At 34.9% G+C, this 144,179-nt stretch overlaps 6 protein-coding genes across 14 annotated transcripts in view; 3 read left to right on the forward strand and 3 right to left on the reverse strand.

The window, feature by feature from the left end:
• Nucleotides 1-4,387: 4,387 nt before the first annotated feature.
• Nucleotides 4,388-17,748, forward strand: LOC127854381 (glutamine amidotransferase-like class 1 domain-containing protein 1). Its single transcript, XM_052389446.1, has 7 exons — nucleotides 4,388-4,478; nucleotides 4,874-4,950; nucleotides 5,709-5,922; nucleotides 7,207-7,298; nucleotides 7,521-7,614; nucleotides 10,824-10,938; nucleotides 16,214-17,748. Exons 1-7 carry the CDS (start codon nucleotides 4,388-4,390, stop codon nucleotides 16,242-16,244), a joined length of 714 nt encoding a protein of 237 aa, XP_052245406.1. The 3' UTR covers nucleotides 16,245-17,748.
• Nucleotides 17,749-26,472: 8,724 nt separating this feature from the next.
• On the reverse strand, nucleotides 26,473-48,039 carry LOC127851740 (uncharacterized). The gene is made up of 7 exons (XM_052385607.1): nucleotides 47,934-48,039; nucleotides 43,179-43,322; nucleotides 40,373-40,496; nucleotides 33,850-34,562; nucleotides 32,776-33,053; nucleotides 31,061-31,189; nucleotides 26,473-27,817 (listed from the first exon to the last, which is right to left on the reverse strand). The coding sequence occupies exons 1-7, from the start codon at nucleotides 47,938-47,940 to the stop codon at nucleotides 27,707-27,709; spliced, it is 1,506 nt and encodes a 501-aa protein (XP_052241567.1). The 5' UTR covers nucleotides 47,941-48,039; the 3' UTR covers nucleotides 26,473-27,706.
• Nucleotides 48,040-56,688: 8,649 nt separating this feature from the next.
• Nucleotides 56,689-74,054, reverse strand: LOC127854468 (uncharacterized). Its single transcript, XM_052389556.1, has 9 exons — nucleotides 73,898-74,054; nucleotides 69,021-69,082; nucleotides 68,588-68,718; nucleotides 68,092-68,300; nucleotides 64,668-64,921; nucleotides 64,126-64,229; nucleotides 62,432-62,505; nucleotides 58,779-58,949; nucleotides 56,689-56,950 (listed from the first exon to the last, which is right to left on the reverse strand). Exons 2-9 carry the CDS (start codon nucleotides 69,049-69,051, stop codon nucleotides 56,689-56,691), a joined length of 1,236 nt encoding a protein of 411 aa, XP_052245516.1. The 5' UTR covers nucleotides 69,052-69,082; nucleotides 73,898-74,054.
• Nucleotides 74,055-78,269: 4,215 nt separating this feature from the next.
• LOC127851699 (uncharacterized) lies at nucleotides 78,270-112,050 on the reverse strand. Of its 7 annotated transcripts, XM_052385590.1 has the most exons (13): nucleotides 111,905-112,050; nucleotides 107,568-107,629; nucleotides 107,137-107,267; nucleotides 106,644-106,861; nucleotides 103,927-104,126; nucleotides 103,471-103,574; nucleotides 98,343-98,416; nucleotides 97,373-97,543; nucleotides 96,575-96,783; nucleotides 94,780-94,877; nucleotides 94,338-94,444; nucleotides 90,410-90,489; nucleotides 89,736-89,793 (listed from the first exon to the last, which is right to left on the reverse strand). In XM_052385590.1, the coding sequence occupies exons 2-11, from the start codon at nucleotides 107,596-107,598 to the stop codon at nucleotides 94,391-94,393; spliced, it is 1,290 nt and encodes a 429-aa protein (XP_052241550.1). In that variant the 5' UTR covers nucleotides 107,599-107,629; nucleotides 111,905-112,050; the 3' UTR covers nucleotides 89,736-89,793; nucleotides 90,410-90,489; nucleotides 94,338-94,390. The 7 variants fall into 7 exon arrangements, with proteins under 7 accessions (XP_052241521.1, XP_052241514.1, XP_052241550.1 ...); XM_052385582.1 differs by lacking the exon at nucleotides 89,736-89,793 and having other exon boundaries at nucleotides 90,410-90,500; XM_052385595.1 differs by lacking the exons at nucleotides 89,736-89,793; nucleotides 90,410-90,489 and adding an exon at nucleotides 92,542-92,620.
• A 6,680-nt stretch (nucleotides 112,051-118,730) lies between these two features.
• LOC127851749 (uncharacterized) lies at nucleotides 118,731-136,240 on the forward strand. 2 transcript variants are annotated; one of them, XM_052385627.1, is made up of 8 exons: nucleotides 118,731-118,945; nucleotides 121,677-121,977; nucleotides 122,427-122,535; nucleotides 122,690-122,820; nucleotides 123,648-123,745; nucleotides 123,890-124,041; nucleotides 125,802-125,977; nucleotides 126,250-128,177. In XM_052385627.1, the coding sequence occupies exons 1-7, from the start codon at nucleotides 118,862-118,864 to the stop codon at nucleotides 125,812-125,814; spliced, it is 888 nt and encodes a 295-aa protein (XP_052241587.1). In that variant the 5' UTR covers nucleotides 118,731-118,861; the 3' UTR covers nucleotides 125,815-125,977; nucleotides 126,250-128,177. The 2 variants fall into 2 exon arrangements, with proteins under 2 accessions (XP_052241587.1, XP_052241579.1); XM_052385619.1 differs by lacking the exons at nucleotides 123,648-123,745; nucleotides 123,890-124,041; nucleotides 125,802-125,977; nucleotides 126,250-128,177 and adding an exon at nucleotides 134,398-136,240.
• Nucleotides 136,241-143,269: 7,029 nt separating this feature from the next.
• LOC127851760 (uncharacterized) overlaps nucleotides 143,270-144,179 on the forward strand; it is a 25,240-nt gene continuing 24,330 nt past the window's right edge. The window contains exon 1 of one of the 2 annotated variants that reach the window (XM_052385640.1): nucleotides 143,270-144,179. This exon is cut by the window's right edge and continues 198 nt beyond it. The gene's annotated coding sequence lies outside the window, so the exon portion shown is untranslated. The other variant, XM_052385647.1, reaches the window with a different exon arrangement.

Below are 144,179 nucleotides of genomic sequence, written 5' to 3' on the forward strand. Positions count from 1 at the left end.
ACTTGGAAGTTGGATACGTATTTAACCCTTCACCACTGAGAAGTTGATACGTATTTAACCCTTTAAAACTTAGATACGTATTTTAACCCTTTACCACTTAAGATACGTATTTAACCCTTTATCATTTAAATACGTATTTAACTCTTTACCACTTAGGTACGTTTTTTTACCCTTACCACTTAGAAACGTATTTAACCCTTTACCACTTAGACACGTATTAAACCATTTTCCACTTAGATACGTTTTTTACCCCTTCACCACTTAGATACTTTTTTAAACCCTTTACACCATAGATACGTATTAAACCATTTAACACTCGATATGTATTTAACCCTTTGCCACTTAGAAACGTGTTTAACCCTTTACCACTTAGATACGTATTTAACCCTCTACCACTTAGAAACGTTTTTTGACGCATTAGTAGTCTCTAAGAAAGTTAAATTTAATTAAAGACCTTTCTTACTCTTTGCAAGTTAATGGTTTCGCAGTCAACAACATGTCATTTAACACCTATATCTATAATACCAATTTTCCCATTGAGTAATATTTCATAATTGTTTTAACTATTCGTGAATGTAAATACAATAAAGGTGTGATGCATCCGTCGTCGTCGTCATCGTCACGTTATTGCTCTTTTGTGCATCATTATTTGACTTATCACATTTGATATTTATAGGACGGAAACATAATAGTATCGCACCACGGTTTCACTGCAGGCAGCTGTGCGCCTACACTAATTATGGGACACGTAATGAACGGTAATACTCTCTTATTGATGTCTTTCTATGCAATAGCTGTTTTGTTGAATGCTCCTTTTGTGAGCATGGAAAATGTTTCTATATAAAATCGATCTATAATGTAAAAAATCCACTATTCACTGGGTTTCCGATAAATAATTATTAAACATCGTTTCATTAAAAAAATACAGTAAACATATTACTACCCGTATGAGTAGCGTCATGCGAAATTGGTCTTATGTCATATGCGCCAGGCTTGGCTCTAGACCAGCCAGTGCATTTGGTCATCCTGATCAAGAGCCTCCATTGTAAACTATAAAGTCATTCAAGGTTTCGTGGTCTGGAGCTGAGCGAAAATGGCCATAATATCCATTTTCGCTTGAGGCGGCTGAGGGTGCCCTTGCCCGCATTTCGCCAGGCTAAAAGGAAGATTTTTAATGTACTGCCACGTGTGGGACTGTAAAAGTTTTAAAAGCTTGTGTTTAGATGTGGTGTCTGTCATTTATTACGTTTTCTGGTTGTGTCTTATTTATTTGCTTAATTCAATCAAGTTTTTTAAACTTGTGATTTGTACTGGGACTGGTACTGAGCGTTATATTCAAACGCGGATTACTTTTTAAACACGCATTGTTGTTTTAGTTTAGATTGCTGACCATCATCAAGATCTATAAAAACTAGTATGTGTTGCCAGACAAACAATCAAAGTGCATTCACGTGAAAGATGCATAATTACTTCGCTTGTTTTTATAAAGTAATCATTGTGGTCATACTAGAAATAAACCAACTTTATTATTATTTCTGTTGTTTTCATTGATTTATGCATTTATAGTTGATGTGTGGGCGTGTGTCTATTTCGAAGTTTGTTGAGATCATTCAGCAACATAAGGCTTCATTAGTGACGACCCGTAGTGTTTCCATGCACTAAAACCTAATAACTTAACCCATTTATGGCCTACTGGAATCTCCCATCCTTCTAAATTGGATCATTTTATTTCCAAAATTAGGGATCTCTAGTATATTAATTTCTATATTTACAATATTTCTTACAGAAATTCTTAAGGGTCACCGCTGTCTGCCATGGCCTTTTTTCTAGACGCTAGGCATAACGGTTTATCCGGGTCGTCAATGTGATCAGCGCATGTACCAACACGTGGCGCTAACCATTAAAGCCTTTATATTGACGTGCTTACAGTTTATTGACATTTATCTTAAGTTAATTTTCATAGTTACATTTATGACACCATTAAATGAAAAACGCAAAATGTATTACCTCATTTCATTCCGACGGGGTATTTCCAAAGTAGTCAATTGTAACCTATTCCAGGTTGTGCTTCTCATCAACGCGAAGCGGACTATATCTGTCCGCCAGAAGTATTATGTACTTTTTTGAACACCAATCAAGATATGAACATCATTCCTCGAACATGCCTGGTGACATTAAATGACTGGTGTGTTTGCTTGTTATCGATCCTTGTTGGCGTTCGTCGCATAGCAACGAATCGAAGTAAAGTATTAAGGGCGCAGTATCGGGCTCAGGTGAGAAACAGTTTCAACCGCTGTTTTTCTCGACTTTAAGAAAGTTGGCGATTCTGGTATAAACATTCTTATTAGCAATAAAAAAAAGATGTGAGACAAGGCAAGGCACGTTTTGTCAAGCATGACTACAGATGAAATACGAAATGAATAAAATAACAAGATAATGTAGTGATGTTGATGATGATAATGATCCTTTAATACTATCACCACCGATACTGCCTATAAAGAGAGCTTCTTCTACTTCTAATAAAACTGTGTTATTTATTCAACAACAACAACTTCTTCTACTACTACTACTACTACCGCTACTACTACTACTGCTGTTGCTGCTGCTAGTACTACTACTATTAGTACTACTCCTACTACTACTCCTACTCCTACTCCTACTCCTCCTCCTACTACTACTACTACTACTACTACTACTAACTACTATTACTACTACTACTACACTACTACTACTACTACTACTACTACTACTACTACTACTACTTACTACTACTACTACACTACAACTACTACAACTACTACTACTGCTACTATACTACTACTACTACTACTACTCACTTACTACTACTACTACTACTACTACTACTACTACTACTACTACGACGATGATGCCGATGACGTCGACGATGATTGAGACGATGATGATGATGGTGATGATTGATGATGATGATGATTGATGGTGATGATGATGATGATGATGATGATGATGATGATGATGATGATGATGATGATGATGATGATGATGATGATGATGAGATGATGATGGATGATGATGATGGATGATGATGATGATGACGACGACGACGACAACGAGACGATTGATGAATATTCTTTTGTTTAAATCACCCAACATCCTTACTTTGGAATTTATTATATACTTTCATAGTTTTAATTAAAATGAGTTTTAGTAAATATTTAAAAGTATTACGACCGTATAGTGTTTTATTTCAAAATTACTTCGGAACAGATAGACAAGAATGAATTGGTGCGTGCTTGTGAACAAATGGTTAAATGGATGTGCGTAACGTGTCGTTCCAGATTAGCATGTGCTAATCAGGGACGACGCTTTCCCGCGTTTATAGTATTTTTCGTTATAAAACAGTCTCTTCTTAGCAAAAATCCAGTTAGACGGAAAGTGCCGTCCCTGATTAGCCTGTGCAGACTGTTCAGGCTAATCTGGGACGACACTTTATGCACATGCATTAAACCCCCTTTTCACCACAGCGCGGCTCATTTAAAGCATTCTGGGTTGCAGGGGTGGCCTACTAAGGTGACAAAACCAAACTGTGTGTAAAACTCCATTACTCTTTGGACTTGATCAGTTACTAAGGAAATATCGTGACCTCGCTGTGGGAAAACGGGGCTTAATGCATGTGCATAAAGTATCGTCCGAGATATGCATTCCGCACAGGCTTATCAGAGACGACACTTACCGTTTATTGTATTTTCGTTTAATGGATTTTTTTCATAGCGAAAATCCTTTTTCGGCGGACTATGTCGTCATTGATTTACTAATGTGAGACGATACTTTACGCACATGCGTTAAACCCCATTTCCCCTAGCGAGGCTCAGTTCTAAATCATCTTGCCTTTATTTAAAAAAAAAAATACATAGACGTTTAAAGTAAATGCTTCGGTGGTATTGAAGCTATGTACATTTATGCTAAATACACAAATTAGCCCTAAAGTGACCGAAAGCACAGGAAAAGAGGCTACAATACAGGCAAAAACTTGTGTAGTGACGTGAGTAGAGTAAACTTGCAGAAATATTATTTGTATTTGCGGGGATTGTAAATTCGAATCGATGGATTTGTATGTGTATATTGTAAATATGGAAATACACAGTGCGCAAAAACGCTTTTAAAGTCGCCTCGAAATGAAACCATCTTCATCTGTTGTTTCAGGGCCCTATACAAACCTATACAAACTTGTATGTATAGGTCCATTGCTGTTTAAAAAAATATATTAACAAAATTTAAGAAGTCTGGATCTAGATCGGACAAGCTTCCAGTATTTGTCTATAAATGGGAGTAACCTTGGAAGGTGTTCGGTAGCCGGACTGTACGTGGGTACTTCGCTCGTCTGCTCCGCATTTTATACATTCTCAAGATGTCAGCGCCCAGCTCCGCATTTTATACATTCTCAAGATGTCAGCGCCCAGGCAATCTTGTTTATTCGTTCTCAGTTCGGGCAAATGAAGGTAAATAGGATGAACAGCGTAGCTTTTGTGGGCAAGTTATTCGAAGCGGAGTATCATAATTCATCTTAAGCTATATATGTCAGTTTAAGCTGTTTATAACGTAAGTTTTGGGTTGAAAAGCGATCACCTGTGGTAAACAATAGGCGTGGAACCACGCCCCCTTTTTGACTTAGCTTTGTAAGTTTTTATATTAATTGATTTGGGATTTCTCGAGAATATAATCTAGCTTTGAAATTGACATTTTTATTGATATTTATGTTATTGCTAAATGAAAATTTATAAGTAAATAAACATGGAGCATACTTGTTATTCCCATAATATCATAGAGTCAATGTGACTTATTTGTTTATACACCTTTTTTAAACACATTGGGTGATGCATTATTTCCTCCACAGGTGTGACAGCTCAGTCATTCAACTCTGCATATTATCTTCTGAGTTCAAGCTTCAACATTCAACTCACTTCACCAGGAGTAAGCATAACGCTTCTAGTTTGGCAATAATTTATTCTTCACTACAATCACCCTATGAGGGGCATCATGTGAAATTGGGTCTTAACCCCGTTTATAGTCCCTTTGAAAATTAAATTAAATACTTGCTACATTTAAGTTTAAAGGACTTCATATCTAACCCAAACAATACTGATCAGCAGCAAACAGCATAAAACCTCAACAGACTGCGAGCTACTTGCAGGCTGTTCTGGTTTCATACTGTTTGCAAAAGCAATTTTCACTTTACTTCTGCAAAGACCTATAGAATACATGTATTCTGTAGGTCTTTGACTTTTGAGAGGGAAAGGTCTAATGCATGCCATATGCTACAAAGCAATCAAAGTGAACTTCATAGGTTTAAAAACCAAATTCATGGGACTTCAAATCTTCTTTGGCACAGATTATTCACAAAAGCATTGAAGTGAAAATTAATGTTAAATTAATGAAAAATAAGGTTATAATTAATGCCAAACAGCAATAAAAGATGACATTTAAATTTCATTACAATTTAACCCATCAGTTGTTGGATGAAAACCAGAGTGTCAGATTTGTAACTTTTTGAGGCTCAATAGATTTTTAAATTTCATATTTATATCATCAACAAACACTGCTGTTATGTTATTCTTCAGAAAGTATCAAAATATAACATGTAACAATTTTCAACACTACTTTCATTGTAAGAGGAACTATACTCCTATGTTGCTTATTGAAAACACATTCAATGTCTTGAACTCTTCTAGGGAAAGCATGTTGAGTATGTGAACCAAGATGAGAGTAATCGACGTTGGTTCAATGAGTTTCGAGCCAAGGCCATGTCCAATCCTATTGGCCTAGAGACAATTGACGCCGCCCGGTATGCAGCCCTTGTCCTGCTGGACAGCCCGGGCGCCCTGCATGACTTGCATGGCAACAAGGACCTCAAACAGATACTCACATACTTTGTTAAAGAAAAAAGTAGGTACTGGATTATGATGAGCCGTGTTCTATTTAAAAATGGGCATAATACATATGCATAAAGTATTGTCTCAGATTAGCCTGTGTTGTCCTCATAGGCTAATCAAGGACGACACTTTTGCTTTTAATGTATTTTTAAGCCCCCGGTAGGGTGGCATATAGCAGTTGAACTGTCCATCAGTCCGTCTGTCTGTCAGTCAGTCAGTCCGTCCGAAAACTTTAACATTAGTCATAACTTTCGCAATATTGAAGACAGCAACTTGATATTTGGCATGCATGTGTATCTCATGGAGCTGCACATTTTGAGTAGTTAAAGGTCTAGGTCAATGTCATCCTTTAAGGTCAAAGGTCAAATATATGGCTTCAAAGCGGCGCAGAAGGGGGCATTGTGTTTCTGACAAACACATCTCTTGTTTGTTTAAAAAAAGTCTATTAATGAAAATAAATGACACTTTATGAACATGCCTTAATCCCAGTTTTTGAACAAGGCTCATATATACAGGATTTTGATTTTTGACGTTTTTTTAAAGACTAACATATATAAAAAACTATACATATAGATTTGAAACTTAAATATTTTGTACCCTGTATCAAATAAGTGTTGAAATGATATGTTTCACCATAAATTTTGGACCCCCTTGCAATGTGTCTATGTCTGACAATGTTGATGTCTCACTTTGTGTCTCTGTCTGACAATGTTGATGTCAAACAATGTGTCTTATGTCTGACAATGTTCTATGTCTGACAATGTGTCAATGTCTCACAATGTGTCTATGTCTGACAATGTGGATGTCTCACAATGTGTCTATGTCTGACAATGTGTCTATGTCTGATAATGTCGATATCTCGCATTGTGTCTATGTCTGACAATGTCGATGTCTCACCATGTGTCTATATCTCACTGCGTGTCTATATTTCTTGCACTGTGCCTATGTTTAACATTTTGTCTGTTTGACACCCTGTGTCTATATTTCACTATGTGTCTTTAGTTCAAAATGTGGCTATATTTCACAATGTTGTAATGTCCTAATCTTTATCAAAACTTCACACCGTGTCTGTGTCTCATTCACACTGCAGACATGTTTTACTCCTTGTCTGTGTTTAATAACCTTTCCAGATCTCACAGTGTTTCTATTTCGTTCTTTGTTTTTATGCCCCACACTGTGGCTTTGTCTTAGTTCGTGTCTTTGTTCTACCTTTTCATTCACTTTCACTGTGTCTATGGTTCACACCTTCAATGTTGACGTGTCATACCATGTCTTACACCATGTATCTATGTTTTAGAGCCCATCTGTGCCATAGGCCTTGGGGTAGCAGGCCTTTTTCCCTGTATCACAGATGGAGTATGGTGTTTTGAAGACTACAGTCTAACCTGTGTGCGTCAATAACCAATAAACAAAGTATTTTTAAACAGGGTTTGCTAGTAAATGTATTCAATGAAGTATCTTAAAGGTAAAAATGCCTATTATAATTAAACAAAAAAATGAGACTTTTACATATTGTTGGTAATTGTTAGGCTGTTGATGTTTTAATACCAGGGCCACTGTTGACCTCGGGTTCACCAGGGCCACTGTTGACCCTAATGTTTCTGTCTTCAGACCTCCGTATTTGAGCTGGCAAGGAGTACAGACTTCCCCACTCTGCCCCTGATACCCGAGGACTTCATTAAGGACCACGGGGGAAAATACACATGTAAGTACCACACCATCGGGGAAAACCAATGCAAAAATACATATAAGCACCTCATAGCGGAGCAAAATATAGTACAAGCTTAAGAATGACGACAGGGAGATGTCATTTGAACATGGCAAAACAACACCACGAGGACATATTTACATGAAAGTATAATAGCACTGGGGGTAACTTGGGAAAAAAGCATCGCGATGACACATATATATATAATAACAGGTGACTGTCCTATCCTTGTGTAATATTTTAGTTGAAGCTTTTGATAAAAGAACGGCGAATGATAGGGCATTAAACCCACTTTAAAAGAAATAATAAAATATAATCGCTACGACGCTGAATTTTAATTGGACTAAATATTAATTTTGACGTTTGATTAATAATGACGTTCTGAGCGCGTGCGCTTAATATTTTTAAAATCTGTTGTTTTTTGCTATTTTGTCTACAATATATTACATTTTGGTATCAAATTGATTGTTTTGTTGAATCTGATTATATTTTACAAAAGTGATGACTTTATAGTTGCTTCCGAGTAATATGACCTACTTCCAATCATGGAATGATATAAATAACAACTTCCTGTTGAAATGATACAACAAATATATGAGGCAGCGTTCAATGTAGTGGTATGATAAATGTAAAGGGGAACCACCTGTTAGAACATCGCCACAGAGAAGGCACGGAAGCGGAAACATCTGTAAGTACATCATCAGCAGGGAGGGGGGGGGGGGCACGACAAACCTAAATTATTCATCACATCGCTAAAGAGGTGGGGAGCATGAGGGTACATCGCCACAAGGAGAACTTAGTAGAAATACATGTAGGTAAATGTAAGTTAACGCAACAGGGGAGAAACCATATTTGTATGTACGTAAACAGGAGTGGAAACATATTTACCATATCTTCACTTAGATATGTCTTTTAAATTGCACCATAGGTGGTGCAAACAATGTGTATGTATGTTGCCACAGTGAGATAGGGGTGGGGGTACACCTAGAAGTATATGAGTTCATGTCACAGTAGAGGTTGCGGTGCAAATATAAGTACATCGCCACATTGATGAATACTGTGTATAGACATGTAAGTTCAATATGAAAGTAGCTGCTAAATACATACTGCTGCGCAAATACCACACTGCGGCACAAATACCACACTGCTGCACAAATACCCACACTGCTGCACAAAATACCACACTGCTGCGCAAATACCACACTGCTGCGCAAATACCACACTGCTGCGCAAATACCACAACTGCTGCGCAAATACCACACTGCTGCGCAAATACCACACTGCTGCGCAAATACCACACTGCTGCGCAAATACCACACTGCTGCGCAAATACCACACTGCTGCGCAAATACCACACTGCTGCGCAAATACCACACTGCTGCACAAATACACGAGAAGCACGTTCAGCAGTAGATTTGAACGAACAACATTGACTGCTACAATTCCCAGCCTTTATTCAACTGACAACTTCGTTAGTCCATATAAGGTGTACAGAAAGTTGTTCGTGTCAACTAAATATCGACCCTATTGTGTGTATCGACATGAACCTTTTTTGGTAGCTCATGTTGAGTTTTCTATAATTGTTGGTAAATTCGCTCATACTTACTTAATTAACTGATATGATTTCGATATTCTTTTTTTATATTCACATTCGCTTTATGAAAGTTATGGGCATTTTACACTTTTGAATTGAGATGAAAAGAATTTACAGGTCAAAAGAATTAGTTAAAATGTGGTATCTGCCCAATTATCTACAACTCATCTTGCTACCAGTTGTTTATAAAAATTATATATTATTTTTTATATTTTACATGACTCACCCAGTCCTCTAAGCCGAAATGATCCGTAAAACAAAATTGTGTCTTTGTGTCGTATGAACGAATCTACTTGAAAACTACATTTAGACTCACATCGTACATCCAATCATTTCTGTCGTCAGTTGTCAAAACGAAAGTACGGTTGATATTCAAATGGATTATTTTTCTCTTTCCGGGATAATGTTTTAGTATGTTGATGCTATTTACAAATATAAGTGTATATGAAGTGAAAACACCAAAAATAAACAACGGTTTGCGATAGACACCTATATACTGTTAGATGCCCATTATATCACTTTAATTTCAAATTAACAAACACATAACTAAAACAACGAACGTTATATTAAAGTGATATTATGGGCATTTTTCACTGTTGAATTGAGCTGAAAAGAATTTTCAGGTAAAAGAATTAGTTCAATTGCTTTAACTGACCAATTATCTACAACTTATCTTACTACCATTTGTTTATAAAAATATATATATCATTTATGATATTTTACATGACTCACCCAGTCCTCTAAGCCGAAATGATCCGTAAAACAAAATTGTGTCTTTGTGTCGTATGAACGAATCTGCATGAAAACTACATTTAGACTCACATCGTACATCCAATTATTTCTGTCGTCAGTTGTCAAAACGAAAGTACGGTTGATATTCAAATGGATTATTTTCTTTTTTCGGTATATTGTTTTAGTATTTTGATGCTGCATTAACAAATATAAGTGTATATGAAGTGAAAACACCAAAAATAAACAACGGTTGCAATAGACACCTTTATACTGTTAGATGCCCATAATATCACTTTAAGGATTTTCTGCATATTCTTATTTAAGCCTGAAATCATGTAAGAATTATCAGCTTTTGCACATAACATATGGTCTCGTAAAAACGCGGTATACACTCGTTTACTTTCTTTTGTGCGGCGACGTGCTATGTGACATTTCAGTCCATTAGCCATATCAGAAACAAATCCTCTGCATTACTTCAGCATATGGCATCCAAATCCGTAGAGATACGCCCTGATCTTAAGGCCATTGAGACACTCTGGATCAGCAGACGATTCATTCCATAAATCAATCTTACGGAGGAGTCCGAATATAGCCGATTCATCACGATTGCCATTGACAATGTATTTTTTGAGTCTCGTTCTCGAAATACTGGTCTTAATGCTTGTGCGTCAGGTGTCATCCCATATAAGCCCGTGTATCGTACAGGCTAATCAGGGACGACACTTTGTGCTTTTATGTGTTTTTTTTTCTTTTAAAGGACGTCTCTTGACGAAAATACAATTTAGGCTGAATATGTCGTTCTAGGATGACACTTTACATGCATTAAGACCAGTTTTCCCAGAACAAGGCTCATTTCATAACGCGATTGTCTCTTTTGCAGGCAGCGGCGAGCCAGACAGTGTGCACGTGGTGATAGACCGGCACGTGATTACCGGTCAGAATGTGATGTCCACCATCACAGCGGCCCAGAACCTCGTGCTCATGTGCAGTCAGAGGTGAGTTGAAGGGGTTTAGAGGGGACGATAAGTTGCGCGTGAGCCTCGCTCTGTGAAAGTATGGCTTAATGCCTGTGCGTATGGGACGACACTTCACACACATGCATTAAGCCCAGTTTTCACAGAGTGGTTCTGGGCATTGTGCGGGTTAGTGAGAGAAACTGAGTCGCGTTCTGAGAAAACTGGGCATAATGTATGTGCGTAAAGTGTCGTCCCAGATTAGCCTGTGCAATTTTCAAGGGACGACACTTACCGCCTTAATTGGATTTTTGCTAAGAAGAGACTATTTTAACGAAAAATTTCATAAAAGCGGCAAGTGTCGTCCATGATTAGCCTGTGCGGACTGCACAGGTTAATATGGGATGACACTTGACGCACATGCATTATGCCCAGTTTTCTCAGAACACGACTCAACTTATTAAGGGCTGATGAGCAGTCATTGTTGATGTGGACTGGGGCTAATGGCCAATTCGTTCAATATCGTTGGGTGGGGATGGGTTCGACATAGCTGAAATAATTCGCGTTCAGAATAAAGGCGAGAGTCTGCCAAAGCAAAAATCATCAAAAGATTCTATGGCGGCAATTTATATTGACTAGGCTCGACACTGCATTGTTACTGGTTGTACATGGTTCTTAATTGTATCATGCAAACACATAAATACTGCGATTTTCTAAACTACGAGCGTCAATTGTTATTAATGGAGAGTAACACTGATGATACAGGGCTTTTTTTCTTGATTTGGTGAACAGGGCATGGCCTTCAATTTTGGGGAACAAATTATCGACACAACTGAAAAAACATGGAAGAAATTACCAAAATGAAGCTTGATATTAGGGAAATTGTTCATCATTTTAAAGAAATTCTCTAAGGAGAAGCGGTCTTTCTCTTGTGGGAAGGGACCCATGTTGGGCCGTTGCTAAATAAGAAAAAAAAGCCCTGTGATAACATAAACTTGAAAATATTAACAAAATACACTTACTTATAGTGTACTGTAAAACCATTAAATTTCGTGTGGTACTAATTTTCGTGGATTTCGTTGTTCCGCTGAACCACGAATTCAAGTACCAACGATTATTAGTATGTCTAGCTCGAGATTAATATAAGCCCATGTTCGTATCGGTACATTTGAAGTTTAATTTCGCTTCGTTCAAGGAAAACTGGCCTTAATGCATGGGCGTAAAGTGGCGTAACAGGTTATCCTGTGCAGTGTGCACAGGCTTATCAGGCACAACACTGTCAGCTTTTCTAGAGTTTTCCGTTTCAAGGAAGTATTTTTTCCACAAATCTAGTTTAAGGGGACAGTGTCGTCCCTTAATAGCCTGTGTGGACTGCATTGGCTATTCTGGGGCGACACTTTACGCACATGTATTAAAACCCACTTTCCGAGAGCGGCGGCTTTTGTGTAGCTTAATTTAACCCATTTATGCCTAGCGTCTAGCATCAGTGTCTGCGCTGTTTGCTGAAAGGTATTTCTGTAAGAAATATTTTAAATATAGAAATAAATATACTAGACATCCCTAATTTTGGAAATAAATTGATCCAATTTAGAAGGATGGGAGAGTCCACTAGGTATAACTGGGTTAATTTAAGGAAGCAGTAGGCTATGCTAATTATAATGCCAACAGTTCAGGAACAGGAGAATTTCTTAAATACACAATAAGAATACTGATAAAATATTGTATGTGTTTATTCCAGTATGGAACGTTAAAATGGAATCATCCGTGAGTTGTTTTAATCGTGAACCATCTTATAATCGGGCTTTAGATATTGTAACCATTGGACCGTACTCATTAATGCAATCTTACGGTTAGGTTTTGCTAACATTCGGGAATGTTCAGCATGTATATAATAAATGGGCCGTGCTCTGTGAAAAGGGGTTTTACTGCATGTGCGTAAAGTGTCGTCCCAGATTAGCCTGTACAGTTCGCACAGGCTAATCAGGGACGACACTTTCCTTCTAAATTTGATTTTTTCTAAGAAGAAACTTTCTTAAAACAAAAATTTTCATTTAAGCGGAAAAGGGCGTCCCTAATTAGCTTGTGTTGCCGCACAGGCTAATTTGGGACGAAGCTTTACGCACATGCACTAAACCCCCTTTTCAGAGAGCGCGGCTCAATTTCATTTGGTAGCCTGCTTATTCCAGTTTTCTCGATGATGTTTGTCCATGTGGTCTAAGTACACACTCTATAGACACGTTTTGTCATATGATAACAACGGGTGTGGTTAGTACCCATAATATTGTATTGCTTGTTATGTATGGACAGAAAGCATTATTTCATTATGCATACTTATGTATTTTTTGCACAAACTGTACATGTTGTTTTGTGTTTTTTTTCTAGCGGTATAAAGAGTGAGAAAATGAATGGTATACTTCCAATTACTATTAAAATTGTATGAAAGTCAACATCAATATGTATTCGTGCCGAAAGGTAATGAAGTTATATTATTGTTTTTGTTACATTTTGTAGCATGGATTGAAGAGCGGGACAGAATACTACCGAATACGTGCAAATAGCTTACTATATTTCATTTGCGCTTATACATGTATCTTCAAGTTATGATAACATATGAGTCGCGTTCTGAGAAAACTGGGCTTTATGCATGTGCGTAAAGTGTCGTCCTGATTTGCCTGTGTAGTCCGCAAAGGCTAATGTCGGACGAAACTTTCCGCCTCAATTGGATTTTTGCTAAGAAGAGATTTTATTTAAATAAAAAACGTCATAAAAGCATAAAGTATCGTCCCTGATTAGCCTGTGTGGACTGCTCAGGCTAATCTGGGATGACACTTTACGCACATGCATAAAGCCCAGTTTTCTCAGAATGCGTCTCATATTATGAACCGCTTTCTTGGAAAACTGGGCTCAATGAATGTGCGTAATTTGTTGTCACAGATTAGCATGTGCAGTTCGCACAGTGTTATGAGGACGACATATTTCGTTTTTATATATATTTTTTTTGGTTTAAATGAAGTTTTTTCTAAATGAAAATCCAGTGTTGGCGTTAAGTGACGTTCCTGATCAGCCTGTGTGATCTGCAGAGGCTACATGCATTAAGCCCAGTTTTCCCCGAATGAAGCTCTTATAGGGAGAGATCTCAGCGTGTTGCGCCTGGTCCCCATTTTGCTTCCACCAAGCTGTCCTTCTAGACAAGTCAAAAGAAGAGTGGACAATCTTTTTATTGTACATGTATATATCTTGTACAAAAATTAACGTTCATAATGAAAAGACCAAATCTTTAAAACCTTAATTACAAGTGAACGACTTTGACATTTCCTTTATCTAGAAGTTTTTTTAGGGAAATTGCACCAGGCTAGACAGATGTTCCAATCTGTACCTATCGTTATCTTTGATCTTTTCCTAATATTATATTCATTTCTTTGCATAATTACTCATTTTTAACATCTATTGTGATGGTAATGATAATTTCTTTATTTGTTAAAGCATAATTAATAAGTTTTTTTAAATAAATAAAAACAATTTTTGATTACAGGGACTTGTTCACAGTTTGGCTAAATGCCGATTTTCAAAATACCGGTAATTGTTATAGATTTAAAAAGAATGTTGACGTGATCTTAAAAAGGCTAAATAACGCTCCTGACTAAGTAAAATGATACAAATATCGGTTTATTAATGGAGACGCGTTCTGAGAAAACTGGGCATAATGCATGTGCGTAAAGTGTCGTCCCAGATTAGCCTCTGCAGTGCGCACAGACTCATCAAGGACGACACTTTCCGTTGCTATGGTATTTTAAGTTTCAAGGCAGCCCCTCCGTACCGAAAATCAAGTTTAGGCGGAAAGTGTCGTCCCTGACAAGCCTGTGCGGACTGCACAGGCTAATCTGGGATGACACTTTACGTACATGCATTATGCCCAGTTTTCTCAGAACAAGGCTCAATGGATAATCATCATTCGAATACGTTCAAATAATACCGCGTATGGAACGCTTTCCTCGATAATGTTGAATAAACGTGTTCTATTAATATTCTAATTCGTTATGCCTATAAATCGGCGTGTCAAAGAGGTTGGCGCTGTAGTGTTTTGTTCCAGAGGTCCCGGTTTCGAATCCCGAGGGAGGTTGTATTTTTAATTCAAAATGTTACTTCCCTATTATAATTAGTCAGGGCCATTCAAACATTGAAGATGTGTTAGTAAACATATTTACTGGCTTTAAAAAAATCTAATATCTGTCAAAGTCCCTTTAAATAATGATACAGATCTCTGAAGCGAAGTATTTTTAATGACACAGCTCTACGTTATGGTAGACAATAAAAGCTGAACTTGTTTTAATTGTTGTAAAAATAAAACTCCAGGAAAATTAAGAGGACGGTTTTCCCGCGGTATTACCTGAAATATTCACATATAATGACATCGAATGCAACATGAAATCAATAAAGAAACGGTTTTTAAATCGGTCAATCATGACGGTGGATGTTGGTTGTAATTGGACTCATTATGCGTCATTAATACGGTTGTTAGATATTAACATTTTCGGATTCTTAAAATTTGTATCATTATTTGTTAATTATCAAATCGTTACTAGTCCTATAATGAGCGATGCTGGAACTCTGTAAATCAGTGTATAAAGATAGTATTTCATTACATTTGCTGTCACAAAGTTGAAAGCTTTCATTCCAAGAATACAAGTTATTTTTGCTATATGAGCTTACATTTGTACGTTGAGGGTTACGCGTGAAACTTGAATCTGTTTATTATTTCTGTTTAAAGTGATATTATGCGCAACTAACAGTATATGCTATGTGTGTAGGTGTCTATTGCAACCGTTGGTTATGTTTGGTGTTTTCACTTCATATTCACTTATGTTTGTTAAAGCAGCATCAACATACTAAAACAATATCCCGGAAAGAGAAAAATACATTGAATATCAACCCTACTTTCGTTTTGACAACTGACGACAGAAATGATTCGATGTACAATGTGAATCTAAATTTAGTTTTTGGGCAGATTCGTTCATACGACGCACGAACACTAACTCCGATCCTATTAAAAAAAAGTTCCGCTCGGCTTAGAGGAATTACAGTCATGTAAAATATCGAATATAATATATATATATTTTTATAACAACTGGTAGCAAGATGAGTTGAAGATAATTGGTCAGTTGACACATTTTAACTAATTCCTTTGACCTGTTAATTCTTTTCAGCTCAATTCAACATTGAAAAATGGCCATAATATCACTTTAAGATAAGACCGTTTCACACTTAAACCTATGCGTGTCTGTGTTTGTGACGTCATTTCCTCCGTTTACACTTCCAGGGCGACAGACAGACATTCTCCGCGGGTATAGAGGGACGCCGCAAGTGAAATGATCGTTTGAAGAAATTCCATAAGAAAACATGATAGTTATAGTGTGTGTTTTCGTGATCCAATTACATTACACGTATGGGAGATAAACAGTGATTTGAATATTTTTGCAAACACTGAGTTATCCCCCGTCGAAAGCGTTCTCCATGAAAAGAATGACATGATACGAGACTGGCACAATGAATTTGTTCGTCCTTTCACCTACAACTGACCCCGGCTGACACATTTTTCGGTAAAGCGTTCGTTTCATGGTTATTGCTACTTTTTATTACAATATGTATGATAATATCTCGAACGATAAGAATTTCACGGAACTGATTTAACAATATAATGTACACGGCACGTAACCATGGATGTAAGTTTATTGCGATGATTGTACCCACGCCAATAGTCTGCGGGGTATACTTGAATTACTCTGTCGGTCGTTTCGTTGGTTTGTTGGTCAGTTAGTACGTCACGCTGCACATAAACATGTATGGTGTCGCGAACCAGTCTCTCAGTTTTCTGTGTATCATTATGAAACTTCATAGATATGGGTCGAATACAGTTACGAATAACAAGAGGTAATTACTCGTGTATTTCGCGATATTGTTTGCAGAGATCTGTGCCCTTGAACTGAGGCAAATTTGGATTTGAATAATTATTTTTTCAAAAGTGCATGGAAGTGTTGTATATTCTGTGTAGTTGTGCAATACGTTTTTGTGTGTATACGAATGGGTTATTACGTGCACTTCAACTTAGGAAATTTATTTAATAAACCAACTCAAATCTTTTTGTATTTTTTTGTATTTTTTCGTGATCAATGTGAAGTAGCGCACGACAAAGTTTTAAGAGTAATTAAGAGTAATTTTAATTAAGTTTTACACCTGCTTGAATGAGCCTTTGAGGGGACATTTTTAGTTTTTTTTTATAGTTTAGTTTTGCTGTTAATTGTTGTAATTTATAGTTTAGAAATTGAGACTGCTTTCTTTGATTTCATCGGGGGGGGGGGGGGGCATGGTGGACGTCATCTATCAGAATAATGTTGTCATCGTTTCATATTATAAATTAGCGAAGTTGGGTCTGTTCTGTTGCTCGTCAGAGGCTGTTTGCAAGATATTTCAACAGTTGCACTAATACATATTAATTAAATGTTTGGGACCTATCTGTGTCAATCCACTCTATATCATAACATCAACGTATGGGAAGGTAGGCAGATTTGAATAAAAGCCAGGAAAAGAAAGAATCTGTGAGAGATTGAAGGTGATCGTGATCATGTATTGATACAAGAAGTTTGAGGAAGTTATTTATTAGTTGAATTTCTTATATATTTATTATCTAATTGTTCAAATATAATGTACAGTCTTTATACTGTATTGTGACTTTTGAAGTTATGAACTTTTTCCCTAAAAATTGTATTATAATTTACAAGACTATGTGTATTTCGGTTTTCGTCTTATGTGTTGTATGTAAATGCAATATGTATGTACATATAAATTTAGACTTATTTTATATAATTAATGATTTGTGTTTACATAAACACAAATTCCATGATTTATTTGTTCGATAGACCGAGTTTTTCTTAATTGCACTTATTTCAATCAGGTATAAGTCATACGAAATACTTTTGCGTGTTTGAGAACATAACAATCTATATTTGCAGTTTTAAAAAATCTGCAAAGAATCACACAGCAGATTGATGTATGGAAAAGGCGCATTGTCCGCGTTTTGAATGTGGAATGAGTCGACCCCAACGGCAAAGAAAATAAGTAAATTTTGCATTTGCTTCGATAAAATGTTTATGATGAGAACAGCGAAGCCGTTGAAACATAGTCATCAGGTTCAATATTCTATTTGATCGGTCATACATAAAATATGCTAACAAATATATACACATGTTTTCAAGGTTACAGTCCGAGCACAGTATGATTTTGTTAATACATATTGAACTATTTGATTTTTAAAATCTTTTACCACCACGCCGATACCGAAACTCGTGTCAGTGTGTCGTATGGACACAGCATGTTCGGGTTTTCCGTCAGTGTGTCGTATCGACAGGGCATGTTCGAAATTTCCTTTAGTGTGTCGTTTGGACACAGCATCTTCGAAGTTTCCGTCAGTTTGTCGTATGGATACGGCATGTTCGAGTTTCCGTCAGTGTGTCGTATGAACACGGCATGTACGGGATTTCCGTCAGTGTGTCGTATGGACACAGCATGTTCGGGATTTCCGTCAGTGTGTCGTATGGACAGCCCGGCATGTTCGGGATTTCCGTCAGTGAGTCGTATGGACACAGCATGTTCGGGATTTCCGTTAGTGTGTCGTATGGACACAGTATATTCGAAGTTTCCGTCAGTTTGTCGTATGGGTACGGCATTTTCGGGTTTCCGTCAGTGTGTCGTATAGACACGGCATGTTCGGGATATCCGTCAGTATGTCGTATGGACACGGCATGTTCGGGATTTCCGTCAGTGTGTCGTATGGACACGGCATGTTCGGGATTTCCGTCAGTGTGTCGTATGGACACGGCGTGTTCGGGTTTCCGTCAGTGTGTCGTACGGACACGGCATATTCGGGATTACCGTCAGTGTGTCGTATGGACACGGCATGTTCAGGATTTCCGTCAGTGTGTCGTATGGAAACGGCATGTTCGGGATTTTTGTAATTGTATCGTATGGACACGGCATGTTCGGGACTTTCGTCAGTGTGTCGTATGGACACGGCATGTTCGGGAGTTCCGTCACTTTGTCGTATGGACACGGCATGTTCGGGATTTCCGTCAGTTTGTCGTATGGACAGGGCATGTTCGGGATTTCCGTCAGTTTGTCGCATGGACAGGGCATGTTCGGGATTTTCGCCAGTGTGTCGTATGGACACGGCATGTTCGGGATTTCCGTCAGTGTGTCGTATGGACACGACATGTTCGGGATTTCCTTCAGTTTGTCGCATGGACAGGGCATGTTCGGAATTCCGTCAGTGTGTCGTATGGATACGGCATGTTCAGGATTTCCGTCAGTGTGTCTTATGGATACGGCATGTTCGGGATATCCATCAGTGTGTCTTATGGACACGGTATGTTCGAGATTTCCGACAGCGTGTCGTATGGATACGGCACGTTCGGGATTTCCGTCAGTGTGTCTTATGGACACGGCATGTTCGAGATTTTCGACAGCGTGTCGTATGGATACGGCATGTTCGGGATTTCCGTCAATGTGTCTTATGGACACGGCATGTTCGAGATTTCCGACAGCGTGTCGTATGTACACGGCATGTTCGGGATTTCCAAACGGTATTTATGCCTGTTTGCATGAGCGGGCTGCCGACTGTACAAACGAAATAGCATTTGAGCCTCGCTCTCGGAAAACCAGGCTTTATGCGTATGCGTAAATTATCGTACTAGATTAGCCTACGCAGTCCGCACAGGCTAACTAGAGACGAAACTTTCCGCGTCTGTTGTATTTTCGTTCAAAGGAAGTACTTTCAGAGCAAAAATCTAATTTCGGCGGAAAATGTCGTCCCTGATCAGCCTATGCGGACTTTATAGACTAATCTAGGACGACACTGTATGAAAATGCATTAAGCCACGTTTTCCCAGATCGCGAGTCTTATTTGCATAAAACTATTTGTGTTGATGTTTTGGAATCAAGTCTTCTTAACTTTTTTCTTTGCTAGTAATCAACGGTTAATCTGTTTTGACAAAAACTAATAAGATCATGTATTAGCACTTGTAGAACAACATAACCACCACACTACATGTTTATACGCGTTACTTTTATGTTAAGATGCCCACGGAGACCTTCCAGATAACACAAAACTTGATAAATAAATTCACGAAAATATGACCTGCTACCCCATTTTTAGACACAATCTCAACTTAAAAAATATTCACAAAAACACAACATGCTATCCCATTTTTAGACACAATGTCAACTTAAACAAATTCACAACAAGAGGTGTGTTTGTCAGAAACAAAATGTCCCCTATTGCGCCGCTTTGAAGCCAAAAATTTGACATTTGACCTTAAAGGATGACCTTGACCTTTCATCACTCAAAACGTGCAGCTCCATGAGATACACATGCTTGCCAAATATCTAGTTGCCATCTTCAATATTATAAAAAGTTATGATCAAACTGTAACGAAGGTGAAAGTTTTAAGAAAGAAAAAAATACAATGATATTTGACCTTTGACCTTGAAGGATGACATTGACTTTTCACCACTCAAAATGTGCAGCTTCATGAGATACACATGTATGCCAAATATGAAGTTGCTATCTTCAATAATGCAAAAGTTATCAAACTTTAACAAAGGTTAAAGTTTTGGGATACACACATACAATGAATAAATGAATGAATGAATGAATGAATGAATGAATGGAATACAGGCCAAAAACATTATACCCCCGGTCTTTCGATCCGGGGGTATAAAAAAGAATGACCTGTACCCAATTTTTAGACGCAATGTCAACTTAAACAAATTCACAAAAACATGACCTGGTACCCATTTTGTAGACGGAATGTCAACTTAAAAATATTCACAAAAACAAGCTTCACCATTTTTAGACACAATGTCAACTTAAAAATATTCACAAAAACATGCTACACCATTTTTAGACGCAATGTCGACTTAAAATTATTCACAAAAACATGCTACACCTTTTTTTAGACACAATGTCAATTTAAAAATATTCACAAAACATAACCTGCTACCCCATGTTTTTAGACACAATGTCAATTAACCAAGGCGGTACATATTTACAATAAAGGAGAACACAAGAGAGGAGAACAATTGAAACACAACACATTCGGATGGAGAGAGTTATCTTAGGTGTCACTTCACTACATTGACCAAGATGAACTTTCTAAAAGATCCGAAGACTGTTCAGCTCTTCGACTGTTTTGTAAGTAAAAGTAATACGAGAGGCCTGTTTAAATGCTTAATTGCTTATATAAAAGTTCAGAAATTTGGAAAACAATGTTCAACCAGATTGTTTTTTATATGCTGACCTGCTTGTTACGGGAGCTGGTTCAGTTGGTACAGCGTTGGACTACACATCTTAGGATCGCTTGTTCAATTGGCACAGCGTTGGAATACATACCCGAGGATCGCTGGTTCAGTTGGTACAGCGTTGGACTACATACCCGAGGATCGCTGGTTCAGTTGGCACAGCGTTGGACTACATACCCGATGATCGCTTGTTCAATTTGCACAGTGTTGGACTACACATTAAAGGATCGCTGGTTCAATTGGCACAGCGTTGGACTAAACATCTTAGGATCGCTGGTTCAGTTGGCAGAGCGTTGGACTACATACCCGAGGACCGCTGATTCAGTTGGCACTGCGTTGAACTACATACCCGAGGATCGCTTGTTCAATTGGCACAGCGTTATATTACACATTAAAGGATTGCTGATTCAATTTGCTCAGCGTTGGAATACACATCTGAGGATCGCTGGTTCAGTTTGCCCAGCGGTATACTACACATCTTAGGATCGCTGGTTCAGTTGACAGAGAGTTGGAATACATGTCTGAGGATCGCTCGTTCAGTTGGCACAACGTTAGACTACTCATCCAAGGATCGCTGGTTTAGGTGGCACATCGCTGGACTTCATACCCGAGGATCGCTTGTTCAATTTGCACAGCGTTGGATTACACATTAAAGTATCGCTGGTTTAATTTGCACAGCGTTGGACTACACATTTGATTATCGCTGGTTCAGTTTGCACAGCGGTATACTACACATCTTAGGATCGCTGGTTCAGTTGGCAGAGATTTGAACTACATACCCGAGGATCGCTGGTTCAGTTTGCACAGCGTTGGACAACACATCCGAGGATCAGTGGTTCAGTTTGCACAGCGGTATACTACACATCTTAGGATCGCTGGTTCAGTTGGCACAGCGTTGGACTACACATCTTAGGATCGCTGGTTCAGTTTGCACAGTGTTGGACTACACATCCGAGGATCGGTGGTTCAGTTTGCACAGCGGTATACTACACATCTTAGGATCGCTGGTTTAGTTGGCACAGCGTTGGACGCTGGTTCAGTTGGCAGAGAGTTGGACTACATATCTGAAGATTGCTGGTTCAGTTGGCACAGCGTTGGACTACACATCCGAGGATCGCTGATTTAGTTGGCATCGCTGGACTTCTTACCCGAGGATCGCTTGTTCAATTGGCACAGCGTTGGACTACACATCTGAGGATCGCTGGTTCAATTTGCAGAGAGTTGGACTACATTCCCGAGGATCGCTGGATCAGTTGGCACAGCGTTGGACTACATACCCGAGGATCGCTGGTTCAGTTGGCACAGCGTTGGACTACATACTAGAGAATCGCTGGTTCAGGTGGCACAGCGTTGGACTACATACCGGAGAATCGCTGGTTCAGTTGGTAGAGCGTTGTACTACATACCCGAGGATCGCTGGTACAGTTGGCACAGTGGTGGACAACACATCCGAGGATCGCTGGTTCAGTTGGCACAGCAATGGACTACACATCCGAAGATCGCTGGTTCAGTTGGCACAGCGCTGGACTATTAATCCGAGGATCGCTTGTTCAGTTCGCACAGCGTTGGACTACATTCCCGGTGATCGCTGGTTTAGTTGGCACAGCGGTGGACTACACATCCGAGGATCGCTGGTTCAGTTGGCATAGCGCTGGACTACAAATCCGAGGATCGCTTGTTCAGTTAGCAGAGTGTTGGACTATATACCAGATAATTGCTGGTTAAGTTGGCACAGCTTGGGCTACATACCCGAGGATCGCTGCTTCATTGACACAGCGGTGGACTACAAATCTTAGGATCGCTTGTTTAGTTGGCACCGTGTTGGACTACATTCCCGAGGATCGCTGGTTCAGTTGGCACAGCGTTGGACTTCACACAAGAGGATCGCTTGTTCAGTTGGCACAGCGTTGGACTACCTACCCGAGGATCGCTGGTTCAGTTGACACAGCGGTGGACTACAAATCTGAGGATCGCTTGCTCAGTTGGCACAGCGTTGGACTACATTCCCGAGGACCGCTGGTTCAGTTGGCACAGCGTTTGACCATATACCAGAGGATTGCTGGTTGAGTTGGCACAGCGTTGGACTACATACCCGAGGATAGCTTGTTCAGTTGGCACAGCGATGGACTACATACCCGAGGATCGCTGATTCAGTTGGCACAGCGTTGGACTATATACCTGAGGATAATCAACGTGTAGGCGCTAAAAGCTCTGTGTGGGCCATTTCCATGGGTGTAATTTTACATTTGCTGGCGATTTCTTAGTTGACAGCCATTACACCGCCTTGATAAATCACAAGTCCACCAGACATAATTCTCGCTAAAGATTTAATTCGGACGATACCTGGGTGGCTGACATATAGTAAAGATAACACGCGCTCTCGCAGTTTGACAGAAATAATGACTCTGATGGGCCACATTAAGCATCCGCTACGAATTGTTTATTCGTTACGTCGCGATTAAAAGGGTTTCATCAACGGTTCCTCAGTCATTTCGTTCCAGCCGTTTTGTTCGTAATCAAACACGCGCGAGAGCACGCGCTCTCGTTTTGTTTTCCGGCTAATTTCAGCACTCGTCACGGGAAGCTGCTCTACTTGCGACGTGTAAAATACGTCTTCTGCTTCGAGATTTGTTTGACCTTTCATTGGCGTGTATAATCTCGACAACCCATCGACATTTGTATGATGTTTAGTGTTCTTGTATTGAATGTCGTAATCGAACACTGAAAGAAACATTGCGTACCTTTGTAAGCGCGCGGCTGTGGCCGCGGGAATACATTTACTGGGGCTAAATATTGACGAAAGCGCTTGGCAGTCGGTTACGTAAACTTTTTTCCATAAAGATACGGGTAAAACTTTCGAACAGCCCAGTAAAACGCTGAAGCTTTCTTATCGATTTGATCTGCGCGTATTTACGTACCGCTTTCGTAAGCGATCTTGACGAAAATGCAATCGTCCTTTCAGAACCTTCCTGAATAACATGAGACAGCTTACCGGATATACAATACGGAGACGCTTCGGTCGCGAGGCGTACCGGAAGTTCTGGCCTGTAATGAGTAAGCACTGGTTCTGAAGTCAGACGATTCTTTGAATTTTCGAACGCTGTTTCACATTCGCTCGACCATATGAATTTACGATTTTTTTCTCAAGGAGCGATGTAAGCGGTTTAATGGTTGTCGCGAGATTTGGCAAACATATGTGATAGTAATTAAGCACCCCTAAATATGCTCTGAATGATTTAATGTCTCGCGGAGTCGGTGTTTTAACACTGCCTCAATCTTATCCTGACATTTCCAGAGTCCTTCAGCGTCAATGTCATGACCACAGTATGTAATCCGTTTTTCAACGAAAACACATTTGTCTTTGTTAACTTTGATTCCAAAGAGCTCTAACCTGCTCAACAGTTTCTCGCGATTGTCAAGGTTTGTACAGTCATTGTCACCTGTGACCACCATATCGTCCAGAATGCACTGTTTTCAGGGAATCCCTTGCAGAACTTGGTCGATTGTTCGTTGCCATATTGCTGGGGCAGACGAAGGGCCATACAATATCCGGTTGTAACGTTAAGACCACGGTGTGTGTTAATTGTCCATTATTCCTTGCTCTCTTCGTCGCATTCAAGCTAAATAAATGCTTGTCGTAGATCTAGCTTACTGTATTTTTTTCCGGGAGACAAATTGACAAGAACGTCTTCCAAGCGTGGAAGAGGATATTTGTTAACGTTGATGTTTTGATTTACATTTGCCTTAAAGTCTCAACAAATCCGAACATCACCGTTAGGTTTCACAACTGGTACAATGGGTACAATTTTTGGTTTAAGCGAGTATGGCACTGTTCTGGTCTACATAAATCTAGGTCTAGCATTTTTCCTTTAGCGTCAACCTAGCCTTGATGTCTTTTACCTTTCCGGTGCCATCACTGAAGACAACGGCGTATTTCTTGAGCACGGATTGTAGACGCACATTCGTCGACAAATGGTTGACGGATACGATTTTGTTCCAGTCTAATCGTATTTCTTTTAACCAATCTCTACCAAGGAGACATGGACCGTCACCTTTCACAACAACCAACTGCAGATATTTGCGTTGGCCATTGTATGAGACTGACACCATTACAGTCCCCTCCTGCTCGAGAACTTCTCCGGAATACGTCTTGAGGATTGCCTGCGGTCGTCGCATCTTAACTTGGCCTAACAACTTCCGGAATTTAGTGTTTAACATCAGCGTGACGGTAGATCCGGTGTCCACTTCCACTGTCACGCTTACGTTGTTTATTTCCGGTTTTATGATATGATTCTTCCTTTGTCACCATTCTTCACAGACTTTATTAGATGCACACCTTCAACGGCGCTGTTTTCATCCTCAATGTCATCATACACGCTTTGTGTCCTTTTGGCATGACATTTATGACAGGATGCATTTTATACCTTCAATCCGCCGAATGGTGGTTCGTTCGGCCATAGTGTACAAACATCGACCTGGAACGTGATTTATGCGTGTATATCTTGTTCTTCGGCGGTCTGGTTGCAGTCTTCTAAATGCGGTTGACGTTGCTTCCGGCGTTTGATGTTTGCAACCCAGCGGCGTTCCTTGTTGCGGTTTCCATCGCTATGGAGATTTCAATTGCCCTGTTGAGTGTCAATTATTCTATTGACAACAGCTTTCTTTGGGTTGCTTCGCCTTTGATACCGCACACGAACATGTCCCTAAGAGCATCATTCAATGTCGGACCTAAGTCACAATATTCGGAAAGCTTCCGAAGTTCGGCGATATATTCTGTTGCACTCTCGCCAATGGCTTGGTTCCGTCTATGAAAACGAAACCGTCCTGCTATAAGCAGTGGCTTCGGGGATAAGTGGTTCCTTAATAGGTCACACAGTGTTTTATGTTTCTTCAGATGGCTTCTTCGGTGCGGTAAAGTTACGAAGTAATCAGTATGTTTTTTCTCCAACTAGCGTCAACAATGCTGCCACCTTCCTTTCAGTAGTAATGTCATTTACTAAAAAATATTGTTCGAGTCTTTCTTGATAACTCTGCCATGACTCAACATTACTATCGTATGCGTTAACGTTCCCAATGAGTCCAGCAATTCTATGACAATACTAGTCTTGTACGCACATTTACTGAGAAATAATAAAATCATGAACTATTAATCACGCTGGTTTCAATCAATAATCCTCGTCGCCATTTTGTTGTGTTTGTGGGTTGACATAAACTGATTACACGCAGTACGTTTGGTGGCTATTTTAATACTACATCGTATGATCAGTGGCGAGCATGCAGAAGTACATAGAGGCGTGGCTATCATACACATGATTGGACATTAACCAATCAGATGCTATATAAATACATAACAAATAACGTCTCACACATTTACATAATGTAAAACAACATTCATATGTACCTCCGTTTTAATACACAGAAAACTGTTTGCGACACCAAGTATAAATGTACATCATTGTAAGTAATGTAATTAGTATATTTCCGCGTTTAAAAAATAATTCTAAAACGAAACGGTGATATACAAAACATACATTTTACACTTAACTCAATACCAACAACATATCTTTAAGGTTTCATATGTGCATGTAGACAACTGAGAGTCAAGTTCGCGATAAAATGTGCATATGTGCAATAGTGTAAGAATTCACAATTTGTTTATGTTCATGGAAAAATAATCTGCAATGAACATCGTGACTAAGAAAAAATTAACATCTTGCAGATCTGCGTATAATGAATAACATATCTACAAAATATCATGTTGATTCACATAAAACTGAGAGGCAAATGTTCGATCCAAAGTTCCTATGTACTATGATTAAATACGCAAACTTGCCCTAAATGTAAAGGCGAATATCTATGCAAAACATCGCGACATGCAAAAAAAAATCACACTGCATAAAGCAAACTTTACATGGAATAAAATACATATCTATAAAGTTGTATGCTGATAGTCGTTTGCGGTTATAAATGAAATGAATGAAAAAAAAAAGTCATTTTACGTTACGTCTTTAAAACAAACAGTCTTCATTTTGCAAGGTTGAAAGGTTGCAAACATGCAGTCTAAACGCAAGAGGAAACACATACTCAAAATAAAACTTAAAAACATGTAACATGTGAATGAACGTATGGGGAATACAATCTTCAGAACTAAAAGTGTCCTGTACACCAAGATCAAAGTAAACGCACGAATTGCAAGTAAACACACATTTGTTTTCTTATTGCAATACATTCCCCCCCAATGTACACATTTGATAAAACCCGATTTAATGCATTTTTTAAGATATTTTAAAGTTCATGTAGAAAAAAACAAAACTTTTAGAAAACGCTTCGTTATTTATTTGTTAACGTTTTCTGTCAGAATGGTTTCTCTATGCTTTGTACAAAAGCCGTTTATATCAATTCACATTGCACATTAACAGAAATTATATGTTAATCCAATTTATAGTACGAATTATCTATTCTACTGCATTGCAACTTCTTGATCGTCATGGGTCTTTACTAAATTCACGTGGACCAGTTTGAGGTCCGTTGCCAGGTCGAAGAAGGAAATTTCTAAACGTGCGTTTTGTAGCTGAAATACACAACACGTATTGATTTACAAAAAGGTTTAAGCCTCTAATGCTTTCAACTAAGACCGAGCGGAATTTAACAGGTCAGAATAGAGCAATTATCAACACGATTTTACAAAATACGTCTTGGGAAAACTGCCCAAATACATGACAGCCATCAAACCACGTTTATTTTCGAAGAATGCCCAAATAAATATGATTTTTATTTTCTTCAGACCTGATTGGGTACAAAATGTGAATAATCGAGAGTTCAAACTATTCTATTATAGTATCATAAATGAAACTAACAAGCCGTATTGCGCAAACGGTTTTCAATATAAGGAATCTTAATAAAACAAATAATCAGAGCAAGTTTCTAGCAAATAGCGCAATAAAAGTGACTTCTAGATTTCACTAGCGTTGTCGTTAATTTAGCCTGATTACCAAGCTTTTGTTACCTCATATGGGCCATTGATAACCTGGTCGAGATATAATTGTGACTCTGACCAAATTGCAAGAAGATTAAAAATAAATATTGCCATTATAGTGTTAGCCTGGTAATTATTAACTTTGACCTTGACACCCTGATTTTGACCTAATATAATCCATTTTCAAACTCAACATTTATTACATTCGGAAAAATGCTCGAGTTTTTTTAGGAATATAAGAAATTTATGAGGTATCTAGAGTGTTAACAAGTATTTTCTTTAATTTGACCGATTGACTTTGTACCTTTAACCCCGTAGCCCAGTTTTAAACTATTATCATAATTGGAACACTTTTTTAACGAGCAACGGGAAATAAGTAACACGTTTAGTGTTCACAAGCTGTGCCTTTAATTTGACCTAGTGACCTAGTAAATTAGACTCCAAGTGACACAGTTGCGACTTCAGCCGATATGTCATCAATACAAATGTTTTGAAGATATAGCAATACACTAGGCTTCTAGAGTGAGAATAATATTTTCTAATTTCATTAATATAAACTTGTGACCTTATTCGGCACCCCATATAACCCAGTTTCAAACTCGACCGAGATGTCGTTAGGAGAAATGTTCTGACCAATGTTCGAGAAGATTTGGCAATACATGTTACCTCTATAGCATAAACAAGCTTTTTTCCTTCACATTTACCTATTGAGAAGTTTTTTTTGCACCTTGTAACCCAGCTTTAAACTAGGACGATATTTTATAAGGACAACTCGTTTGACAATTATTCACATTTTGTACCCAATTTCACTTTGTTCTTAAATGTCCTTATTATAATGATGTTAGGAATGCATTAATTATCCCCACGCTTTTTGAAAAAAAGGTGGGGATATTGTGGTTATCTCCGCCGTCCGTCCGTCCGTCCGTCCGTCTGTCTGTCCGTCCGTCCTGGCCACTATCTCCTCCTACACTAAAAGCACTAGAACCTTGAAACTTACACACATGGTAGCTATGAGCATATGTGCGACCCTGCACTATTTGGAATTTTGATCTGACCCCTGGGTCAAAAGTTATAGCGGTTGGGGTGGGGCCGCGTCAGAAATTATCACTCATTTTTTTAGGTTATTTTACATTTACTTCTTTATTTCTACACCGATTCACTTCAAATTGATACTTGACCTCTCTTATGACAATACGGTCAATCTCAACCATGCATGGCCCCATTCCCAACCCTGGGGCGCCCCGCCCACATAGGCCACACCCACCAAAAATTTCCATTTACTATAATTTTTTCATTTCTACACGGATTCACTTCAAATTGATACTGAACTTTTGTTCTGACATTAGGGTCAATCTCAACTATGCATGGCCCCAATCCCAACCCTGGGGCGCCCGCCCACATAGGCCACACCCACCAAAAAATTCCATTTACTATAATTTTTTCATTGCTACACGGATTCACTTCAAATTGATACTGAACTTCTCTTATGACATTAGGGTCAATCTCAACTATGCATGGCCCCATAACCAACCCTGGGGCCCCGCCCACATAGACCACACCCACCCAAAATTGCCTTTACTATAATTTCTTCATTTCTATACCGATTCACTTCAAATTGATATTGAACTTCTCTTATGACAATACAGTCAATCTCAACTATGCATGGCCCCATTACCAACCCTGGGGCGCCCCGCCCACATAGACCACACCCACCATAAATTGCCTTTTACTATAATTTCTTCATTTCTACACCGATTCACTTCAAATTGATACTGAACCTCTCTTATGACAATACGGTCAATCTCAACTATGCATGGCCCCATTACCAACCCTGGGGCCCCGCCCACATAGACCACACCCACCCAAAATTGCCTTTTACTATAATTTCTTCTTTTCTACACCGATTCACTTCAAATTGATACTGAACTTCTCTTATGACAATATGGTCAATCTCAGCTATGCATGGCCCCATTACCAACCCTGGGGCACACCTAGGTCAAACATTCGGCGTGGGGATACGCGTCGGCCTCTGCCGCGCCATTTCTAGTTCCGAACTATTATAGAATCCGGCCAAATATGTTCAAGTTTATTAAACTACTTAATAGCTCAAACAAAACTGTATTAAGAAAGCTAGCCATGCATTGTTTAACATGCTTTAAAATAAGAGAAAATGTCATATATATGTAGTGTTAAATACAAATACATTTTTACAAAAAAATAAGGTCAGAAATATGTAATTATACCTATATTTGTAAACCTATATGCATAACATTGTGTGACCACTGTGTATTAAACCCATCCATGTACCATTCTCACGAAATACGTTCACGAACTATGTTTATTTCGTGTTTATTTAGATTATTTATTTTTTAAAATGATGTGTGTTTTTGTGTGTACTTCAACGCATGCTGTTATTTATATGTATGTTAATGACGATGAGCTTTACATGCTTAAGTCAAAAATAAACTATTCTGTTCTGTTCTGTTCTGACAATGTTCCATGAAAATTCGACCTTAAATGAGGCTTCTTTAGTGATCTGAATGCACATGTGGACGCCATACGACGCACGAAGAATAACAGACGAAATGCAATAAGCAAAGTCATCTTTAATCATTTTCTGCCCAGATAAAGTAAAATTATAAATATACTTTGAGCCTGGTACTGTCCAAAACAAGCATCAGTTCAATATGTCATCATTTGAAAAGTGCATGGATCGTTTATGATTTGAGATAAAGAAAGTATTTGCTTTACAAAATCAGAATAAAAAAAGACGACGGCAAATGGGTTCAATAACATGTACGCTGATCAATATGACATTTTATAAAGAAAAATATTTACCTGTGTTGTTGCGTGGTTTATTAGCATGTCCACAACAAACATATAATCAGCATATTGCCTTGCAGCCTTAATTTTCTTTTCCAGCAGTTGCTTATATTGCCGAAGGTTCGGAAGTGTCAACTGATGTTCCTTTATAATTAAACATATTTGTTTCATAAATATCAAATGCAAGATGAAGAAAAATAATTATTACTTAAACATAAATAATTATTTCAATAAAAAAGTATGAATGCTTCCAAGAAACAAAACACAAGCTGTTAAACGAAACATGAACATACTTAAAGGCAGATTAAAAGAAGCAAAATTATTGAAGATGACGGATACCACCAAAATGGCTTATTTCAAGCAAAATTAATGTTAAAATTATGTGGTTCGCTTTTTCCGTTGATCATACATAATACAAATGCTTCTCGTTTACTAATTGAATCATTTTTATCATCTGAAGGGTACATAACTTTGCAACAATTAGTTCGTTAGACACATAAGAGTATTCGACAGAAAAAACAGATGCACACTAATGTAAGTATTCTGTTGTTGTCGTATATAAAAAAGAGCTGACAGAGGACAGCGCGCTCGACTATTCGAGTGCTTGACAGTATAATGTAAGCCATCATGGAGGGAGGGGGGGGGGGGGTATAATGTGGGTGTGTGATCATTAAATAGATGATCTTTCAAAATAAGAAAACAATTTAATTTTATTTTTTTTTTTGGGGGGGGGGGGATGGGGGGAGAGGGGGGTATAATGTGGGTGTGTGATCATTTAATAGATGATATTTCAAAAATAAGAAAAAAAATTATTTTTTTTGGGGGGGGGGTGGGGGGGGGGGGGGGGAGGGGGCGTGGGGGATGGTTTGGGTGGAGTGCATTGTGGTATGTAAGGTAAGTGTTGTTTTGTCAAACTTTAACATAGATTTATCAATAATATGCATATTCTAAGTATAAAAGGGGCCATAATTCTGTCAAAATGCTTGATACAGTTGTCTGCTCTTGTTTATAGGTTGGGGTCATGTTGGTAAACAGGTATGCAAAATATGAAAGCAATATGTCAAGGGACACAGGAAATATTTGGGGTAGTACGCACACTTTAACATAGATTTATCAAAAATATGCATATTCTAAGTATAAAAGGGGCTATTATTCTGTCAAAATGCTTGATACAGTTGTCTGCTCTTGTTTATAGGTTGGGGTCATGATGGTAAACAAGTATGCAAAATATGAAAGCAATATGGTAAAGGACATTGAAAATATTTGGGGTAGTACGCAAACTTTAACATTTGCACGCAAACGGACACGGGGACGGCAACGCCGACGCCGGGGTGAGTAAGATAGCTACACTATATATATTTCATATATAATAGTCGAGCTAAAAAATTGTTGCGAGTCTACATAGTATAAACAACCTATCTAGAGGGTTCCATGTTTAAACGCATACAACTGAAAAACTAGTTAGCGACACAAAGTTCACAAGTATTGAATGTGAGTATAAATCATTTGCCTAAGTTTAAGGGCACATAGCACTGCAAAGAAAAATGCACTATTCACGAAAATTATGCATTGCATTCTACATCTTATTTAAAGCATTACTATACTATTTGTGTAAATGGGCAGAAACTGTGAGACTTGTGTGACACCAAATAGCTGACACAACCGACCGACAGTGTGATTCCAGTACAACCCCCACCCCCCCCCCCCCAAAAAACATCTTGTATAATTACCGTTATATTGTATTTCTGAAGAATATCCTGGTGTACAGCTAGTATGTCAGGGACATTTTTGAAGCACCGCCCAACTGGCTTATCCACGTTTACGTTGGGTAGCAGACGGGCAAGACATCGCAACTGACGTTTAGAGTTCCACGCTAACAACAACAGTTCGACTTTGTCAATCTCTTGAACATGCGTGGTCCTAGGTCCAGTGTTTATTTCTAAACTGATGATTTCTGCAAATTTAGACAGGGCATCGCAGTCTCCTGGATTAATTGCATACACGTGTCCTGAAAAACAAACAAAAGAGAAACATATCAGAAAGATAACTGAGATACTTTCTTCAGCTTATGTAAGATATAATCAACAATATGCTGTAAACATGTTTTTTAACAGTGTGCTTAGCTTTGAACATGTTAATGCAATAACAAAAATAAATAATGACGCATGTTTGCAATACTAATTAACTTCGTTACATATGCGAATAATGGTACATACTAACTTGTGAAATGGTTGATATTAATATATGTCCGCAATTAAATTAATGGTCCCTTTGTGATATTTATATAATCATTTTTGTAAATACATACAAGTTAAATGTTGTTACAAATTGAATATTCTTATTTTGCATATAAACGTAATGGGGCAGTTTACACCCTGAATAAATGCTTCTTTCTGAGATGCAATAAGATGGTCGGGAACTTTATGTTTTAAGGGTCTGTGATATAAGAAGGGATGCTTTAAGTTATTGTTTAAAATCATGTATGCATTGTTTAATCATTTTTGTCGTTAGTATGGGGTTAGATTAGCCGTCAACTGGCTGAAACTCACAATTCTTTGCAGTGACCATTTCATGCCCGATGGCCGCAGATGTATTCATCGTTATTTGTTTAAATTCGCTTATTTTATGAAATGGATTGTTAAGGTTATTGATCACTAATCTTAAATAAAAGACTATTGAGGTTAACAATATTTTATTCACTTGTGTAACGTTCATATTCCTATATGTAGCATTGGTTTATTTAACATATTTATTACAAACCCCTCAATAGTACGAACGTGTTTAAAATATGACAACATACTCACTTAAGATGTCTTTAGCAATTTTCAATTTCAGATGTTTAAAGTCGATGAAATCCATTGGAAGAACATATAATTTCCATGGTGCCAGATCAAGCCATTGTAATGTGAATTCAAACTTCACTTCAAAATCGTAATTATAGGCTAAGATTGTGTCTTTCAAATCAATGTTCGCTGCATTCATATACGGCGTTTTAAACTCCAACTGTCCGATCTTCACATGTTCGTTAAGATACTCCCACAAATCGTGGAGAGTAATAAAGTTGCCCACGATATGTTCGCAACATTTGCATCCCTCATGTCTACAGTCTTTACCATTTGCTCTGGCAGTGAAAGCCTGCATGACGTACATCAAAAAGGGACTACCCTTTTCTTTGTCCAAATCTGCAGTTGTTGTTGGAGAAGTAGCATTGAACTGAATAAGCTTGAGAGAATTGTTCAAATTCAATTGTTGAGGATAACAGCAGTCCAGAAAGGCAACCACTTTTCCAAAGAGGGGTTTTTCTTCGTTCCATTTATTGAGTCTCTTGCTTACTTTATCCAAATGGTAATACACATTGGGGCTCAGTTGAAAGCCGCTGATTTCATCGTGGTGTCCAGAGTACACGAACAACAATGTTTGAATTTCCTTTTCGGAAAGATCATCAAATGCCTTATCAAGTTTTTCATCAGCTTTAATGTCGTCCATGTTTTCAACCAGTATAATAACATTTTGTGGACTGAAAATATATAGTATTGACATACACACACTGTTATTCAACGGGTATGATTGCCAATAGAAATTAATTTATACATATTAATGCGTTGTAAAAAGACCAATGTTTTATGCAAGTGTCATTTTGACAGGACAATATATGTGCCTTCTCGAGTATCAACACGTTGTTTATTTAATGTCATAAAGTTGTGTTCCCAAAATGACCCAATTTAATACTAAGCTGGTGTATAAAGAGACGTATGCTTTTTCACGTTTCATGAAGAGTGAAAATAAATGTGATAAATAAAGTTTTTACAAGGAATTGTTTGCAACGCATAATTCACGAAGGACAATCAACGACGCAAGGTGATAAAAGACATCTAGATGAACACGCTATGCACAGGAAGCACGATGTTTTAGGTTAAATCGAAATATGACAGATAATAGAGAATGAGAAAAAACTTGTTTGAAAGACTAATTTGAAAAGGGGTCTATACAATTATGTACACAGATATCTTGACACAAGCGTTGTTAAACATTTCGTATAATGTCGATTTTACTCTTGTAAAACAATACCATGCATGGTTATAAATGACCAATATAGAAATGTGTCAACAATTCATTTATGCAAATAATTAATATGAGTTTTGAATCTATTGTTGTTGGAGATGATTCACACATAGAAACACACATTGAATAATATTTATCAAATATAAACAAACGCACGTCATAACGCTATTTTGTAAATTATCGAGAATCCCATCTCAGCCATAGAATACCTTTTACAGGTTTCGATGCTGTTGTGTTCTATCTCTTGCTCAAATTATTCGAGAACACATACGACTTAAAAGTAGTGTTAGTCATTTTGCATAATATTAAGATTTTACATAATTTCCAATAACGCTAATATTTCGTCTTAACTTAGTGAAACATAACTTGAACATTTAACATTAAATATGCATTAGGCTCAGGAGAAGCACCTGTGTGATCACATCGACATTTTTAAGGACAAATCAGAAACTTCGTCAGCTAAATAAACGAAACAATTTACAAATAAAGAAGCACGAGTGGCACCGCGAGTTTAGATCCCTAAAAAGGCAATTTCACCGGTACTTAAAGTCAAGAATTTACTTTTTTTACAATTTGTTCAGATATTCGTTGTGAATCATGTTATACTTTAAGGTAAAAAAAAGATGCAACGCCATAGAAAGCGTACCCGATCGACATGCAAATATTTGAAATTTAACAACGACACGTCATTTTGGAAAATAATGTCCGCTAATAAGTGTCAATTAAACAGTGGACCCTAAAAGGCTGATTCGACATAAAAGCATGTTAAACCAAAGCTGCAAGTACCCAAATAGTTGCAATATATAAAACAATAAAAAAACTGTGGGATTAAACAAAAACACTAGGTAAAACTTAAAAGAAGAGATTAAAAAAACAAAGTAGGTTAAGGCAATCTTCATTTAACTTGATTGTGCCATAGGCATTTACATTTATGAAATATCGACTGAGTAATTCTGGTTAAACGAAACAATGTTTTTCAGTAGTGACTTACGAAGAAATATTTTCCTAAAGTTTCTTGAAGCTTGTTCAGAATATGCGTTTCAATCATTTCATCGCCGAGTTTGAAAATGGTTCTGTTCACTGGAAATCCATGGGTACCAAGAGCAGGCACGTTTTCTTTTAACGAGTATAGTAAAACCTTTTGAACCATCTTTGAGTTATATTTTTGCTCAAACATTTCGACACTTCAACGGAATATTTATTTAAACGATATGTCATCTGAGTAGGAAAATTGTTCATGGGATAAGAAGCGTTCCCGTTTATGGCTATAGTAAAATACTTAAGTAAACCGAATGAAACCTTTTCACGCAAAGTACAAAATATCGATGCAAAGATTTTCAGACGTAAAACCTGGTTGAAACCCTTCACTTGACCAAAAGTTGTTCTCAAGGAAAGTACGCTTAATTAGCAATGAAACTGTAACTATCTTAACCAAAAATGTTTTTAGTACCGTCAACTGATAAATGCAAACCAGAGCTACAAAATAGTGAGTATTCACATCGCCGTCATTGAATTTCACGAAACATGTTTCCGTAACATTATCGTTATCGCTAAATCGCGTCTATGAATTAAATTTTCTCATGTATATTTGTAATCGTTAGTTATCTTCAACGGATACATGAATATTATTAAGGAATGTAAAACAAGATTATTGCCAAGCAATTAAAGTCCCCTACCTACTCAGGATCCACCATTTTCAGCAATATTTGTAGTTTACATCTTGCCATAGCAACAAGAATTTTTGACATAGGAACAAAATGAAATGAAGTGCATAATCTCCATATTGCCATCTATCTATGTTTCAAGTTTCATGAAAAAATATTAAGAACTTTGAAAATTATCGCAGGATCCACCATTTTCAGCAATATTCTAGTTTATTTGTTGCCATAGCAACCGGAATTCTTGACGTAATAACAAAATGAAATGACGTGCATAATCTCCATATTGCAATCATTCCATATTTTAAGTTTCATGAAAAATATGAAGAACTTTTAAATTTATAGCAGGATCCAGAAAAGTGTGACAAACAGACACACAGAGCGCAAACCATAAGTCCCTCTCCAGTTTCACCGGTAGGGGACCAATAAAATATAATGGTACCGTAATCAAGTAATGATTTCTGTAATCAAATTAAACAAGATGGCCATCAGGCCCTAAGGCGCTCACCTGAAAGCCAAAGGAACTAGACTATTCTTAAAAAATGCAAGCTGATTCATGAAGATTATTTTGGGCCAAAAAGTGACTTTTAACATGTTTTTTTATATTTGACATTGTGACCTAGTTTTTGAGCTCATATGACCCAGCTTCAATCTCTGGCAAAATTTCATTGGGACAAATGTTCTGACCAAGTTTCATAAAGATTGGCCAATAAATGTGGCTAATATAGTGTCAACAAGTTTTCACTAAAGCCATATAAGGACAACTGCCCCCCCCCCCTGGCGGCCATGTTTTTCAACGAACCATAACCATTTTCAAACTCACTCGAGCTATTGTTAGAACAAATGTTCTGATAAAGTTTCATAAAGATTGGATAATAAATGTGACTTCTAGAGTGTTAACAAGGTTTTGTAGTAAATAGCCATTTAAGGAAAAATGCCACGCCCCCTTGCGGCCATGTTTTTCAACGGATATCAACCATTTTTGAACTTAGCCCAGATATTATTAGTTCAAATATTCTGACCAAGTTTCATGAGCATTGGACCACAAATGTGACTTCTAGAGTGTTAACAAGGTTTTACCATACAGTAAAGCCATATAAGGAAAACTGCCCCGCCCCATGGCGGCCATGTTTTTCATTCAACTGGAACCATTTTCGAACTCGTCCAAGATATTATTGGGACACATGTTTTGACCAAGTTAAATGAAGATTGGACTGAAAAATGTGACTTCTAGAGTGTTAACAAGGTTTTACTATAGCCATATAGGAAAACTGCCACGCCCCCTGGCGGCCATGTTTATCAACCAACCGCAACCATTTTCGAACTCGTCCAAGATATTATTGGGACACATGTTCTGACAAAGTTTCATGAGTTTCATGAAGAGTGGACTAAAAATGTGACTTCTAGAGTGTTAACAAGGTTTTACCATAGCCATAGAAGGAAAACTGCCACGCCCCCTGGCGGCCATGTTTTTCAACCAACCGGAACCATTTTCGAACTCGTCAAAGATATTATTGAGACACATGTTCTAACCAAGTTTCATGAAGATTGGACAATAAATGTGACCTTTAGAGTGTTAACAAGGTAAATGTTGACGACGCACGACGCACAACGCACGGCGCACGACGGACAAAAGGCGATCACAATAGCTCACCATGACCACGTTGTGCTCAGGTGAGCTAAAAAGGCCAATGTTGTACCAATACCGCCACGTTTACCCGTAATCCCCAAAAATACCTATATATCGTATAGAGTACATTCTTATGTATATGATTGTTGTTTGTCCCGTACATGTGAACATTATTTGTAATTGCATAATATAGAAAACAACGAAACTCTAGAAACTATCAGGCGAGAAATTATTGTTGTTATCACAATCATTTCATTGATTGCCTTGTACCACTCGTCTTTACTCGCTTAAATGTATTTGTTTATTTAAATATAAACGTAAACGTACATTTCTGCAAATGTCTTATCGGTATTTGAAGCATATGTATCACACGTTTGTGTGTGCCTCATTCACATTATTATGATACCGCACATCAACAAAAGGACACAGTGGAATTTGTTTGACTCACACAGGTGTTCTTATTAATTGCCTGGATTCTAGGTGACATATCACTCATAGCCTAGTTTGCGGGTACCACGCAACCGTGCGGTCAGATGGTGCAAATAATCACTAAAAGTTTAGTGAGTGGGTGTTAGGTGATTAAAGTGCAATAAACCTAAGATTTGGCAAATAGTTTACAACAAGAGATGTGTTCGTCAGAAACACGATGCACCCTACTGCATCGCTTTGAAATAAAATTTCTATTTATCATTTGGCAGGTACAGAAATCGTCTCCCTTTAAAGCTTATTACTTCCCTTGGATTTTGTCCAATCCAACCGCGGGGGGGGGGGGAGGTCTGTAGACAGTCAAAAATGACCAAGTCAGACATCACTGTCAACCAAGGCCTGTAGTTTATCAAAGAGATCATAGCCAGAGTTCATCATGTATCTATGTACATAGGTCCACAGGTATGTAATGAACCCTACTATGCACAAACTAGTACAGGAAAGAAATTATAATTTTTTCATTAAAAAAAACCTTGACAAATCAATCATTTGAGTTAAAAATAATCAAAATAAAAAATCTGAACAGTAACTGTGAAAAGAACTTAAATTCTTGGTAAAGAAATATACAATCTGAAATTATATAAATTAATTCCCTTGAAAATTATTGTCTCTAACAAATCTCTATTTTTAGTAGCAAATGATTAAAAGCAACTACCGTGACTGTAGATTCAGCACTCAAAATGTGCAGCTCCATGAGATACACATGCATGCCAAATATCAAGTTGCTATGTTCAATATTGAATAATTATCTCCCTTTAAAGCTTATAAATTCCCGTGGATTTGTATTATTGACCTTAGACCTTGAAGGATGACCTTGACCTTTTACCACGATGTGTTTGTCAGAAACACAATGCCACCTACTGCACCGCTTTGATTTATTTAACAAAAATAATTTGGCAGGTCAGATAATTATGTCCATTTCAAGCTTATTACATCCCTTGGATTTGTTTTTTCGACCCCGTGACCTAGTTTTTGACCCGGCATGACACATATTCGAACTTGACCTTAATATTGTCAACTTCTGACCAAGTTTGGTAAAGATCGGATGAAAACTATTTGAATTCGAGAGCGGACACGAAAAGTGTGACAGACTGACAGACTGACGGACAGTGCGAAAAGTATATACCCCCTTTTCTTCAAAGGGGGCATAAAAAGCGTAAAGCTTAAACTATATTTCAGACAGACGCACAGATGCGTCATGCTAATTAAATATCAAATTGTTCTTATGTAAAAAAGATCATGGCTCAAAACATGGATTTTTTATCACCGATAATCATTTCGCACGTGATGTTCAAGATAATGATTTAATTTCAGCAGACATCGTAACAACAACTGTAATTACTAACGATGTCGAACAATATTAAAAAAATGCATGGAACGGGCGATCCAGGCTGTACATTTGTGTATAGATGCATACGATAATACACTTAACTATGCATTTTCCAATCAATGATAATCAATGATGCAAACAATTCTGACAAAAGCACCTACTTTATACACATTGCTGGCAGTACTTTGGAGGTTATCACTTCTTTAAACTTTTTTATGTCATCTTGTAAAACTTCTCCGGCTTTTTCATCATACCCAGCAATCAGAATGGCTCCCCAATTGGCATCTAGAATATAGGAGTGAACCTTTAAATGGGTTAACATAATTTCTTCGTTTGTTAAATTGAAGTATTGGATTGCACTCTATAAGAACAAATTTAGGCGTTTTTTTGTGAATAACGACGTGTCAGTCGGTGAAGTATTATCAAAGCTGCCAACGCCAAATAAAGCAATGTTCTCAATTTTGATTAATTTAAATGTCGCCATCGGATCTACACAATCGGTTCTTAAATCGAAAACCTTGGCAGACGTATTACACATATTGCATCGGCGGTTCAGACGAAAAGCCCAGGCCTCAATGCAACAAAATGATGTTATTCTTTCAAATCAATCATCAATCTTAACAAATGCAGCGTTAGTACTTGGCTTGATTCATTTTCATAACATTTTTACAATTAATCGTGAGATGATGTACGTGTTGGCTATTGAGGTATTTGAAAAGAATTCTGAAAATAACCCGTCACTCTGGGAACGTGTGAATCAATTAGCTTGAAAATTTGTCTTGTACATCTACACTTCATGGTCATGACATTTTTTTATGTTTATACTCAATAGCTGAAGTTCTGTATTTGTAATTTGCTTAACAAACTTTCTATTATATTTCTACCATACACGTTGCCAAGTCAAAGTCCACATTACTAATGAAAAATTGTTTTGCACACCTAAATTTCAGATGATGACATAGTTTGAGCTGAAATTCAAATACTGCATAAGTGTACAGTTGTTCCTACCACTTTTAAACATGTCATGCAGACAGTCTTACCGGCGCCAAACAACCAACCAACCAATCGAAGAACATCGTGACGCCCATATACCCACTGTAAAACCTAATCCGAAGGTACATAAACAAACCTGGTCACCGCATATGAATGGTTAATGCAATGTATAGGGGTTTCAACCGATTTGTTTTAGAGCGTTAAACTTTTACAATGGCCTAGATATCTTTGAAAATATAAAGGTCCACATCAAAAATCATTATACAATATCATCAAATTCCGATTCAAATAGCTATAAAACACGTTTTAATTCCAAATTTATACCTATTAAAGGTTAATCAAAGCAAAACAATTTAGGAATTAGTTTTAGGCACGTTGAATCAAACCAAAACAAGTATCAATGAAGTTTACATAATATTTGCTAAGAACGTTTTAGAGACATAGTCTCATATTATTAAATGCTAAAATGAATATCTAGAATTTTAAGAAAGGAACCTCAGAAATGTTTGTTAAAGTTCCAAATAACGTATCTTTATTGTGTTTGTTGATTATAAGCAGTATTATTATTTAACATCTCCAAACTAAATTTTAGTAAACAAATAAAAAAAGACATTCATTTTCAATTTCTAAAAAGCATTGCAACACAGAAATCTGAACACAATATGCAGTTCATTTTCAATCATTTGGAGTCGATTAGAACCAAACAAGCCCAAAATGAACATCGAACTAACAATAACAGTCCAAACTGTATAAATGCATGAAAGTCATTGCCGATGATATGTATAGACATTAATATTCAACCCATTGAAGTGCACGGAAACAGTATCACAGTGTACACCCGACTTTTTACAAGGCATGCAAACACATATCATATTAATCACCTGTTTATGTGTTAAGGTAAACAACTAGAAGGTTAATAGTAATAATATTTTCAAATATAAACAGGTTAACACCTCAGTTGCGTTAGAAGGAAAAAAGTCCATAATATATTTTGTAGCATTCATTTGATACACACATGTTTAATATATTTTGTTAAGTACTAGCAATCAAAATATAAATACGTGAAACTCCAGCTGCTGGAGCAGTATTGCATTCTTATTATGTACACTTTGTTGGTCCTTTATTTAAAGCAAACGACCAATTGCCAAAAAAACAACGAAACAGCACAATACGAAACAACAAACACACATAGAAGAATAAAGCTGGGGTAACCTCCTTGGAACGGTCAATACAAAGCTGTGCATATTATTACAAATAAATAATAGGCTTTTTATCACATGCCATACCCTATTTCCCATGTAATATAACCATTACGAATATTTTAATCTTACACATGTGTAATATACTTCTAAGCGCTTTGATTTGTTTAATTTTCGTTCATTGACCAATCGCATTTTGTTATTTTGCTAAAATGACGTTGCAACGTCAAATGACGTAACGAAATGTTAATAACATTCGGGATTTATCATTATTGTTTGCGTGAATATTTATTTAATTTGCTCATTTAAAATCATGTGATAAACAAGAGATTTGTTTGTCAGAAACACAATGCCCCCCTTCTGCGCCGCTTTGATACATGTTTTTTTTACCTTTAACCTTGAAGGATGGCCTTGACCTTTCACCACTCAAAATGTGCAGCTCCATGAGATACATATGAGTTCCAAATATCAAGTTGCTATATGAAGGGACATAGAATAATGAGCATTTTTCGAAACCTAAATGCGAAACCTAAATGCAAAGTGTGACAAAAGGACGGACGGTCCGATCACTATATGCCCTCCTTCGGGGTCATAAACAGATCTGGCACTCGTTGTCATATCATACCATATTTTATAAACTCGTCCAGAAAATTCGTTTGAAAGCTCGCCAAAGGCTTTCTTACTAACAAAATTCCTGAACTCGTTTAATAAAATATGGTATGATATGACAACGAGTGATGATTGAGTATTATCATGTGTATAAAAACAGTCTTACTTATAAAAGGTTGAATTGTCTCCCCGCAAGTATGGCACTTGACTGGATTTATGTATGAATTCCTCATACAGGAGCAACAAATGCGGATCCGTCTCGTACATGCTGCTTGTACTGGTAAATTTAAGTCATGTCCGTCGAATCTCTCTGAAAGAAAGGTACGGATAGCGTGAATTGCAATGAAAAAAGCACTGTTTTACATTGCATATTTTAACTATTGTTTTGACGGGATTGATTTGGAAAAAAATGTCTGGATAACGTTGAAAATAATTACTTTTACTACGCTTTAATTTGGTTCGTACTTTTTAACAAGCTAATAATGTTAGTATTCTTAGTATTCACATGAAATCTATAGATACGTGTACTTTCAGTTTGATAATTATGCAATCCAGTTTATTCCAGAGACAGCTTACGTTGTTAAATGTATTGAAGCTTTATAATTTATAATTACCAAACAATAAACGCATTTCTCATTCACAATTCAAAGTTTTAGGTTTGTATTAGATCACTAATTTTTTAAAGATTTGTTTGAGTATTATGTATGGCTTATCATTTACTAAAAAGAATATCGCAACTAAAAAATTAATTAATTAAAAATTAATGTGAAAACGACTTAAGACTGAATATCTCAAACAAGGAAAACTAGAAATAACTATGTATAATTATTGAAAATTGAAATTTATGACAAACTTAATTACCTTGGTATAAAACTCCATTATACTGTAAGCTCAATAAAGCTCACTGCACACCTAGTGAGCAAGATTTTAAGTTTAAGAAATATAGCACCATAATATTAGTTATTTGACGCTTCAGTTGTAACTAAACTAGCATACGGTTAAGAAGTTTGGGGATCTATCAGGTTTAAAAAAATGCATCTCTTAAGTATGTAAATATATATATGGTTTTTGCAAACATACATCAAGTGCAGCTGTCTTAGAAGATCAATGAGGTTTTCCACTAGCTATTTTCTGGAGATGGTCCTTACATTTTGTTGCAAAATCATTAATTAACCAAATTCACTAATACGATAATTGCCCAAGAATTTTTTTAAATTTATAATAAGGATGGTCCCTCTTACTTACATGATTTTGTTGAAATTAAAGAACATTCTAATAATTTTAGGTATTCAAATACAGTTAGGCTACCTAAGCTAAGAACAACCAGGTATGGTATAAACTCTTTCAGATACGCAGCTGTAAAACTCTGGAATAATTTACCATATCATTTTAGACAAATTTCATCCTTCAACTCCTTTAAAGCCATGCTTGGCTACTGGAATGGATCAGTTTGCTCTTGTCCATCTTGCGTAAATAACTAAATGTATTTTAAATTTTACATTTTTAGCCTGTGCCACTGAAAGGGTTTAAATCGAATCCCACGTCCATGTGTCTGCTATTGTCTTCCCTTAGATATTTTTCCCTGCATGATCTCTACTCTTTGCCTTAGTTTTGTAAACTTAAGTGCTTATGCTCCCTGTTTTGCTACCTTATGTTTACCCGTATATTTTGCTTCTCATGTGTTTAACATATTTGTGTATGTGTATGCAAGCAATGTAAATTAATCATGTAAATTAATCATGTTAATTTGAGCCGTATATTATTTAAAAAGTCATAGAGTTCTTAGATTTAATGTTTTATTTGTACTCTTAAAATTCTACAACATCGTTCAAGATGTGATTTTTCTTAATAATATTATATAGCTTTTGAATTTTATGTTCTATGTTATTGTTTTTAGCTGCTATCTTATCTTATGTTTGAGCTTGCTTCATATATGTTCCAATATGTATTGTGGTGTCTTGTTATGTTAAATGTGCTTTAGATTCCTTTGTTTTCCTTTTTGTACTGCTTTTCATTTTAATGTTTAACCTTTCATGTTTGTATGCTTTGTACAATATTTATTTATTCATAACTAATACTGATATTTTAAGTGCATGTAAACACTAGTCTTTCATGGTATTTTAAGTTACCTCTAGTCTTTTAAAGAAATATTTATTTCATACTCATATTCTCTGTTGTTCTAAACTACAGGGTTGTTATAACTATGTTTGATTTTATGTGTTATATATAATGTTTGTTACCATGCCATGTAATGTGTAAGTCGGCTTTAAAAGCTCTTCAAAGCTTGTGTTTTCATGTTTGAAATATCCGACTTTATAAATAAATATTACTTGACTTGACTTTACTTGACTTGAAGATCTATGTATGAGAATACTATCACATATAATACCTTTGCTCAGGGTTGCCACCAACCTGATGAAATAAAATTCCCTGACTTTTCACCGACTTTTCCCTGACCAAATCTTGGTTTTCACTGACTAATTTCGCGATATATTCGGCCTCCTCCCCATACAGCCGACAAAATCCACCATTTAATGTTTATTTTATTCTTTAACATAAAATATTGAACAAATAACAAAGCAGTACTTTTTTTGTACACTAAACTCTGCATGATGCAAGACTATATAGTAAATACCACAACACCAAAGATAAAAAGGTTATGCATATACAACCACCACATAATATGATTATATCTCAAAATCTATGAACAAAACATACTTCTATAGGTAGATACTTGTGATGTTAGTTATGGCAATACAGTAGTACATTGTAGCACAACACCAATGACACACAAAAAACTGTCCATATACAATATCCATCACAAACCATGATAACATTTTAACATCTAGGCACAAGCATAGGTGAATACATATGATTATGGGTAATAAGAAATGTTAATAGAAATAAATCTATTTATAAATGTATTCATTTTTAGAGTGCCAACCCATGATGACAACTCAGGGTCTTTGAGCCAACAATCATTATATCATGTTTGTTTACTCATGCTGGTAATATGTCTATCAATGTGTACATTATATTAAATCTAAAATTAGAAGAGAAAATCAATTTGTGATCTGTGATATATGGTAGGTTAATACATGAAAATCATGCAGTTAGGAGCAGAAGCAGGTCTTCTTGATAACTGAAATAAATAAGCAAAGTTAGTATAGCTCTTTCATGCTGTCATCTCCAACGATCCTGCAAAGCATAAAACATAGAATTAATCAGCTCTGGGGGTCAAGGGTTGCAAAGCCTTTCAGCCTTCAAAGATACCATAAAAATAATCAAAGATAAAAAAATAGATAAGTTTACATTTTTGAACATGCTTTACACATGTTAATGTTTCATGTACATAGAACTAGTCAAAACATTTCAAATAAAAATGATATTGTTGAATCTACTAAAACAATTGATACCCGAAGACTGCCATAGCCACTAAATAACTTATGCATCGACCTAAAATTTTATTTTCCCTGACTTTTCTGAAATTTAATTTTTCACTGACCATTTTTTAAAATTCCCTGACTTTTCACTGAACTTGAAAAAAAATCAAATTTCCCTGACTTTTCAATTTAAGTGGCAACCCTGTTGCTAGTATATTATGTAAACCTTGACTGTACAAAAGCTTTTTGAGATCTTGTTGACAATTTGGGCTTTTAGTTTAGTTATACATTGAATCAAAACGTTAGCATAAAATACCATTATCAAAAACGTTAACGGCTTCTAATTCAATACGTCGAGTCATGATTTGATAGGATAAATTTTCAAAGTGAATTATAATTTTATGTTTAAGTATGCATCAATATATTGAATATAATAATTGGCATTACAAAGCTCTGAAAGATTTAGGCAACGTGCTCAAGGATTAGAAAGTGAATCTTGTATTAGTGAATAGAATAATATCGCTAGAGAAAAAACTACAGAAATAGCAAACTGTGAAGCAGCAAAGTAGTTGACTTGGAATATCACTTCTTATGCCTTTTTAGCACAACTAGGCAGTCCTTATAAGAAGGCTATATGTCCATAACACATGAGGACGACCTTGACACATTTGGACATTCCATATACAAAGACTATATGTCTATAATACATGGGGACGTCCTTAATACAACTGGACAGTCCCATTACAAAGGCTTCATGTCCATAACACATGGGGACTTCCTTAACAGATTCGGACTGTCCCCATACAAAGACTACATGTCTATAACACACGGGGACGTTCTTTACACAATCGGACAGTCCCATTACAAAAGCTACATGTCTATAACACATGGGGACTTCCTTAACAGATTTGGGCAGTTCAATGACAAATACTACATGTCTATAACAAATGGAGACTTCCGTATAACAATTGGACAGTCCCCATACAAAGGCTACATGTCCGTTACATATTGGTTCTTCCTGTAGCACTATTGGATAGTCCCTATGCAATAAATATGTACGCGTTATCGAGTTACACATGAAGTACTAAATTAGCAAATCGTTTTCACTTTCAACTAGTTCTCATCTATGATTTCCAATACATACAATAGACAATTCAGAATTATTTATAATTTTATTATACATGGTATCTTTAAACAAAACGAATACCATGCTAGTTGGCCACCTTGTTTGTCCTCGATAACACTAACGATTTAAACCAATTAGTTGTTTACGTATGCATTGAATTATCTTTGCATGTGAACTATTTGTTTATTAGTTGGTATCCATGTATATGTGTTAAATATATGGTCAAAGGCATGCATTTGCTGTTTCTGCCAATAAACGGAAACTGAAGCTTTTGTGTGTATATTCCCATTTTCTTAAATTGAAGCAATATACAAATAAATGAATACTAAGCCAATGCGTTTTGTTCCCAAACAAAGAAACAAACTATCATACATAGGCGTTGGTTATAAAATATTTTAGACAAACAATTTACCTTTCATGACTTCATTAACCAAGCATATTTCGCACAGGGTATCTCCTCCTTTGGTTTCCCACTCCGGAGCAGAGTGTTTTCTGCAGATGGTCTAAACAAAACAAATTGCAATATTATAGCATCTCTTGAAACCATCGTAATAGCCTTATCTAATATTATTTAACAAAGGTACCACTTATATTCAACAATTTACTAATAATATTAGAATTGCGCAATTAAAAGTGCATTTCCAATATTGCTTAAAAATCAAAGAGTAAATGTATTTACAAACGGAATGTTTCAATAGTTACTTACACATGCTGCAATAACACTTCAATAACATTATTTTGCTGTATTAATGGATATACAAATTCATGTACATAAAATGCGAAAATAACGACAATAAGCCTGGTAACTAGGCAAATAAATAAACGAATTCGAATTATAAATGCTTTGAATTTCCTTGATTGTTTTACCCAATATTAAAATGATACATATATATGAACGAAATATGTGCGATCACATTTATAATGGTACCATAAATAAAATAATGTTTACCTCAATGAAATATATAATAAAAAAAATTTAAGCTGACGCCTACACGTTAAATTGTTATCGTTTCAAAAGAACAAAATATGTATATGTATCGTATGAACAAAACTGCACAATAAAGTGTGGATTTCCCAAATGTGTACACGCTTTTGTAAATAAATGAATATCTACTGTACACACGAAAATAAATTGTAATTGTATAAAACTCTAAATTTTGTGTGATTTTTGTTGAGAAAATTGTATATAAACAAACACTATTCATTTTAATAAAAATTGATGTGGTTCATTTTCCCGTGCACAAGTTTTATCTGGAATCACTGAGTGCATATATTAACAACACTAGTATTAAGTTTTTAATTCGATGATAATTAACGAAGTTTTCCAGTTGAGTTGGCATCTGTTACATCCGTTTCTAAGCAACACATTTTAAAACAGACTTGTGTTGATTTTGCATTAATGTGAAGTCATTAAAGTAAAATGATATAAACACACATAGCTCATTTTGCTTAGTTAGGCTATGTCAAGCCTATAACTTAACAATTGTAAAGGTTCCAAGGCATCGAATTTAGATCTTGTTTGCATTTCGGCTTTGGCATAACAATATGTTAAACATTTGTTGATGAAATTCGCAAATCACCAAACCGCAAAACATTGTTCAAATCGTTAATTAAACAATCCAAACAGAATGCCATATAAGTTGATTGAATTCATATTATATAGCATATCATGTACTTTATAAAGTGCATGTTTATTTATCATTTAAACACTTAAATTTTCTCATGAAGCCGATCAAACAGATACACTTTTATTTTTTATAAAAACTGTCTTCAGACATTTTAGATAACCAGGTAAATACTTAGAAACACACAGAAATTACAGTTCAATACCTCAATCAAGATTGCAATTATTGTGCGAAAACTCTGTTTCTATTTCAAATTTAACTGATTTTTACACGACTTGCAATTAATGCAGCCCATCGCAAACTTCCCTGTTAACAGAAGTTCAGTACTTAGACCCCATCCTAACTGAAAACTTTTTATATATTTTTAGCAAACGTGACCTGGATATTGACCCTAAAAACAAACCATTCATGAAAACTAGAGAGTTGTTGCACGCACACACTAGTTTGCCATTTAGCAAAAGCACAAACGGTGCATAATTTTGCTAATATTAAGGTCAAGAGTATGGATTTGTGCTACTGGTCTCACATAATTATTTCAATGACATGAGTGAAGTTTCAATAACATATATCTAAGATATAAAGAAAATTTACTCATTGCATACAAACTTTAATATGAATTTAAATTTGCGCGCAAACCTCGGCCTGACTTTTGCAAGTACAGAAGAAGCATAATTATTTTAAATTGTCAGCTAAACTGATGGTACTAGGTCAATGATCTCAAACAAATTAGCCAAGTTTCGATCAAAAACCTTTTGTAGATACAATGTGAGGAGATGTTGCCCGTTTAAAATTAACCGTAGCATTGCTCAGACCAATACGGGTAATTGTAAGTAGTAACGCTCGAGCTGTCCGAAGAACAGTAAAGCTTACAAGGAAAAACTAGTCATGTTGCTACACCATTAAAATATTTGTATTTTGGTCGATTTGTTATTCATACGATAAAACTCAAAAATATTAAACGTCTTTTTCAAGTCAATGGTAATAACACGTCTACAGATACATTTATCTTCTGCTAAATTCATTCATATAATAGTGTTGTATTATCTTCAATAAACCTGCCTTTAGTGAACAATGTCTAATATTTATATACTGATACATTAAATCGGTAAGCAATTGATCCAGATGACAGCATGCAAGTAACATTTATCGGACAATTCCGAAGTGGACATGATTCAAATTGGACATATACAACTCCGGACATTTGCAATTTTTTTTGGCCAGTTCTCGTTCTCCCAATTCGTTCCATTTGCGAAGGACTTTAAAACAAATATGCCTTTAAAAAAATTAACATTTCAATAAGTTATACATTACTTTAACAATGATGCCTATTTCATTAATTACGCAACATATTTACTGCGTTTTTGTAAATTAATACTTTGGTTTGGTAATGAAATAAATGTGAAATTATCTAATGAAATTATTACTAGTTAACCAAATTTGTTAGCCATCATTTTAAAAGGTTACGAAATGTCAATGTTCAACATGTAATCGGTCAAAATGATATCCCTCGAAGGCATATGTTGATGCTGGTCTAGAAGTTTGAGACACGAGTTTGCATTATCTTTAAATATTAAACATATTACAGCTGTTAATGCGGGAGACTCTCCAGGCTCATCACACCGCTCTATCTTCATCGGTTGAAGGTCCATCTCCAGCTTGAGCTTAAATGATTCCATTGACCTCGTGTGTGGCAAAAGCAGTTAACTTCAAGATAACGCCTACATATTCTTTGAATGATCATGGGCATAAGGAAAGAGATCAGAACAAAGAAGCCGAATATCATGGTGAACAACACGACCAGCACAGGCGCAGAAATTACTATGCACGGCAAAATTCTGGAAGAAGTTACCTGCTTCAAGTATTTTGGAGAAAACCTTTTACAAAGATGGTACCAATACCGCTGAGGTCCTTATAAGAAATGTAATGACGACCGCAGCAATTGCCAGACAGAGCAGGTTGTGGAAAAGCAGATCAATCAGCCTTCTCAAAATAAATGCTCTACAAGTCCCTTGTAGTCTTCTTCCTGCTGTATGGATGCGCACACAGAACGCAAGATACAGGCCTTTGAAAACAAGTATATCCGAACATTTCTACACATCTCCTATATTCAGCACAAGACAAACGAATACGTCCGGAATATGACTGAAACCTTGGTTGCCACACAAGAGCCCCTACTTTTGACCATTAAACGACGAAACACGGCTTTGGTAAGAACACGTCTCCAGGCATGACTCCCTGTGCCGGACTGTGCTTCAGGGCACTCTCGAGATTGATTGAAAATTGGATTGACGGCGTGAAAGATTGAAGATCAATAACCATTGATGAATAACTCTCAGCAGCCCAGTGGCGGACGATTTCTGTATCGTCGTCCCTCATTACACACACACACACGGCCAGACCAGTAAAGAGAATAATGATGATGATATAAATTTTGATGATAAAGCTTCTCAAAATAAATATGTTCTGCAACAGCTTAATAAAAATACTATATATACTGTTGCAGGTACTATTACTGCTGCTAAATAATGAATATTATTTATAAAACATGCTTTTTAGATTTATAACACAAACAATATATTAATGGGATTGTGTGCAAGCATATTGTTTTTTGTACCAGTACAAAACACACCAACACTCAAATTGCATATCGATACGTGGTGGTTTCCTGAAAGAACACTGATAGCGAAACTTTCAGCCTAGTCAAACATGTTCATTTCTGTCAAAAGAAATACACTTATGATACGTTTTAAAAAATCCCATCAAGTATTTTTATTTATATCCGTTATGTAATCAGGCTTTTTGCGCCTTACATCATGGTCTCTTCATATGTTGCATAACGACGAATTGCAGTCTATATGATGCTTCTTTCTCAATACTTGTTAACAAAAAGTACTGCCGTTTTTGTATGTTTAATTAATTCATAGTATGGTGTGTTAGAAAGTTGTTATTAGCTGGTCCATATTCTACTATTGAGTAACTTAATTGCAATTAACTCGAATTTAAATTGCATTGTATTGCTATTTAAATTTGAATAATTGTATGAGGTTTATTTTAATTTAAAATCTTATTTTGTGATGAATTTAAGGCTAAAGATATATTTTCAAAGACCATTTTATTGTGGAGACCATTTTACTATTTTATGTCTCGTTGTTTTTGATTGTTTTGTATTGTAAATGCATGTATGGGTACAAGGGCATTCATCTATAGTAAAATAATCGCCAGGTTGAATAAGAATCTCTTACCTGATAATGTGAAAACCATTCGTTACTATTGTTACATCTAAAACAGCAGTGGATGAGTACATTTAACATATAATGACCATTTTTTAGGTCTTTGTAGAATCTTGACTTATTTTAATCACGTCTGATGTAAGAAAATATACACTTACGCAATAATTTATATTGCAACTCGACAAACAATATCTAAATTAAATAGAGACAAGCCATACACATGAAGTGTTGATTTCTAAAAAGTTTTCTAAGCTGCTAAACAATGATTTTAGCATTCCATTAAACAACGTTGCTGTGGTCAAATCGAATATTGAAGTAAATACAAGAGATGATCTCTGTTGGTGTTGGGTACGGATTGTTTAATTAATCTAATTCTCACCTTTAATATATTCCTGAATTGTTCTGATTTTATTGAAGTCTCTATTGTGACGCTTGCAACACACTCTGCTGCTATTTCAGCTAGTTTCTTTACAGCTGCGTTTTTATTCCAAACCGAGTCCTGGAAGAATATTTAAAACAAGGCTAAGACAAATTTGTCATTCATCCCTTAACGCATATGTTTTATTGAATTAAGATTTGCTTAGAAAGTCAAAAGTAAAGGAGACTTAATAAAACAAGAATGAAGCGAATGAAATCGACAAAAAGGCGAATTGTTATGTACAACCGAACTAAATTATTTGATGATTTACCTGCTGACTGTGCACTATTAGGTCTTTATGCCATTGCCGAAGTTCAAGCCCCTCGACTCTCGTAGACGCATGAAGGCCAGTAATTAATTCGAGCAAAACTGACAAAACGAATAAATTTAAGAACATTTGGACATCACAACAACAATTGTCGATTTAACAACTAAATTAAGTTTTTTAACAACTAAAATAAGTTTATTGACAAAAATGCATTGAATATATGTTTCCATAAGTGTTAGTTTAACAATGTCATGTTGCTTTCATAAGTCAAAAATAAATATATCCATCAATTCATTGGAATTAAAGGGAGTTTTATAGAAGTGAAACGTAATTCGTAAGTCAACACAAGGCAATAATGTCGTATTTGAAGTATTTGCCTGTTTTTGAAATAGCTAATAACAATGCGGTGTTATGACTAACTAAGCAGCATCTATAAACAGTTCTAAGCATTCATTTTCTTAAAAAAATGCTGGTTAATGCAAATCCTGCAATACGTACAAAATATGTGAACCGACTTGTCTTGGTAGTGGCGTACGCAGATACAATACAATTTCCATGAGTAACTAGGATACATGTTTGAAAACCTTTACCGACTCATTCCGAATGAATATGTAGATGGTTTTAATAAATGTACTATTATTTTAACATCAAATCTGTAATTGACAGTAACACTACAAGCAGGTAATTTACTGTTTGCTATTTCTTGACAATAATCAACAAAATGCGCTATAAATCTGGACATCATCACAAATTATTGTGTCACGCATGGAACAGAATTAAAACATACAATCGCTGTCAGTTTCTTTTCTCCTTGTTAACAGAAGAGGAATGAAGGCATACGGACGACAAAGCATTCTCTTGTTTAAGACACAACTGAATTGGCTGCATTGTATAATTAGCTATCTATCCTGCTGGTGAAGCTGAAGGTTCATTTCGCGTAGATAGTTTGATTTGTGATGTGTTGATGCAGTGGTTTGAGTTTCCGTATGTATCTTAAATCTTTTCCTGTTTGCAGTTTGCATATTCTGTCAGTTTTAGACTTAAGTCATATTGGATCATATTAACCTCTCTCGTACTCTGATTATAACCTTGTTCTGTACATACACTGCTAACTTGTAACTTGTAAGGTTGCTAGGATGCTTACTATTTACAGATTTATTATTGACATAGAGCATATTTTTGTAGATTCCAGTGGAGGTTATGTTTATAAAAATAACTACTCTACTTGTGATTTCATATATTTCAAGTGTTTGGAAATTTAAAATGTTTGCTAAAAATAAGTAAAAGCCATCATTAAACAATAAGGGTCATGGTACGCTGTTGCTGATCAATATTATCTTCGTGTATGTTTGATACAAGCTCATAGTATCTTCACTTTTGACCTGTTGAATTCAAATAAAAAACAAGAGCACCGCCTTGCGGGTACAGACCGCTCATCTATTTTCTTTTTAAAGGTGAAGAGACTCTCAATTTCAATCACAAAGGAGGGAGGGGTGGAGTGAAGAGGGGTGAAAAGTGTGGGGGTGTGGACATTTATTACATTATCTTCCAAAAATGCGAAAAAAATGCAAAAAAAAAATTCGGGGGTGGGAGGGGATTCTTGGATGCGATGGTTGGACGGTATTTCAAAAATAAAATTATAAACATAAATATTTGTGTTTTTTAACCGTTTCAAAAAAAAATTGGGGGTGGGGTGGGAGGGGGGGGGGGTTAAAGTGTGAGGGTGTGGTGGTCACTGTGAGATGATCTTAAAAAAAAAATTAGGGGGGGGGGGAGGGCACGGGTGATGGTTTGGGTGGAGTCTATTGTGGTATGTCAGGTAAGAGTAGTTTTGTCAAAGTATCAATCAAATCTAATCATAAATAAAGAAGTTATGGAAATTTTAGCAAAATTTAATAATTTGACCTTGAGAGTCAAGGTCATTCAAAGGTCAAGGTAAAATTCAACTTGCCAGGTACAGTAACCTCATGATAGCATGAAAGTATTTGAAGTTTGAAAGCAATTGCCTTGATACTTTAGAAGTAAAGTGGATCGAAACACAAAATGAAACCATATATTCTAAGTTACTAAGTCAAAAAAGGGCCATAATTCCGTAAAAATGACAACCAGAGTTATGCAACTTGTCTTTTTACTGTACCCTTATGATAGTTTGCGAGTGTTCCAAGTATGAAAGCAATATCTATGATACTTTAGGGGTAAAGTGGACCAAAACACAAAACTTAACAAAAATTTCAATTTTCTAAGTATAAAGGGCCCATAATTCCGTCCAAATGCCAGTCAGAGTTACATAGCTTTGCCTGCACAGTCCCCTTATGATAGTTAATAAGTGTTGCAAGTATGAAAGCAAAAGTTTTGATACTGTAGGAATAAAGTGGACCTAAACACAAAACTTAACCAAATTTTCAATTTTCTAAGTATAAAAAGGGCACATAATTCTGTCGAAATGCCAGTCAGAGTTACATAACTTTGCCTGCACAGTCCCCTTATGATAGTTAGTAAGTGTTGCAAGTATGAAAGCAATAGCTTTGATACTGTAGGAATAAAATGGACCTAAACACAAAACTTAACCAAAATTTTCAATTTTCTAAGTACACATGTATAAAAAGGGCACATAATTCTGTCAAAATGCACGCCAGAGTTATCTAACTTTGCCTGCCCTGTCCCCTCATGATAGTAAGTAAGTGTACAAAGTTTGAATGCAATAGCATTGATACTTTCTGAGAAAAGTGGACCTAAACGCAAAACTTTACCGGATGCCGACGCCGACGCCAAGGTGATGACAATAGCTCATTTTTTTTTTCAAAAAATAGATGAGCTTAAAATCGTGTATGTTTTCTCCCATGTCAAAGCGTTCTCAAAATAAAGTATTCATATGAAATATTATCAACCCATGTTAACTTGATCTAAGACAATGAAACCTGGATATCAGAATGCGTTCTGTTGTAAGGGCTTAACGTATTCGTATGATCGTAGGTCAAAGCGTTAATACATACAGTGTCAAAAGCAGTTCCTTTTGACCTGCGGTTACCTTTGACATGGAGACCTAAAATCAACAAGTATATACCCATTGACCCAATTAACTACTATATCAAATTTCTTCAGCATAGGTCAGACTATCCTCCGGAAACGAATAACCAGTTTAAAAGCCCCTGTCAACTTTCACCCGTTGATCTCATATTAAAAGGCGTCTTTCTTTTCTTTCCTGTACCATAAGAATAATATGCATGGGTGAAGGTAAAATCTTTCTCTGGTTATCGCGCGGAAACGAATGTCTTCGGACAAGGACAGACTGACCTACCGACTGACGGGAATATAGCGTCTTTCCTTTCTCAGAAGGAATCACCGTACAAATGTTCATGTTCAACCTCAAGCAGTTATCAAGATAGTATCATTGTTTTTGCGAACACAATTTACTCGACAAGCTTTGTGATCATGGTATTTTACCTTTTGACCTAAATTAAATAGTTGTCTTCCTCTCCTTTACAGGTAGATATTATTTCAATATACATGAATGTTTATCACAGTGTTTTCTAGATATCTTGCGGAAACGAAAAAGTCCAGGGACCAAACTTACCGGTAGACGTAGCAAACGACTGACAAATAAAAGGATATATACTCCCAATTCATTAGAGAGGGGAATCATAGTGCTGGTATTTCAGGACTGAATACTTGCCTACTCCGAAGTTATGATAATCTTGGTTTTTTGTCAGCATATTGGGTTGAACGTTTGTAAAGTATCCCGGAGTTCCTCCACTCGCACTTGTAATAATCGATGTAGCACCATCTTCTTTAAACTCTCTTGCGAGTCCAAAGTCAATCAATCTAGCATTATAGAATGTATCCAGGACAATGTTTTTGGACTTGATATCCATATGTACAACTGTTCTCCTTTAAAAAAAATCCAAAAAACATTGTTTTAATATAAATAAAATATGAATTAATTCGTGAAATATTCATTTGTAAATACTGATATTACGGTTGCGGTTGCACACAAGAATCTTAAATATCAGTTCAAACACATTGAGTTCAAATTATTAAAGTTCAACGGATTATTAAATTTACATATGCGAGTGTTCAAGTGTTTTAAGCTGCGTTGAGTTGTGGCATGTGTACTTGTCGTATATACCGTGAATATATTAAAACTGAAGATTGGATTAAGGTGTGAATTAAGGAAGGCTATTGACGCTGGAGTACGCAAAAGGCAAGCAAAACAGACATGAGCTGTTGCCACATCTGCACTGATTTTGAGAAAAGTGTAGCAAAAAAGGTTGACGCAAGTCAATTAAAAAGTAATTAAAAAAGTAGCCCAACCCAGATTATGCAACGTTTGATAAGCAATCTCCATGCCCTAAAAGTACGTCAACCTCGGCTTGCTTAATATGAATTATCAAGGAAATTGTTCACAATTTGGTTAAACATAGTCTGGTAAAAATATGTCAGCATATATAACCTACATTAAACAAATAACCCATTGCAGTAAAATGTCTTTATTTATCTTAATTAAATTTCAGAATAGCAAATAATCAACAGAGCTTATAGAGTGTTACTCACGTTTTGTCAACCAATATTTTGTCTTCTTGTTTTTAAATGCATGATACCAAACGCTCGAAATATTTACATTCAATTCACATGTATCATGTTTAACTCCATACACTACTGTTTGGTCATGATTTTATTTAAATAAAAGACCAATATCCACACTGTCATTAAAGTCTTTGTTAAATGTTTCTTCCAATATTGTGGTGTTTTGTGTTAAGTCTTTCAATATAACTGTATACATTAAGTTATTGAAAACAAAGCTTTGACATTATTGCAGGTAATACAAGAGTCCCTTAACGATGAAAACAACTATGAACTAGCGATATGACATTCGTATAGCCCATAATCAAATTGTTTTCCTTAAACACATATTACCAATATCTTTCGTGTTAAAGTCATCTTACATTTGATGTTTTGAGAAATTAAGGTACATAATGCAAAGTTATGCAATCATTTAAAATATGAATACAATAATTTGTGTGAACATATGTTCTTTAAGAGTTATTTCTGTTTTGAGGTCAAATAGGCAGAGGGGCGGATAAACACATGGAACCAGTGTATAGAACGTTGATATGCTTAACTTAAAAATTAAAATGTATTTAGTTGCAGTTTACAATAGTGAGCTTTATTCTACTTGTACTAATAGTGAGCTGACTATTACCCTCTGTTGAAAAAAGGCATTGTAAGTACTGAGCAATCGAACGGACGGACGGACGATAGAACGGATGACAAAAAGTGAGAGCAACTAATACATATATATTGTTAACATTAGATCAATGTGTATAACAAGTTTCAGACACTTAATGTTGTACTTTTAGTTATTACAATAAAAAGTTTGTTCTTTAAGCTAACAAGAACAAAACATTTTAATTGTGGTCTTTTGAAGTAAATGGATATCACTCATTCGTCCGTATTTCCGTCCTTACGTCAGTGCATAAGTCGACTTTTTAAACGAAATCTGCTCATGAATCGCAGGAAAGACCTTTTCTTGGTGCGTTTTTTTACACGACTTTATGCAAGACTATGCCTATGTATACATTTTCCAAAGGCTTTTGTTAAACAGTCTGATGTTTAAGTCCGTGACGTGTCGTGGCTTCATTGTTGCATGCTCGGACCAAATAAACGAGGTCGTATATTAATTCCAATAACACATATAGTGTGTTCAGAAAACACCAACCTGAATGTATTTCCGGTGTGCATAAAGTCTATAGCACATGCAATCTGGTACATGATTTTAATCCTGGTTTTCCACGGAAGTTGAATATCTTTCTCCTCACGATCTCTGTCCGCGGCAATCGCTTCATACAAGTCTCCGTTCTCGAGATACGGCGAAACAAAATAATATTTCCTGCAATAAGCGAAAATTAACAAATACCAAGACACTGAAAGTATTATTATTATTATTATTATTATCATCATTATTATTATTATTATTATACCGGATTTATATAGCGCCCTTTTCATGCAAGAGTGCACGTTCAAAGGTGCTTTACATAAGAACATTTGACGTATCGCAGATACGAATACATTTTACAACACGTTTTCAAAATAAATCGATCAAAACTACTCAATTATAATATAAAACTACCCTATTATACTATAAGTACTACGTAAAAAATGCACAGTAACCCTACATTAGAGAGATCAACAAGACACTATAAAACAACCCTATGTGTATAGCTATAAGACAATTAATGAAACAATAAAATCTAAAACATAAACAATAAGTACTACGCAAAACAACAAAAAACACGCACAGTAACCATAGCGTTGAAAGATCGGCAAGACAAACCAGAGACAAAACAGAGACAGTGGCAAGGGTAACGTCAGGATACCATTACCACGAGTCCACAAACCCCCTAAGTAATAATTATGCCCCCTTTAAAAGGGTAAATTCAAGTTCATGCTGCTTGAGACAAGGGTAACGTCAGGATACCATTACCACGAGTCCACAAACCCCCAAAGGAATAATTATGCTTCCTTTAAAAGGGTTATTTCAAGTTCATGGTGATTGATATTTTATATGACGAATTGAATTAACCACTGCTTATATTGCATAAGATTGGAGGAAGAGGTGAGTTTTCAGTGCCTTTTTGAATGAATTTAAGTGTTAAAGAACCTCGAATGTTTGATGGAAGTGAGTTCCAGAGTTTGGGAGCAGCGTACATGAAACTTCGCTCCCCGTATGATACGGACTTAATCTTCGTTGGAATCACTTATGAAGTCGCTTCGTTCTTTGATCTTAAGTTTCGCCTTGGTTCGTAGACTTCAAGTAGGTTTTTCAGATATACAGGTGATTGTCCATTTAAGGCTTTGAACGCATTGGTAAGTATTTTGAAGTTGATTCTTTTTTTACTGGGAGCCAGTGTAATTCTTTTAGGATCGGTGTTATGTGACTAAAGCGGGACGTTCTTGTGATAACACGCGCCGCAGTGTTTTGAACATTTTGTAGTTTCTTGATAGCTGATGTTTGTGTTCCATATAGCAGTGCATTGCAATAGTCTAGCCGAGACGTGACAAGTGAATTGACCAAGGATTTTGTGGCATTTGGTGTAAGATATTGCCTGATGTGACCTATTTGCCTAATCTGACCGAAACATGATCTACTTATAGCATTAATATGGTGTTCCATGTTTATTCTTGAATCAAACTAAGCACCGAGATTTCGAAAGTAATGCGATGGTTTAATTGTCGAGTCCCCTACTTTAATAGTTAACCCATCTACGTACTTGGCGTTGTTTTGACTTGAAAATACTATGACCTGGGTTTTGTCGGTGCTAAGTTTGAGCATATGTGTATTCATCCACGAGATGATATCGTGGAGGCACTTTTCAACTCGATTTAGTGTTTCGTCTTGGGCTGCTCCATCGGTGGGTTCAAAGGAAAGGTAGAGCTGCGAGTCATCGGCGTAGAAGTGATGCCCGAGTCCATGTTTTTTGCAAATTACCCCAACAGGTTTAGTATACATGGTATAAATTTTTGGGCCTAACCCAGATCACTAGGGTACGCTGAAGGTCAGCAGCACTGGTTCTGATACCTTGCCTTCAATGCTCATCGTTTGGAAGCGGTCAGATAGGTAGGAAGCTACCCACTGAAGTGGTTTATCAGCAAAGCCAAACTGTGGTTCGAGGCGGTTTAAACGGGTTATGTGGTCGATGGTATCGAAAGCGGCAGAGAGATCCAGAATAACAAAGACAGTGACCTTTTTCTTATCTAATGGTTGTAGAACATCATTTTGAACTTTTAAGAAAGCTGATTCTGTTGAGTGAAAATTCCTGTATGCAGACTGGTTTTCTTCATTTAAATTGTTTTCTGTCAAATGTTCATCTATTCTTTTGCTGAAAACTTTCTTCAATAATTTTGAAACATATGGCAGATTCGAAACTGGGCGATAGTTTTGTAGTGTTTCTTTATCTCAGGTGGGCTTTTTTTTTATAAAGGTCTTACACGTGATGTTTTAAAAGGATCTTGGCACACTTGCTGTTTCCATCGAAAGATTGATGATTTTTGTCAGTATTGGTAGCAGTTCAGTTTTGCATTCTTTCAGGAACCAAGTTGGAATAGGGTCAAGCTCGCAAGATTTATTTGGGGATTGCATAATGATTTTTTTAACTTCTTCCTCAGTTGTCGGACGGAAATGTGTCAAACTGCATGTTTCTGCTGTTGGGTTATTATCATTACTTTGTTTTGAATTTGCTTGAGATAGGGAATGTTCAGAGATATCTTTTCTGATACCTTCAACTTTATTTATGAAAAAATTATTGAAATCTTATGCTTACTCATCGGATGTTTTGCCAGACGGAGAGCTATTTCAGATGGGCCATCTAGTAAGTGTTTTGTGATTTTGTGCACGCTCTTTTGATCACGGCCACAGGATGTTACTTTATCTGAATAAAAATCTACGCGTGCTTTTTTCAATATTTTGTTCATTTTGGCGCAGTGGTTTCTATAAATTTCATGATCAATAGTGAGTCTCGAATTTAACCATTTTTTTGGTTAGGTATCGTCAAGACAAAAATTATAGTTACTAATGATTAAATGGTTTTTAAACAGCTTATATGTATTACCCAAGCACACATTCAATGCGTATACTTGATATGAACATTAACCGGATGATGTGATTGCGACCGTGAAACAAAATCATGCGTTTAAAGACTTCCTGAAATCCTTTAAGAATATGTAGTAATTTATGTATTATATACGTTAATGTTTTTCAATTGAAGTATTTCGTACTATCGAAAGTTGATTTGAAAAATAAAATCACACATTTAATGACATATAAGTACGAAAGTAAAGCAATGGGCGTCATTTACTGAAAAACAATCCGAATTGGTAATTAAAAAAATCTTTGCATACAGGTAACTTATTTAAATAAAGGAAACACAGGTATGCTTACTTTTAATATGTACAATAACTCACACACACACCAACTACTAATACTAAACACTTTTCTTAAAAGTCTAAGCTCTCTTGATTATCAATCAGGTAATCCCCATCCATTATCACACTTATATATTTTGCATACATTATTACAATTGCAGATTCCAGTTATAAACATTTGTATTTATTTTGTCGCATGCTTTTTTCAATTATCTTGTTGTAGGGCGATCGTTAAATGTACATCGTTTGATGATTAATCTTCTAATTACGGAGGTTTGCGAAACATGCTATGATATTGTATCGTATCTGGGTGTGGTTTTGCCATGCTGAACGCTACATCCAACATAAATAGTTTAACACAACAAGAACCTATGTTATTACCAATAAGGACACTTTAAAAAACGCGATAACGATACGTTTATATTAGTATAACGTAATAAATGTTATTACCGATTTAAATGATCATCATGAAATGCCAGTAAAGGGACGATTCCAAAATGCATCAAGCGTGACGCAATCTTTTCCTGCAATGCGAAACACAGTTTTACATCAAACATACTGTAGAACAAATGTAAACAACATTGGCTAATGAGAAGTGTAAATTATCGTTATAATGTTTTCCAAGCATACAAAAAGAACGGGGTAAAATATGGGTTTCCGTTCTCGTCGAATTTTAAGCCCGTTTAAGGCATTATTTGACAAACGAACTAAATATGTCAAACCAATTAAGAGAAGTCAGAAAAACATACATTCACTATTGACTGTACTTGTTAATTGTCCCTATATTCGGCAATCCATAGTGAGACGTATTGCTATCAAACAATTGGACAATATGAAGAAGTGAAACTCCAGCTGCCCCAGCAATATTGGGGTCTTTTATTTATGGCAAGTGAACAAAACAAATAAAACGTGTGTATTAACTAAAAAAATAAATATTTATTTTTATAACCTCAAAGCAAGCATGATTTCTAAATCAACTCTTTGCGGTACAGTTATGAACTAGCCTGTTTATATATATTGCTAAATGTACTGGCTGGAAAAGGTTTTTTCTCCAAATACCCTGTAAATGAAGATTACATGATACTCGTTGAACGCATTTAATGATGGCGGCATCGTAATATACCCATTACAAGTCAAATGTTCATAAAGTATGTTATATACTTAAAAGGCTGTCTACGCGATTGTTATAACGGGTATTTACGGCATTTACCCAGATTATTGTACATATTTTATTTCGTGTTCGTTAGAAGCCCTGTGACTATCTTCTGCGACACACTGGCAACAAAGAAGGTCAAAGATCTATCGTATACAAATCCAATTGTTAAATTAAAATTGTATTTTTATAAGACCAAATCATACTTATTTTGTGTCGTATGATCATCGATAACCAAGAATATGGGGAGTTTAAGTTAATTTTTTCGTTTCTTAGCCAGGTCGTATACATGTATTATGATATAAACTCAAATAACAATATGTAGCAGTTAATTTTGCTAGCCGAATATAACAATTGATATTAGTAAAACAATTATTTTCCCCGTCTTGAAGCAGAGTTGTGCCTGTGACATTGATCTGTGTTCTCTTCATTTGACTATCATTAGGTGTCATCCGTCTATATGACTGGCCAGATACTAATTAATATGCGCGGATACACATTTCAATATTCAAGCCCATGAAGCCTTGCTAATTGACCTGATGACCTCAATTGTAATAGGTGTCTTACTTTCAACCAAAGAAAAAATTAAACCAATTTGCATCAATTTGCATTGTCATCAGTCAAAGCGTGCTTAAGTTGTGTGTACACGAATTTCTGGTTACAAGACCATTTGAACTCGCGCTTTGACTTGTTAAAACACGTATTCCACACAATTTCCCAGCATAAGAATTTAGCGATCGTTTTTTAAAGCGTTATCTAGATATCTAGATATTATTAAGACACCATTTTTTTATTCAAGCTATGTTGACCATATCATAACTTTATCGGATAAACGATACAAATAAAAAAAAATCAATCAAAAATCAAAGTTGAATTACTCTTCAAATGCATAATCGTGTACAAAAGTGAAAAGACTTCTGAAGTAAAACATTCTGATTAAACATTAAATATAGGCAAACACGACAATTTCAAACAAACGCATAAAACTTACATTTGTAACTGATCCTAGCTTTTGAGTCTGAGACAAATTCCCTGCTTGCAACTCTATTTCTTTTAGGACAACTCTGATCTTGAATCCTGGAGCCCGCTCGTTAGCTAGAAAACGTGATATTATTATCTTAAATCCATATAATGACTTCGATTACATGTCAATACAAACTTTAGGTTAAGTCCCCAAAAAGCCGCGAATTTTTAAATTATGACTGTATGTAAGCTTCCAGCCAAGAACATTGTGAAACCCGTCCCTACCGTTAGTTAAATATACAATATATTTGCAAAAGTATGGTGTTATAGGGTATTAAGACGATGTATTATGAGATTATTTGCTTGGTCAGTCTTATTTGGTTTGGATTGTCTTTAAACACGTTTAAGCCTAACATGCTTTTGCATTGACTATTCTTAGGTGGTATCTTATATTTCCTCGAGTTTTTGTGAATCGGAAAATACCTTTCTGTATAATAGGATGTTTGCACTTATGTATCTCCTTTTTTTATTTCCGAGCTTTATTTTTTCCTTCATCACTATAATACTTACAAATGTACACTCTCCCAAATCCTCCCTTCAGTTTATCATCAGTCTTACTAATCCTCTTCAACTGTTCAATCATTATGCTGTTAAGTTCAATCAGTCGCCCGTCATGCAGGTCTTTTTGTATAGTTTTGACAACAACAACTGAACGATCTAAACTGCTCAAAGGATTTTCTGCTGGTGGTGGCCGTGTTGCAGCAGGTGGCTCTGGTGGTGACCGTGTTGCAGCAGGTAGCTCTGGTGTTTCATTCGTTTCCATCCTAAAAAACAACATTTTATCACAAACGTTACTAATGTAACCACACCGCTTTGTCCCATGCAGGGCAGCTTTGTACATTGACAAAATAATTGGGTAATATTCGAGAATATCAGAATCTGGGAGGGGTGAATTATTTATAGCATGTACACCATTCATTGTAATTACACAAATTCATGTTTGATTCTAATTGCTTTACAAATATTTGCTTAACCAAGATTTTGCTTCACTTTACCACACAAATTTTAAGCATTTCATATGTCAGCCATACCCATGGCTTAGTTCAAAGGCATATAACTCAAGTTTTAGTTAACACGTGACAGTGAAAAATGAGTCTTTCACATGTTCACTTTAGGATGATAACACATTACAAGTATCAATTCAATCGAGTGACAAATGTTAAAGTATTTTGTTCCACAAAAGTACAACATCTTATATGGCAGCTTTTCTCGTGTGAAAAGTAAAGGGCAAAAAGGTAAAGAATACGTGGATCACTGTGCCTGAAAATTGTATAAGGCACAATTAAACTTCGTGATAACATATTTCAAATTTTATATCAATCGCTTGAGAATAGTGGAAGTAATATGCTCTACAAACGTAAACAAATTCATGCATTTAGACTGATCGACGAACAGACCAACCAACGTACCGACCGATCAAGTGATGTCAATATACCCCTCTCATTCTTCTTCTGGTGCGTTATAAAAACACGCCGGCGGCGTTAACATACATGGATAAGCACATTTAATGTTTAATTCGTGAATTTAAACATGAAAAAAGAACGAGGCCCTAGATCAATAAAACTAGTAATAACAAGTTAAAAACAACAAGGTAATGATTTCCCTTAAGCGCAATTCTGAGTTTACGGACACCAATTTTTCGCGACTTCACGTGAGGATCAAGATTTTGGGCGTCCTCGACCGAGATTTAAACATGGTTTTCATAATCGCGACACAACTGTTTTCACCAAGTTGTGTAAAGTCATAAATACGGCATATTGGATGGTAACAAGTTTTATTATATTTACTTGGTTACCTAGCGTTTCGATGGATTCAAACCTGTACTAGATACTGTCAAGATATACAATTCAACGGATTTCATCAAACTTGAGTTACAAATGTTAGTCCTGGAGTGGTGAGAATTTTGTGGGAAGATCTGACCTGGTAACCTTGTTTCTAGACGCACAAGATAAACATGTATGATAAAGAGCTCATACATTTGGCCTCTACAGTGGTAACAAGTTGTTTTCATTTTAATTTTATGGTGACCTTGTTTTTCAACGCAAATGACCCAGATTGAACCTGGCCTATATTTTGTAAAGATAAACAAGTTTAATTAATATTGAGTCATAAATGTGGACAATAGCGGTAATAAGACTTTTCATAACTTATCCAAGCGACCTAGTTTTCAGACGCCGATCACCTAAAGTCGAATTTGTTCTGAATATTGTCGACATAATATTCTGATCATGTTTCATCAAGATTGCGTCATTTATCAGCCATGTAGCTTTGTAACAATGTTTTTAAAAGATTTAACACGGTGACTTTATATTTAATTGCGTGTGACCAAGATTCGAACTTAGGAATGACATCATGAAGAAAAACATTCATCAAGTTCAATCAACATTGAAACATAAATTTTCGTCAAAAGTGTCAACAAGGTGTGTCTGATATTTGACCTAATGAACTAAATTTTGGATGAACGTATCCATGATTCTAACTTAGCCTAGAACAAGTCAAGATATATATTCCCTTCTGACCAAGATTCAGCAAGATTGTGTAATAAATGTTGCAGCTATACTGGTAATAAGGTTTATCTAAAATTGTACCTGGATGCCTAGCTTTTAAACGCGCTTGACCCTAATTTGAGCTCGTCCTAGATATTGTCAAGATAAACATTATGCTCAAATTTCGTTAAATTGAGTAATAAATATGGTCTTTCATATGGTAACATGGTTTGTTTAACATTTGGCCTGATGACTTAGCTTTCGTGACCAAGATTTGACCTTATGCTAGAAAATTTCAAGATAACTTTCGACATGTTTTTCATCCAGATCGATTCATTACTGTGGCCCCAAGAATGTTATCGATGTTTTGCTCGAATTTTACCAGGTGACGTAGTTTTTAAATTGCCATGATCCAGATAAGAACTTAGTCTAGATATCGTTCAGATAAACATTCTGACAAACTTTTATGTAGTTGAGATGAAACATTTAGCCTTTTGATGGTAACGAGCTTAAGGTTGACGTCGCACACAGTAATCAGAACGCCGCAAATAGCATACCGCACGACGATGGACGCCAGACATTGCATGATCACAATAGCTCCCTTTGAACATGAACTGCTAAGATGATATAACAATGATACAATAAAATGGAATGCTATGCTTGTAAATATGTTCAAACATAAAAAATTCGAAGTTTAAATATTTTCGGATATGGATCGACTGATAAAGAATCTCTGCTTCCGCTAATCATATATACTTAATAGTCAAATAAATAACCAACACGGCGTTCGTGAGAAACCTTCATTTTTGTAATTGGCATTTTATACACTTTTCGGCAAAAATTAGCGTTGTATAATCAGACACCCGTAAAAGTGCGTAAAAACTTACATTATAACAACACTTTGATACGCAAACGAAATGAAAATTCTTAATTTGATATAGTTTTGCTGATAGCGGCAGCTTATTTTGTACTTCAAAACACTCGATTTGTCAGTGTAAGTCATTACATTCTAAGTGGGAAGAATATGTTTTTTTCGCTCATTACTGTATTCTAGTGGGGTTTCATTGGCCTAAAATAAGAGTTGAGAATAAAAATTTATCAACTGATAATGTTTCTGAAGATTCATTATTTCTATATATGCTCAATGACATGTTATATTGTATTCTTATTTTGATGTATTTTATGTTTTGCTCGGATATTCTAAACCTGCTATCCGACCCATAATTTTTTTATATATTCCGAACTCTTCTGGTGGTATTCTCAAATTCTCTTGGAAGTACGCGTTTATTAACATAAACTTACTTTAAGCGATGTGAGCTTGAGACATATCGAATAAATTCGCTCGAAACGCATCATGCTACTATATGAAAACAGTATTTATTAATCCACGTTGTTCTTCCTTGTTTTGTGCAATAAATAAGTTCTTACCCATAATAATCGAAACCCACCTTTCTGTTCTCCGTTCACCTAGTCTTTGTTCAACAGAATGTCCCGCAGTCTCGACTTCTAACTCTTTTTCTTTTGACTCGAGCTGTAACATTAATACTTTTTGACCGGTTTCCTCAAGAATTGTCTTGAAATCGCAATACGCCCTTTTGCCGCTTTGTTTGATCTTACCGACGAGACTGCGATTTTTAGTGGGTCTGTCGGCCACTCTCTGAAAATAAAAACAGCAAACAAAGTATATTTGTTAAGGTCAATGAAATTACAAAATATAACAATACTTCTCTTTTGGTAGTGCACTTTGAAGCTGTATCAACTTTGTTTTTATCACTTCGGCTGTCAATATCTAGTGTCATAATTTTGCCTTATTCAGTTTGGCTATGTAAGCTTTTACAAAACAGATCATCGTGTGTTATCAAACTCGTGAAACAAATGAAATATGAAAACATATGGAAACTACGTATGTATGGTGTAGCCAAGTTTTGTAAATGCATGCCATACCCCAATGGCGATGTAATCCTCTTGCGAAAGAAATCCGATCTCTCGTAGTTTAAACAGCACCTCGTCTGGGAGCATCTCCTCAACTATCCTTTTGTGGGCCCGGTTCAGGACACTACGACATATGTCGTCAGCTGCAATTATCAAATAAAAACACAATATCAATTCGACATAAAATGACAACATGTATATAATGAGTAACCGTATTGAATGTATTGACATGAATAAATTCTAGCGAGTTCACTTCCCAAAGTTTACAATATCGAACGATCAAGAATTGTTCAATGATATTCACATATCTCAATAAACAGTACAACAATAAGCGTAATACTAATTATATTTAATAATTATAAAATAAATATTAAAATTCTTATATTGATAATAATAAGAAAAAGAATAGTAATACTAGTAACATAGCATAATCCAAGAGACATACTTAATCTCTGTCCGTTCATTCCGTTGATCATTGCTTTTCTGACGATAATTCAATGCATAAGTCTGAAAGAATAATTGAATGTTTCAGAGAAATTTGGCAAACAGTAAATTATGGGTCGCGTGAACTTAATAGCGGTTTAACGGCCTTTCTAGAATTGATCTTGTCACAAGATTCTAACAAGTTGTTAGTAGTCTTTGACCTGGTGCCCTAGTTTTTTTTTGCGCACATGATCCATATTCAATCCCGGCCTAGATGTTGTCTAACTAGACCTTTTGATCTAGTTTTATTAAGATTTGATAAATGGTTTGGCCCATACAGCTAAAAGTTAATGACAAACACCACACGCCGCACTCTGGACGACGACGGACGCCGCACATGGGTGATAACAACAGCTTACCTTTAACACTTCGTTGGTGAGCTTAAAATGCACATCAACTTTAATTACACAAGGGAATACTGTACTAGTTATTTCATTCATAGACATTATGAGGTGTGTAGTCAGAACTATAATGGCTAAATTGATTAATGCTCCTTTGATACATTTCAACATCTTGTAACGTGGCATTCTACACTATTGAGCGGGACATGTTCATAACTTATTTACCTGTTAGTTAATTGAATATAAACATAATTATGTGTTGTAATACAGGAAACGCTCTTAAATCAAACGTCAGTTTTGTAAAAAGAGATGTTTTAGAAAGATGATGTTCTATAGTGCATATACCGGTGTATATATATTTATGTAATAACCTTAAAATGAATGTGCGAGTTCCAGCTTGTTAATCGTACAGTATGTCCATATAATATGGTTAGTTATTGGCGTCGCACTGAAGTGCGACGACTAGTATGTAATACGTTTTTTTTCGCTTATGAGAGGAGAAGTTATTTTACGGATCAATGTATATATTTATTTATATATATGTATATCGTAAACACAGTAATACTTTTACAGTGTTTCCATATCAATGAGTACTCAACCCCTATCGTAAATGAGCAACGTAATAATAAGTTCAGAATCATCTCCCCTTGAAGTTGAGAAAAATATGAAATTACGCTTACAAGATGAACCAGATGTTTTAAAACCTACACAGTTCTGTTCCATTAATGAAAACTGCACACGGATGCCAGTACAAAAAAGGAAACCAATGTAAATAAAATGTACTATGAAATATTTGGGGGTTACAACAAAAAATCATAGATAATGGTTATTTGGGGGTTATAACACAACATCATGGATAATGGTTATTTGGGCCTTATAACACAAAATCATAGATAATGGTAATACCAGTATCGTTTTCCATTTTGTTTAAAATAATCGGCCAATATATTAATATTAACAGTAGAAAAAAATCGTCACATGTAACTTCATTGAGTGCCTTTTACACTGAAATTTCCGACGCCCTTTGATGCTTTGCATCAATACTTATCTTGTTTTTAAATTAATATAAGATCAACACTTATGTTTGATAACTTTGTTTATGGATTAAATTGTTATTCAGTAGTGTGGTCGAATCATTTTTATCTTTTTTTATGCCCCCGGATTGAATGATCGGGGGTATGTTATTTTTGGCCAGTCTGTAATTGTGTGTGTCTGCCACAAACTTTAACCTTGGTTAAACTTTTGCAATAACTTAATAAGATGTCAGTTTAGTCACTGAAGGTTTATTTTATTTTGAGGGTGCAGTTATAAGGTTGGTACAATTGTATTATCAGAATGTATTGTTGAAATAAGTCCTGTGTATTTATTTGCCATTGTTGTGCAAGTGAAAGTTGGATTGGATTGAAATTCTTAAAAGTAAATAACATACTTTGGAAATGGCCTGGCAAACGTATTTGTTCTTGGATCTATTTTTAATATCACATTCCATGTATTTATACACATGCGCTTAATTTGCAGTCCTAACCGTCACAACAGGAGAGAGCGATTGATAGGATGTAAGCAACCTTTCCATAAAAGGTACATATGTATCATTGTTGTAGCATTGTTTTGTGTTTTATATTGTTATAAACATTTGTTTAGACTTCATTCATATGATGTTAAACAACTGGGTGACGACAAAATATTATAATTTTGATATATATTTAATAAAGTATGTTATGTGTTAAATATCTCTTATATTCATATACTATGTCTATTCATCAATAGCCACATAGTCTATATTTCATATAATGTGGTAATTTAATATTTGTGTTGTTAACCAGGTTTTCCATAGGAAAAAAATGGTTATTAGATTGGCGAATGCGGGCGGGTTGCGAGCTGGCTGGCGGACGGGCGGAACAAGCTTGTCCGGGCCATAACTATGCCATTCATTGTCAGATTTGAAAATCATTTCGATCATTTGTTCACCATCATTGAACGGTGTGTCGCGCAAAAGAATGCCGTCGATATCTCCAAGGTCAAGGTCACACTTTGAGTTCAAAGGTAAAAAATGGCCATAAATGAGCTTGTCCGGGCCATAACTATGTCATTCATTGTGAGATTTTAAAATCATTTGGCACATTTGTTCACCATCATTTGGCGGTGTGTCGCGCAAAAGAATTACGTAGATATCTCCAAGGTCGCCACGACTAAAAATAGATTGATTTTGAAACAAGGGGGGTTACTGTGATGAACAATCAGTAGAAATGCACATTTTGAGTTGTAGTTGTTTCCCTTTATCATACTTTTTTTTTATTGAAAACCTGGTTTTGTGACAATATTGTCCCTTGTTTATATTTCTTTCATGTTGTCTCCGTGATATCTATGGTCACAGTGATTACAGAATAAATTACTACTAGAACTTTTATCTACTTCATTGTTACTTCTACGAACCCAAACCTACCTTTGTAACATTATATAATAACAAAAAGTTATGGTTTAAATAGCTTAGTGTGTATTTAATACACAACACATTACAATTCGAAAGCAGTATGGCCCTGACATTATATGATATTGGATGTAAAACATTAAACTACAAGAAAACAACCATAATAATTTCGATGCTTTAAAGGCTCTATAAAGGTGACGATCCGTAAATATTTACCGATTTGTAAATATTTTTTTTTCCATATTTTATTTATAAAGGTTATGAAAAAACAATATATATATGCTATTGGACATTACCATAAAAGTATGAGCATTACTACTTGTTTTGAGCTCAAAATACAGTGTCCTCCAAGTCAATCGTGTTTACAAACAATCAGTTTATTTACATCGCTGTTTACTCGGGAAAGTGAAAGTGACTCAGGTCACCAAAAATCTATCGTTGATTTTCAACGTTTTCCGGTATCACTCACTTCTAAAGGGTTATAACGTTTGTAGTGATCTAATAAGTTACTTTCTGCAGGTAAAAAGTTGTTTAAAATAGAATTAAAGTTGAATTTTCTTTCGGCTATTTTTAGGAAACGTCACCGCTATGGGGCTACACATCACGTTAGTTGCAAAGTTGTAAACATTTCCTCCGATTATGAAACGGGTATATCTTCCATAATTCTTGACAACGTTGCACTTAAGCTGTGTTATTAGCATTTCTTATGCAAGAGTAACTGAAATCCGGTAAAAATTAGACCAGTTTATATGCATAATAATTGGATTTGTCACCTTTATAGGGCCTTTAACGACGGGTCCGATCTAGTCAGTTTAATGGTAAATTGTGTACGCAGTTTTCATCTACGACATTATCGAGAACATGCATATTGTTACTGTACGTGCACACATACAGGAAAATATAACTGTTTTAAACATATACGCGTACACAAAGAAGAGAACATGCTCCCATATGTATGTGTTTTTTTCACAATTACAAATTGATTTAATATATATATTAGGAACTTTACCTTTTTCCATTTTAATAACATTAGATTCTACAAATTAAAGAAGTGAAACTCCAGCTGCTGGAGCAGTATTGAATTTTCATTAAAAACAATTAGTAGGTCCTTTATTTAAGGCAAGTGACCGATTGCCCAAACAGTACAATACAGCACAATATAGCACAATACAAACCAACATAAACACAAAATATAAATAAAGCTGGGGTCACCGCCTTGGAACGGTCAATGCAAAGCATTGGGGGTTTAAACCTGGTTATAGAGCGCTCAACCTCACACTTGGCCCAGCAATATTCATAATACATTTAAGTGTAAATAAAATTTAACGTCATAGCATTGTAACTCAAATTAAACAATAATAAAAGGGAATTAAAACGCATTCAATTTAATTACTATTTAATTACTCAATTGCATTGAAGATACAAGAGTAACAGAATTACAAATTTTTGACGAACGATCAAATAAAACTATTAACAATTGTCAACTACATTCCTTCTTTATAGAAAAGATTTGAGAATATAGAATCATAGAGTTAATATCTCAGATAAGCATCGCGCAAATACAGGAAGAAGCAGCAATAATGGGTGTAAAAATTCCATATTACATAGCTTGGTTGTTTATGTGACTGCTAAACAAATTAAAAATAATTAAATCAAACAAGAAACGCTAATCAGAGAGAAAATATAAATAAAATGGAACGTTATAAACCCAATGACCTATGCACACCTTTCCCAGCATACCAATCCAAACATGAAGATACTTGCCTAAGTCAACTAAATTTAAACTATTTCCGCATAAAATAAACTCCATTGTGGCATTATGGAAATCGAAAGTAGGATTACGAAATTCCTGCTTAGTGTTTGCTTTCGCTCAGACTTACTAACAAATCCGACATAGTGTTATGGAATAATTATACATTACGATAAATGCAGACGTTAAGTTGTTAGCATGTACCTTTATCAGCGATAACACTAAATTCTTGCAGTTATAATCACACGCCCCACTTATTCGTTAAATATAGTATCGTTTTTCACAATATTTAACAACACAAAATATATAGAAAGCATTACCTGTTTTTAAAGCAGGTTTATTATCTTTTTATAAAACCATGTTATCCACAGCATTTGGTGCCGTTAATTCACATTTATGAAACAAGTAACTTAGTTAAAGGCTGTCAAGTAGACAAGTTTAACTCTAGTTGTGTATATAGTCTTTACGAACGCTAAATGTAAACACGCGGGAATATGACACTAGTGGAATGTATAGCGTACTATAAATAGATAACGACAATTGTGTGCACATCGAAAATATAATGGAACGGTAGGGCCGCTTCTATAGTCTTTCGTCACATTGTTTTGTTGAGTATTTTCTAATGTCGAAACGATGCGTCACTGTTGAAAAAAGTGTATCGTCACGTTTTACTACGTTCAATATTGTTAAGCCTGATGAGAAATATATGAAAACAAAAGCAACAACACATTTAATGATTGCTATTAATTACTTCGCAATATGAATATAAATGACCCTATCATAGGTATTCTATCAAAGAATTGTGTCGCGTTCTGAGAAAACTGGGCATAATGCATGTGCGTAAAGTGTCGTCCCAAATTAGCCTGTGCAGTCCGCACAGGCTAATCAGGGACGACACTTTACGCCTAAATTGGATTTTTTGCTAAGAAGAGACTTCATTTAAACGAAAAATGACATGAAAGCGGAGTGTCGTTGCTGATTAGCCTGTGCGGACTGCACAGGCTAATCTGAGACGACACTTTACGCATATGCATTATGCCCAGTTTTCTCAGAACGCGACACAATTATTATAAGTAAATCAATATGGGTCATCATGTCAAGATTCCTTCGTATACGTTGTTTACATATGTATCTAGACCTGATATTTTAACTAGCATTTTGGAACTTCATCAACAGTGCCTAGATAAATCTTTAAAGGTCACATTAGAATGGTGTCCAGCACATGTCAACATCAGTGGGAATGAGCAGGCCGACAGGGGGGCTAAGGAGGGCCTCTTGAGGGGGGCCTACGGCTGGGGAACCCCTGGCACCTACTGAGATCTACTCCCTGACAAAGAAATTTGTCGTGGGTCAGTGGAATCTCCGGACCGACAATTTTGCTTCCCATCGACATACTTTTACCAGACCCGCGAAAACCCTAAGGCCGCCTGACAGATACTCAGCAAGCATTGTGCTTGACAGAGCCATCACGCGCCTGAGGATGGGAACCACCCTATTACCCGGTGGCGCGGGAAAGTATGTCCTCGGTGTAGACCCTGCATGTCCTAGGTGCCAGGAACCCCTCACTGCGCCCCACATGCTGCTGCATTGCCAAAACCATAAGGTGCAGAGGGACCACCTCGAAGCTGCATTGCACTCCCATGGACTAGTTTTAAACCTTTCCAATGTGCTAGACCCCAAGGGAGCAGCTAGGGGCCCGGTCTTCTCTGCCCTCGCCAAATACCTTCTGGACTGTCAGATAACTGACAAGATCTAGGTCATTGGGGGAGGGAGAGCAGCCAACACCCACCCTATTATTCAGTCATGTGACTGATTTGTTTTAATTTTGCACAAATCTAGCGTAGTCATTGTAATTGTGTTGGATTTGTGTCATTTTGACACAACTTTGTTTATGTTTTTAACGGGATTATTGTTCATCCTTGCCCTTTCTAAATCAGGCCAATGGTATTGACCTGGTATTCCTTATTTTAAAATATTTTTTAAAGGAGTATGACATTAGTCCATCATTTAAATTTTTCAGTTTCTTAATATATATTCATATTTTATAGCAGTTTTTATTTAAAACAAAGGACGAGGCTGTCCGGTAACCTGGGTACGTTGGCTGCATTGCATCCCCTCCCTTCCCCTCTGACACCCCCCTTCTCCTTCAAACTCAAAGAGCCATGTCGGACTGGAGTGCACAGTGCAGGGCCTTATACCTTGCAAAACCCTTATTTAACCCTATCCAGGTAATACCAATTCTTTGGTAATGTTGTAAATTTTCTTAGTACTGCTATTTTTCCATCATAGCAAATTTTGTATCTTGTATTCCCTTAATTCTTGCTAAAATTGCTATTTTTTGTAGCAAATTTCCCTATTTTTGTGTCAAATTGCTATTTTATATAGCAAATTTCATTATTTTTGTATTAAATTGCTATTCTATATAGCAGATAATGTACTTTTGTACTATTTTCTCTCTTGTTATCCCCTATATTTAAATAATATTGGTTGGATAAGAGCATTTTGTGGGGTTTTGCCTGCATTGACGTATTAATTGGTCTTTTTACCAATTTTATATCACACTGATGTAATTCCCTTCAATTGTTTTCATACTATTCTTCATCTACCGTGCACTCCCTCTGGTCCATGGGAAACAACCGTTGTAGACTCCACCTCCACAATTACCTCCCTTAGTCCAACCTAGTGGTAATGCCCCTGCTGGTTTATTCCCCACCCACACCAGCCTACACTTCCAAATCTCTCCTTCTTTTAACCCTCCAGGGTGGCAACTTGTATTTTATATAAATAAATGCATATAGTACTGTTCATAATGTAAATAATATACTTTTATGTATAAATTTATCTGTTCTTTCTCATTTTTAACTGTAAATTTCATTGTTTTACTTATAATTTTTATGTGGCCCTATAAAGGTGACCGTTTGGCGACACGTAAGTCATTACCCTTATTCTGGGGGGTCGCCTCTTCTTCATAGCCCAATTCCCATGAGGTTCCATACAGACAGGGTCTTATGTTGGAGCATTACGGCTATATTCCCTGTCTGCAAGTGTTCAACATTGTGCCACATTTACGAATACATACCAATTACAATACAAAATATAATTTAAAACTAAATTACAACTACCAATTACAATTTTTTGTTATATTTCTATATAATTTCATGTTTACATACAAATCCCCCTTTTCTTATTAGAGCTATTAATCATGATCTTTTTTCCTATTAATTAATGTGTATTAATCTTTATATCTTTCCATTGCTAAGAGTTCTTTGTATAAAATATCACTCTAACAACAAATTCCCATCTATCCACGGATTTAATACATAGTGGCGATGTTAAACCACTTTGTGATCTGTAAAATCCTAAAATATTAATAATTTTTGCTTATTTCCAACATATTACACTTCCGTGTATTTCTTTTCTTTCATAGAAACATAAAATTAAAGTAATTCTATATTAATTTTAACATTTAAAACACAGATCACAAAGTCTAAAGACTCCAACAAACCCGTTGCAGTATATACTGAACAGTGGGTCTAGTAATGATGATGACACTCACTCAGTGACACATACAACAGTATGTTTTACTTATAAAAATTGGGCTATTCTCTCTCTTTCTCTTTCCTTTTAAAAACATCCAACAACAATATCATATTAATAACAATAATAATAAGAAGAATAACAATATAACATCAACATAGAAATTGATTACTATAAAACAATTCATGTATTTCATTAAAAATTCCAAGTTCTTTTGGATGTAATTATCCTTTTCTTCCATTTCATATATTTTCTGCATAGAAATTCTTATTGTTTACATTCTGTAAAGTGCAATGTCAAGGTCGTCCGCTGTGGGAAAATTTCTATTTTAAAACGGATTGACCTACTTGTAATTTATAATAAGAAATTACGGCCAATCAGCGCCATCGTTATATAAGCCTATTAACAAATACAAACGCCGCTTTTTAACAGCGTTAGGCTCAGACAATATGAAGTTTATATTGAGTATTGCGTTTAAATCGCATCTAATTTTATTATAAGTAAAGCTATTTTTAAACTACTAGATTTTATCAAAGCACCGCATCCACACTGCAAAGTATTTTGTATTATAAATGGTACAGCCCTTAAAATCGGGCTGTCCATATTATGGCCGTTTTCGGCTTTTTTACGCAGAGTTTTATGTTAAGCAGTGTGCTCGGGCAATGGTTTCTAACCGAAGTCCAGAGGGTCAACAACCCCATTAGTCAGTCAGACATATGTATCGAAATAAACTTGTTATAAACAAGGCACATGTATACAAATAGTCACTCGCCAACTTGACAAATGATCTTTTCGCATGACTATGATATAAAAATATCACTGAATTGAATACTTACTACCGATGTCTCCAATTTACACATCAAATCAAATGCGAATCAAAACATATCACAATAAAAACAGGAAATCACTAAATCGTCTGATATCAAATTGCATGTAACATGTTTTTATGAAATTGATGGCGAGCTATATATGTATACCAACGAGCAAGCATTTTCGAAATGCTAACAAACACAAATTTGTTATTAAGACAACATGTGACATTTCATGCAGAAACTTTTAAAACAAAACATGAAGCATGAAACGCAATATTTACTCAAGCTCGATAAAAGACATGTCAAATGATGATGTGAAGAGGGTAAATATAAAATAAAAGAATTGAACAAATAACGATTTTAATATGAAGTATTAATACAAATGAAAATATATCTCAATGTACATGCATTTCATCGCAAATAGATTTAATTTGAAACTCGCGCGCTGTGGGATTTTCCGATTTCTGAGCGCGCGCGGGAGGTACAAACATTGCCATTAATACAGTAATGACCAGTAAAGTCGATATCCGATTTGCTTCCCATTCAGTAGTGGATGGTAAGTATTTAAACGACAGTAGTGTTTCTTTTAGGAAATGTCAAAATTCAAGTCTTGTGTTGTTGTTACTGTTACTATTATTAATAATTACACATAACAAATCTAACACTGCTATATATGTATGTCAGACGTTTAATACAGGATTTAAGTCTAAATACACCGTTCAGATGTACAGCCGCCTATACGAATGGGTCCAGTAGCTAACATCCTTGTCAGGTGTATGGTAATGAAGGAACCTGTACAAACGGCTCGACATATGCACTTTTTCTTCAGAAAAACATTATTCATTTTCTTGTTTTTTCGGCATGCTTTAATTATAGATATAGCAAATAAAAGTAATATATGGTAAAGCTCGTTAGTGATGTGCCTTCTAATCTTAAGGTCTAAGAGTGCGTTTCACTAACATAGCGTATATTTACGCAACTTTAGGTTTACGCACAGAATTTACGCCGAACGTAAATTAATGCGTACGCCGTTTCACTAAAATGTGCGCAAAATGTACGCTGCGTGTAAGTGTTGTTTAGCCTGTCAGGTGCGCGCGGACGCGTAAGAAAGTAATCGTCTGCAACAGTATCTACTGTAAACAATGGACGTGAAAACGAAGACAAAGAAACCAAATTGGTCAAAAAACGAGTTTGAGACGCTCGTTTCCGAGTATGAAAACAAATTTGACGTGCTCGAGGGTGTTCTGTCCGTTTCCCTCACAGGTTCGGACAAACGAAAAGCCTGGGAAAGCGTTATGGACGCGTGAGTGGTTGAACATGCAACGCCCCAGATTAATCATATCAACACAAACATAAAAGAAACGAAACAAAATTCAGACAATTATTTAGATATACACTTTTTAGTAACTGGTGATCGAAAAATATTTGTGAAGCCCCTTTTTTGACATTAAACTGATACAAGGTACAATTTAAGCATGTAGTGTCATTGCTAAATTCAAGTTACAGTATTAAATCTGAAGAGAATATACGCTATGTTAGTGAAACGCACTCTAGCAGCATATTAATGCCTGCCATAAATGCAGTGTAGATGCGATAACATTTTATTAGTGTTTTTTTTAAAATGGGTGTGTAAGGTCTGATAAACACAAACACGTGTATTGTAACGTATCAAGGTCGGCAGATTGGTCAGTAACATGGTATTCTTTCTATTCATGGACCGGATTATTTTGATACACAATTGTAAGAGATAGACAATACTACATAGATTAAAACATACAAAACAAGTCACGTTTAACTAACAAACATTGGCTAATTTAAAACACAAGTCATGTTGCTCGTGCAAAGAACACACTAGCCTGGTCGTGTAATTTAACGACGAACAAAAATTCAACGACACAAACATAATATGAAAGATATGACTGACACAATGTGATATGTCATTTTGCTACAATATACTCTACTTTCAACTAATTTAATCCCTAAACGTTGCAACAAAAAACGTTTTTAAATATTTACATTCGCATGATTCTTGACGAAACTCCTTCATTTCTTTGACCGTAAACTCATGATGGTGTTACTCGCATTATGTCTTTACATAACGTTTGGACGTCATATTTTGGGGTCCAAAATAATATCAAATTAAAAGAAAACTTTGAGATAAATCAATTCAAATTGCACACCATGGGGTAAATATTACGCCCACGCAAAATAATATGGTGAGATAACCAAACAAACAAATAATCATATACTACTACTCCATGTTTTCCTGAATGTCAGCGGTCTTTTTAAGATTCATGTAGACCATGGTGAGGCCTTTTCGTAGGTCAAAAAAAGAAATTTCCAAACGGTTGTGTAGTAACTGAAATACATATAACACTATTTTAAATTACAAATTAAACTAGACTGAGCATGATATTGTTTAAAAAAAAGCTCGCTTTAAGTTGCTAAACTTTCAAAAAGAGAAAGGACTGTTATCATGTGAAATACATAATTTGCTTAACTAAATAATCTGCTTCAAAAGAGAACTCGAAAGTATACAAATGTGTGCAATGCTTGATACGAATTGCTGCTGAAGTATAACACACAAAATTTAACTGATTTGAAAAAACTTTCTGCTCATATGAATCAGCAAAATTCGCAAAACACTGGTTTCATACAGATGTAGTATCATGGATATTAACGCATTATTATTTACGTTTTCATATACAAAACTTGATAAGATAAACGTTAATTAGTTGTGAAGACATAGCAATCCCAATTGACTGTAACATATGTCACATCTAGGCATAAGTCATGTTTTGGCATTTAATATAACAATAAAATAATCTAACAAAACTATCAATATACAGAAATACATATTTATGGCGATGTAAAGAAACCGATGTACCTGTGTGTATGCATGACATATACTAAATTCCAAGGCTTTTCTGTAGTCATCGTAGCCTGTGTTATTTTCCAGTTCTTGTCTGTACTTCCGAAGGTTAGAAGTAGTCAACTGTTGCTCCTAAGATAAACAGTAGATTATTACAAAAACAAATACATTAACATAAACTGTGTACCGTATTTGAAAAACAAACATTAGAATCACTTTAATATAATAAAATATTTCATTTAAAGAGAACGCTAGATTTTGCCAATAAAACTTTGCTTTTTAAACAGACACGAGTAATTTTAAATTCAGTTTGAAACTTAACAATTAGTACATATGACAGATACCCCGTAATTGCTAGTTGCAAGCAGGAAAAGACGTTGATTATATGTAAAATGAATTTCAAAATCATATCGTTCGATTCTTCCCATGGATCGTATATGATTCCACACAGATTTACGTAGATAAATTGAGTCATTATCCACAGCTAAAGAACACACATATGCAACAAGCATTGTGACATAAACAAAATAATGTTATGCAACTTTTTTGTAAAGTTTCATTTTAATACACATAAAACTGTTGAACATTCCACGTATGCATGTGCAATAATTAGTGTCCTAAATTTGCCATACATATTAAAATAACGTGTAGTACTTTTACAAAGAATAAACGTTAAATCTTTAAAATTTCATAATTTTACGAACACAACTGAGAGACTTGTTCTTGACACAAAGTTCACATGTTCTACGATGTAAGTGTCCGAAATTAGCGTTATTTCAAGGGCACATAACTATGAAAAATATAGCGCTTAACACGAAGTTTATGTTTTGCACTAAAACATTATACTTTTATACTAAATTTGTGTTTGTATGCATTTACTGTAAGACTAGTTTTCGACACACAAAAACAAACAACCAACCACAAGGGTGATTCAAGTAACTCATCAACACCCCCAAAATAAATCGTGCTTGTTTAGTATTAATTTATTACCGTTATTTCACATTGCTGAAGAATTTTCTGGTGTACAACTAGTATGTCTGGAACATTTTTGAAGCACCGCCCAACTGGTATATCCACGTTTACGTTCTGTAGCCGACGGGCCACGCATCGCAACTGACGTTTAGAGGTCCAATATAACACCAAAAGCTCAACGGAGTCAATTTCTATCGTGGTGTTAGGCCCAGTTTGTATTTCTAAACTGATGATTTTGGCAAATTTAGAACGCGCATCGCTGCCCTCTGGATTAATATCATACACGTGTTCTGAAACCATGAAAAGCATGTCAAAAAGTAACAGAGATACATTTTTCAGTGAATGTAAGATATAATAACTAATATTTTTTAGAACAAACACCAAGACGTGTTTTTCTAATTTGCCTCGCTTTTAAACATGTACATGAATTAAAACATAAATCATGAGGATGGTTTGCAAAAGTACTAAGCAGCATTTAATATACGAAAAATGAACATATTGATATCAAAGTGATGTGATGTAAGATTTATCTCCTTAATTCAGTTAATGTGTTTAAAATAAAAGTACAAACCAACTGCTAAAACATTTTTGGAATAAAAATATTTTTTTTTATAGATTTTTTAAACAAATACGCATTCGATGTTGTTTAAATCTGCTTCTTCCTGAGGTGCAACAAGAGGGTCTAGAGTTAATTGTTCAATGGAATGAATACTGTTTACAAGAAAAAAGTTGTTATCTTATACTTGTTCGAATGCTAAAAGGGCAATGTTTAAACTCACGTGCGTATTTTGTATTTAATTCTGTCAATGAGGTTAGACTAGCAATAAACCGGCCTACACTCTGTGAATGAGGTTAGACTAGCAATAAACCGGCCTACACTCCCGATTCTTCGCATTAATCATTTGAAACCTTATCTCAGTTATTATACGTATGTAATGTTTTCTTTGTGTGCTGTATATATTTTAAAGGCGTGCCCACTGGCCTAAAAATAAGACTAGTAGGGGTTAACAATCATTCCTCTCCTACTAATTTCACTTTAGTTTCATTTTGCTTATATTTCACAATGTTTAAACAAAAGTATTCATGTCAAACCTCTAAATGTAAAACAAAACAAACATGTATAAAACAGGACAACACACTCACTTAAGAATTCTTGAGCAAGTATCAATTTAAGTTGTTTCAAGTCGTTGAAGTCTTTTGGAAGAACATATAATTTCCATGTTTCCATATCAAGCCACTGTAATGTGAATTCGAACTTCACTTCAAAATCGTAATTATAGGCTAAGATTGTGCCTTTCATATCAATGTTTGTTATATTTATAAACGGCTTCAAGTTTTCGTTCTTAGTGTGTTCGTTTAGGTACTCCCACAAATCGTTAATAGTAATAAAGTCGCCACGGATATGCTTGCTACATTTACATCCTTTATGTATACAGATGTCACCATTTGCTCTTGCAGTGAATGCCTGCATAACGTACATCAAAAAGGGACTACCCTTTGTTGTATCCAAATCGGCAGTCGTTGTTGGAGAAGTAGCATTGAACTGAATAAGCTTGAGAATTTTGTTCAAATTCAATTTGTCAGGAACACAACAGTCAAGAAATGCAATCACTTTCCCAAACTTTGGTTTCCCTTCGTTCCATTTATTGATTCTCTCGCTTACTTTATTCAAATCGTAATACACATTGGGACCCAGTTGAAATCCATAATCACCGTGGTGTCCAGAGTACACAAACAATAAAGTTCGAATATCCTTTTTGGAAAGATCATCAAATGCCCCATCCAGTTTATCAGCTGTAATGCCATGCATGTCTTCGGCAAGAATTATTACATTGTCGGGACTGAAAATAATCAATAGAAATAATATATATATGCAATGTAAAAACAAACCTTTTTCTGCAAGTGTAATATTGACAAGACTAAATATGTGCCGCATCATATATCACTACGTTCATTCTTAAAATTAGTATAGTGATGTCCTCACATGACCAGATTTTTTAAATTACCAGATAAATTATCAGAATATTGTTGTTTTCCGTTTCATGAAGAGTGAAGAAAAGAAGGTGGAATATGACAGATAATCGATAATAAGAAAGTAAACATCATTATTCCAAAATGTTTTAATGTCTTCAGGTGCATTTATGAGGTGTAAGTGAACTGAGATGTTTAAAATATATAAATATAATAAAAGAAGTCTACATAGTCATTTATGAACATTTAAACAGATGCATTTGTTCAACCGTTCGTATAATGTCGATTTTTCTATTGTAAAACAAAGAAATGCATGGTAAAATGTGAACAATATAGAAATTGATCCACAATACATAGATGTAAATTATGCATATAAGTTTTTGAGTAATCGTTGTTGGATATTCGCATATATGCAAACATTTTAAATTATATTTAAACATCAACATACGAATTTGTAACGTTATAATGTATACTATAAAAAATCTGGTAAGTTAACTTTTACTTGTTTTAGTGTTGATGTGTTACGCTCCTTATTCAATTTGTTCGAATACACATACGGCTAAGCATTATCGTTATACATTTTGTCCAATAGTTTGGCTTTGTATCACTGTAAATACCGCTTATATTTTGTCTTAATAAAAAGCAAAACTACCTGAATATTACATTGGATGATCATTAGGCTTATCATTTCATTTCCAAGAATAGATGACACGCTTTGCCGATTTAATCATAAAAATTTACAAAGAGAAAGTAGAGCGGCAGCAGCGACGCACATATCATATACAGTTGTGAACATTTTGTTTTGGGAACAGCATTAAATATAAACCAAGGGAAAGTCCTGTAGTACCAGGTTATTTTAAAGATGATATTGGACTGTAATTTCAGGATACACATTTTTTTAAAGGATTTTTTTCCAGAAATTCCTTGGGAATCAGTTAATGCTTTACGGTCGAAAAAGATGGTGCGCAATTGAGAGCAATAAGGCAACGAAAAGAATGTTATGTAACAACGACACATCACTTCGGGAAATAGGTTCGAAAATAATTCATGAAGGTAAGCCATGTTTTCGTTTATGACTGTGGAAAAAGGTTTTTCGTAAAACCATTTAAACACTCAAAACCTACTTGCAAAATATCAATGCAAATTAATTCGGAGTTAAATGTTTTATGAAGCTCGAAACCGTACACGTGTTCCCAAAGAAATTAATTGTAATTTACTATGAACTTCATTACATGGCAGACAGACGAAAGGAATACATTGTATTATGTACCATCCGCCATAAGAGCTACAAATACGTGACAATGCACGTTGCCGTCATTGACTTTCACGAAAACTGTTTCTGTAACATTTAAAAAAAAACAAGTGAAATTATATGTAAAAGCGAGTACGTGCGAATGAAATGTCATTATCTTATTTTTTAATCTTATATCGAAACAAAATTATGAATACGGAGTGTTATATGAAATATATAATATATAAATCAAATCTGTATTACTTAAATCAAATTTATAATGGCCGTGCCAATAACGATACGTTAACCAGTAATTGTTTCATAATCCGAAATTTATCTATGTATCGTATCATCAGCTCTGTTGTAACAATGGAGATTTCCCATTAGTGTACACGCTTTTGTATATGAATTAATGATCTACTGTGCAAGCAAAACTGCTTGTAATAATATAATATAACAAACAACGAAAGCCCACAAACTCTATCAGGAGACAATTGCTGGTTTTTACCACTACTTATTTCATTGATTGTCTGATACATTTATATGGACTATAATTAGAGTTCATTGATGTATCAACCACTCATAAGTTTTCAATAATAAAATAAGATCGTATAAACTCGCATCAAGGCATAAGTAGGAAATAGATCCAAACGTGCCAAAACTATATGGCATATACTTGTTAGTCCCAGTATATGACGAAACAGCATTCGAAGCAAGTTGGTTGCACGTGTGTGGATGCTTAGTTCTCATCAATATTAAACGGCACTTCAGGAAGAATGATAGAGCGGAATGTCGGTGATTATCTTATGCGTTCTAATTACTGCGGTCTACCGTGAATTTGACAACCGTGCGGTCAGATGGTGCGCGAATAACTGACAGTTTAGTGTTAGGATGTCACAGGATAATTGACCAATATGCATACGATTAAAACAAAACTCCATCCGGCTCTAAAGCGTTAGTCTTAAACTAAATTTTTGACAAAGGAAGATATTTCACATGATAATTAAATATCAGATAGTATTATGTAAAGAAAAGATCAATGCTCATAACTTGAATTTAAACGTTAAACGAGGATCGTTCTTTATGTGATGTTCATCGAAAATCGCATGGAGCGTGCCTTAAGTGAAGTACATGTGCGTCGTAGATGCATATGATATATATTAAACTATGCGTTATCGAATTAATTATAACTCATGATGCAAACAATTCTTACAAAACACCTACTTTATACACATTGCTGGTAGTACTTTTGAGGTTATAACTTCCTTAAACTTTTTGATGTCATTTTGTAAAACTTTGCCGGCTTTTCTATCATACCCAGCAACCAGAATGGCTCCCCAGTTGGCATCTACAATATACAAATCAACTCGTAATTGGTTTTTACAGGACTGATTCAATATTTTAAGTTGTGTCTTTCACCCTATAAGAAATAATTAAGTAGTCGTTTGAATGACAATTTGGCCGTCTTTGAATTTATTTAAATACCGGATGCGCAAAATCAAACCTTGTACATTATTTTGTCTCATATAAATGGTGGCATAGGAAGAGAGATTCGTAACCTTGACATAATGTATACTCATTATATAATGGAGGTTCAAACGAAAAAGTCATGTCTAAATGTCTTAGATCAAAGTCATAACAACAATTATATATAAATATATACAACTCTATCTGAAGCACTTTCCAAGAATTGCGATAGGTGTTGGTACTATACCTTTGTCACAAAATGTCAAAAATGACCCATTTCTGATTTGTCAAAGGCATAGCAGACATGACCAGGGCTATAGTCAAGGGCATTTAACTGCTAAGCCTAACTTGTTGATCAATTCGCGTGAAAATGTGTGTTGTACATATACACTTCATGTTTGTAACATATACCATGCGTTTTACGTTTAACTTCAATAGCTAGAGAACAGAAGACGTAGTTTGCTTAACAAACGTGTGTTATATTTCTGTAATAAAAAAGGCCCAGTTCAAGCGCACACTACTCAGGTACACGTTAACAACTTAAGTAAAAAGGTGTCTTGCACAACTATACTCCATGCCGATGTGATATTTTGAAATGCAATTTACTTTCTTGATACGTTTAGGGTACTTCGCTTCACAACCTTAACACTTTTTACGCATACCGACAAACACCGACCAACTTACAGTCCGACCAGGCAAGCAACCAACTAACCAACAAATCAACCATCCATTCAAATAACAAACCATTAATCAAACTACGGCGTGATTCATATGTAACAACTATAAAATATAATTTGACGGCATATAAAAAGCCAAGGTTACCGCCTAAGAATGATCAATGCAACGCGATGGAGATTTAAACCGGTTTTTAGGAGCCAAATCCTCAAACTTGGCCAAGATATATATATTATATGTTTATACAAATTAACATAATAGCATCAAATAAAAATAAATATAAATTAATACATTTTCATTGACAAATAAACAGCTTTAAACTCAGGCCGAGAAAATAGTACCTTTAGCAACGAAGATTCAAAACCAAAACAAGCATCAATGACGTATACATAATATTTGATTTAAAACGTTTTAGAGACAAAGCCCTATATACTTGAATATTAAGATTAACGTCTAGTCTTTTCTAGGAGCAACTGCAATAAGGGTCATACAATTCCGAATTGTGCCTCATGGTCGTAAATATTCTTTCCAAGCTATTAACAATATAATCTTCTTAACTATTGTACAGCAAACAAAAAAGTATTCATTTATATTTAATATTTGTTTTAATAACGATATTCGTTTTGAAAAGCACTTCTACAAGTCCAAATTATCATCGCAATTTAAATAAAATAGCAAGATTATATATAATTATATTAGAATACAATTTGATTACTGAAATATGCAAAATCTTTGCACGAAAAAAATCACGCAACAGATAAACCTGTTTTATAAGAATCCATAATCATAAAGAACAAATTCGAGATCATCGTACTGCATCTCAGGAAGAAGTAGCTATATAAATTGTTAATAAAAGCCCTATTATTTTGCTTGGTTATATGTATGAAACAATAACAATCTCAAAAATCATAAGCATGACGACACGAAGTTTCTTGCACAAAATCAATGTTCTTTTGTCCAATGACAAAACCGAAATACCTGAAAGCTGGACACTACATGCATTGTTTCATAGGTCCAATGTCAATAATACAGTTCCATGTCAAATATAGAAATCAAATCATAGCAAACAGTCTTGACGTTAACAAGCGCCCGGATGGCTTTCAGATAATTCGGCGGCAGGTAACAAGAATGGCATCAAAGTGTCAAAGACATAGTCGCGGTCGAAATTCAAGATCATATATATTGTGTAAGACATTATCCTGTTACACTTTCAGAAATGAGATATATTTTGTATTTACTTCAAATAATTTACGTGCAAATATTTGCAGTTAATTTAAATTTACAATTGTGGTTTTACTTCAACGCCAAGTTTGAGTTTCAGGCTTCATAAATCAGCTTAAAAATCGATTATTTCCTATATAACTTATTAGGTTAAATAGTTATTTATTTATTTATATTTTTTATATATATTTATATTTATGTTCAGGTCGAGGTATTATCTTTAATGCATAAACGTTTTTTTAAATTTGATAACTGTTGGGGAATGGAATGACTTCAGTTTATATCAAATTCTATTATATTTAAAGTTTTATTTTGTATGCGAACACAATTCAGAGACCTTTCAGAGTGAATGCGACACACGAACATCGGGACATGAACTGAAGTTCACACGTTAACCATAACCATAACTCCTTCCTACGTGGTAAATTAAGTTTAATATAAAAATATCTGAAAACACAACGTTTTCCCTGCACTTTAGGAAAAAGGTTTAGGTTCAGGAAGGACATCGTTTCTCATAAGATTGAATAAATACAAAATTATTGTTACTGATATTTTAATGAAATGCGTTAATTTCCTCTTTTTCATATTGTAATTCGGCTGGAAAGATTTGTTTTAATCTGTATTGTCAACCATAATATAGCCTTATGTTTACAAACTGAAATGCTTGAAACCCAATGCAAATAATATTCAAAGTCATTGTATTTTACCGAATGAAGCGCTCGGAAAAAATCACACAGTATACATCACATCTATAACAAGGTGTGCAGTAAAATATTATCATATGCATCGCCTGTTTATGTATCAAGTTAAATAACCAGAAGACATACATCCATCATATTTCAAACACAATAAAGCTACAAAAGCAGTTGCTTCAGCCAGAAAGTCCAAACTCAATGTATATGTCTCTTAATCTAAAAAATTAAATCTTCATGTATACTCAAATGAAAATGGTGCTGTAATGTTGCTATTGTTTTGTTGTTTTGTGTTTTTCAAAATATATATAAATGTTCATCATGATGCACACTGACAAATGTTTATTTTAATACTATATATATAAATATATATATATATATATATATATATATATATATATATATATATATATATATATATATATATATATATATATATATATATATATATATATATATATATATATTAACATTCATTTGATACACATATTGTGAATTGATTTGTTGGGTTAATTTCTGACAAAAATATGCAGTTGTGACAATTGAAACAAACATTTAAAAGATTTGACATTGTATAAATGTGTATTCTCCTGTGCAATGTGCATTCAACAAACAGTCTTACTTATAAAAGGCTGAATTGTTTCTCCGCAAGTATGACACTTGACTGGATTGATGTATGAATTCCTCATACAGGAGCAACAAATGCGGATCTGTTTCGTACAGGCTCGCTGTATTGGTGAATCGTCGTCATGCCCCTCGAATCTGACTGAAACAAAAGTAAAGAAACGGTGAATAATATTGCAAGAACATGAACATACATATTTTTGACTATGGTCTTGATGACCTTTATTTGGAAAAAAAACTGTCTGAATATTAATGTAAGCATGTTGAACAGCTACAGGTCATACGAAAATAAAATGTTTATTTCTCTTAAACTAGTTCGTCTGTAAAAGTACGTTTAATTATGTTAATATTCAAAGGGAATATAAAGATTGCATATACTGTCAATTTAGTATGAATGTACAAACCAATTTATTCCTGTGACACCAAACGTTATTGGATGTATTGAAGCTATATGATTCATATTACCACATAATAAATTAGTATTTGCCAAATTGAATGCATTCTTTTATATTTTCGTCGGCAAAATTTATACAATGATCGTCTGAAAATTAATGTATTTTAATTATTTACGAACCGTGTCATTGAACGTCAAATACAAATATATCAGTTATGGTCTGTTCATACATTTATATTTACTTAAATCGAAACAAACAAAAACAATTAAATGATAAAAAACATAATTGAGTGCTGTTTCCATGTAAAATAACACTTTTCATACCTATGTGTTTGGTATGAAAAATGTTAGACAAACAATATACCTTCCATTTTTTCATTGACTAAGCATATTTCGCACCGAATATCCTCTTCTATGGTTTCCCATTTCGGAACTGACTGATTTCTGCAGATACCCTAAAGAAACAAGAGATGTTTTTGTCAGAAACACAATGCCCCCTATTGCGCCGCTTTGAAGCCATAAATTTGACCTTTAACCTTGAAGGATTACCTTGACCTTCAAAATTTGCAGCTCCATGAGATACATATGCATGCCAAATATCAAGTTGCTATCTTCAATATTGCAAAAGTTATGAAGAAGGTTAAAGTTTTTAAAGTTTTGGTTAAAGTTTTTGAATTTGTTTTTTTGACCTTTGACCTTGAAGGATGACCTTGCCCTTGACCTTTCACCACTCAAAATGTGCAGCTCCATGAGATACACATGCATGCCAAATATCAAGTTGCTATCTTGAATATTGCAAAAGTTATGACCAAGGTTAAAGTTTTGGTTAAAGTTTTGGGACACACACACACATACAATGACAGACGGGCCAAAGACAATATACTCCGTTCTTTCGATCCGTGGGCATAAAAATATAAAGAAGTGAAACTCCAGCTGCAGCAGCAGTATTGCATTCTTATTATTAACAATTGTGGGGTCCTTTATTTTAGAAAACTTACCAATTGCCAAAACAGTACGGCACAATACGAAACAACATACATACATAGTAGAATAAAACTGGGGTCCGCCATGGAACGGTCAATGCAAAGCACTGGGGGTTTAAACCGGTTTTAGAGCGCTCAACCTCACACTTGGCCCAGCAATATTAATGATTTCCAAAAATAATAAATATAACAATATTGCTACTAGCCTCTGAAGGCCGAAAATATAACAACATTGAAGATGTGTACGGGGATACAAGTTAAAAGCAATCGCATGACCTCGCTGAAACTCTTCGGAAGAGCTTCATCTAATATAATTCAACAAGTTTGCACAATTATTTAAAAAAAATGTTTATAACATGACTATAATTAGAAAATAAAATAAGTTTTTAAAATGTGCTACAAAATCGACAAGCATTAAAATGGGTATGATGGCATTATCACTAAAACATTTTGTATTAACATCAATATTCATGTTGATTCATTAATGGTTAACATAATTAAAGTAGGGAATTAAAAACAAAAAATGTTTATTTTCTGTTATCAATAACAATTCCTTTATTTGTGTTTGAATTGCTTATTTTAATTATCTTTGTTTTGTCTATTCAAACGAGACCCGAATACTAAAAGTGTACATAAACACGTGGTGGTTTACTGAGATAACATTGAAAGCGAACGTTAAGCCATGTACATTTTTGACACAAAAATGAAATTATGATAAGTGTAAATCAATACAATGTCGTATTTGCACACTGTGAAAACGTAATTAATTTTCGTGTATTTCGGTATTGACCGATCGACGAACTTATGTCTGTCACGAATTATTACGTATGTTAAAGCGAGATTATACGTTTTTTATATGTGTTGAATTGTAATATATTGATAATATATGTTACAATATCACAAAATCGGCAAGACAAATTATACATTGAAGATGAATTTCATAAAATGCAGCAAAGACAAATGAGCACCCCGAGCCGATTGTGACGAAGATATTTTGAGCACATTTTCCTACAATAACCGAAGCATTCGTCTTTTTATTAGTTGGTGTTCGTGTGTCGTTTGAATATATATCGTTGCAGAAATTTAAAATGAACGTTAAACTAAGTTTAGATTCACATCGTACATTCATGATATACATGCTGGCGAATTCGACTGTAAACATTTTTTCGATTTCAGAATTAAACATCTGGCTTATTTCGCGTTTTTCGACACATGTTCTTCTTAACTTTTATTATAATTTATATTGAAATATATGTATAATAAGTTTCTTACACATTTTATATAAATTCATAAATATTTGACAAAATCGTATAATCTCGCTTTAAAAAAATGGGCATTATAAACATTCATATTCTACGTAATTCATGCATACATCAGCTATTTCACAGAAGGGAGTACGTGGTACTGTTTACTTAAATAACACTTGACATTTCATGTAAAACGCATATTCAGTAAAGCTTTATCGAAAGCGTTTGCTTCATTACGTTCAAAAAGTAAGAGCGCTAATTGACAGCAACTTTATTACCCAGTGTGTTCAGTGTGTATGTCAGGGATGTTGCAGGTTATACAGCCATCACGCAGCAGATCGAAGACTATAAATTCAATTTAAAGATCATAATTTGTGATAAACACCTGATTGAAACTGTTCCTGTGCTTTTACAATAAAAGGAATACATACAAACGTATGGATTGTTATTTGGTTGTTTGTGTTTAACTGCATTTACTTGTTTTAAGTTTTTATGTATTGAAAGTTGATAAATTCATTGGCACGTTATTGTTTGAAATACTTTTTACTTGCTGGATATATTTAAATGCAAAAGTTAACCATACAAAAGGCCTTGGTATAAAATGTGAACTACACACGGTGCGCATACATCGCGTCCGGTGATATACGCATGTTCAGTTAGAAAACCCCCGTCCTGATTGGACGTTCATAGCATCAATTATTTAAATAGTAGACATGCCAAAATTCATTTATTACTTAAAAAACGCGCATGTCTGTGTATTGAAATTCGTCAGAACTTTTATCTTACATATTTCCCAGGATTTGCTACTAAAACAGTTGTGATTATACGGGATGATCGCGTGATAGGAAAAGTCGTAAGTATGAGGATGATCGCGTGATAGGAAAAGTCGTAAGTATGATAGATAGATACATAGTGATAGATACAGCCGGGTTTATACGGATGTATTGGGGAATCGAATGAATCGAGACTATACATATCTATAAGAGAAAAGGTTTTTGGGCATGATATAAGAAGGGCCAGTCAAAAGAACCGCATAACAATGAACCAGTGTATTGGTATGTGATTAACAGGCAACACCTCCTGGAAGTGACTCCCTGTGACACCCACTCCCAACCGCTTTAGCGGACACGCATTACAAATAAAAAACACATGCACATTCTTATTTATTTCCGATTTCATAAACCGACAATTACCGTGAAACGAAATGATCGTATTTTGAAAAGCTACGAAAATTCAAGCTGACGAAAATTGTTGTACAGTATACATCCTAACTATGTAATCGGGCTTTTTACACCATGCATAATGGTTTCTTTCTGATATATATTACGATACTTTGCGATTTATACTATATGGCGTTTCTTTGATACGTGTCTTTACTTTATTTCACCATGCCTCGTTTTTGTTTTGTTGTTTTCACTTGTTTTTTTTTGTTGATCTGGTGCATATTATACTAATGATTAATTAATTCGAATTTAAATTATTTCATTGCTTTTATTGCTTTTTCTCTAAATAAAAACGTTTCGAGTTTTTTTATGTACATATGTATGTAAGTCATTAATTCTTGGCTTAAGAGCGATCTGCATAGACTGTTTCAAAGCTTCAATAAGTGTTATTATTTATGCTTTGTTTTATTTATCGTACTTTCTTTCAAAAGCGATTCGGCGCTTGCCTTAAATAAAGTATTAGCAAGAGTTAATAAGAATTACTTTCGTGATTATGATATTTAGAGTTTCATTATTAGTATTTATTGTTGTAACTTTACAGATATGTAGAAGAGTATATATAACATAGAATGGCCATTTAAATCACGCCTAATATTATAAAAAGAACACTTGAAAACTCATTTCTGTTGTTACTGGGAAAACAAATAGATATTAAATGGAGTTAAGTCATACATACGAAGTCTTGGTTTCTTTCAAACGTTCTAAACAAGCTGGTAAACGGCCACTTCAGCATTCCATCACATAACTATGTTGTTGTCTAATCAAATATTGAATTAAATGCAAGTTTTTATATTCTATGTTGGTGTTGGATACAGATTTATTATTCACCCATCTCTTACCTCTAAATCATTCATGATCTGTTCTGATTTTCCGCTTGCAAAAAGATTTTCTTTTATTGCAACGACTTATCTACAATTGTTCTTGATGTTTCATTCCAAACCGAGACCTGGAAGTATATTTTGACAACTAGGCTAAAAGTAATGTGTCATTAATCCTTCAAACATATTTTAACGACTTATCATGTACGATCATACCAAAACTATATTAATCAGGTATTACAATTAAGAATTCTTCATTGATACATTTTTTAACAAATTTAGAAATACAAATTTTTTTTTGATCTATGTTTCCACTTTCGTATAAGTTTATTTGAATAAAGTTTTGCGTAGAATGTCAAACTTACTTAACGTGACTAAATAATAAAATAATGTTACAAATGACATTCTTAATAAAGCGAATTGTAAGTAATGTTATACCAAACTAGATTATTGTATGATTTACCTGTTGTCTTTGTACTATAAGTTCGCGATGCCATTCATGAAGTGGAATGCCCTCCTCGCTCGCAGACGCGTTAAGGCCAGTTATTAACTCGATCAAAACTTGAACAATGAAGACATTTAAACACATTTAGAAATTATAATTACATTATCAATTTAACAATTTTTAGCAGTTTGTTAAGGTTAATGTATTTTATATTTGTTAACATATATGATAGGTATACAGTGTAATGTAGTTTTATACGTCAAACATACTTCCAGCAATCAGTATATTAAAATAAAAATACGTTTTACGAGTAGTGACGACATTCGTATGGCGACACATGGATAGCGTATGGTATTGGGCGCATTGAACTTTATAGAACCAGCTCACAACAACGCGGTTTTACAATTTACTGATCAGAATCTATATACAGATCTACGCATTCACTGAAGGAATCCAGGATGATGCATATCCTGCGGTATTGGGCTAAACATATTAACAAATATTAGGTAGCAATCTTGTCTATGTTGTTTTAACAGATCGAATGTATTTCCATGAGTTATTACAAAACAAGTTTTGCAAAAATCGACGACCCATCCAATGTAACAACAATATTAGAGGTTTCACCATTTCCTCCTTATTTGGTAATCGTTTTCCATGTTATAAATAAAAAAACTCATTAAAAATAACGTTTATTTACTGCCGGTGCAGCTGAATATCCACTTCGTGTTTGTTTAATACAAAAGCGTTTACCGTTGATCATTGGTCAAAACACCCTCAGATGTTGTGCGGAAACAAATTAAACGTTAAAGCCCTGTACCCTTGGCCTTTGACAAGTGCACATCAAAATCAAAAGGAGTATTTCTTTCATCCAAAGTTACCATCATACCAAGCAAATTCGCCCATGTAACAACGACCTTATATTTCTTTATATGAAAATGATAAGGGGTCATTCTTTGATAAAACTAAAAAGCATACTAATTAAAAGGATCATACAGATACTCTTTATAATGTGTTGAAACAAATTTCATCATGAAAGCCCCGTGATCTTGAAATTTACTACGAATACCTTAATCTTAATTGTCGCCTTACTTCCCCCTCCCCCCCAATTAACCGCTTGATCATATGTCATATGTAATGTGGGAACGAAATGATTGCGATCTTCCGTTGTGACATTTACATTTGCCCTTTTTACCTCACATCAATATGCATCATAAGTTTCTCTCAAGTAGACAGCCAACCAATTTAGATAATAGGGGGTCAAAGCTTTCTCTTGATAACACGAATAAAAAAACTGATGTTTTGATACAACTTTCACCTCATGTGACTTAAACCTTTGATCTAGTAACCTCAATCTAAAGATGTGCTTTTATGTCTTTTAAAGTAATCGTTACGCAAATCAACACGTTCTAAAAACATAGAGCCGAAACTCCTTTAACAAGACCCTGTGACCTTAACATTTGATCTAGTTACCTTAAAATAAATCGGAGTCTTCTCTGTCTCAGTATGTCTTAAATGTTCTCTAGGTTAATGCATTTATCAAGATCCATCGCATGTGCAAATTTACTTTAAAAGCCATGCGACCTTTATTTTTTCACCTTTCACCACGAAGTCGATATGCGTCTAAATTTACCCCAAGTTAGCCATTATTCAAATGTACATGGTTCGAAATAAAAGCGTTCTGTAGATATCCTGCAAACAGGAAACCGTCCAATGTCGGACAAACGCCTGATATACTGACATATAAAAGACAATATGCCCCGCTTTTTCGAAGAGGGGCATACGTTTTGCTTGTAGTGCAGGTTTGAATACTTGCCTCCTCCGAAGCAATAATAATCATCGTTTTTTGTCAGCTTATGAGCGTTTGGCGAGTATCCCAGATTGCCTGCAATGGCGGGTGTAACAATCGATGTGGCGTCATCGTCTATAAACTCTCTTGCTAGTCCAAAGTCAATCAATCTTGCATTGAAGTTGGTATCCAGGACAATGTTTTTAGACTTTATATCCATATGTAACACTGTTCTCCTTCAAAACAAAATCCATAGATTAAGAAAACCAAGGTTTGTATCCATAGCATACATATGAATTGAAACATTCCCTTGCAAGTAATGATGTTTGTGGTCGAACATAAGAACCTCATATAAGAAACTCATATACGTTCAGACAAAATGTGTTTACAATGTAATATTTCATTCTGCTTATAAATTGACCTATGTAATTGTTCTAAGCTTCCCACTCCTCAAACCGATAGTGGGCTAATTAGGATAGCGTTGTATATTTTGAAGGCGGCACTCGACAGCAAACTCGTTATGCGACCCAACACCTCTGTGATGAACCAAGTGGCAAAAACGAAAGTTTACGAAAGACTAAGAAGAACATATATATGGTTTCGTGTCAACATTCTCGAGCAGAGTGATGGTGAATGAACATGCCGTAATGCGTCCCTAACACGTTAAGCGACATGTATTATGTAAAAGGTAATCATCGGTAGATTATTTAGAGTCTGAGGTTCAAGTTCTAACCTTTCTTAGCGTCAGAGCTGCATGCCCTGACCAAATATACGAAGTCACTTATTTATTCAAATAACGAGATAGTGTGTTCAGGAAACACCAACCTGAATTCATTTCCGGTGTGCATAAAATTTATAGCACATGCAATCTGGTACATGATTTTTATCCTGGTTTTCCACCGAAGGCGAATATCTTTCTCCCTGCAATCTCTGTCCGCGGCAATAGCTTCATACAAGTCGCCGTTCTCGAGATACGGCGATACAAAATAATACGTTCTGCAATACGCGAAAAATAACAAATACCAATAAGTACTCGTCATGACAATAATTATATTAGTACATTCTGAAATGATATTTAAAAATTTATTACTAGTTAACACATATTCAAAGCGTAAATTGATATTAACGTTAAATGACTTTTCGTTGCGATTGTGATAATCATGCGTTTAAAGATAATACGACTTCAAGAAATCGTTTGAAATTTATAGTTCGTAACGGTTCGTTTATTTACTATATTTTACAGTTGATGTATTTTATTTTTTATCAACAGTTGATTTAAACAATAGAATGACATAGTTAATGACTATGTCAATAGTGAGTTGTCAATTAATTGAGATCAAGTTTAATTCGTAATTAAAAATAATTGTTTTCATACAAACACTTTATTTAAATATGGTGTGTTTATATATGTACACGTTGTAAATTCAGACTTACTACTAAAACTAAATACTTTTCTTATGAAAAACAGCCTTAGTAAAAGCCCTCGTGCTTTAGATTACCCCGTCCCGTATCCCTGTGACATATTTTGCTTTTGCTACTCCTATTAAATGTCCCAGTCATATTCATGTGTGTGTATTTTGTTGCGTGTCTTTTGTCTATGGATCCTTTGTTTACGGGGATGTTCAAAATGAAATATTCTAACGCACTTCATGAATGGTTTCTTCGTTTGCAACGTATTTGTTGAAAATGAAATCCAATATAATTTTATACGAAAAAAAGTTATCATCAATAACGAAAATTTTAAAAGTCCGATGAAAATATGTTCACATTTATCTTACGTAATAGCAAATATTACCGATTTATATCATCATCATGATACGCCAGCAAAGGGACGATTCCAAAATGCATCAAACGTGAGGCAATCTTTTCCTGCAGTGCAAAACACATTCTTACATCAAGAATACGACCAAGCAATTAAACAAACATACGAAAAAGGCTCACCTGATGTAAGTTCAAATCCTCGTTATATTTTAATTAACATAAAATGAAGATCTGGCTATAAAAAATTGGAAACAATAAACAAACTACGCTATTAAAGACACGTTTGGTATTTAAATTATTGGCAAGGAGTTTTGGTAAACACAAATGCCTTACTAAACATGTATACTCAACAGTAATAAATCAACCATCAATGAACAGTAATGTATTGATAAATCAACTATCTGGAACAGATGTTTTGTTTTTCGCAAAAAACAGATCATAGAGGATTACATGTTAATGATGCAACGCTTTTCATAATGGCAGCAGGATACTAATTAATATGATCAAAATGATTCTCTTTATATTGTGCGGAATCATTATACAAGCCCTTACGACATTGTTATTGTTTTCCCTCAACTAGCGTCCAGCAAAGTAACCACTTAACAAATGTGCATAATTGTAGGCCAAAGCGTTCTTAAGGTTTTTTGTGGAAACGAATTTCCGTTTACAACCCTTTGTGAATTTTACAGTTGACATGTTGACTAGATTTTTTAATGCGTCACTTATTCCTCTCAATTAAACAACATACACATATGGCTGTTCGGAGGTCAAAGCATTCTCTAGATATATTTAGGACACTAATTTCTCGGTATACGCTTATGTGACCTTAAATTTTGACCTTTTAACATTAACATCGAAATGCGTGTTCTCGCCAACAATGAAATCATAATTCTGATTTGCACGATATAAGGTCAAAACTTTCTCGAAAAAAATGCTAAAACGAATTTCTCGTTAAAAGACCTAAAACGTTGACCAGGTGATCTTAAATCAATAGATGTCTTTTTCAGAAATAATCAATATTGTCATTATCTTACGTTAAATCATTACAAGATTTCTCAAGGTAACTAATTTACTGCTACAAGCTTATGTGACATTGACCTTTGATATTTTTATTTCAATTTCGGTAGACGTCTTCCTGAAATTTGCTTGATTTGGCTTAAAGTAATCTCTAGATATTGTGCGGAAAGAAAAGACCGACCGACACATGCAAAGCAATATATATTCACTTCTTGGGAAATGGGATAATTGTATTCATGTTTGTTGATTGGCAAAATTATGTTTTCTGTTCAATTATTTTAAGGGGTGTTGCTGCAGTTTTGCTGATTTATTCCGTCTTATAGATTTTGTCCAAACTTTATATTTAAGATATACATACAAATACTATATGAACAAGAAATGTGTCCACAGGACACGGATGCCCCCAACTGTAACTTTGTCACTACATAAAAGTATAACTGTGTAAACGCTTGGTAGAAGTTATTAGCTTTTTTTCAAATCCTAAACGCAGACTTCGAACCTAAACACGGACCCTAAGTTCAAGGTCAAGGTCACAGGGGTCAAAATTTGTGTGCGTATGGAAACACCTTGTCCATATACACATGCATGCCAAATATGAAATTGCTATCAGAAGCGACATAGAAGTTATGAGCATTTTTCGAAATCTAAACGCAAAGTGTGAAGGACAGACGGACGGACAGACTAACGGACAGTCCGATCACTATATGCCCTCCTTTGGGGGGATAAAAATGTCTTAGAATATCAAAATAAATCAGAAAGCCACATAAACTAGAGAGCGGACAACATGCTTAATCCTTGAAATGCACTAAGTGACCCCGTGACCTAGTTTTTGACCTGGCATGACCCATATTCGAACATGACCTAGATATTGTCTTGATACAACTTCTTACCAAGTTTAGTAAAGATCAAATGAAAACTACTTCAATTAGAGAGCGGCCACCATGCTAAATCCTTGAAATGCACTAAGTGACCCAGTGACCTAGTTTTTAACATGGCATGACCCATATTCGAACTTGACCTAGATAATGTCTTGATACAACTTCTGACCAAGTTTAGTAACGATCAGATGAAAACTACTTCAATTAGAGAGCGGACACCATGCTAAATCCTTGAAATGCACTAAGTGACCCCGTGACCTAGTTTTTGACCCGGCATGACCCATATTCGAACTTGACCTAGATATTGTCTGGATACAACTTCTGACCAAGTTTGGTAAAGATCGGATGAAAACTTTTTGAATTAGAGAGCGGACATGAAGTGTGACCGACCGACCGACCGACCGACCAACCGACCGACCAACCGACCGACGGACAGTGCAAAAACTATATACCCCCTTTTCTTCGAAATGGGGGCATAAAAATGAAATAAAAACATAAGAACATCGGCCTTGTTTTGATTTTATTCACCATTATATTAAATGTTCTTTTTCAATAACACTGAAAAACCACTAATTGCGAAAAAATGATTAATAACCTATGAAATTGGCAACATGTAGATATTATACAAGCTAAGATACATCATATACCATTAATTTAAACCACACAATACCAATAAAATGGAATAGATCTATACGAGTAAAATTTTAAGAAATTCATTTTTTATTATTTTTATGTCACCCAAATAAACGTCATTTTTTTACTATTGTAACCACATAAATGGACTTATTTTTTTTATGTGTAATAGAATTCTGGGAAACTGCTCAAATATGTTTATCTACGTATTGTCATCATAAAACACTAATAAAAAAGGGGGTCACCGCACTTTTAACAGAGGTTTTTTGTTTTAACAATCCCTACCGTCTACGTCAAATTACATTAAATACAAGCAATTAGACAAAACCCAAGTACCGATATATAGATTGTAAGAAATATGCATAAACATATGAAATAGTTTACAATCTTAACAGGGATCACAACAGCTTACCAAAAGCCATTAATAAAAACACTATTAAATCACAAACATAATACCATACACTCAGCATCAAACTCGATCTTAATCAATAATATCTTACATGTTCTTTTTCACAGATTTTGGCATGTTTGAAGTTTGTGCTTAAATGCTTTAAATTGATAAATGTAAACAGCAGGAATAAAGAGCACCAGTATATAACAAGAATTAAGTTAGAGAAAGAAATAAAAAGTATACAAAAAAGTTAACCCCACCTGGGATCGAACCACTGACAATTGTATTATGAACCGACTAGGTCATTTCTGATGATACTGATAACAAAAATATTGAGTTATGATAATGGCATCGTCCGTGTTGCAATAAATATATCATCGGTTAAATAAACTGCCGCAACACCCCTTAATTATTATTATTATACACTATGAGACTTCTAACGCAACACGTTTCAAACTTGAATATCTAAGTCAAGAGTTAAGATTTGTATTTAAAATTTCACTCGTCATCATTTGACTATATTATTTGCAAGATTACGATAAAATAATTAATCCGTATAAGGCGTAACAATCAGGCGCTTTTCCACGTGGGGTAGGTGTGGTTTTATCTTTTTGCACGTGAAAATGATGAATCGCGATATGATTCTAATTGAATGTCAATTTCTTCATTTAAGGTGGTTCGATACACCAGGAAAACATAACATTAATTATAAAATCAATATGTCTCGTATAAAATTTCAGGAGGACAATAGCGCAAACGGCATGTTGCAGGCTACCCTCCACCTTTACTGCTGAAACATCCGGTCGTCACATGTGAAAATTTTTATCGTTTACTTCTACATACTGCAGCAAATTGTCGAAATTTTAAATAAAAATATTTACTCATAACTGGGATATTTAAGTTTGAAAAATGCTTTATATAAGCTTTAGGTGGCTGAGAGAACATTGGTAGTGAAACGTTTAGCTGAGTAAACGATGATCTGTTTTCATTTATCAAAGCTCTGTCTTCAGACTTTAAACTTAGTATCTTTGGACATTTTTTTTCTGATAGCATAAATATAGCGTTAAAATCTGTGATAATACTGAATATTACATGTATGAGCTTTTAGCTTCAATAAGAGGACCACTAAAATTGTACATAAACACCAGGTGGTTTATAGAGAGCAGATTGGTAGCAAAACGTTTATCAGAGTCAACTTAGTAAAGCTTAATAGTAAACAGGGGTATTATTAGTTAAAAGTTTATTAATGTTGATATATATATATATGTGTCTGCATATACATCCAAAATATAAATCGTGATTCTAACACCCTGCATTGCCTTTTCTCAAATTGCCTTTTCCCAAATGCATTGCTTTATTTAGTGTAATTAATATATGATCTTGAAATTGAAATTTCTGTAAACAAGAAAGGTTTTTATTGTCATAGTGCATATTAAACCATATAATAATTATATTGAAATCCTATCTAATTTACATTTTTCTTAATTTTTTTAAAAATAAAAATGATGTAAGATAAATGTTGGCTTAGGTTCGGCGCGCCATTTAACCATTGTAAGAATCGAATACTTTAAATTAACCAGTCAACCCCAGCTTTAATCATTTTCATAGTTTTTGTCTTGTTGTTCTATATTGCAAATCAGCCATTAACGTTGAAATAAATGACTAGCGGGTGTTAATAACAATTTATTATTACAATCATATTATCTATCTTTCGATTCATTTCTTCTATATTATTTCAATTAACCTATTTACATGAAAATCGATTGCGTTATCCTATTTTCCCAAATAACAAACATGCTAATGCAACCACTAAAACATGCAAATTTAATGTTATCAGGTCAAAGCGTTCGCTATTTATCATTCGGATACGAATGGTGTACAATCCGATCATCCGATCATCCTCCCCACCTACCGACGGACAGGTTTACAATAAGATACTCCCGGGAACCGGTAGAGATGCATATAAACTAAATAAATCACAACTGAGTAATATTTAAAGCGATTTAACTTAATGTCGATGCTCGAACGTAGATGTTAACATTTAGTCACGCTTTTTTGCATATGCCACATTTTCGTAAGAAAAACAATTACAATCTATATAAAAAAATTATGCATCAATTCAGATGAATCACAATGAAAACACATTTTTATACAAGAGGGGCTTCACTTCTTATGTACTATGTATTCGAAAAACCACACAATATACGGACGACAAAAATATCAAACAAATACATTAAACTTACATTTGTAATTGATTTTTCCTTTCGATTTTGAGACGAATTTCCTGCTTTCAAAACTATTTCTTTTAAGACAACTCGTATCTTGAATCCTGCAACTCGCTTGTTAGCTAAAAAAGTGGTTTATTTCTGTTAAATGACATAATACTTGTGATAACAGGTATAGAAAAATGTAGATATAGAGTAGGTATAGAAAATATTTAGTCGTTAAAAGCCTGTGAAGCAATAAATTATGGCTATATGTTTCATACCTGCACCATTATAACAACCTACCAAACCGGCTGTATGTACATTAAGCCTTTAGTGCCTTTACATGGACCGTTCAAAGGTGGCGTCCTCAATTGTTCCCCACGTTAATGTTAATAGGTAAGTACTCCCCTGTATTGTATATGATGGTAACATTATGTTTCTTATTGTGATATTACTGGAATTAAATTTTGCCTTATTTACTATTATACTTACATATGTAAACTGTTCCAAAACCGCCCTTGAGTTGATCATTAGTCCAACTAATCATCTTCAACTCTTCAATCATTTTGTTGTCGAGCGTAATTAGTCGCCCGTCATGCAAATCTTTCTGTATAGTTTCAACAGTAACAACAGTAACTGAACGATCTAAACTTTCCAATGGATTTTCTGCTGGTTTTTTATTAGTTTCCATCCTAAATAATAAAGTTTATCACGTAGGTTACAAATATCAATGCACCGCTTTGTTAGACCCATGGAAGCTTTCTGCATGACAAATTCCAATTAGGCATTCTACAATACCCGAATCTTTGGAGGGGTCAGCCTGTGCACCAGTTCTTGCAATCAAATAACTTTATGTTTGATTGCTTTAGAACTTTGCAATAGTTTATTGCACAAATTATTAACATTTGACATGTCAGCCATTCTCATTACTTAGTACAAGGAAGTATTGCTCAGATTTTAGTGAACCATTAAACTTGAAATATGCGTACTTCACGTGTTCAATTCAATGCGATAGCATATGTCAAGATTCAGTGCTATTGCTTGATAAATGTGTTCACTCCTTAAACATAAAGCAGCCATGCTCCCGGCAAAATTCAACTGCACATACCGTAATTACTCCACGTTTTTGGACACTCTAAGTTTTCGGACACCCTCTTTTTTTTAAGAAAAATAATTATTGTTATTGACTCTTAATTTTCGGACATACAGGTTTCATCCATAGTTAATGTCTCTTAATTTTTCGACAGTATATTTTACCGCGCTATTCTACAGACGTCGGCCCTGTTTTTTCTTTCTTGTGTCGTGAAACGTCGATCATTGATTTTTACAACCGGATAAATGTTATAAAACCTGGCAGATGCACGCCTGAGGACAATTGACCATTACATTCGCGTAATTGGGAACATAAACATGTTAACCGGTAAAGAATAATGGATTCATCCAAAAGCATTTGAAACAATGTCGTCCTATTAAGGAGGCAGAATGTTTTTTGTTTTAACTTTTGTGTTCTATATAACTTCAGGCAAGAGTTAGCAAAGCTGTGAAGTTGTATTTATTTTTTAAAGCAGAAAAAAAGAATAAATCACAATAATTTATTGTAAATTTGATTTCTTGCAATTGTTCATTTCATTATAATTATATTTAAATCTATGTCCCAAAATTGTCGGACACTTGTAATTTTTGAATAATTTTCGTAATTAAATTTTCGGACACGAATTTTTTTTAATTATTTTTAACTAGCCGAAAACTTAGAGTAATTACTGTTACTCAAGAATAAGTGGATTACTGCGCCTGGAAATTTTGTCTAGTTCAATTACACTTCGTGCTTATATATTGCATATGTCATGTGAGTTTGAGACATGTGGACATAATTTGCTCTTCAAATAAACAATTATTTATGCAGCCAGACTGATCGTCTAACCGACAGACAGTCCGACCAAAAGAGTGACTCCATTATACGCCCTCTCAATCTTTTTTTCGTCTGGTTATAAAAATACGCCAACGTAAACATACATGGTCAATCACATTCAACGGTTAACATGTAAATTCAAACATGAAATATATGACGCACTGGATCAATAAAACTAATAATATTTTTTTTAAACAACAGGCCATAATAAACATTCAACGCTTATTTGTGTTCATGGACACAAATTATAAGCGACTAAATGTGGTGATCTACTTTTTGAGCCCACTTGACTTAGATTTTAACATTGTCTTCACATTATCCAGAAAAATATTCTTACCAGGTTTCGTAAAGACGGTGTAATACATAAGAAATAAATATCTTTCACACAGCTACCGCACGACGATGGACGCCGGACATAGATTGATCACAATAGCTCCTATTGAGCACGATTTGCCAAGGTGATCTAACAATAAAACAACAAAATGGAATTCTCGTTAATATTGTCAAACGTAAAATTTATCTTTTCGGCGATGTTTGAATATTTTGGGTTATGGATTGATTGATAACATAATCTCTGTTTCCGTTGATCACATATGATTAATTGTAAAATAAATAACCAAAGGCTATGCAGCGTTCATATATACCTATTCCAGTTTAAGAAGGGGCACTTTTACATAAGTTCGGCAAAAATAGCGTTGTATAAGCAGTTGCCCATGGACGTACGTACAGGCTTACATTATAACAAAATGTTAATACGCAAACACAAAATGCATATTCTTATAAAATTTTACTGAAATGCGCTATATATTTCATACTTAAAACACTTGACTTGTCAGTTTGAGTTCATTATATGCTAAGTAGATACCAATAAGAGGCGTTAAGTATTGTATTCCAGGGGGGATGCCATTGGCCGAAAATAAAATACTTGAGGACAAGAATGTATCTACTGATACTTTTTCTGAGGATTCATTATTTCTATATATAACTAATGATATGTCCATTTGTACACTTATTGTTATCTATTATGTTTTGCTGGGCGATTTCCAACCAACTGTCACACATGGAGTGTTTATTTAATCCTTAGTGTTTATGGTAGTGATCTCATATTCTCTTAGAGGTACGCGTTTATTAGCCACTGAACAAAACCTTATTTTGAGCGATGTGAGATTCGACATATCGACTATATTGGTTGGAAACGCATCCTTTTTAAACATGAATACGGTATTATTCAATCGATGTTGTTGTTCCTTGTTTTGCACAATCAATATCTTGTTAAACATGAGAATCAATTACCACCCACCTTTTGTGCCTTGCTAAATCCTGGTCAATTTTCCGTTCAACATAATGTCCCGCAGTCTCGATTCCTAACTCTTTTTTTTCTTTGGACTCGAGCTCTAGAATTATTCCTTCCTGACCGGTTTCCTTAAGAATTTTCTTAAAATCGCAATACGCCTGTTTGCCGCTTTTTCTGATCGTACTCAAAAGGCTAAGATTCTGTTTAGACCTGTCAGGGACTCCCTGGAAAGAAAATAAATATCAACAAATATATATTTTGAGGTGAATTAAAATACAAAATATGAACAATAGATGCAATTTAAAACCATATCGACTTTTGTTTTTATGTCTTCGATTGACGATAAAGCTGTCGATACCCAGTGTCATTATTTTTACACATTTCGTTTGACTATAAAGCTATTACTAAAAGCTGGTCATGTGTTCTCAAAATCGTACGACAGTTTAAATATGAATACATAGGAAAAACACTTATTTATGGTGAAGAATGCAGGTCATACCCTAATTGCAGTATAATCATCATGCGACAGAAATTCTATCTGCCGAAGTTTAACCAGTACTCTTTCTGGATCCATCTCTTCAACTATTTTCTTCTGAGAATTTTTCAGGACACTACGACAGATGTCGTCAGCTGCAATTATCATGTATAAAACATCTTACTGGAGTGTCGAAACAAAATGGAAAATGTACATAATACGTAACCATATTAAATTTATTGATATGAAAATAATTCTAGCGAGTAAACTTCACATCATCATTATCGCCATCATCACCCTCATCATCATCATCATCATCATTACCATCACCATCATCATCTTCAGAAGCAGCATCATCTTTATCATCGTCATAATAAACTACATCATAATCATCATTGTAATATTAATCAGACGTAGAACACAAACCAATTTAAAGCAATCATACATGTACTTACTCAGTTTCTGTCCGTTCATTCCGGCGGCCATGGCTTTGCCGACGATTATTTAATGCATGATTCTGAAAGAACAAAAACTATATAAATGTGTCACACACACTAATAAATGCCTACCAGCTACACATGTTCGACACCATATGTTCACAACGGACAAAATAGCTAATGGCCATAGTTAGGCCAAAACTGGTCGCAGGCAAATTCTTTTCTTTACAATCAGAAACACTTGAAGGTTATTCAGCTGTTGAAGTGTTAACAAAATCTTAAAATATATCTAAATAGGAGTTCAGGAAAAAATGGGGGGGGGCATGAACATATAACATAGCCTCAAATTGACAATAGGGTCATAATTCAGCGAAACGGGTCCCATTAAATGCTCTTGCCTTACGATCATCTGCATCTGGGGATACTCAGCTGTGAAAGTTTGAGCGGTATTTGGCCTGGCACGCAATTAAAATCTCGAGTACACTATAGAGTTGGGTTTGTATATTCTTCAGCGAAAAAGAAAGACAAAGCGTTAGGCCTAAAAAAAAAGTCTTGTTTCCTGTAACCCGACCGACCGTATGATTTTACCGCCGACCGTAATTTTTTTTTTTCAACAAAAATTTGACTTTACCGCATTTTCGTGAAGACAACGATAAATTTAGCCGTGCATGTGTATTTTCATACTTCCGAGCGCATATCCGGTCTTTAAACATGGCGTCCAGTCTGTTGGCCGTAGTGTTAAAATGTCCGAAATTAAAAAAACCTCGTGTCAAAAAGTATATGTTCTATTGCTCGTTCTCAGACAGTGCCAACTATCTATTCAGTGGCTGAGGCTGGTTGTTTATTTCTATGCGCAACTATCGCAAGATGGCGGACTATACAGAAAATAAATTGTGACTCGGCAAAAATGGCAAATAACGATCGAATTAACGATGGAGCTAATACATTTAGAAATGGATTGATGAAATGCATGTGATAATCGACGATGCATAACACGTTTAAGAAACCAACAACATATTTATTAGTAATCTTATCAGTGGATGCTCACAAAAAGAATGTTGTGTATACTAGCTTAGAATTCGGACACGTGCGGATACGCGGATTTGGAGTTTATTATATCATTAGAAAGTGGCCGAATAGATAGGAATGACCGAATAGATAGGAAAGAAGCGCGTGTTTGTTAGTGTTCAGTTTACTCGCAAAGTTAAAACATCTGACACGATTATCGTTGGAAAATGGGATAAGACAAACATGGTTTCATTTATATGTTAGTGAATCTGTGTAAAATCAGATTCATATGCATATATTGCTTTATTATGTTTGTCATGCTGTACAGTTAACTGAAACAGCATGGAACTTAAATGGACATTGCAAGGTAAATATATTAATATTAATTAATTAAAGTAAATTAAATGCATCAATTACCATTAAATGTGCTTGTTTATGTTTTTTTATGTTTTTCCCACAACTGCCCTTGAGTCTGATGCGATTACATGTTTCTCCCAAAACCAGGTATTCACGGAACGTTTTTGCTCTTTTTTGCCTAAACTGCGCGTTAAAATGCCCTTTTTGAAAGTAATGTGCCATGTCCCTTTGCCCTCCTGGGAAAAACACTAGAGTTTATGTACATATAATACAAAATAATACCCATCCGCACTGAATTTTTTTTCAACAACAAAGACTCGCAGAACAAAATGTCTCAATTATCTTTGATATTAACGACAAGGGCCAGGTCTATGACTATCTTTCTTCATTAGACCTCTTCTAAGAATGAAATTAGGCAATTAGTTAATTAAGCTTTCACGAAATACTTGTTGATTTATAACACAACAACTCATTTATGTAAAAAAAAAACTACCTACATACCCAACTTTTTTTCAACACGTTACAGGAAACAGACCTATTTTTTAGGCCTTATTGTTCTGCCAAATATGGAAAGCAGTTAAAGAGGGGTTGAGTACTCCTAATTATAAGACTTATAATTATGTTGTTCAGTGGAAAAGACAAAGGTTATTGTTCTGCCGAAATTAGTCGCAGCCGTAATTCTATCCCTTGCCAGTGTCTGCGCACGAAGGATATTCAGCTCTTAGCACTATTTGGGAAACAATCAATCCGATAGTGAAAAATCCGAAAAAAGGCGGAACTACGGCCTTAAAGTGTCGAGAGGTAAAATTATTGTATTTACTGCTTTGAAAGGTTGAGCAAAATCTGGCAAACAGTTAGGAGAAGCTGTGTACACACGTTAATGGCTTTTATATTCTCAAGAAGAAAAACAAGACATAATTTTCAAAAGCTGGTCGCAGCAAAACTATCTTTCTTAAGAATCGTCTGCAATTTAAGGTTATTTAACTGCGAACGTTTGCATGAGATCAACCAAGCCATTTAAGGAGTATTCAAAATATATGTTTTACAGTTAAAAACAGCAGAAAAAAGCCATAATTATGCTAAGACTGTTCGCAGCCGATATCCATTCCTTTGCAATCATCAACTCATTACATTTTGAGCGAGATCCAAACAGCCGGTGAAGAGGGATGTAACACAAGCCTAGGAACGTACGTTCGTATGTACAGCCGTATGAACGTACTTACTACTTACGTGCGGAATTACAAGAGTACGGATGCTTTATGCCTCAAAAAATCTTACAGGCATAAATATAGAGCAAAAGTGTTGCTTTATTGTTCAGCACGTAATAACATTTCTTTAAATAATCAATAATTAATTTTGAGCTGTTGCTTCTCTTATGTAAAACATCAAATGTTACGTTCCACTGAAGTTGGCGAATTACAAGATATAATTTCCGGTTCAAATGTATTAATTCTCATCTGCTTCATTTAAGTATTGTGTAGTGTGACATTGCACGCTTTTCCGGTCGTAACCTTCATCCTTGTTAAACAGTGAATAAATTGTAGATAGATCATGTTTATGTTTCCTACATAGAACTCTCTTCAATTAAATGATATTATTGCTGAAAGACATGATTTAGCGAGGTGATGTTTTATATTACTTATAAACGTACATATATTATTATAAAAATGTTTTTAAATGAATGTGCTGAATAAAATAAATATATATATAATGAAAGTTGCAGCTCCATTATCGTATATCCATGGTTTTAGTCATGTTTACATAAATATGAGATCAAAAGTTATGTTTGATATGTTTTGATTATCTGTTTAGTTTGGACAAGTCTGCTCGGAAAATGTTTACCGAAAGTTTGTATTTTAAATTGGCAGATTACATAAAACTTAACACTATCAGTTACTTTGATTAAATTCTCAATTGTATATAAAGTTAATAAGACAGTATGAATTAGAATTAACATTAACATTTTTTATATTGTATTGTCGATGTTACAACATTAACAACATTATTAATAAATGTGGCATTACCACATGCCTCTGCTATATGGCCTATTTTGTTATATTTAGTGTCAATGTGTACTTCAATATACTGCAAAACATTCTTATTTCTTTATGCATTTTGTTTAGCTTTACCCTTAAGTTCAGCTACAATTGTATCAAGCATTACCCAAATTGAGGAAAAAAGTACATATACATTGAAGTAACGGAAATACTCGACAAACATTCAAAAATGTACAAAAACATCATTTCTCACATTTCCTTTGCGACAGCCAGAAATTAGACGGAACCAAAATAATCTGGTTATGTTAACCACAGGGGCATGTAATGTAACCCTTTTGGTTGACCCTCAGCTAAAACTACGTGCACATTTTTAATAAGAATTTTGACTTCCTTAAGGGTTAGTATAGCATTGTGTGTCCATTATACACCACGAATTCGAGATCGAAAACATGTATATTGTCATTGTACGTTAACACATACAATAGAAGATAACTATAAAGACGATTAAGCGTGCACAATGAATAGTACATTTTCGGTATGTATGTGTTGTTTTTATATTTCACATTGTATCACATATTAGGAATGTTACCTTTCTACCATTTTAATAGAATTACAACTAGGAATCATTACCCAGCATACGTATCCATATGTGAATCTATTTTACTTTTAGTCAACTGAAATCGAAAGTACGCGATTTCCGCGTTAAATAAACTTCATTATGGCAATATGGAAATCAAAAGTAGCGATAAGAAAATCCTGCTTAGTATTGGCAGTTAGTCAAACTCTCTTTAACTATCGGTTATAGAGTTCAGAAATAAATATAAGTTATAACTATTTCAGACGTTGACTCGTCAGCACGTACCCTTATCCGTGTAAACACTGAATTCTTACAGGTATGATTACACGACCTATCAGTATTATTAGACTACTTGCAAGGTACATAGAATCATTTTACAAACATATTAAACAAATACAATTTATGGATAACATTACCTGTTTACAAAGTTCATATAGCCGTATTTTCAATATCGTGTATTGCCTCTTAATCACATTTGAACAAAATTAACTTTGTTAAAGGCTTTCAAGAACAGTAGCATAACACCCGCCGTTTGCAGTATTTACTATCGCTTAATGTAAACTCGCGGGTTTTTAAACCTGTCATATGCAGAGCCTCCTATAAATAGATGTGTGAGCAAAATGAAAAGTATGGAGTGCCAAGTTGTCTTGTGTAGTCTTCCATCGCAGTATTTTTTGTGTGAATTTGTCAAAACAACGCGTTGCTGTGTAAATATTGTTTCATCTCGTTGTATTTTTCCAATATAGTTCGATCGGGATCGCCGAGAAGTTGTACATTAAGCTTGTTTTTTTTTTCGTCTAAGACGATACATGGCAATTATGTCATTATGTGAATGAGAATTTACCACAGGCGCGTAGGCAGTGTAGGCGTGTGCCTGCACATCATTGTGAAAAATCGAAAAAATCAAACGCCCGAAAATGAAAAAAAATCGAAAGCTATTGGGTGTTACCCCTAGAGAATTCAAACAACAAATATTTTAGACATTGAACGTGTTCGACGAGTTCATATTCAGAACTAAGAAAGCAAGCGTAGCCTTTTTACTCTAATAAATGCACCAAAATTAAGAATAGATAGCGCATTTCTAATAGTAAAATGTAACCTCTCAAGAGTGTATGGTTTAAACCAATATATTGTTAAGACCGTCTGATCGAGTTACTGAGTGTTTCCTGTGCATGTACATAGCGGTAACCAAAGTGTTTTTGTATGTGGCGCGAGTATTTCAAACCAATGAATTCCTGTAATATTCCACCGTCATATCCAGATCCATGTTGTTCGGTTGAAACGTTGTCAGATGATGACTGGCGTTGTATCCTTTTCCATCGAGGACACAGCCTGTCACAGATAAATACATATAGGCCGTGTACAAATTCTATACAACGGACCTCCAGTGTAAACGCCAACAGCTGGACCGAGAGGTCAAGCGATGGAAGTTCCGATAATATCTTATGGATGCAGGCAAACGGCCCAAAACCCTTCCTGATGCACGCTTGTGGAAGTGCCTACCCACTTATTCGGCTGATACTCACAGAATTGCTCAAATGCCTGCAACATCAGCATCCTGCGAGCGGTATTTCAGCCCTATGAAGCGTATTAAGGCATGCATTCGCTCTACTTTGGGCGAGGATCGCCTTACAGCTCTTGCAGTGCTCCACATACACCGGGAAAGTGTAGTGGAAATAGAAAATCGTTTGCCTCTACCAAGAGTCGAAATATGCAGTTACTCTAATCAAACTTCAGCTATGCAAGTGCATTGCCATATGTTGCCAAACTGTATATATGTTAAAAATCTCTTCAACAAAACGTATAGCAGTGTTCGACACTTACTATTCTGAGTAAGGAGTTCTTTGGACTCCCTTCTTCTGAAATTTAGGAGTCCGAGCATACTTACTGTAGTTAAAAAATTATGACACTTTTTATATACCGTATGTTTAGGGGGTAATAACACATGATAACATTACATTGATAAATCGTCTTTCATGTTTGGTTTCAGATCGAAGTTCCAAGTGACTTCTGTTCAATATTTGTTGTCATTTGTTATTTAAGATGGCACAACTATTTTACAAAAGGCATTAATATTTAAGTAAATTATTGTAAGTTTAAAAAATATTTTTTATGCCCCCGAAGGATGGCATATAGTTTTTGAACTGTCCGTCAATCCGTCCGTCTGTCCGTCCGCCCGTCCGAAAACTTAAACATTGGTCATAACTTTTGCAATATTAAAGATAGACACTTGATATTTGGCATGCATGTGTATCTCATGGACCTGCACATTTTGAGTGGTGAACGGTCAAGGTCATCCTTCAAGGTCAAAGATATGGCTTCAAAGCGGCGCAGAAGGGGCATTGTGTTTCTTACAAACACATCTCTTGTTTATAATGCATTTATATATTTGCTTTCTTGTTGATCTTCGGGATTGGTCGATACAGCCTATTGCTTCAATATATCCCCCATCATATTTAACATAATAAAACAAACCAACAAACTGCAACAAGGCCTGACTGACATTATCGATTGCTAGTGGCACTGATTCACAGTCGTTCCCATCTTCAGTGCACTGGGACCGTAAAACGTGCATTGTGTAAACAATTTCGGGTATTGTGATGATTATTTATAGTGATTAGACACTGTTTAGCGAAAGCTATTTTTAAAGCGAAAGTATCTGAGAAACAAACAACGACCAAGATCGGCTTGATTCAGAGTTAAAGAGTTTCCACATTCACTACTCGCAAGCACTGCAACAAGAAACCAAAATAAATAAAATATTTTGTCTATATGTTTAAGCAGAATGATGAGTGTCATATTTTTCGGATGTTCAAAAGTAAAGACATTCTGATCTCGCGAATCGAGATTTTTTAAAATATTATTCATGTTTCCACTAAATATATATAATTAAACAAGTGACGGATAGGGCGGGGTCACTAATAACCCAAGAGGGATGATTTTAACAAAGTTGTTACAGGACTGGAGTACGATGTTAAACAAAAACTAATTACCTGCTCTAACGTTTTGAGAGAAAACCTTTTAAAATATGTAAGTCTTCATCATTGGGGTGGCCAGTTTTACCCAAGGGACGATATGGAAAAAAAGAACTTGGCAGAGGACAATAATAAAATGATAAATGCCAAAAACCAAACCTCTTGGCCTTGCGGTTTTAGATATGACATTTTTAAAGTGTTTGCTCCAAACATATAAAGCAAGAAACCCTCAGTGAGGGGCCACTTTTCAACCCAGGGTATTAATTCAAAAACTTTTTTAAAACTTCGGACGAGCCGAACGATCAACACGAATTACCTCAATATAATCCCTTCCTAAACTACTTTTACCTTAAGTCGTCTTTTTGGAACGGACAGAAGCAATTTCTAATTAAGTTTAAATATCATGAGCACAAGTTGTGATAGTTTCATTATGATTTGGCAAATGATTTCTAGATAGTTCACAAAGTTTCATAACACCCACGTAAGGAAATGAATATTTTCGATATTTCGTTGCCATGCCTGTTTTTGGTAGGTGACGTGTTTGTGTCCACTGACGGGCTCGGGACTGCACGTGGAGCAGTAAGTGGCGAGAAAGCTGACGAGGTGTCGGCAAGTGTAGCAATAGTATAAGATCACCAATAACGCAAAATAATAGCACGATTAAAAGCCGGTTTTCAATGAAATGCGATAAAAAAAGTGTCGCTCTAGATGTTGAACCGGTATAACACACACGAAATCTGCAGGTGAAGAAACTCAGCGACTGCAGCGCGTAAACCGGAATGTTATTGCTATATCTGTAGTTACCAAGAATGTTAATTCAGTAAAATAGTAAATCGATTAGTGACTAAAAGATATATTTTTAGATCATCAAAACTGCAAAATACCTTCGAGTTATTTTGTTTAAAGCACATCCGCTAATATCCCGGGAAATATTATTGAAGATACTTTTTTATTTAGAATAAAAACAGAATTAAACCTTAAAAACAGTAGTTTGGAAACTGCCAATCTACAAAACTTGAGAAAAGAACGTGCGTGCTTGAATAATTAGCATTCCGATGTGCCTGTTGAATGATCTTATCGCCTAAATTCCACTTGCCTTAATAAATGGCAATATTTTTGTAGCTACATAGCACACTTCAGTCACTTTTCGTTTTACTTCCGTTAAATAGAGTATGCAAAATACCGATCAGTTATTGCCCAGAGCACACGCACTAACAACCCCAAAACGTTCCTTTAGAGGTGACACGAGGGCATGATGACTATAAATAAATCACCTGATTCGCAAAGTGATATTAGTGATATAAGCTGAGCGACGATCCTTATTTAGGTTTCCTCTGTGTACGATCAGAGTAACAAGTTATTTCCGGACCACATTGTCAATATTTGAATTTATTTCGTTGTTTAAGTCCGCGTTGAGCTATTACATACCAACTATTGCAAGGCAAGTGCGCGGTTTCAACAGAATTATTGAAGATGCACGTTATGCGCACACCAGGACGAAAACTTGATGCCGACATCGACGAGAAGATTAACTCGGACGTTTTTTATTAGTCGCTTAATTAAATATTAAGAATATTTCGAGCATCAATGAAATAATATATAACTATTTATGAGCAATAGTTTATTCATTTGATATTCTGAAAAAAAAAACATTATCAGTGCTAAATCATATACTCGTTCCTTAAAATATATACACGCACAGCTTAATTTAATTAAAGTAAATACGATTTCCATTACACCTCGCCAACGCACAACACATCCTTGTATTTTGTATATCTGTGCCAGATTAAACAAACATTAGTTCAAGTCCGAATGCTCGTTCGCCATTACAAGTTCGGTGTTGAATTTATCTGCGTCGTTTCCAAAGCTGTGGAACGTTTAATTTCTTAACAATAATGCACAAAATGGACCTCCAGAAACTATAGCATGAGATAAATCCTATCTTATCCATTACCTTCTAACATAATACAAACTATAAACATACAATAATGAAAACTCTGACCGCCGTTTTGCAAACAATTAGGGGTTCAACCGGGTTCTGGTTCAACAGCCACACATCTACCTACACTCACTCACTCACTCACTCACTCACTCACTCACTCACTCACTCATTCACTCACTCACTCATTCACTCGTATTCATATCACCTACCTAAGCCCCACTCATACGACTCGTATAACACTCACTCATTCACTCACGTAATACATGTACTATCTTTTACCATAAATGTGTTCTCTGTATTATATGGACTATTTTTTATAGTCTCTTATAATTCAAATTTGAATGGCCATTTACAGATGCTGTTATACATGTGTTTTTATAACTTGTATATACTATGTTGTACATGTAAATGGATGAGACTGAAATAAAATAAAATATACAATAATTAAAACTCTGACCCCCGTTTTGGACCGGTCAATGCACACAATTGGGGGTTCAACCGGGTTCAGGGCTAGGCGAACCTCACACTTAGCCCATATTAATTCCAAACTATACTATTAATAAAATGATTCTTGTTTTGAGAAAACTGGGCATAATGCATGTGCTTAAAGTGTCGTCCCAGGTTAGCCTGTGCAGTATGCACAGGCTAATCAGGAACGACTTTTTCCGCGGGTATTTTTCGTTTAAAGGAAGTCCCTTCTTACCAAAAATATTGTTTAGGCGGAAAGTGTCGTCCCTGATTAGCCGTGTGGACTGCACAGGCTAATCTGGGACGACACTTTACGCACATGCATTATGCCCAGTTTTATCAGAACGCGACACAAATGTACATTTTGTGACAGATTATAAAAATATGAATGACAAAACGTGACGAGTGAATACAATTCTACACACGCACACATTCGGTGTACTTTTGTCATAATTATCGGAAATCTTTTAGAAGAATTAGGGGCATTGGTTTTAACATTATTAATATATTTAAAAAAGATGGTCCATCTATGAACGGTATTGAACGATGTATCTTCAAATAAAAAAAGTTATATATGTATCTACAGAAAACTTGTAAAAGAAACTTTGATACAAAAAGATGTTGAATATTTGCTTCCCACATAACAAAACATTTATACAATGCGGAAAACCGCTAAAGACTTAAATATGACAACATTGAATATATATGTCCGAGGATACGTTATCATGCATCCATATAAAACAAATTCAAATGTTGTAGTATTTAATATTGCTATCAATGGCACTTAGAAAATGCAGCAGAAGAGAACTTCGTGTGTCTACTTTTAACGCGCTCAGCGATTCAGATTAAAAGTAGTGAAGTGCTGCAATAAAAGTAAATAGATTACGAAAACACAAAATCTTAATTAAGATAACTTTGTGCGTGCAAAATGAAATACGAGTTTTCATAACTAGTGATAGGCAATGACAAACGATTTGTTGTTATGATTACTTTAACGTTGTTTTGTTTGGCTCGTTCCGCCAGTACACTTGTAAGGAATTGTGTAACTGTTCTTTCGTATAAAGTATCTTACATGAATGAGTGTGTTTTTCAAGTTAATCGACAAGCATAAAGCATTCACACACAAAAAAAACACTTACGTTCTTACCGTCTTTAATTTCAGTAATATAGAGCTAAATAAATGGTTAATGCAATATTATGCATTTGATTGGACAGTAGGCATTATACCTTAAAAGTGTGCGTGAGTGTTTATTGGGCATAGCGTAGTTTTGTTTTACAAAAAAAGCCTCATATGTAAACATAAAAGAGAACAGTCTCTCATAGTATTACATGCATGCATTAAATCCCATGAATAAAATATTTCGCAACACGACTGAGGCGTGGAAATTACTTTAGTGCAGTGCGCAGAACGTAGTCGCTGATCCCTGAAGATCAGCAGAGTGACTTGAAGATGCTCACAAATGAAATATTTAAACGCAAATGACAACAAACATTGTGTTTACAAATATTTGCATTAAGTGCTGTATATTTTTTTAATTTTAATCAGCTTTTCATATGACAAAATGTGCTATCATATTCGTTCAATTTCCACGAATTAGTTTTCTATATGCTAATGTTAATGATAAATTGCAAAAAAAAGTTCATGTTTCGCAAAATAAATTATACAGGTTCAGTTATTACTTTAGTGTGTTACAATCCGAGACAGCAAATGTCTAAAGAAACGAAATAAAATTTCGTAAAAAAAGCAACCAATCATCTCGTTCAATAATAAAACAGTTGGTATACATTCGGCAATCCAGCCTTCCATACCGACGTAACAGTAGCTCTGTTTTCAACCACGCGTATCAATGCGTCGAGTCAACTTCCTATGCTCTAATGAGTTTATAATTTCGTTTTCTAAATGTTCTCGCTTATCAACTGTGCAATACACTTGGATTCAGTTTACATCCCTGTTGTTTACATGTTTATATAATATCTAGTTATGCGCAATGGATGAACCGGGCGAATTAAACGTGTTGGAAGAGCTTAAGAACAAACTGGACAGCGAACTTGATACCTGCCAGCGGTACCAGGTAAGAACATAAGCTTTAATTCAGGTAGCAATGCACACCTGGAAAATCAATACGCGACGGTATAACTGTCTTTTAGCGCGCTAAATATACGTTGCTAAATCGTTGTCAAACATGTTGAATTTAATGTCTCATTGTGTAAACTCTCATTTGCATTGTTCTTGCAGAATGTGTTGCAATCTAGTGTTTATTTACATCCTAACGTCTCCGAGTCATAATATTGTTTCAGTGAAATTGCTGCTTGATTAAAATTGTGAATGCTTTGGGATATTATTTATTGATTTATGAGAATATGTCTGATACAAGTGAGACGTTACGAGCCCCCCCTGAAAACGGTGTCAAGCCTAGTCATATATTTTTAATCAATGTGGTAATCGCATTTGTGTAAATCCTGGGATTATGTGTAGTGCTCCATTAATAAATTGCGAATTGTGAATAAATAATTAACTATTAGATAAAACATTGTGTTAATTACCTTATTTGTTAGTTTACATGTGTATGGAATAAGAAAGACCTTGTAGTAATGGAAGTAATTTTCACTTGTTTGTGGAATTTGATTTGACTTCTTTCAAATTCCAATCAAATCAACGCATTGTTAATCAAATAAGATAGCATTACAATAAGACATTTTCGGTATGTAAACTTAATTAGCCTTGTTTAAAATCTCTGTGTCCTGAAAGAAGTCTGGATATATATATATAGAGAGAGAGTTTAGCATAGTTTAAATGTTGTTCTCTGACAGAAATGGTACTGAAGTAAGTTAGCATACTCGGCTAGGAACATTGATTAATTAAATGTTAACATTTCCGTAAATTGTGTTGTTGACGGCATGGCATTTAATTTTAGCAAGAAATATCTTTAAACAAAAGGGCCAAGATGGACCTAGTTCGCTCACCTGTGAGGAGTCGTTTCATTTAATCTTTACCAAACGTCAAACTTGACCTAGATATTGTCCAGACAAACATCCTGGTCAAGTTTCATCATTATTGAACCAAAACTCTGGCATATGGAGTGTTTTTGTTTTTGTAAGATTTGATCTTGTGACCTATATTTTGAGTTGACCCCCCTTACCAAACACCAAACTTTGCTTACAAAAATAAATATTATGACCAAGATTCATAAAATCTGAAACAAAAGTGTAACCTATAGAGTGTTTACAAGGATTTTGTATAATATAATGAAACTTTGGACAACCTAAGGGCAATACTTATGGCATTAATTATGTGATATATATAAAACCAATCTTTTCACCAAGTTTCATGATGATTGGGCAATAAATTTGACTTCTAGAGTGTTCACAAGCTTGTTTTACTATGTATAAATATAAGAAAACTGCGCCCCCCCCGGCAGACTCTCATATCAATGAAACAAATGTTCTGACCAAATTTCATGAAAATTGGGTCAACATGTGACTTCTAGAGTGTTCACATGTTTTCACTATATACATATAGAGAAAAATGCCCCGCCCACTGGCGGCCATGTTTTTTCACCGATCTGGACAATTTTCGAACTCGTCCGAAAAATCAATAAAACCAATGTTTTGACCAACTTTCATGATGATTGTGACTTTTAGAGTGTTTACAAGGTTTCTCTATAGCCAAATAAGGAACCCCCCCCCGGCAGCCATGTTATTCAACTGACCGGAACCATTTTTGAACTCAACTCTCATATCAAGGAAACAAATGTTCTGACCAAATTTCATGAACATTGGGTCAAAATGTGACTTCTAGAGTGTTCACATGTTTTCACTATGTACATATAGAGAAAAATGCCCCGCCCACTGGCGGCCATGTTTTTTCACCGATCTGGACAATTTTCGAACTCGTCCGGAAAATCAATAAAACCAATGTTTTGACCAACTTTCATGATGATTGGGCAAAAATTGTGACTTCTAGAGTGTTCACAAGGTTTCTCTATAGCCAAATAAGGAAAACTGCCCCCCCCCCCCCCCGGCAGCCATGTAATTCAACTGACCGAAACCATTTTCGAACTCAACTCTCATATCAAGGAAACAAATGTTCTGACCAAATTTCATGAAAATTGGGCCAAAAATGTGACTTCTAGAGTGTTCACATGTTTTCACAATATACATATCGAGAAAAATGCCCCGCCCAATGGCGGCCATGTTTTTTCACCGATCTGGACCATTTTCGAACTCGTCCGAGAAATCAATAAAACCAATGTTTTGACCAACGTTCATGAGATTTTAAATTATTTGGCACATTTGTTCACCATCATTGGACGGTGTGTCGCAGGAAAGAATAACGTCAATATCTCCAAGGTCAAGGTCGCCACGACTAAAAACAGATTAATTTTGATTCAAAGGGGGTTAATTATAAACAATCAGTTCAGTTTGAGTTGTCTCCCTTCATCAGATTTTTTTTTCAAATTGAAACCTGGTTTTGTGACAATTTTGTCCCTTCTTATTTTTATTTTCGGACATGTATGGTTTCATAACGACACAATCTACAAAGTGTTTTGTCGAATTTCTTTAAATGTATGTATGCATGTATGTATGTACGCATGTATATATATCTGCGAAATATTGATGCAATGTGATATATGATGTATTTTGTGTTGGTTTATATTTTACTATTAATTATAAGAAAATGATAACTGTTGATGCATGAAGAATATATAGGTATGCCTTTGAATTTCTAATGAAAAAGTTCACGTGCTAATTAATACATATGTCTTCAACCTAAGCAAATAAAGACCACCGTTTGCATTTCAGATCTTGCAGTTAATGAAGCGACATCTTGGTCCTGTGTATGGGGAATTCCTAGCGAGGGAGGACGATTGGAGTCCCAGCGAATTACTCGACTACTTAGAAAACAATATGCTGGAATCACAGGCTCTTACAATACTTTCACACATCTTCAGTGAAATGCGACTTCACAATACAACGACATATGAGCCGTTTATAGACTATATTAATAAATACTTTGAGGCTAAAGGATGTTTTTATCATGACGATTTAATCGGGCGAAAGAAGGAATTGGAAGATATTAAAATGGAAATTGGGACACGAAAAGGTTCTTGTTAATATTGATTAATATGTATCTTAATAGTTTGTACTCTTATAATTGTTTTACCACTGTCAAAGACCATGACAATGTTTTAAAAGATGGAATATAAAGGCATAATGAAACTTTAAAAACATTAACAAGAGAGAGATTCCTTTCCCCATGTATATTATTTAAGACAAAGAACTGATTACATATACAATACAAGACGATTCAAACAATAGAACATTTAATAAAAATAATGATTTAAGCTGGGTTCACCACGATAGAATGGTCAATGGTCACAAAGACAGAGAAAAACTGTTTTGTTCCAAATATAGTTTGAAGTAAGAAATCAAACGTTCAAATCGACCACGTTGCAAACGCTAGTCCTATAGCAATTCAAATCGGGCGCTTAACATAGCATTCGATAAATGCCGCCATGTTTAAAGACAAAAACAAATGTTTATTTATTGCAGGAGTCTGGGTGTATGGGCAAGGTGGCCTCGGTAAAACGACGCTTGTAAATGAAGTTTGCACGAGGATGAAGAATGTGAAAAAAACACTTGTCAAAAAAGTGAACCTAAAGTATGATTGAAAACATGTTTCCGTTGCATGATTTATGTTTTTCTAGATGGTACATGTAACTAAAGCCTCACTATCTTCTCTTGCTTATTTTCGCTTTACAGCTGTTAGTATTTTTGACTCTATCAACGTTTGATAACAACATTTTTGGTTACAGACAAACACAGTTTCTAAGCACTATGATGAAATTGATCATCAAGCAGTTTAATGCATCGTTCAATGAAGATGTCGAGGAAGATCTTAGCATTGAAACCGTCACAGTCTGTCTTAAAGAGACGCTTAATAAAGGTAATGCTTACATTATTGTATAGTAAAATTGATATGTTAACCAGCAGTTAGGTGATAAAAACAATATTAGTAGATAATTTTTTACTAATTTATTTATTGGGGAATTAACACCTATCTGTTGTTTCTATGAAGTATCATGTAAAAATATTTTGTCAATTATAAATACTTCTCTCATGCGCTATATTTTCTGCATATATTTGGATGAGACGCTTTCACTTAACATTTGCCAAAGTGACCGCAATATCGGTAGAGAGAAACTATGTTCAAAGCTCATTATGAACATAATTATTTAAATAAATTAAACATTGCTTGTTTAACGATTTTGATGAATAAACAACCGTGTTCATCTCTCATGTACATGCTTGTATAAGTATTCGAAAGTGATAGTAGAAACCATATGACTACAAGTACACACATATTATTGCTCATACATTTATAAGCACAGTGTTTCTAGTGTTTGAGGCTTATAACATGTTTACAAATGCTATGTTACATAGTTTCTTTTTGTCACGGACACTATCTTACTTTCTGCACATTTTACCGAATATTGGATGTGTAAAACCATTAATAGTTAAATGTTAATGAAGTACCGCTATACACATGCGGAATATCGTCTTAAATTTATTCGAAATACATTTGATTTGCCATTTTAAGCAAAAACCATAATACCTTTAGGTCTCATTCGTAATACAAAATAGAAACAGTTTGATCTTTGTTTTCTTGCTTATAGAAACAATCGGCTTTTAGCTTTATTTTACTCGCGCAACTAGAAGTAAGAACAGTTATTAGATTGTTTAGAAATCAGTTATATTTCATGCGAATCATAGAAGGAAGAGACCTTCTGCTGTTTTTGGACAATGTTGAGAACGTATACGAAAGAGAAAAAGAGTTTCCGGCAACTATAAATTCTCTTCTGCGCATCCATGTAAGTTTTGTCTGCGCATCCATGTAAGTTTTGTGAAATTTGAAGTAAATCGCGGTTGTTAAACGTGCATACAATGTACATTCTTTAAAGTGTTGCGTATTTTAAATGTGTTTCCTTATTCAACTTATGATTAATAATTTAAAGAAAAACGTCAAATGGATTATGACATCCCGGCTGCCGTTTGAAAGTTCGGAAGAAGATTTGTGTCACTATAACCTTGGACCATTGTCATCCATGGACGCACAAACTCTTTTGAGGCTATACTGTAGGCCTGTACGTTTCCTGTGTAGATTACGGTAATCGGATTGTACAATGTATTATCCATCTTATTTATTCAACATGTTATTTTACGTCATCTTTTTATTACAATATTGTATTTCTATTTTAGAAATCTCTGGCCCCTTGCCACGCAAACGTTGTACTGAGGAAGTGTGGAAACGTTCCTCTTGCAATTAAAACTGTCGCAGTTGCATTGGCAAATGACGAATCATATAATCCATTGAAATCAGAAAAAGAGCTTGAACAACTTTTGTGTATGTCAATAATAAGTACACTAGAATGCCTCGAATATGCATATGCAAAATTGCATAATGCTTCTAAAACTTTCTTGAGAATGTTAGCTATTTGTGGAACTATTCCGATTGATATGCAATGTGTTGTCGCAATTCTTAATTTATCTCTGAAGGATTCAAACCGATTAATGTCAGAACTTGTCACACGGCAGTTTGTTCAACCTGAGCCCCCAGCTCCAAGTAATCTCCTTTTCGATAACAAGGGCGTCCGATACTCATTACAGCCTTTGATTGCCCACTTTTTAACATATCGCGCTCAAAATGTCGAACATGAAGAGATAATCAATGCAAAAGAAAACTTGTGCAAGTATTTGCAAAAAAAGTTAAATTGCCTGGACGGAAAAGTGCACAAAAGTTATTCTCAAGTTGTGACCGCTGTGCAACAAAATAGTGCCATTATTCAACTGTTTTTTGAGACTTCGTTATCAATAGAAGTGGAATTACAGAGAAACAAATCTTTTCACGATGTCTTGGTGCAACTTCTTGATCTTCTCAAAATGCCTCCTCAAGACAAGTTTAGGTTTTTCAAGAAATTTTCTGAAAGGTTCTTAGCATTAAATGACTATTTTTTATATTGCTATTGGCAACTAGAAGCATTGAAAGGCTGTTTGATTGCGAAAACATTTAAAGAAGCTTTCCTACTTTCAACTGATATAGAATACCACTTGCTATTGATAACAAACCAAGGCATGCAAAAAAGTATAAAAGTTGATCTTGATTTTCAACATATTCGTTTGTTACGTTTACCAGAACCGATAGTAAATGAAACAGCAATTATCGAAAACCTAGATTCGTCATTACACATGTGTAATGAACTGGAAGGCAACGATTCAAGCATTGCGGTGCTAATGTCTATGATCGTAAACCTGAAAGGATCCGTGTGTTTTGATGTTCATAAATATGATGAAGCATATGCATACCACTCAAATGCCGTCAATATTTTGCAAAAATATATCGGGAACAGTGACCACCCGTATCTTACAATTTATGAATTTAATATAGGTACTGTCCTTTTTCAAAAGGCAGAAATTCTTCTCCAGGACGATATTTGTATAAACGAAAAGCAGAAAACTTATTATTTGGAAGCTTTGGAAATATTCACCAAATTGATTGAACGCGATCGAGTAATGGGTAGACATGTTCGGCCACAATTTGAAGCTAAGTTAAGCTACAGGGCTAAACTATTTGAACGCCTGTTAAGATTCAAAGACGCCTTGGACGACCGTGATGGTGTTCTTGATCTCTTGAAAGATAACTCCAAATCAGATGCGAGCGTTACAGATGCCTACTTCATGAAAGCATTTACGTTGGACTCTTGGATAAAAGAGATTCCATTTGGTTCGTTGTTCATCACATTGTGTACAACAATGTTTTCTTTGTATATTTTCTTTAATGTTTTAATCGTGTGATGGAATTGCCACAATAAAATGTAGCTTGAAAATTGCATCGATTATAGTGTTTTCTCATTGCGTTCTTTGTTTTAGGCGAAGAACGTAAACAAAAACTTCAACAGCAGATAAACGCGTTAAAGAAAGTTCATGAGTGCATTTTGAATAAAGGTCCGTTATCAGAAAAGCATAAGCCGAATTTCCTGAGAATGTACCGACGTATTGCAAATAATGTGCTCACAGAGAAATCGGCAATAGAAGATTTTTGCAATGTGAGTAATGAACATTCACCATACTTTTTGTTTCGTAAAACGTTTATTTTCCAGTTACAATATTAAGAATAGGCTACAGATACGATACAACTCGCCCATTTCTTAATAATTATTATATGAGCTCATACCTTTTTTGTAGAACAATTTCGTGATACACGGGCCTTAAATGAAGTCATTAAACATTATTACAACAATTGCTCAAATAAAGCAAAACATACGTTTAAGATATAATTAAATAAACACGTTAACATAAGACTTTCTTTGTATCTCAGAGGTACGAATCCAACAGACATCTCTACTCAGATTCGGATTCAGACACTTCGGAATCTGACAGTCAATATGATTCGTCGTCCAACAATTCAAATGCAGACAGTGGAACAGAAGAGCCAATGAATATCAATATGGCTCTGCTTTGCATGCCACCAGCAAGTGGTTCTCGTAAAAGATCACATGAAGACTCTGATTCCGAGTCGGTTGACAGTCCACGTCGATCCTAGATCTGTGAAGAACGTTAAGTGGGCGTTTTAACTATACAGGACGTTTAAATGATACTTTTGATCACAGCATCCACGTTGATCCTATATATGCGCAGAACTTTTAGTGGACGTTTTATAAATACTGTCTCAGTGTTAGTAAATTGAAAATGACAAAAAAACAGGATGCTGTGCGGTTTCGGCTGAAGGAAAAACAACTGTTCCTCTATGATGATTTACTTCATACAATTGACGTGTGTTTCGTCAAATGTCAAAGAAAAATCATAAGCAAAAACATGTATTACCGATATATGATTTTAATTACATTCGAAATTTAATAGACTGCGTGGAATAGTGGTAGCGTGTTACCTTTTGCTTCTAGAGGCTTCGGATGTGATACCAAGGACAGGCTCATATGTTTTTTGTATGTGTTTGTTTTATAATTATTTTCAACTATTCCAAATAATTGAAGTTGGTGATTAAATTAATGTTATTAAATGTTTACATATTCATTCGCAATAATTTTTATTGCTGACGATGAAACTTTAAAGAACGTGTTGTTAATTATAATTGTAAATTAAAAATTTAGTATTTATGGTTTAATAGTTGTATTTATATTCATTTATATATTGAATATTATCCTGTTTTTTTATTGTTTCATCTTTATTCTGCAATAATAAAGTTTGAAATTTTGCAAAATCAAGTAAACTTTGGATTAAAACAACATGTGTGGAGTATAATTATACCATCGAATAAATCGACCGTCGCAACCTGTTGCCATTCAGTCGATCTAAAAAAGACTTGATTTAGATCGTTGTCCCCTCGTCCCCTCGTGACACGCGAACGATATATTGTCGACGATATATGTATTGTCATGTGATCATATTGTAACACATGTAAACCTTAGTGGGTGGGGTAATATTTATTGACTATTTGATATTTAACCTATGTTTCGAATGCTGTCTGCAGTTAAGCTATAGTATTGTATGAGACTCTAATGATAACAGACGATTGTTGGAGTTTAAATCCAGATTCTTGTAAAGTTATTGTACACATGTTCACTTAGTGTTATTTAACCCTAGGTGGCGTTGTAGCTGAGAATGACGTCACTATTACGTAAACAATCTGCTGTAAACTGTTTTTATACTGCATCAATTTTTATTGTTTTAAAATACTATTTGCATTTAAAATAGCAAATATGCAGGTAATTTATGTAGTAGTATATATTATATTGTTAATACATATTGAAATGTTATATTTTTCATTAAACAATCCAAAGTTATTGGTGATTCTGTCAGTCTTCTGCTGTTCACGTTATGACATTCTAATACTTAGCAGAATTCTGCGGTAACATAATATCTGAGAGTATAAAAGGCCGTGAGTTCTGAGTTTGAATCACTCTAACCAGAACGGTTGGGTCGGTAGGTGATAACACAAGAATATGAGAATAAAAGAAAGACAAAGGCTTTGAAAGTTGATGGTTTGTAATTGACAACCTCATAAGAAAAAGAAATATAAACATACAAATATAACAGAAAAACTTGCAGGATTTTAACAGAAAACTTGCAGAATTTTAACAGAAAACTCACAGAATTTTAACAGAAAACTTGCAGAATTTTAACATAATTATTAACTTATAACACTTACTTTTCTCATGTAATGTTATCATTGACATAAATGTATTATGTTCATAAATGTGTGATATGATGAAAATAATAAATGATACGTTTGACAAAATTTATAAAAAGTGTTTATTTTTCACTTCTTAACTAAAAGAAATTTATCTTGACACGATTCGCTACCGCTTCCGAAGATATTTACTTTCACAAAAGTCAGAGTCGTGACATATTTTGGTGGCAGCGAAAACTCCATACTACCAATTTTGTATCATTTCTGCAGAATTTAAATGTTCAGATTTAATGGATTTGCATTAGAATAAATGGATAAATTATATTTGGAAAATTATTTATATTTTTTTTTAAACCGTTCTCAATCTTTTTTTAACTATGGACAGAGATATGTTGTTAACACGACATAGAGCTCGTGAAGAAAATGATAACATTCAAATTAGGAATGAGAGGCAGAATGTTGAACATTCAAATAGTGAAGAATTACAAATTATTAACACAGATGAACAATGTTGTTCTTCTTATAATGGACAGTCACAGTGTATGACTAGTTCAAAGTTACATATGAGTGCTGGCGACACTCATGATAATAAAGCAATGAGTCAAGGTATTTCAAACATTGAGGCAAAAGTTGCAAGCCTTGAGAATTCTTTATTACACGTAACCCAGGAGTTAACAAATGCTTTAAAAAATCTAGATTTGCAAAATAATATGGATAAATCTATTGACTCGCATAGGCAAAACAGACTTCAAAGTCACAGGTTGGCATACAGTGAGAGTGATACTGATAGTGATAGTATTCCTGACCCAGATAATCTTATGTCCAATTCATCAATGCAAGTTAACAGGGGAAACAAACATTATCCGAAATTACCTCCCTTCACAGGTAAAGAATCATGGAATGTTTGGTTTAACCGATTTGAGGATGTTGCAAAGAGGCAAAGATGGACACTTGATGAAAAATTAGATGAAATATTACCTAGATTACAGGGAATAGCTGGTGAATTTGTTTATGGTCAATTGAACCGTGACACTAGGTCAGATTACAAATCTTTATGCAAAGAACTCTCAAACAGATTCAGGATAGTTGAAACCTCTAAAACATTTTGGGTACAATTCAGTCACAGAAATCAAAAATTTCGGGAGACAGCAGAAGAGTATGCTGCTGAATTAAAAATGTTGTATGACAAAGCCCATGTCAATCGTGATAAAGAAACAAGAAAAGAGGATCTTTTAAGAAGATTCCTTGATGGTTTAATTGATGATAAGGCTCGTTTTCATGTAGAATTCATAAAAGAACCAAAAAATATTGATGAAGCTGTTTTTCAAACAGTATGTTTCCAAGAAACAAAACAAAAGAAAAGGTCATATAATGAAAATATTCGACACATATTAACTGATTCAGATAACAGTGATATAGAATGTGATGTTGCAAGAATTGCACCAGGTAAAAATAAAACAAGGCTCATTAAGAAAGAGGTTAACAGTGTTCATGAGAACCTATCAAATAAAATAGAAACCAATGACATGGACAAATTGAGAGAAATTGTGAGAGCAGAATTAAATGCATTGACTGCCCAACAAAACCAATTAGAATTTCACAAAAGTTGCAACACCGCACCAAAAGCCCAATTTATGAAGGATAGGTCACATACAAACAGTTACATTAAAAGCAGAATGAACAATGACAGGAAATGTTTCTATTGTCATGACCCATCGCATATAAAAAGAAATTGCCCAAAATTACAAAACATGCAAAGTCAAATAACTGAACAGTGTAAAATGCCATCAGCATTCCCATCCCAAAGTAATATGCACAAAGGGAGAGAAAATCATGCCTACACCAATGGCACACAACTGACGAGTCAAAATCAAAGCAATAAAGGCAGTGAAAATCAATGGCACCATCAAAACAACACCAATAGCTACAGTTATGCTACCCCTGGCTCATGTTTAAACTAGATAGGACTGACTTAAATGGCCAAGAGACAGTCCAAAATTTTGAAGGCCAAAGTAATGTTGCTATTCCAGCAAATAATCCTATTAGGCGAGGTTTCCCATTGTCAGAAAGTATATATATTGCTGGATGTGTTCAAGGAGTGCACGTTAATTACGTTGTTGATACTGGTGCAGAAAAAACTGTAGTTTCCAAAAATATTTATAATAGAATTAATGATTCATGTAAACCATCTTTACAAAAAAAGACAAATTACTACATGCAGGTGGGGAACCATTGACAGATTTTGGAAAATGTGATTTAGAATTGCTAATTGATGGATTTAAATCAAAATTAGAAGTCATTATTGCAGATATAAAAGATGATGTTTTACTGGGTATGGACATTTTAAAAGGAAGTAACGGCAAACCTGCTGATATTATACTTAGTCAGAACAAAATTTTACTCAATGGCGCAGAAATTACATGTCATGAATACAGTGATAATACTGTACGGAAAGTTAAGTCTGCAGATCATTATGTTATTAATGGCTATACAGAACAAATAATTGATGCATATGTAGACAGATATGAAATGGATGACAATAGAAAGTGTGCTGACATTTTAATTGAGGCATCAGCTAGTTTTAAAAACAATTTCCCTGTTATGATGGCCACAAGTTTAGCAAATATCAATAGTGCCCCAACAGTTAAAGTTAGACTGATAAATCCATTTCCTAATGATGTTTCAATCAATCAAGACACAGTGATTGGTACAGCAGAATTCGTAGCAAATGACCCAGTACAATTACTTGAGTCAGAAAATATGCAGGACCTCAATACAAATTCAATAAGGAGATTACAATTTGTTCAAACACCTGAAAACAAAGTCCTAAGAAATGTTTCTCAGGACAACATTAAAATAGCAAATGATAACAGCATAAGTGAGCAAATACCAGAACATTTAAAAACACTGTACACTGACTGAGTTAAAGACAAAAATCAGTCTGATATTAAAAAGATTGCAAATGTTCTTATAGAATACCAGGATGTTTTCTCAAAGGATGAAAATGACATTGGCCTTACCAATTTAACTGAGCACACTATTGACACTGGCAATGCACGGCCAATCAAACAACCTTTTCGGCGTGTTCCAATTGCTTATCAAGAAGAAGAAAAAAAAGGCCATTGATAAACTTCTTGACCAAGGGGTAATAAGACCATCAAACAGCCCTTGGGCTTCACCGCTTTGTTTAGTTACCAAAAAGGATGGCACAATAAGGCCATGCATAGATTATCGTTTTTTAAACAAGGTCACTAAAGTAGATGCATTTCCAATACCAAAAGTGGATGAATGTATTGACACAGTAGCAGGATCTAAATATTTTTCAACACTAGATCTTACATCAGGTTATTTTCAAGTTCCTTTGCATGAAAATGACATTCCCAAATCAGCATTCACATCAAAGTATGGGTTGTATGAGTTTACCTCTATGCCGTTTGGTATGACCAATAGTGGAGCTACTTTTCAAAGAGTTATGGAACTTGCTTTAAAGGGTCTACAATGGCAAACATGTATCATCTATATTGATGACTGTATTGTATTTGGAAGCACAGTGGATGACCACATAAACAGGTTATCTGAGGTTTTAAACAGATTTAGACAGGCAAATCTGAAGCTCAAGCCTAAAAAATGTGAGTTGTTGAAAGATGAGGTTACATTTCTTGGATACAGGGTGTCTGCTAAAGGTGTCAAACCAGATCCATGTAATGTAAGTAAAGTTTTACAATGGAAGGTCCCCGAGAATGTAACAGAGGTTAAACAATTTCTTGGTCTTTGCTCGTATTATCGTAAACATGTAAAACATTTCAGTACTATTGCAACACCATTGTTTGATCTCACCAAGACTGATAGTTCTTTGAAATGGACAAATGAATGTTAAATAGCGTTTGACAAATTGAAACATTGTCTTACAAATCCAGATTTCATGACTTTACCAATAAATGATGGAGAATTCATTTTAGATTGTGATGCTTGTAATTTTGGTATAGGTGCTGTATTAAGTCAAATACAAGATGGAAAAGAAAAAGTAGTCGCATACGCTAGTCGTACATTGAGTAAAGCAGAACGAAACTTTTGTGTGACAGATAACGAATTACTTGCTATTCGATATTTTGTCGAATACTTTCGTCATTATTTACTTGGTAGAGAATTTAAAGTGAGATCAGATCACAGGGCGTTACGTTGGCTTTTTAGCCTGAAATCGCCTACAGGCAGAATAGCACGTTGGATAGAAATCCTATCAGGATACACATTCCAAGTTGAATACCGGCAAGGTCAAAAACATGGCAATGCTGATGCTTTGTCAAGGTGTCCCAATCCAAAAGATTGTAATTGTCAAGATATTGATACCGAGGAAATGCTTAAATGTGGACCATGTTTCAAGTGTAGAAAAAGAGCGTTAGAAATGGATTCAAACATCCTTGATATTTCAAGTCAAAATGTATGTACAAACAAAATATACAATGAGCCTTTAAAGAATTGTTCAGTTACTGATTCAAAGGTCAACGACATACATGTAGTAAATGAGTCTATGTCAAATGTCAAGGTTACAGATACTGGAACAAATATAGAATCAACAAGAAGTGTTGATTGTTTATTATTATTACTGTTGTTCAGCTGTTGTCTGAATGGAATATATTTTTTGTTTGGCCTAATGAAAAGGTCAATGTTTGAGACAATAAGTCTTGTTTTAACAGTACGTATTACAGTGACTGTTTACAGATTGAAATTCAATTCTGTGTATCGTTCAGTGTGTAGATCAATGACTACAATGTCAAAAACTGGTTCCTTAGATGATTACATTACATGGTCAAACAGTTTTACTATATAAGACATAATAGATTTGCAAATGAAAGATAAAGATATCGGGCCTATATTAAAATGGCTGTCATTGGGTAGCAAACCTAATGGGGATATGTCCAATTTAGAAAGTGTGGTTACACGTCACTATTTGCATTGCTGGGATGCATTGATTATAAAGGATGGTTTGATTTTTAGGCGTTTCATAAGAAGGATAATTCAGGAATATTTTTACAATTATTAATTCCTAAGATATTACAAAAAGATGTTTTGTATCAGATGCATAACAGTATCTTATTTGGTCATCTTGGTCGCAAAAAGACACAAGAAATGTTTTTACAGAGATACTATTGGTATGGTGTTAGGGAAGATATTCATTTATGGATTGAACAATGTGACAATTGTGGTGCTAACAAGACACCTACAATAAATCCAAAAGCTCCGTTAGGAACACTCACAGTAGGCAATGTTTTAGACATATTATCCACTGATTTTTTAGGTCCACTGCCTTATATTCCAAGGGGTAATAGGTACATTTTAACAGTGACAGATCATTTTTCGAGGTGGGTGGAGATAATACCTGTACCTGATCAAACAGCTGAGACAACAGCTCGAGTGATACTAAATGAAGTTATTGCAAGATTTGGATGCCCTATTCCTATTCATAGTGATCAAGGAAGCAATTATGAAAGTAAAATTTTCTCAGAATTATGTGAAATGCTTGAAATTAAGAAAACGAGAACAACAAGTTGAAACCCAAAAGGCAATGGTCAAACTGAAAGATATAATAAAACATTAATACGCATGATCAGGGCTTATCTGTCTGATAATCAAACTGACTGGGATTTAAATTTAGGTTGTTTAGCAGCAGCATATAGAGCTACTCCCAATGAAACTACAAAATTGACGCCAAATTTATTAATGTTGGGTAGAGAGGTCAGACTACCTGCTGAGATTGCTTTTGGTAGTTTTGCAAACAGTAAAAATGAATTGATCTCCTCTTATGGTGATTATGTCTTGAAACTCAAAAATAAAATGCTAACTTGCCATCAAATTTGTAGAGAACATTTACAAATGCTGCTAAAAGACATACAGATTTGAACGGGTCAGGAAAAACATTTAATCAGTACAATGCTGGTGACATTGTTTGGTATTTAAATGTGAGAAGAAAAGAAGCAGTATGCACTAAGTTGTTAACACCATACTCCGGTCCATATCTCATCCAAAGTAAAATTAGTGACCAAAATTATATTTTACAATTTTCAAATCTGTGACTGATGTGAAAGTTGTACATCATGACAAATTGAAACCTTACAAGGGTACTTGTCCCCCAAAATGGATTTCCAAATAAAAGAAATTCAATGCAGATAAATTCTGCCAGTTTTTCTGCCAGAAACATAAACTATTATTTGCATGCTGTTTAAGCTCATTAATAACAATGATTGTCATGGTAAAAAGATTAAAAATAATTGTATTACAATATTATAACATGTATTAAAACAAAATTTTGTGTATTTTCAGAATGTCTTACATCAACAATAGAGGCAGGATATTTGAATGCCAACATTGCCTTCCAAAATATCAAGGCGAAAAATCTAAAGTTTTTGATCATTTTTACAAAAAACACGTCGCTTTGGACAAAGTTCCATTTTATTGTGCAATTTGCAAATTTGTGTGTGCATCCGAAGTGGATTTATATCGTCATGTTAAAAAAATGTAACTTTCCTCCACATGAGGCAACTGTAAATGCCATGTTGGCTAATAATGAAAACGTAAATGAAAATGCTTCATTAATCAAAAATGTCAATCCATATGTTCCAACTTCCTTGGACATTGTTCGCTTTTCAATAGAAGATTCGTGTTTGATTTTTAACAGTCGTCGTAAGTCTTCAGACATTTTGAAATCTGCAATGGAATCGTCAGGCTTAAAAACGAATTCCATTCACAGTACCCCTACTGTTGACATTTTGCCCGAGATGTTAGGTGAACACGATTTGTCACCTTTTGACTTTCCAGAGTCACCATTACATTCTTCCAATAAAAGAATTTTGTGTCCTACGAAATCTCCATGGAGTGTATCTTCCATGTCTTCGTCTTCTTCATCGTCGACGTCAACTTGTGACACTTGTATAAATGATCTCAAATCTGAGATTCTTGAACTGAAATCAGCGGTTCATACGATGGGCTTAGCGCTGGGCCAATTAGTTGATGAACTCCGTGAGTTCAAAGCGGAGAAAAGGGCTGTTGTTCCAGCTTTTGTTGTTCCTCCCATTCAAAATAGAAAGGAGAATGAACCAGTCATTGTGCGAAGGCCAACAGTCATTACCAGCCATCTCCTGCGAGTTCACGAGGTCGAGGGTATCATCCTTACCGGCAACAAATGCGGAGGCCACCACTGTTCCCGCCAAAGCCAGTGAATACCCACATTAGATTTTGATACAACGTGTTTTGCACAGCAATTATTTTGCACTGGTTTCCTGAAAAACATAATAAGCTAACCATAAGTAACTTCTTTGCCATTTAAAAAAATCATAAATTTATACCAATTTTCATTGTAACATGCATATGGAAATAATGTCTTAAATCCGAATATGCAAATGCATCCAAAATTACAAACTTAGTGGTCGGCTACATTTCGAAACAGATTCAAGAAATAACTAGAATCTTGCCATAGAAACAATTAACGCACTTAAACATTCAATACTAATGAATTGTTAACATACCGAGTTTTGGTATCTCTCCTTCCATTACATGTAAATAATCTAGAAAAAACGAATCGAAATTTGAATAGAAATTCTAACGGCATGGCTGGTAAAGGGAAGCAACTCTTTAAACCATGCAAACTGTGTAAAACTCGGATCAGCAAAGGTCGTAATGCACTAAATAATTCCGACGGTTACAACCTTAATTGTCATTTTTGTTTTTGGCAACCAATAATTGATACTATGAAATGTGAAGTAAACATAGTCATTTTATTTATTAAAACATTGCTGCATTATAACAAGATTAATGATAGTCAAAGAGTTTATTTAACATTTGATGTGTTGTTACTGTTGTTGTAGTTTTATTGTTTATGTTGATGTTCAAAGGTAAATTTAAAGAGCATTGGCCCTTTGCATTGTTGTAAAATTTATCTTTAAAAAGATCGGAATTTCCTCCAAATGTTTTAATCACTTTTGACATGCTCTGTTGTTTGAGATGCTTGTGATAGAGGAGGAAACATTCTAGTCTTATCCATGCTCAATTTTGATATATGTACTTAATTTGTTGTAATAAGTAAAATGTCATGTGCATCACAATGTTTAATATATTTGTTTAAAACCCTTGCTCATAACTTACTTGTTAACATGTTTGTTCCTATTATTGTCACTTGTGTTTTACAGCACTAGGTGATAAGTATTGTTATTATCGGAATGTTATATATGCTGAATATATTATCCATCTGTTAATTTGTATTGTATTAATTGTTCAATGTCGATAGTTAGACATTAAATTAATAAATTTTATTTATTGAAAAGGAGTTATTTATTTATTGTGATTGTTTAAGTGATTATATGAACTTAATAGTTTAGTGAGGACACAAACAATGTTAAGAGGGGGGTAATGTAACACATGTAAACCTTAGTGGGTGGTGTAATATTTATTGACTATTTGATATTAAACCTATGTTTCGAATGCTGTCTGCAGTTAAGCTATAGTATTGTATGAGACTCTAATGATAACAGACTTGAAAATTTACCTGGATTACCAGCTACGCGATTGTTGGAGTTTAAATCCAGATTCGTGTAAAGTTATTGTACACATGTTCACTTAGTGTTATTTAACCCTAGGTGGCGTTGTAGCTTAGAATGACGTCACTATTACGTAAACAATCTGCTGTAAACTGTTTTTATACTGCATCAATTTTTATTGTTTTAAAATACTATTTGCATTTAAAATAGCAAATATGCAGGTAATTTATGTAGTAGTATATATTATATTGTTAATACATATTGAAATGTTATATTTTTCATTAAACAATCCAAAGTTATTGGTGATTCTGTCAGTCTTCTGCTGTTCACGTTATGACATTCTAATACTTAGCAGAATTCTGCGGTAACATAATTTCTGAGAGTATAAAAGGCCGTGAGTTCTGAGTTTGAATCACTCTAACCAGAACGGTTGGGTCGGTAGGTGATAACGCAAGAATATGAGAATAAAAGAAAGACAAAGGCTTTGAAAGTTGATGGTTTGTAATTGACAACCTCATAAGAAAAAGAAATATAAACATACAAATATAACAGAAAAACTTGCAGGATTTTAACAGAAAAATTGCAGAATTTTAACAGAAAACTCACAGAATTTTAACAGAAAACTTGCAGAATTTTAACATAATTATTAACTTATAACTCTTACTTTTCTCATGTAATGTTATCATTGACATAAATGTATTATGTTCATAAATGTGTGATATAATGAAAATAATAAATGATACGTTTGACAAAATTTATAAAAAGTGTTTATTTTTCACTTCTTAACTAAAAGAAATGTACCTTGACACGATTCGCTACCGCTTCCGAAGATATTTACTTTCACAAAAGTCAGAGTCGTGACAATATCGCGTTAGTTTCCCAAATGTTTGTTAAGTTTCTAATAAGCCCTAAAACAAAATTAGGGGTTTGAAAAAAAAAATTATGTTGATAAAGCTATGTTTGCTTTGATCATTATAACCATCAATGTTCGAAATTAGTACCGCTTGCCATATATTAGCATGGTTCGCTGTATGTTCGCAATCAAGTAGTAAATCTTCTGACATGATCAAAGTCTATAATAGTTTATATAACCTTTTACATTTCGTAAATGGATAAATTATAATGGTTTATTATTCTGTTTAGTTAAACACATTCATGTAAATTTCTTCTCATTTATATAATTTGCAAAAGATTTGTAAAATTATAATGCTTCTTGCTTAATCTCTTTACATGAAAATTGGCAGTAAAAACAAAGTATGTTCAATAAGTATTATGGCATTTTGTAATAGTCACAGTGTTACATACAATATTTGAATATTAACATAGTTAAATTGATAAATGATAAACCTATCTTTGAAAGTTAAATTGAAATTCGCAGTTAATAATTAGATCCTTTAAATGACAATACTAGTCTCGACTTTAGTTAAACCAGTGTAATAGTAATTGCTGTTGTCGCATACAACTGTTATGACCCTGTGACCTTTTCATTTCACCCTATCATAACCTGATCCCCGCCTTGAACCGACGGGTTCAGAAATACTGTCTGTCGTAAAAGACCTCTGAGTGCGCAAAGGTCGACTTCAGATGCTACGGAACTTAATAACATGGTTTCTGTATTATATGAGTTCAGCACCACTGTAATGCACTCTTGTTTGTCTTAAAGTGTTATATATATGATACTTAATGCTTTTTTTATTTGATTTAACCTATTGTTTTTATGTTGAATGTCATGTCTTATACAGAGGCAATTGCCGCTGAGTCAAGTAAACATTCAAAAATAAAGCATATAGATGAAAAATAACGCTGACAGCGTTAGAAGGTTTTTGGCAACAAATAACATTTAAAAAGACTAAGGCAAAAACAAAATAATGTTGTGGTTCAGGTTACGGGCCAAAAAAAATAGGGTAGGTAGGTAGGAAAAACATTTTATTTTTGTATTTTATTTTATGTTGTTGAACGGCTTTTTTCCAATACATACATAGGCAATCTAGCACAAAAACCATTTTAACTGATGATAAGTATGAATGGTCAATTCATGGCTTCAACTTGGCTGTAGCCATGCAGACTTTTTATCCATATCAAAAACAAACTTCAGAAAACTTTTTATATAGAGAAAAAAACTGTAAATTTTGGTGGAAAAAAAACCGATAACACTTTGAAGAACATGGCTTAATCACTAAGGCTAACACCTGTTTGATAGTCATACCCTCATCAACAGAAAAAACAAATATAACTAGAACAAGCTCTCTCTTCAGCAGTACTTCTGGCAAGAAATAAAAGTATATACATGTACACATTTTTTAAAACTAGAACAAGCTCTATCTGACATGCTGAATTTAAAACTATCAGGTTTAAAAACAGGATATAAAACAAAAACACAAATTTTCAAAAAACATGCACAATGCAATTAAAAACTCTGAATTGAAAAATTGGGCATGGCTTCCCCAAGCTTTTCAGGAAAATTCTGTGCATTTCATGAAAAATTTGGGCTTGGGTTCCCCCTACTAAGTCTAGACTTTACACACAAAAATTGAGCATAGGTTCCCCTAGCCTAGGCATTTCTTGAAAAAATTGTGCTTAGTTTCTTTTAGCCTTGGCATGGATGATTTTCAATAGAAGCAGGGACAAGAGAAGTACTGTTTAAATTTATGGAATTTGTCGAGAGTTTTGGCCTTGGGTGTTTCATTTATCCTAATGAAAACACCGCCACTCCTGTGCAGAAATGTTAAGATATGTAAATAGACTTACCTCAAGATGTGTACATATACAAAAACAACCACCTTTCCAATGCATTTTTCAGTGAAAAAAAAATCACTGTTTTACCCCACCCCCCATGAAAAACATACCTTCAGTCGCGGCAAAAGACACCTCAATAAACCCATCTTGGTGACATCTCAAGATAGATTCGATTTTTTTTTAGATTTCATTTTGAATAAAATGTTGTAGGGTCGCAGTAAAGTAATAGGCTCGGTCGGGTAACCGTAACCACACCATTATTTTGTTTTGGCCTAAATGAAGGTTACAATTTATTTCCACGTCAAACGTTGTTTATAACTGTCGTTGTTTAATTTTCCGTTATGATAACCGCTCATTTTGTGATCTTGGTAATATAAACATAGTAATAAACATTATCATTCCAATATTTCAATAAACATTCGCGAATGAATGTAATGTAATTCATTTCCCGGCGATGTGGTTAAAACATGATAAAGGTAGAGACTAAAGACGTTTTAAAGGAACCTTTTTCACAGATTTGGCGCGTATTTAAGTTTGTCATTTAATGCTCGATATTGATACATGTCAATGTTGGAACTGAAAGTTCAAGCATAAAAGTAGAATACAATATAAAAAAAATAAATAGTAATCCTCAAATGGGCTCGGACCACTGACCCTAGCAGCTAAGGTCTAACAAATAAACTACTCGGCCATACGTGCAAATATTGTGCGCAGTGTACTGTTTACGTATAAATATAAACGATAACAACAGAACTCTCTAAATTATTCAAACGTTTCGCGTTTGTAACGCTTTATAATTTTCAGGATGTTTTTCAATCGTCAAAACATGCATATAACGAGTATAGAGCATGATACATGTTCATTATGCTCCTGCTCTGTTGGTGAGGTCGTGGAGTTTATTGCTGGTAACACCAATTAGGTCAATATCATCAGCGAATCGGTCGTGGAGTTTATTGCTGGTAACACCCAAGAGGTCAATATCATCAGCGAATCGCAAGTTGCAGATCATTCATGTAACACTTGAGTAAGAGGTATGGTGGCCTCGGAGGGTCACCTGCATTATTTAATCAAGAGAAAAGGTAAAACAGGACGGATATAGCAGACATTTCTGACGAAAACAGAGGAAGAATTGTTTATAAAAATATTTGATAACAATTACCCAGGCAAAGTATGTCAAAGCTGGAATTCCAGCTGGTTTCTTCCTCCTGAATTAACTTGTATTTGGGTACAGGTTTGTTCAGCCCAATCCGATATATAGAGAATAACAGGTAACTGCCTGATCTTTTTGTAATATATCAAGCAAGACTTAGAATAATATAACGGCGAGGCTTGCCGAGCCGTTATTTCATTCGTGCCGAGGGCAGTAACCTGTTTTTCTGTTGATCACACATCTATGTCCCCGATTTTAAATAAAGAATGGAAAAGATTGCTAAAAAGCTGCATTTTTAGCCCGAAAGAATAAGATTTTTGTCGTTTGAAGTGTTAATATTGGCGAAATGACCATTTGCGCTAAATATCTGTAAAACATGTTTTTTGCTGTTTTTGTTGCATTTTGTGTTTAAATATATTACATCTTGGTATCAAATTGTTTGTTTTGTTGAATCTGATACGATGTTACTCAAAATGAGTACTTAATAGTTGATTCCGCGTAATATGAACTACCTCCTATCATCGGCTGATATAAGAACTTCCTGTTAACTTATATAAACAAGCGATGTGTTAGTGAAACACTATGTCCCCATATATTTGACCTTTGACCTTGAAGAATGACCTTGACCTTGATCTTTCAACATTAAAAATGTGCAGCTCCATAAGATACACATGCATGCCAAATATCAAGTTGCTATCTTCAATATTGCAAAGTGTACATTAAATGAGCAATTTTGACCCATATATTTGATCTTTGACGTTGAAGGATGACTTTGACCTTGACCTTTCACCACTCAAAATGTGCAGCTCCATGAGATACACATGCATGCCAAATATGAAGTTGATATCTTCAATATTGCAAAAGTTATGTCAAATGTTAAAGTTTGCACAAACAAACTAACAAACCAACAGACAGGGCAAAAACAATATGTCCCCCACTATAGTGGAGGGGGACATAAAAATATTTCCTGCAAAGTTATATCAGGAAGATATCAATGCAGCGGTATAATAAGATTTCAGAATGCTGGCGACCGTGGAACTATGATAAAATAAACAAACTGTTCTGCGAATTTTCCTCAAGATTTCAGATGTGCCATACAGTTTCATGCTCTTCTGAGTCACAAGATGTAGTATATGAGCCATACAGCTCACATGAATAAGGCCACTTCTACACACAGATTTGGCAGTAGTGTATGCATTATCTTTTGTTATGTCGGGCTTTAGGCCTTCCCTTATTAAATCTTTCAGTGCACTATTCAACATTTCATACATGTTCTTTGCTGTGTGACAGACAGAACGTTCAATTGTTTGAAGCACAAATGATGTTATTTCAAAATTGTCATTCAAGCAGCGGACTGGCCGAACCATATTGTGTAATGGCCAGTGCAGATAAAAGTTCGATATTTTGTTACACAGCGGACGTAGTTTCATCATACACATTTTGGAAGGCTTGCTAAGTAAAATGTGAAGCAGATGATGCAAAATACCCTGTTTGAATATCTTTAAGAAGATAACATAAATCATAATTGGACACCACATAGATTTACCGCTAGTCCTTGACTATGAATTTTGCAACACCATCAGTAATTTTATAAGCCTTTTGAGTGGAAATTTGCGGCGGATTTCTCGACCTTCATCAAGAATACAAGAGATATTAAGTAGTTTAACGTGGTGGTGTTTCCGTTCTAAATGTCTTCTTAAGTTTAAAGTAGAACACGTTTTTTGTAGACACGTTCAATTTTACAAATTTTACACACACGTTTACACACACTAACGCCTTTGGTGGTGTCCTTACCGTTTTCGGATTTCAAACCGAAATATCCCACACTGTCGAATCTAAACCCTTCGGCGCTTCCTTAATCCCAAAAATTCTTAATAATAAAATGTCGTATGATATATAATATGAAGACAATTTAATAGGGTGTAAATTTTAAAGAAAATTAAAACTCGAGCCTCGCTTAGTAAAACGCGGCTTAATGCACGTTACGCCCCAGTACAGTCCTCACAGGCTTGAGTTAGGTACGACACTTTTCGCTTTTATGGTATTTTTCCTTTTAAAGAAAGTCCCTGCTAAACGAAAACCGACTCTGTAAGGCAAATGAAGCCCCTGATTAGCCTACACGGACTTCTCATGATAATCGGGGTCCACACTTAACGCACTTTCATTAAGCCCCATTTTCCCAGAACTAGTCTCATTCGTATTATTTTATAAGTTTCAATCATAATCTAACTATTAAGCACATTCCAATGTGGTAATGTCTACACTATTATGTTCATCTTAAAATATACTTTAAAGTTGTAACATTGATATGTATACATAATACCTCTGTACAATATACGGCTGTTATATATTATGCTAGACATTATAATTATTGAACAAAACATAAATGATTTACAGAGGAACAGCTCATAAAATCAATCTACCGGAAAACATCACTAGTTTTGTTATTGCATTTAAGTCAACGTATATTAAGAAATGGAACACAAAAGGATGTCATTTTTACTTTCCAGCAAATCATATAAATCTTTACAGTCGCCACGGAAATTTAAGGTTTCTGTGGATATAGGCATAAAGCAGGACTTCAATTGACCTGGTGCTTTTAAATTTCTAATATTAGGTAATTGTTTGAAACTTTTTTTTAAAGTACACAACGTTCTTAATCTAGGTAATATATATGAATATCATGTTACCAAAAGTGTCACAGTACACTTGCACTACTGTGCGGATGTAATATCGTATGATATCACTTCAGTTAACCCAATTTTAACATTGACCTATGTTGAGATTTAAATATACATAACCTTGTCAAAGCGTTACATATTACTTATGTACAACTATAGTTGTATGTGCGTTAATATAAGACACATATAAACAATACCTAATGTAGGGTTCTTGTATCAAAGACAAAAACGTGTGCTTTTGGATTTTGTACAACTAGAAAAACTAAAACGTAAGTAACTTCTGAATTAATGTGACAGGGCTGGACAATCGACGTTGTTTTTAAATTGTTGAATGTAACCTTATGTAACCTTTTTTAATAGCCTTTACTGTGAGGTGTTATTATCTGCACGCGCCAAATTCTCATTGGTGCGCAATCGTTTGTTGACGACAGTCGAGTTGACAGTTGACGGCAGTTGATGAATTATTACATGTAACATCACGTTCGGAGAAAAGTTGGGAGAGAGGTTTATGAGAGAAGTCAAATCCACAATTTGACTTAAATCCATCATCTTACTCCAACATCTTGTATTTCAAGTCTGGACGTCTTCATTTGTCATCTATATATGTTATAGAACATTAATAAACTTAATATTCGCTGTCTTACAATTAAAGTTTACACAAAATAGAACCCAAATACCCAAGAAGTCACAATGGCGCCAAACGTGGGGCTTTGTGGGTTTAAACTTTCAAATTAATGACAGCAAGTGTTTTTTATTTCTGAACATTAAGTCGTTCAGAGTTTTATGAACAGTGACCTAAGCCTTAAGAGAAGAATTTTCACGTTCATATTGTTGACAAGAATTGTTGACAACCACTGACGTCAACATCCGTTCCATAAGCATTATAGAGGATCGTCACATCACTTAGACAGGTGACATAGTTTCAAGCTGAACGGACAGTTTAGTCTGTTTAACTACATCAGTGTAGACATCGCGGGCATTCCAGGGCTCGCATTACGTCGTGTA

This window comes from Dreissena polymorpha, chromosome 1 (genome assembly GCF_020536995.1).
Source record: "Dreissena polymorpha isolate Duluth1 chromosome 1, UMN_Dpol_1.0, whole genome shotgun sequence".
Classification (NCBI taxonomy): Eukaryota; Metazoa; Mollusca; class Bivalvia; order Myida; family Dreissenidae; genus Dreissena; species Dreissena polymorpha.

Coding starts and splice junctions, on each gene's coding strand:
- LOC127854381 (XM_052389446.1), top strand. CDS start 4,388: ATGTCAGCGCCCAGCTCCGCATTTTATACATTCTCAAGATGTCAGCGC. Junction 4,951..5,708: donor TTCAACTCACTTCACCAGGA/GTAAGCATAACG, acceptor GAACTCTTCTAG/GGAAAGCATGTTGAGTATGT. Junction 7,299..7,520: donor AAGACTACAGTCTAACCTGT/GTGCGTCAATAA, acceptor TTCTGTCTTCAG/ACCTCCGTATTTGAGCTGGC.
- LOC127851740 (XM_052385607.1), bottom strand. Junction 34,563..40,372: donor CTGCCAGCAATGTGTATAAA/GTAGGTGCTTTT, acceptor ATATATTTTCAG/TCCACAAAATGTTATTATAC. Junction 27,818..31,060: donor TAAACCACGCAACAACACAG/GTAAATATTTTT, acceptor TGTGTATTTCAG/CTACAAAACGCACGTTTAGA.
- LOC127854468 (XM_052389556.1), bottom strand. CDS start 69,051: ATGATCAACGGAATGAACGGACAGAGATTAA. Junction 68,719..69,020: donor AATGAACGGACAGAGATTAA/GTATGTCTCTTG, acceptor TGATAATTGCAG/CTGACGACATATGTCGTAGT. Junction 64,922..68,091: donor GGTGAACGGAGAACAGAAAG/GTGGGTTTCGAT, acceptor GTTGTTTTTTAG/GATGGAAACGAATGAAACAC.
- LOC127851699 (XM_052385561.1), bottom strand. Junction 83,612..86,196: donor CTACCAGCAATGTGTATAAA/GTAGGTGTTTTG, acceptor GATTATTTTCAG/TCCCGACAATGTAATAATTC. Junction 82,061..82,913: donor ACTTGCTCAAGAATTCTTAA/GTGAGTGTGTTG, acceptor TCATGGTTTCAG/AACACGTGTATGATATTAAT.
- LOC127851749 (XM_052385619.1), top strand. CDS start 118,862: ATGGATGAACCGGGCGAATTAAACGTGTTGGAAGAGCTTAAGAACAAA. Junction 118,946..121,676: donor ATACCTGCCAGCGGTACCAG/GTAAGAACATAA, acceptor TTTGCATTTCAG/ATCTTGCAGTTAATGAAGCG. Junction 122,536..122,689: donor GTCAAAAAAGTGAACCTAAA/GTATGATTGAAA, acceptor TTTTGGTTACAG/ACAAACACAGTTTCTAAGCA.